Source organism: Choloepus didactylus, chromosome 12 (genome assembly GCF_015220235.1).
Source record: "Choloepus didactylus isolate mChoDid1 chromosome 12, mChoDid1.pri, whole genome shotgun sequence".
NCBI lineage: Eukaryota > Metazoa > Chordata > Mammalia > Pilosa > Megalonychidae > Choloepus > Choloepus didactylus.
In genome coordinates, this window is record NC_051318.1 from 95,778,712 (window position 1) to 95,922,148 (window position 143,437).

Sequence of the window (143,437 nt, forward strand, 5' to 3'; positions counted from 1 at the left end):
GGCACAGCCCTGGGCGCAAAGCGCGCCGTGATGGCCATCGCTTCCCTCCCCGCCCCTGTCATGGGGGAATGCAGAGATGCTTACTCGGGTCTTTAATGCTGCCTCATGCCCTTCCACTTTGCTATGTTCCTAATCATCCAAGCCTCTCTGTTTCCCAATTTTAAGTTCTCAAGAGAGGAATTTAATAGATCCAGCTCATCTTTTTGAGATAGTTCACAAAAATCACCTGTGGCCACCCTGATCCATCATGGGGAGGGACGACCTGGGGCCCTGGCCTCTGAGGGGCCGAGATGTGGACATATTCCCTCAGGAAGTGTGAGCCGGAAGGTGAAGGCTGGTATCTTAGCACAAGGAGTTTGGCAAGAGCTTAACCATGGGTGACCTTATCTCCAAATCAGGACGCTTTGGAGTGAAAGAGGTGATATTAATAATATTGAGACAGTACACATAAACTGGAAGCATCCCAGGCAAATATGGCCACCTCGTTTGGCTTGAATTTTGATATAAAACAGAAGAAAAGTACCTAGATAAAATTTCAAAACTGGATGCTATGGAGAGTAATTATGTGTTCCAGATAGAGATGGAAGAATCGTTGTGGAAAAGGAGCTCTGAAGAAATACATTCAGGAAACTTCTCCTATATAGAGTGGAGATCCATGGAGAAGAGGGCCCTATGGCCCGGCTGCTCTGGAAATGCTAATTACCCACCTGCAACAGGTAAAGATTTCAGAGTCAGCCTCACTTAGAACAATGATGGCCTGAAGAGGAGGAGAGGGTCAAAATTACATTTTCAGGCACCGTGTGTTAGACTCTGTGTTGCAAACAGAAACAAAACAAAACAAAACAGAAAAGAACATCCAAAGCTGATCTAAACAACAGAGGGAATTTATTAGGCTCATGGAGAGTCATGATACAGACCTAGCTTCAGGTGAGGCTTGACCCAGGAGCTCCATCACATCACAGAGGCCCAGTTTCATCCTATGCCTGCACTTTGCCCTCTGTACAGTGGGCTTCCTCCTAGAGCTGGCTTCCCTATGGTCCTATGAGATCCAGCCTGCAGTTCCGGAGGCTGCAAGTATTCTCTTTCACAATCTCCAGGGAAGGAATTTCAATAAGGCAACCGAGCCACTGAAATTAAGCCTAATTGGCTCTCATTTGTCTGACTTGGCTGAGACAGTGGGATATTCTCACTGGCTTAAGTCAATGGGGCCTCACAGTTAAAGCTGGGGTGGGTCAATCCAATGTGAACCACATGGCCAAGATTTAAGCACTGAGAAGAAGGAGAATGATGAGGATGCTGGAGACACAACCAACAAATGTCTACTACAGATATTATCAAATAAAATGAGAAACTAATTACTGGCTTAATATGTCCTGACTAGTCTTCTTGAGCCATACACTATACAAGAATTATTGTATATGTTCACAATAGCTGTAAGAGGGACTTTTCTTACCCCCAGTTTACAGATAAAGAAACTTAGATACTGGAGGATAAGGAGCTTGTTCAAAGTCACCAGCTAGTGAGTGGGGGATCTGGGATTTAATTCCAACCATTTTTTTTTTTTTTTTATTTCTAAGCCTGTGCTTTGAACTACCATCCTTTACTGCCCTCCAGACAGAGGTGTGTTTGTGTTGGGAGGAAGAGGCAATGAGGTGGGGAGGAACACGTTTCGGGGATGGTGAGAAACTAAGCTCAAGACTGGGTAAGTGTGCTGGGTCTCTGTTATGAAGGACAAGCATCTTGATACATTCATGTACTGTTCTGAAGGCAATGGGTGCTGTCATGATCAAATCTTTTAGAAATGTCTTTCTGGAAATACCATGGATAAGGGGATGGAAGGAGACAAGAGGGGCTGCAGGGAAGCCAGTAATCCAAATAAGAAGCATGGGCAGCAGGGATGGGGAGAAGCAACACGTGGGAGAAATATCAAGGAAGTAGTGTTAGTGGCCTTGATTTCTGCAATGGTGGGGACAGTCTAGGATTCAGTGCTGAGCTCCAAGTCTCCAGCTTGAATGACTCAGTAGTGCAGGTAACTGAAATTGTAAAGATGGCTTAAACTTATGGAGTTCTTACTGTGTATCAAGCACTTTACAGATGTGCTCATTTAATCTTCTCAATATCCTTGTAAGATACAGTATCAGTCAACTATGGCTATAATAATGCAAAATAACAAGCAGTTGCAAAACCTTGGCAGCATTCATCAATAAGCATTTATTTAGCCAATGTGGGGTGGGAGCAGGAAGGGGGAGTCAGCTAGGGCCCAGCTGAGAAGGTTTGACCTCTTTGTCACATGTCTGGCATCCTCTGTTTGGGACCAGTGGGCATCCAAAAATGTTCTTCTCCTGGCAATGGCAGAGTTGCAAGAGGACAAGAGGAAACATTCAGAACCTTTTGGGGCCTGGGTTTGGACTTGCATACAGTCTCTTCTGCTTCATCCTATTGGTCAAAGCCTAAAGATAAATGGTGGGGATATACATACCATCTTTATGGATGGAACTCCACAGTCACACACTAATGGGGATGAACACAAGGAGTTGACCCATCAGGGACAATCATTTAGTCTTCCACAGTTCATTCGTTTGAATGCAATTTTGCATGCCCCTTCCATGTGCAAAATACATGTATGCAATTCTCACAACACTCTTACAAAGTAGGCTCTGTGATTGTGCCTAGTTTACAGCTAGGTAACCAAGGTGCCAGGAAGTTATGTAACTTGACCAAAATCGTACAACTGGCAAGTGATTCAAATGTACTATACTAACAGTGTATGTTAGTAACAGTGTGTGTGTGTATGTGGGGGGTGTTATATATAGGAACTCTCTGTACTTTCTGTGCAATATTTATGTAAACCAAAAAGTGCTCTAAAAAATTAAGTAATTTTTAAAAAGTCTGCCGTTACCATGACATACAAAAATGTCAATGTCATGGAATATTAAAAATGAAAGCTAGAAAGTAACATCATCAATATGATGGTGTAAGATATTTCCTAGAAAAGTCTCCCCTAAGAATCAACTGATAAAAGGACAAATCCCACTTGCTTTGGAACTCTGGAGGACAACAGAGACTGAGGAAGGACTCCACAAATGATGAACAGAAGAAAAAGAAAAATAATCACCAAAATCAGGTAGGATATTTTCATTTTGGACCCACCAGTCTAGACCCTTCCTCCTCACTCGGTCCTACACAGTTTGGGAGTTGCATGGAGGTATCCTGGCCTGAGCCCCTCCAGCCACAGATGCAGACTGTAGATCTGCTCACAGCAGTGAGTTAGAACCCTGTGCATATCCAGGCACAGGACCCAAGTTCACAGAGACACAGGGTGGAACCATGGGAGTTGAGGAGTGCTGCATACAAAAGAGTCCCTGGGGGAGACAGAGAGAGAGATAGAGAGAGGGGGAGGGAGATAGTGGCAGAACTATTAGCAAGAGTTTTGCACACATTCAGTCCACTCTGTCTTCAATGGACCACCTAAACCCAAAACAGACCTTTCTGGATTGACCCTATCTGGGTCCCCAGATTGGGATATCATAACAGGGAAGAAACCAGAGACAGAAAAGCCTCACAGAACAAAAAGGGGGAGGAAACTGAACTACTATAAAACAGGATGTATCCTAGAACTAAAAAGTATAACGAAAAGGGGACAGTGAGTGAAAGGGTAGATTTAAACAAATCACTGGAGCTGGGGGGAAAAATCTGCACAAAAACAGACAGAACTGATCAAGATTCCCAGAGAAGGAACAGAGGAAAGGAAGCTTTCTCCTGGAGGTGAAACAATTACACAAAATATGCAGTCTTAAAAATCTACCACATGTTGAGGGTAAGAAACAGATGAAGAGGAGCTAAGAAAAATCTGAACAGTGAAACACAGTTTACTTTAAAGGTACAGAAGAAGTTGGATCAAGCATCAAAGAAAAACCTTCACAGAAAGCCTCTAGATAAGAAGAAGAAACTGACCTTTGGAGTTAACTCATCAAGATAATCAAATGCCTAGATAACAGCAAAAAATTACAAACCATATTAAGAAACAGGATGATCTGGCTCAGTCAAGGGAGCAAATTAAAACTTCACAGAAGACAGAATTTGGAACAACTAATCAAAAGTTCAGACAATCTCTTGAATCAATTCAAGGGGATGAAGGAAAATATGGATATGGAGCTAAAAGATATTATGAAGAAAATGTGTGAGCATAAAGAAGTACTTCAAAGTTGAAAAAGAAACATAACAGAAATTATAAGGATGAAGTCACAATAATGGAGATTCATAATACACTAGAGGCAAACAAGAGCAGATTTGAACAGGCAGACTGAAGGATCAGTGAACTAGAAGTGAACAATTAAAATCATACAGTCAGAAGAACATAGAGAAAAAAGAATAGAAAAAAACTGAGCAGTGTCTCAGGGATTTGAGTGATAGCAAAAAGAACACAAACGTATGCATCATGGGTATCCCAGAAGGAGAATAGAATAGAAAAGGGGCAGAAAGAAAATTTGAGGAAATAATGGCCCAAAATTTCCCAGCCCTTATGAAAGACATATATATATACATACATACATATATACAAGAAGCACAATGTACTCCAAACAGAATAAACCCTAAAAGATCTACTCTGAGACACATATTAATCAGAATGCCAATTGTCAAAGATAAAGAGAGAATTCTGAAAACAGCAAGAGAAATGTGATTCATCAGATACAAGGGATCTGCAATAAGACTACGTGCCGATTTATCATCAGAAACCATAGAGGCAAGAAGGGAGTGTTGTGATATATTTAAGGTACTGAAAGAGAAAACCCACCAGCCAAGAATTCTTTACCCAGCAAAACTGTCTTTTAAAAGTGAGTGGGAGTTCAAAATATTCACAGATAAACAGAAACTGAGAGAGTTCATCAACAAAAGATCTTCCCTACAAGAACTATTAAAGGGAGTACTGCAGGTTGAAAGGAAAAGACAGTACAGAGTGGTTTGGATTAGTGTGAAGAAGTTAAGATCTTCAGTAAAGGTAACAAAAAGGGCAAATGCAAAACACAAGAGTACTGTATCATCAACAGACAACTCTACTCTTTAATTCCCATAAGAGTCAGAATACAATTGAAGAAGAAAAAAGCATATTTCCTGATCGTGGACAGGAAATATAAAAAAGGTAATGTGGGACAAAAACAACATAAAGAGAGGAACCAGAGGGAAATGGGAGCAGAGAGTGTGGATGTTATTGAAGCTAAGTTGGTATCTTTTCAAGTTAGTAGGTTTTAGATATGGGTTATGTAATATAAACCCCAGGGTAGCCACAAAGAAAATATGTTAAAATATACAGAAACAGAAATGAGAAAAGGATCAGTCAGATACATCACAAAAGATCAACTGTACAAAAAAGGAAATTGCAATAAAGGAAGAGAGAGACAAAAAATGATATAACATGTAAAAAACAAAGGATAAGATGGATGAAGTAAATACTGCCTTTACAGTGATAACATGGAATGTTAATGGATTAAATTTCCAATCAAAAGACAGATTGTCAGAATAGATGAAAAAGCACAATCCAATTATATGCTGTCTACAAGAGACTCACCTTAGACCCAAAGACTCAAACAGGTTGAAAATGAAAGGATAGAAAAAGATATTCCATGCAAATAGTAACCAAAAAAGAGCTGGGGTAGCTACACTAATACCAGACTTAAGTAAAAAGCTGTTGCAAGAAACAAAGAAGGACACTATATTTTAACAAAAGGGGCAATCTACCAAGAAGAAATAGCAGTTATAAATATTTATGCACCTAATCATGGTCCCCCAAAATACATGAGGCATCCACTGGCAAAACTGAATGGAAATAGACATCTCTATAATCATAGTTGGAGACTTTAATACACCGCTCTCATCAATAGATGGAACATCTACACAAAATCAATAAGGAAACAGAGAACTTGAATAATATGGTAAATGAACTAGACCTAACAGATGTATACAGACCATTGTACCCCAAATAGCAAGGTACAGATTCTTCTCAAGTGCTCATGGATCATTCTCCAGGACAGATCACATGTTGGGTGGCAAAACAAGACTCAATAAATTAAAAAAATGATTGAAATCATTCAAAGCATCTTCTCTGACAATAACAGAATGAAGCTGGAAATCAATAACAGGTGGAGAACTGGAAAGTTCATAAAAATGGAAGTTAACACACTCTTAAACAATCAGTGGGTCAAAGAAGAAATTACAAGGGAAATCAGTAAATATCTTTAGATGAATGAAAACAAGAATACAGCATATCAAAACTTATGGGATGCAACAAAGGCAGTGCCGGGAGGGAAATGTATAGCTCTAAACCCTCACATTACAAAAGAGGAAAGAGCTAAAATCAAAGACCTAACTGAAAACCTAGAAGAACTAGAGAAAGAACAGCAAACTATTCCCACAGCAAGCAGAAGGAAAGAAATAACAAAAATTAGAGCAGAAATAAATGAAATAGATAATAAAAATAATAGAGAGCATTAAGAAAACAAGAAGTTGGTTCTTTGAAAAGATCAATAAAATTGACAAACCCTTAGCAAGACCAACAAAGAAAAAAAGAGAGAAGACGCAAATAAATAAAATCAGAAATGACATAGGGGGTGAAAATTACTGACCCCACAGAAATAAAAAGGATCATGAGAGGATACTATGACCAACTGCATGCCAACAAATTAGCCAAGCTAGATGAAATGGACATGGTCCTAGTAACACACAAACAACCTACCCCTGACTCTAGAAGAAATAGATGATCTTAACAGACCAATTACAAGTAAAGAGATTGAATCAGTCATCCAAAACCTCTCAACAAAGAAAAGCCCAGCACCAAATGTATCCACAGGTGAATCCTACCAAACATTGCAAGAAGAAGTAATAGCAATCCTGCTCAAACTCTTCCAAAAAATTGAACAGAAGAGAACACTACTTAACTCATTCTATGAGGCCAATATCACCCTAATAACAAAGCCAAATAACAGGAAAACAGAATTACAGACCAATTTATCTTGTGACTATTGTGCCGGTTTGAATGCATTGTGTCCCCCAAATGCCATTATCTTTGTAGTTTTGTGGGGCAGAAGTTTCGGTGCTGGTTAGATTTGCTTGGAATGTGCCCCACCCAGCTGTGGGAGATAATTTTGATGAGATGTTCCCATGGAGGCGTGGCCCCACCCATTTGGGGTGGGCCTTGATCGGTGGAGCTACATAAATGAGCTGACTCGGGGGGGGAGGAAATGAGTGCAGCTGGGAGTGATGTTTTGAAGAGGAGCAAGCTTGCTAGAGAGGAACGTCCTGGGAGAAAGCCGTTTTGAGGCCGGAGCTTTGGAGCAGACGCCAGCTGCCTTCCTAGCTAGTAGAAGTTTTCCAGACGCCATTGGCCAGCCTCCGGTGAAGGTACCTGATTGCTTGGATGCTTTGTGGCCTTAAGACTGTAACTGTGTAGTGAAATAAACCCCCGTTTTATAAAAGCCTATCCATCTCTGGTGTTTTGCATTCTCCAGCATTAGCAAACTAGGACAACTATAGATGCAAAAATCCTCAACAAAATACTAACAAATTGAATCTAACACCACATTAAAAGAATTATACACCATGATCAAGTGGATTTTAATCCAGGTATGCAAGGCTGGTTATGAGAGAAAATCAATTAATGTAATACACCATATTAACAAAACAAAGGGGAAAACCCACAATCACCTCAATTGGTGCAGAAAAGCATTTGACAAAATCCAGCATCCTTTCTTTGTAAAACATTTAGGAAAGTAGGAGTAGAAGGAAACTTCCTCAACATGATAAAGGGCATATATGAAAAACTCACTGCTAACATCATACTCAATGCTGAATGACTGGAAGTTTCCCCTCTTTCATCACTGTTATTCAACATTGAGCTTAAGTTTTAGCCAGAGCAGTTAGGAAAGAAAAAGAAATAAAAGGCATTGAAATTGGAAAGGAAGAAGCAAAACTTTCATCATTTGCAGATGACATGATTCTATGTATAAAAAAAGTCCCCCAAAACTACAACAAAGCTACTAGAGCTAACAAACAAATTCAGCAAAGTGGTGGGGTGAAAGATCAACACCCAAAAATCAATAAAGATTCTACACACTAGTAATGAGCAATCTGAGGAGGAAATAAAGGACAACATTCCATTTACAATAGCAACTGAAAGAATCAAATATCTAGGAGTAAATTTAACCTAGGATGTAAAGGACTTAGACATAGAAACCTATAAAACTTTCCTAAAAGAAGTCAAAGTTCTAAATAAATGGAACAAATGGAAGGACATTCCATGTTCATGGGTTGGAAGACTACTGTTAAGATGTCAATTCTACCCAAAATAATCTACAGATTCAATGCAATCCCAACAAAAACGTCAGCAGCCTACTTTGCAGAAATGGAAAAGTCTATTATCAAATTTATTTGGAAGGGTAATGGGGCCTGAATAGTAAAAACTATCTTGAAATAGAAGAATGAAGTTGGAGTACTTACACTTCCTGACTAGCTTATTACAAAGCTACAGTGGTCAAAACGGCATGTTACTAGTATAAGTATAGATATATAGAACAATGGAATTGAATTAAGAGTTCAGAAATAAACCTTCACATATATAGCCAATTGATTTTTGACAAGTCTGCCAAGTCCACTCAATTGGGAAAGAATAGTCTCTTCAACAAATGGTGCTGGGAGAATTGGATATCCATATGTAAAAGAATGAATGAGGTCCCCTATCACATACAAAAATTAACTCAGAATGCATCAAAGACCTAAATATAAGAGCCAGGACTATAAAACTCCTAGAAGAAAATGTAGGATCTTGTGTTAGGGAATGGATTCTTAGACTTTACACCCAAAGCACAAGCAACAGAAGTAAAAATAGATAAATGGGACCTCATCAAAAGTTAAAAACTTTTGTGCATTAAAAGACGTTATCAAGAAAGTGAAAAGACAGCCTACTCAATGGGAGAAAATATTTGTAAATTACATATCTGATAAGGGTTTAATATCCAGAATATATAAAGAAATCCTACAACTTAACAATAATGAGACAATCCAATTTTTTTTGTTTTTTTATTAACTCTTTTTTTGAATCAACTATACAAAAAATAAAAAAAAATTTAAAAAAACATTTCAGGGAGACCATAACAAGGGAGTAAGAAAAAGACAACTAACCTAAGATAACTACTTTATTTCCAACATGTTCCTACTCTACCCCAAGAAAGTAATCTAGTATAGCAACATTTCTGTGAACTTGTTCCTACTATACCCATCAGAAATTAACAGACCATAGTCATTCCTGGGCATTCCCAGAATGTTAAGTTTACCCATGATAGCTTATCTGTTCTTATTGGGTTATCATTCCCCCTTCCTTAATTGCTCTCTGTCACTAGTTCCCCTACAATCTACATTTTAAACCATTTGTTTTACATTTTTCAATGTTCACATTAGTGGTAGCATATAACATTTCTCTTTTTGTGCCTGGCTTATTTCGCTAGGAATTATGTCTTCTAGGGACAACCCAATTTTTAAAAGGGCAAAACAATTGAATAGACATTTCTCCAAAAACGATATACAAATGACTGAAAAGCACATCAAGAGATGCTCAACATCATTAGTCATTAGGGAAATGCAAATCGGAGCCTTGAGATGCCAATTCACACCCATTAGGATGACTGTTATTAAAAAAAAAAAATAACCAGTGTGCCAGTTTGAATGTATCATGTCCCCCAGAAAAAGCCATATTCTTTGATGCAATCTTGTGGGGCAGACATAATAGTGGGGATTAAGTTGGAACGTTTGGATTAGGTTGTTTGCATGGAGATGCGCCCCACCCAACTGTAGATGATAACTGATGGGCTATTTCCATGGAGGAGTGGCCCCACCCATTCAGGGTGGGCCTTGATCAGTGGAGCCATATAAATGAGCTACTCAAAGAGAAGGAACTCAGTGCAGCTGTGAGTGATATTTTGAAGAGGAGCAAGCTTGCTAGAGAGGAATGTCCTGGGAGAGAGCCATTTTGAAACCAGAACTTTGGAGCAGGCACCAGCCATGTGCCTTTCCAGCTAACAGAGGTTTTCCGGACCCCATTGGCCATCCTCCAGTGAAGGTACCCGATTACTGATGTTTGTTACCTTGGACACTTTATGGCCTTAAGACTGTAACTGTGTAGCCAAATAAACCCCCTTTTTACAAAAGCCAATCCATCTCTGGTGTTTTGCATTCTGCAGCACTAGCAAACTAGAACAACCAGAAAATTACAGGTTTTGGAGAAGATATGGAGAAATAGGAACACTCCTTCATTGCTGGTGGGAATGCAAAATGGTGAAGCTGCTCTGGAAGACAGTTTGGCTGTTCCTCTGAGAGCCAAGTATAGAATTACCATGTGACCTACAATCCCACTACTAGGTATACACCCAAAAGAATTGAAAGCAGGGACTCAAACAAATATTTGCACTCCAATATTCTTAGCAGCATTATTCACAATTGCCGAAAGATGAAAGCAACTCAAGTGTCCGTCAACCAATGAATGGATGAACAAAATGTAGTATATACATATAGTAGAATATTATTCACCCTAAAATGGAATGAAGTTCTGATGTATGTGACAACTTGGATGAACTTTGAAGGCATCATGTTCAGTGAAATAAGCCAGACACAAAAAGATAAATATTATATTATCTCACTGATATGAAATAATTAGAATAAGCAAATTCATAGAGTTAGAATCTAGAATACAGGTTACCAGGGGCTGGATTGGGGAAGGGAGTGGGGGAGTTAATGCTTAAATTTTACAGAATTTCTATTTGGGTTGGTTGTAAAGTTTTGGAAATGGAGGGTGGTAATGGTAGCACAACATGGTGAGTGAAATGAATGTCACTGAATTATACATGTGAATGTGACTAAAAGGGGAAATTTTAGGTCATATCTATGTTGCTAGAATAAAAATTAAAATATAAAATGTAGGGCTGTACAACACAGTGAACCTCATTGTAAATGGTGGACTATATGGTTAATAGTACAATTACAAAAATGTTCTTTTATGAATTATAACAAATGTACCATACTAATGCAAGGTGTTAATAATAGGGTGGTATATGGGGAGAAACCACACAAATGTAAACTATGGACTATAGTAAATAGTACAATTATGATATTTTTTCATCAGTTATAATAAAGGTACTAAACTAATTCAAAGTTTTAATAATGGGGGGCACATATAGGATCACAGTATGTTCTACATGATTTTTCTGTAAGCTTACAACTCCTCTAATTAAAAAAAGTTAATAAAAATAAATAAAAGCTAGGGAACTTTCTAGATTAAAGGAAACTAAAGAGGCATGACAATTAAATGCAATACATGATCCCTGATTGGATGCTGGACTGGGGGAAATAAAAGCTATAAGGCACATTATTGGATCAGCAGGGAAATTTAAATTTAGACAATATATTGGATAGTAGAATTGTGTCCATGTTCCATTTCTTGAGTGTGAGGACTATAATATGTTGTATATAGAATGGCTTTGTTCTTAGAAAAAAAAAATATATATATATATAAATAATTGTTGAATCTAGATGAAGTATATGCTTGTGTTCACTGTATTATTTTAGCAACTTTTCTGTAAATTTGAAATTTTTCCCATAAAGAGGAGGCAAGAACATGAAAAGATGGACACATTGCCAATGTTATTGGCAATATAAATTGATACAACCACTTTAGAGAGCAATTTGGCAATTTCTAGTAAAGCTAAAGATATCCAATCCAGTAATCCACCAATTACACTCAAGCCATTTTTCAAAAAGTGCACAAGTAGATATGTATACGAGAGTTCACTGCGGTTTGTTTTTATAGAGAATAATTGGAGAATACCTACATACAAGCTAACCACAGAATATTTTTTTAAAGCATATATTCCTACAATTCAGTAAAATGAATGAATAAGTCCTATATGTATCAGTATTTTAATATCTCAAAAATAATATTATTGACAGAAGGAAATCAGTTAATAAAAGGACCAATGCAGTATGGTATCATTTATGTACTGTTAAAGTAGTTAAAAACAATACTGTGATGGTTAAATTAATACGTCAACTTGGCTAGGTCATAATGTCCAGTTTGGTCAAGCAAGCACTGGCTTGATTGTTACTGTGAGGGTATATAAACTTGGATTTAAACCATCAGTTAGTTGATTGCATCTATGGCTGATTGCATCTACAGTCAACAGAGTAGACTGCCTTCAGCAATGAGAGATGTCTTAGCCAATGAATTATAATCCTTAAAGGGAGAACTTGAATTCAGCAGTCAGAAGGAAGAATTTCCATCTCTACTTCAGTCAGCTAGCTTCTCCTGGGGAATTCATCGAAGCCTCCATTGGAGTTCCCAAATTGCAGCCTGCCCTGCAGAATTGACTTGCCAATCCTCACGGTTGCATGAGCCAATTCCTATAATAAATCTCTTAATATTTACATAAATATAATATATATGTATTCTATTTCCTATATCATATCAGTTCTGTTCTCTGCTGAACCCCTAAATAATATAAATACGATTTCTTGTCACGGATCTATATTCAAATAGTCAATGTCTGAAAATATGCATTTGGATGATAAACATGAAAATTCAAGAGAGTCAACAGAGAGTGAGGGGTTTGTGTAGTCCCACACAGGAATCCTCAGCTGTATCTGGAATTTTCTTCTTTAAAAAAAATCTGGGAAGAATATAGCAAAATGCAAACATGTGACAAAGCTGCATGGTGCAGAACGGATGTATATTACTCTCTCTACTTTACCAGAAGCACAATACATTTTTTAACTCTTTGGCAACAGAGGGCAGGGAAATAGACTTTTTATTTTGTTTTTAGAGGAGGTATGCTAGAAACCAGCTCTATCCTCAGGGGAGAGAGGCAGATTTCAGAAGGTATTTCAGATAAGACGGCAAGACTATCAGGGTGGTATTGTCCCCATGAGAGCACAAAACAGATGCCATGAGTGCTGACCTGACTCAGAAATGCTTCATCTCTGTAGTGTTTAAACACACAAGTCCATATTGGCAAGGGATGTAAGACAGAGAGCCCCAGAGCCTTGCAGCTTTAGGAAGACAAACAGCTCGAAAGGTAAGTGGGAATAAAACAAACTAGCTGCGGGTGCTTGTTCTCTCAGAAGAATCCTTAGCTATTATTTAGAACCAGAGGTTGAGCAATAACCTGGGGGCCTGAAGGACAGCCTGCCTGCCCTCTTGCTGTAAACAGGGACCTCCAGTCAAGCACCCGCAGGCTCTCAAACAAGTGTGGTTCCCAGGTTCCTCTTTGACGTCAAGTTTGTCCCAGACTCTCAGCCTTGTCTAGGAAGGGCTGCGACCTGGAGCCGAGAACTGGGAGTTCTGGGACTTGCTTCCGTTTTCAAATGTGAACCAACATGACGGCATAAAGCCTTCCCTTTTCTAACGTGAGAGCAAACAAGAAATTTAGTTGTTCACTCGTGCTCATTCATTCAGTAAATATTCATCAAGCGGCTCTTTTGTGCCAGGCACTGGGCTAAGCTGGGAGCCCATGAGGAACAAGATTATGTCCATCCCCAAGGGAGCACATAATCTAGTGTGGGAGACAGACAAATGGACAAAATACAGTAAGATAAGTGTCCCAGTGCTGGTTTTAAGACTCCTCTGGGAGCAGAGAGGAGAGGGGCATGGAGCTTTGAGGGTGGCCAGGATGGTTCCACAGAGGAGACAATGCTCAAGCTTGAGTTTCCAGGCTGAATTTGCTACGATGACAAGTTGCCTGAGAAAGTCTTCCGGTTGCTGGAGCAACGAGTCAGCATGGTGAGCCTGCCCTCCAGAGAAGGAAGACGGAGAAGAGAGTTTCCAAATCCTTTTGACAAAAGCAGTACTCTATTTTAGCAACCCTAGGTTGAAGCCTGTTTGGGCTGGAATTTCTCAGTCTGGTGGCTTCAATCTTGGAACAGCGAATGCCTTGATTTGTACCGGCCATGGAGGACCCTATCCTGAGTCTTGCAACTAACAGGAGCTGTTTATCCTTCTGTCCTTCCGCCCACTCTTTGTGGCCTCAGATGACACCTCAGCTCCTAGAATGTCCAGCCCAGGCAGGAAGCTGCCCTTGGGGAGGAAAGGAGTCGAGAAAGAACACGCCAAGACACACAGGAGTCTTGCCAGCCACCTCAGACTTCCTTCTAGACACCAGTGAGGGAGGCAGGTGAATGAAGATTCTAATCCTGTCTCCGGATTTTCCCAGCTGTGTACCTTTAGACAAATTATTTACCCTCTCTGAGCCTCCATTTCCTTATTTGCCAAGCAGAAATATGAATAAATCCTACGCCACTGGGATGGGGTGGAGGGTGGGGGGAAGGACTAAATGCAATAGAGCACATAAGGCAGTTAACCGAATGCATGTTAAGCACTTAAGAAATATTAATTATTGTCATTATCATTATGATGACAATGTCTCTATGTCTTTTTAAAAATCCATGATCCTCCGATGCTTTGTCACTCTCTCTCCTGCATAGGGCCACTAGAGGTTTCCTCAAGCTATACTTCTTGCAGTCTGTATTATGAAAAGAGTAGATATATCGGATGTTCTTTTTCAAACCACACATCCTCCTCTGTTGATTCCAACCCCAATCATTCCCTGCACACCCTCTCCACTGCTGGAGAAACCCAACGGGGGTCCCTGAAACCTTTCAAGCAGGGGAGCACACAACCAGAGGAGGCGTCTAGCAATGCCACGTTAATTATCCAATTTGTTACAAGCGCCTAAATATAGACTTCTGTGTCCTCATTTGCCAAACCACCTTAATTGTTTAATTTCCGGGGCATGACACTCAGCCCTCCTGTATCTCCTGCACTACGCCAGGCATACGGATGTCATAAATTAGACGCCATTGAAATAAGCCCTTGACATTTTCTGGGCTGGCGCTGCCGGGATGAGTCAGCCGGAGGGGAGCGGCTCTGCTTTCCAGCGAACGCACGCGCTGCTCTCGGAGGCCGGGGGCTTCCAGGGGACCCCGCTCGGGTGCCCCCTAACGGCGAGTTCTGCAGCGAGTAAAAAGGGCTCTTGAGAAACAGTTCAAATGCACCTTTGGAAAGGAGACACTCCGTTTCCGTAAGTCCATTCCGGACAGTAGCGTGACCCATATTATCACGCTTTGCAACAAGGTGACTCTTTGTCTACTTCTGGCAGATTGGAAGCTGCGTTTGAGAAAAAAAAATGACCATTTTGTTTTCATCAAATAGGAGTTCCGGGATTTTCTAAGCATATTAATGGTTTTTCCCTTCAAAACGCTCCCTAGTAGAGGAAAGACTAGGCCGGTGTCGGAGGAGAGGATGTGCAACCAATATTTGTCAAGCCTTTAGAATGTAAGTTCTGTTTTAAGCACTCAGAATATCTCATTTAATTCTTATTTCAGTCCTGAGGCAGGCACAATAAAAATAACAGATGACTTGCAATTATTGTTTATTATTGTTGTGGTGGTGGTTATTTTACAAAGGTGGGAAAATAAGGTTTACATTGGTCTAAGATCACTTAGGTAGTAAGTGGCAGAACTGGAGTTCTAGTCCAGGTCTGTCTGGAACTAGCTACTGTGTCTTGGACCTCTCCACTCCTGAAAGATGCAACTTTCTTCTCTATATCCTTCCGATGAGAGATCGTATTTGCCTTGAAAACAAAATTCTCTTTCAGATGAAATATAATTTGATTTTTTTTCTTCATGGATATCACATTTTCATCCATTCTGATACACTAGTTCTTTCTGTTTGATCCTGGAGAAGATGAGAACATAAGGCAAAAACTCTTAACATTTGAGTTCATTTTTACTTTTATCTTTGTGAAGGTGTAAGAGATAAAACTAACCTCTCCCCATCTTAGCTCCCATGGCTTTCCACCCCACGGAAGGATCCACAACAGATTTACCTGGAGGCCAGGTCCTAGTAACTTTGCAGCTGGGGGAGTGGAGAGTAATGGAACTCTCTCTCCATCTTTGTTCACCTCCATGATTCTTTGATTCAAGGAGAAACACTCTGATCTGGATAAGAAGAGTACTTTATCAGAGTGGAGGCCACATCTGAGCAGGTTCTGGGGCATGCTTCCCAAGATTTTGTCCATAATTGTTGGGTAATTTAAATTGTTGAATGGAAATGGGGAATCTGCTCAGCAAAAGGGCTCCTGGGCTCTTCCTTGGGAAAGCCTCACTCAGAGCTAGTGGAGGCTCTAGGTACACACACCACGATGTAGGTGAAATCCATCTGGGGACCTCCCTACAGCCCTCTCCAGGGCTCTTCACCCTTTCTGGGCTCCCTCCTCCTTTGGAGTCTCTGGCTGCCCAGAGCCTCTGTTGTCAGGGCTCACCCTTGGCAGCTCCCACTTCTTTCCCTTCTTTCTTAATACATTGGGTAGAAAAGATAAATATGCACCATTTAGTTTTGGTACCTGGTTCCATTTCAAAACCTCTCTGTCAATCTTCTACATAATGACTTAAAAACGATTTTATTGGAATGATACACATGTACCGGACTTGTATTCTGAAAACTACAAAATACTGATGCAATAATTCAAAGAAGATCTAAATAAATGAAGAGGCATACCATGTTCATGGATTGGAATAGTTAACATAATAAAGATGTCAATTCTCCCCAAGTTGATTTATAGGTTTACTGCAATTCCTATCAAAATCCTGGCATAATTTTTGTGATACAGAAAAGCTTATACTAAAATTTATATGGAAAGGCAAAGGAAGTAGAATAACTAAAACCATTTGAAAAAGAAGAATAAAGGGGAAAGACACACTCTGCTCAATTTTAAGACCAACACCACACTACACTATTCAAGGCAATGTCACGTTGGCAAAGGACTGGAAGCATAGATCAATGCAGCAGAAAAAATAATCCAGAAACAGCCCCACACAAATATGTCCAACCAATTTTTTTAACAAAAGTGCAAAAGCAATTCAATGGAGAAGGGATAGTCTTTTCAACAATTGGTGCTGGAGCAATTGGACATCCATAGACAAAAAAAAAAAAAACAAAAACAAAAAAGAACTTGAACTAAACCTCACACCTTGAACAAAACAAAATGGATTGTTGATTTAAGTGTAAACCAGAAAACATAGGAGAAAATCTTCAGGAACTAGGGCTAGGTGAAAAGTTCTTAGATGCGACACCAAAGGCATGATCCATAAAAGAAAAAAAGGGTTGATAAATTGGGCCTCCTCAAAACAAAAAAACTTTTGTTCTGCAAAAGACCCTGTTAAGAGGATGAAAATGCAAGACACCGACTGGGAGAAACTACTTGCAAACCACATATCTGACAAAAGACTTATATGTAGAATATACAAAGACCTTTCAAAACTCAACTATAAAAAATCCAATTAAAAAAATGGGCAAAAGGCATGACCAGACATTTCACCAAAGAGGATATACAGGTGACAAATAAGAATATGAAAAGTCATTCAACATCATTAGCTGTTAGGGAAATGCACATAAAAACCATAATGAAATATCCTGGTACACGTATTAGAAGATTAAAATAAAAAATAGTGATAATACCAAATGTTATCAAAGTAAACAGTAAAATCACCCTGAAAAACAACTTGGCAGTTTCTTAAAAAACTAAAGATACACTTACCTTATGACCAGAAATCACAATCCTGGGCATTTATCTCAAAGAAATGACAATTCTCTGAGAAAAATGTGTCCACAAATGTTCATAGCATCTTCATTTGTAATAGCGGAAAATCGGAAACAATACGTATGTCCTTCAAGGGAAGAATGGTTCAACAAACAGTGGTACATCCTTACTATAGAATCTACTACTCAGCAATAAAAAGAAATGAACTCTTGATACATTCAACGAATTGAATGGATCTCAAGAGGGTTGTGCTGAACGAGAAAAGTCAACCTCAAAAGGTTACATGCTGGATGATTCCATTTATATAACACTCTTGAAATGACAAAATTATAGAAATGGAGAACAGGTTACTGGTTGCCAGGGAACAGGGAAAAGGGTGGGGAGAGAGAAGGGCAATGGGCATGACCATAAAAGCATAGCATTAGGGACCTATGTGGTGATGCAACAGTTGTCTGTCTTGATTGTGGTGGTGATTGCGTGGAACTCCATGTGCGCGCGCGCACACACACACACACACACACACACACTGTATCAGTCAGGGTTCTCTAGGAAAACAGAACCAACAGGAGATATCTGTAAATATTATGAGATTGTATAAAAGTGTCTCACACAACTGTGGGGATGCACAAGTACAAATCCCATAGGGCAGGCTTGGCAACTCTGATGAAGGTTTTCAATGAATTCCCCAGGAGAAGCTGGCTGGCTGAAATAGAGGTAAAATTCTCTTTTCTAACTGCTGAAGTCATGACTTCTCCTTTAAAGCCTTCAACTGATTGGAAGAAACGTGTCTCATTACTGACAACACTCTCCTTAGTTGATTGTAGATGCAATTAGCCATAGATGCAATCAACTTACTGATGATTTAAGTCTTCAAAATGTCCTCACAGTAACAGTAAGGTAAGTGCTTGCCTGACCAGATGACTGGGCACCATCACCTGGCCAAGTTGATACATGAACCCAACCATCACACACACAAACACACACACACACACACACACACACGCATGCACATACACACAAATGAGTGCATGTAAAATTAGTGTGGTCTGAATAATGTCAATTTCCTGGCTTTGAACCTGCACTGTCATGTAAGATACCACCACTGGGGGAAACTGGATGAAGGTAGCAAGGACCTCCCTGTGCTATTTTTGCAACTTCATATAATTATTAAATGATGAATCTGTAATTATTTTAAAATAAAAAATTTTTAAAAATTAAAATTTAAATTACAAAAAAATACAGGTGCCTAGAAACCATTTGCACAATACAGTGTGTAAGCCTGGTAGGTAGCTGTACTGGTTTGGATGTATTACGTCCCCTCAAAGCCATATACCTTAATGCAATCTTGCGGGGTCAGATGTATTAGTGTTGATTAGGTTGGATTCTTTTGATTGAGTGTTTCCATGGAGATGTGACTCAATCAACTGTGGGTGAAACATTTGATCAAATTATTTCCATGGAGATATAGGCCCTGCCCATTCAGGGTGAGTCTTGATTTAATCACTGGAGTCCTATAAAAGAGCTCACAAATGGAAGGACCTCAGAGCAGCTGAGGCCAGGTCATGTTTGCAGCCTGGAATTCATTCCTGATCTCAGTCGAGAATCACCAACAACTTGCTGAACATTTTCACACTACACTTGCTGGTTGTCTTGCCAGACCTCACATTTAACTTGTTGAAGCAGATAATACATGGTCCCGCAAACCGGCTCCTACAGCTTACAGAATCAACACTGTAATCCCTGGGCTGTCACCCAGCTCTTCTCCCACCCTGAACTCTGTCCCCTCCCCATCCCCTAACCATGCCTGGGACAGACACTGTGATTTTCTGCCTTCAAACAATGATACCATCATTTTTCCTGTCCATCTCTTTAAATCCATTCTCTACTTTATTTCCCATTTGCATTTCCCTTGTCCCTTGTTTTCCTTTCCTTCTGCTGTCATCCTATTTCAGGTTCTGACGATTTCTTACATCTCTGCAATAATCCTCTAACTACTCCGTCTGCCTCTGGTCTCCGATTTTCTCCTTAATGATACCTCCTCCAAATCAGTTTCTCGAAAACACCATGTTAAGTATGCCCTTTGTCTTCTCAAAAACTTTAGCGACTTCACGATCTAAAGAAATAAGCCCAAACTCCACTGCTCAGAGTTCAACCCCTACCCCCAAGTTATCTTTACAAACTTTTTTTCCACTCTTAGCCTATAATAAATCAACCAATTAGGCTAGTACACTCCCAGTGCCCTAAACACACTGGACAAATTCCCACCTCTATGCTTCTGCTCGAGCTTTTTCTACTCACTGGAACGTTCCCTCGTGTTGGCCTTTCTGCTTCAATTCTTGTAGACCCTTCAATACCCTCCACTTAATTCTCAGCTCCAAGACGCCTCCTCTGCGTATGTTCGTGCATCTTTTGCTTATTTGCCAGCCTGTAAACACCGCCCAGGGTGACTTTCTCTGCCTTGGGTCTGCTACTTCTTCCTAGACTCCCTGGGGGCAGAGACCTCACTATCCGCATACACGCATATATGTATGTACATGTGCATGTATATGTATATGCACACGCATATGTATACGTATATACATGCACATGCATATGCAAATAAACATGCATATGCAAACGCATATGAATATATATTTGTATGCATATGTGCATGTATACGTATATGCATGTATTATGCATATGTATATACATATGTAAAAGTATATACATGTTTATGCATATGGGTATGTATATATGTGTATATACATATGCATATGTAAACATGTATATATGTATATGCATATGCATATGTGTACCCACCACCTTACCCAGCACAGACCCCTGTGGACCTCAGGAGAACACGCTGGCTTGCTCAGGTGCTGGAAGGATAAGCCATCTGGGCACAAGCTGCTTCATCATGTTTCATTCTGCCTCTAACCTTCGGTCAAGGTCGTATAGACTATAATGAAACCACAGAAACTTTGATATGAGCTGATTAGCACTCACGCCCATTAGCCGCTGTGCCCCGGGGAATTGTTGAAACAGTGTTTCTCGGGCAACGCCAGGTCCTTGTCCATCCAGACAGAGATGCTGACAACCAGCGTTTGCAGAGCACAGGCCGGGGAAGCAAAAGCCTTCAGCAGAAATCAATTTGATAAAGACGGGGAACGGAAAAACTGCACTTTTGGCAATGGCACAGACTAATGGCGTTAAGAGCTCTGAAGCAAGAAGGGAACATTCCAGAGGAGACAATGAGTGGGGAAAGGCAGGCCAAGACACGTGAGGACCCCCAGGAGCCTCCAGTACATCCCCCAGGCCTCAGGGGCAATGTTCCTCCTTGGTGGAGAAGCAGGAGTCTGATGTCAGAATCCGGTAGGTTTCACCATACAAAACTGCCTGAATGCTGTTCCCATTGATATCTGGAAATTCAGCCATTTTTATCAAATCCCTTTGTCATTTTCATAAATTCCAGAGTTGAAGAGCTTGCCTGGGGGCAGGGGTCTCTGAAGAGGGTGGACAAATAGTTGTTTGGCCTTGGGGACACGAACTCATGCCTTTAACTGTGACACTGAGGGAGAAAGGAGTGGAAAGCAAACAGGAGAGCTAATATTTTCTGAACACCCATTATCTACCACGCCCTTTGTCTGCAATCCTCCTAGGAGCTCTGGGAGGTGGAAATTGTTAACTTCATTTTACAAATAAGGGACAATCCTAGCGGTGAAGCGAACTTGGCCAATACCACTAGCTATTGGAAACTAGGAAGGTAGACTTCAAGCCTAGCTCCCTCCAACTCCAAAGCCCTCTATCCCCACACACCATGGATGTCTTGTAACTCGGTTCTGGGGATCTGCAGCCACGAGCAGGTTTTCTTGGGGCCTGTAGGACAGGAGCTGTTCCTATGATTAGCAAAATAGTTTCTGAACACAGACAACGTTCATTGAAGCTGCTTCTCAGTGAAGAGGCTTGGAAGCTCATCAGGAAATGGCAGGTGCTTTAAGTTACCAAAAGCCCCTGGGAACCAGCGTGGGTTTGTTACTCAGAGTTGTCACTCAGAGAAGGGTAAAGGGACCCTTGACTTTCTTGAAAAGAATGCTTAATAATAGCTTCCCTTTTTTGCCCTGCACTTCACAAAAACACACATGCACGCATGCACACACAGTATTATTTAATTTCATCCTGAGGAAGGACTCAGAGTCCCAGAGAGGGTAAGCAAGTGGTCAAGGTCACACAGCTCATAAAGGACAGAGCTGCTCAGACTCAGGTGTTCTGCTTCTAGAACTCATGTTTTCTCTGCTGTGCTGCTGATGCTTCTTTCCAGGTAAGTTATCTTGGTCTCTGTGGAGATTTGAAGTTGTCACTGTCACCAGTAGCCGGTGGTGAAATTTTCAGACACTAGGGGGCGCTGCCCGCTGCTCTCTAGACCCACTCTTAACCTATTCCCTGATGCTTGGGAAGAAAAAAATTAACATGGAACGAGTCCTTTCATTCTATAATTAGAGATGTAGCAAAATGCAAGCACTCACCCAAAAGGTTGCAGTAGTGACTCAAATTTGCACTACAGTGAAAATGGCTGATAGGTAACAGCCAAAGGAGTCAGACAGAACTGAATTTAAACCTGGCTTCACCAGGTGTGAACTGTGTGGCCTTGGGCTTGTTTGTTTGCCTCTCTGAGCCTCAGATTCCTCATCGATACAATGAGAATTATGCTACTTACCTCTACAGGATGGCCTAAAGATTATCGAGAAAAATGCATGGAAAGGGCCGGTCCAGTGCCTGGCCCAAGGTATATGATGAATAAATGGCGATCGTTCTTATTATGACCATCATAACTTCTCAAAAATTTGAACTCCCAAAAGGCAGAAACATACAGAAGAAACAGCAGGTGTTCACTGGGCAGCCCTGGCTAGCCCTGGCTCTCCCTTTTGTAGCTCTGTCATCTCGAGTCTTCTCTCTCAGCCTTCATGTCCTCACTCTAAAACCAGGAGTATTAGTTTGTGATTATAACATTACTGAACAGGGCACTGATTACAGGTTACAGTGTTGCTGGTAGAATTTTGCTAGACCTGTAAAGAAATTGCTCCTTCATTGTAAATGTCCGTTAGTGTATAAATATATACAGAAATTTTACAGGCATGTATAATAAATCATACATTATGTGATACATAGGGGTCTAATTATACATCACACAAATCCAGCAAAGGGCTTGTCTCTTTGTTTCAAAGCACTTTCTAGCCTGACTCCCAGTGCAGTCTGGGAACAAACATTGCTGAGCTTGGTGACGTACAAAATAAAACATGGCCCTGCAGACTGGGTCCCCAAAACCCAGATGGAGCCCTGGAGGTCATTGTCAGCCCCGAAGGTGGTGTGCCCCTGAACAGGAGATCTGAAACAGCCAGAATTGGCAGAATGCATTAAAAAACCTGCCTGCTTCTTCAAATATGGAAAAACCATTTGCCTAAGTTTCCCTGACAGATAAATTCAGGAATGGGCACCACAGAGTGGAAAGCACCTTTGCAATTATCTGCAGGGTAGAGGCTTTTGCTGCTATCTGTCCTCTGGGGTCCTGCGGTGCAGATCTACTGTCAGGAGGTGCTGACTCTTTCACAAAGTATCGGCTAAAGCCATCAGTCTTCTTAGTGTTCATCTATTTGTCACAGGTCCTTGGGTCATGTTTTACTAGAGGATTCTCTTCCCTCCAGAAAATTTGCCAACATGGCAAGAAATACACAGAGTTTTTACTCAAAAGAAGTGAATACAGCCTTTTAGGATGCAAATAAATGCAAGAAGGGAAAACACACACCACAGATTGTTTCATGGAGCTTTTGGCCATGTGGAAATAGTCAGCAACTACCAAGCCGTTAAAATATGAAAATTAATTAAATTCAATTGCATGAATGAGAATAGTCACTTCAAATAGGATAAGGTGATAGATAACCCCTTACATAAGGAAACAAGAATTTCAATGCTACAGGTGCCTCATTTTGAGGATTGCTGAAATGCAAAAATCCAACTTGATGGAGCAAATGGTATGAGTGATAAGGAGAACCCAGTTGGAAGCCAAGATCCACAGACTGTCTCCGGCGCCGCTGCCCCAAGTTGCTTGGACCAGAAGGCGTGGTCGGGACGCGCACACAGCTCCCCCTACTGTTGGCATCCGGCAGCGCACTCCCTGATCCCGGCATCCTCCCAGTTTCCAAGCAGCCGCTTCTCCTGAGTCTCCCAGTGACCCCAGAGCCACCCAGCAACACCAGCCCTTTCCAGCAATAGGACACAGCCCCACCTCCCACCAGGGGACCTCCCAACCCCCACCCCCGGGAGCCTGCACTGTGGGCAGGTCCTGGGACTGCTACCCACCCCCCACCTGACAAAACTGCAGTCGTGGACTTAGCACCCGCTGCCCATCTACCCTCACCATCCCACGGGAAGAGCTCTAGACACCGTGCCATTTAACCCTTATAACAGCCCTATTATGATATTAAAATACCAACCTCCTTTTCCTCATGAGCAAGGTGCAGAGTGATTGGAAAAGTCAGAGTCAGGACTCAAACTCCCAAACCTGGACTTGACCTACTGCTCTCTACTTCCTCTGAAGAGAAATATTACTGCCACCATTTTAAAACGAGAGAGAGAGGATGAGAGAGCTTAAGTTACCAGGCCGAGGTCACAGAGTGGTAGAACTGGATTTGAACCCAAGTCTTACTCTCAACAAAGCTCCTGTTCTTTGTATCAGTTGACTGGGGGAGGAAAAAGATACCGTGGGGGGAGGATGTTGAGCAGAGTGATCTGGGTAAGAAATCAGAATTTTCCATTTGTTAGTTTTTGTTCTTGGGAAAAATTAACCTCTGTAAGCCTCAGTTTCCTCAACAGTAAGTGGGGATAATGGTAATATCTACCTCTTAGAATTTTGTGAAGATTAAATAAGGTGTGTGCTTGCCTAACACATAGAAAATGCTCCATAAATGTTACTGTTGCTTCTGCTATCACACCATGCTATCTTGGTGTTAGTTTGCCAGAGCTGCTTTCACAAACTGGTTCTGGCTTAACAACCGGAATTTATTGGCTCATGATTTTGAAGGAAGGAGAGGTCCAAAATCAGGATATTGGCAAGGCTTGCTTTCTTCTGGAAGACTTTAGCATTCTGATGCTGATTGCTGACAATCCTTGGGGTTTCTTGGCTTGAATCCCTGCTCCCCATCTCCTTTCTAGTTTCCTGTTTCTATTTGGAAGACCTCCAGCAATCTGAATTAAGAGCCACCCTCATTCAGTTGGGCCACACCTTAAATAAAAATAGCATCTTCAAGAGGTCCTTTATACAAGGGGTTCTCACCCACAGGGATCTGGAATTGGATGAAGAACTTGTGTTTGTTGGGGAGCATAATGCAACCTACAGCCGCCTCCCACCTGACCCCTTTGGTAATGGCTAGTGAAGCCCTGCTGCCACCCAAGTCTTTGCTCTGATCCTCTCTGAGTTTCTCTGAAAACTCCAGAAGCCCTCCAATTCATCATCTCCATCATCACCACCTCTTGGCGCTCATGACATCTTTGCTGAGCTGGGGACCCCTGCATGGCCCAAGGTGGCTGACCCCATGGTTGCTCACTTGTGGCCATCACAGCTAATCAAACACAGCCACGAGCCACCTCCAACCAAAGCACGCACGCCGAGGCCCTCAGTGACCCTGACACAGCTCCACCAAGCTTCTAAAAGGCTGCCTGCGTTCCTTGGCTTGTGGCCCCTTCCTCCATCTTCAAAGCTAGCAGCATAACATCTTCAAATCTCTCCCTGCCTCTGACCCCTGCTTCCATCACCACATCTCCTTCTCTGACTCCCCTGCCTCTCTCTGTCTTTTAGGCCCATCTGAATAACTCAGGATAATCCCCCCATTTCAAGATCCTTAATTTAATCATATCTTCAAAGTCCCTTTTGACATGTGAGGCCACATATTCACAGGTTCCAAGTGTTAGGCTGTGGACATCTTTGGGAGGCCAGTATGTTGCCTATGAAAACTCTCTATGTAACCTACTTCCTCTACTAGAACTACATCCAGCCAAGAAGCAGGAGGCACCCAACAGGCCACCCAGACCAGGTCTTCTTTCCTCGGAGTCCCTGGGGTGTATCACATACCCAATGCTCCTATCCAAGCTGAAGGGAGATTACTCTCCATTCTCTCCCTAACTCATGGGCCAAACTGGTGGATGGATGCACGTTCTCCAAGGAGAGAGTTCCAGTTTGACATTTCAAAAGTCTTCAAAGGAAGAATGATCTGGAAAATGTTCTTGAAAAGATTGGAAACCACTGCAGTAAACTCTAAGTGCCTTGCCCAAGGAGACCTCCACTTATGCCAATTATATGTCCTGAGATCCACACAAATGGTGGGCACATGGTGGGCGCTAAACCCACACCTGAAGACTGGAAGGAAACCAGGGTTGTGGTGAGGGTTTCTGCAAGATCAGGTCATCCTCGCTGACGCCTCTTGCAGCATGCGGGCTGATCCTGGAGCTCGGAGCAGAGGTGGGGAACCGGAAACTAGCATTGCTCAGCCTAGACCCTGTGTGCTTTCATTTTTTCTCTCTTAAGGCTCATGATCAGTAACCCTACAAGGTAACAGTGAGCATTTCCATCTTAAAAACAAGAAGAGTAGGACTCGGGAAGGTTGAGCCACTTGCCTAGCTACAGGTAGAAGAGCCAGAGCCCAGATCAAGGTTTGCATGGATGCAAAGCTCATCACAGGCTCCCTGGTCAAAGGACTCAGGAGTAGAGAAGGGCTATTCTTTGAGTGCATCTGAGCTCTGAATGTGGGAAATAATGCAGAGCAAGTGGACTGCGGACTAGGAGAGCTCCAAGGGAGAATCTCTTTTGAAGGCAGCCTAATAGCATTCAGAGAAAAGACTGGTTGCCTTGGGGGAATTTCCAAACCTTTAAGATGCAGATGAGTGACTGCACCTGAAAGGGGCGCCTGCAACAGCTGGCTGGACAGAGCAGCAGCTGGACAGAAGGCGCCAGCAGAGGGCGCTCTGCAGACCCAAAGCACCTTGCCCAGCACTCACAGAAAGTTCCAGAGGGGGCAGCTGCTGTAGCCCAGGGCCGAGCCAGGGATGGAGACATCTCTCTTTGAACCAAATTGAGACAAAGTAACACAGAGGATATTTTTCAGAAAACACTGGAGAGTGAAGTTTGCCCCTTGCAAAATTGCTAATTGCAGTGGTTTCCTTTCTCTTCTGCAAAACTTATTTTTGCCGCAATGGCTGCCAGGAGGCAGTGCTGAAAAGTGGATCTAGCAGAGAAGTGAGCTGTCCAACCCCAGCCGGGTCTCTTATTAGAGGTGAAGGTTTTCTGGGGGCCTACGTTTAGTCTTCCATAAAGTGGGGGTGAAGGGCTCTCTTTCAGGTTTGTTCTGAAGACTAAATACAATGTATGTAAAAAGTGAGGACATCTAGCTCGAAGTAAGTCAGCAGTTTTCAATTGGCTGGGTCTTAAGACCCCTTTATACTCTTAAAAATTATCGAGAATTCCCAAGAGCTTTTGCTTATGTGGGTTCTATCAATATTTCCCAGCTTAGAAATTAAACTCCATTTTTCAGTTAAATTTCTAATTAAAATATATAATTAGCTAGTAAAAAAGTAACAATAATAAGCCCATTACATGTTGAAGGGAAAAAATGTTTCTAGAAAAAATTACTGTATTTTCAAAAATGAAAAATTGAAAGTGACAGTGTTTTACATTTTTATGTAGCTCTTTAATGTCTCGCTTAATAGAAAACAGCTAGATTCACATATCTATTTCTGCATTTGATCTGATGTGATACCACACATCATGTAGCCTCTAGAATGCTCTATCTGTATATTCATAGAAGACTGCAACTGAAAAATGCAAACAACGTTTTAGAATATTATGAAAATAGTTCTGACCCAGGCATTCAATAAGGGGTGGTGATTACACCGTTTCCTGTGGATTTATAAGTGGAATGTTGAGGCTGGGCTGCAGAGGCACATTCACCCCAAATCTCTGCGTAGGAATGTCGGCTTATAGCCTCAGACACTCTAGGTTTTCCAAGGGTTCTGAGAGGATTTACTCAGCATGGGGAGAAGCTGATGATAAATTGAGTAACCATTAGATGATGCATAGGCATCTCACTGTTGGAACAAGTATGACATCTTCTCATGTCTTCCTTTTATGTGTTTTGATATATTGTGGGTATTTTAATATATTCCAAGTTGATGTCTATCCGGAGTATCCACAACTCAAGAAGTCGCTCTGAGAGCAGTTGGTTAACCAAACATTTTATTTCAAATTAGCAATACAATCCGCCTTTCAGTGGCTTCCAAAATGTTTCCTTTCCTTCCTGATTTTGATGATGAGATGCATTTACTGCGTTTCATTCAATCTCCTCTGCAGCAGGTCTCCTGTGCCTGATGCATCTTGTGTTAACAAGCTGCTGCCTCCCGCTGGGGCCTTCATGTCTTTCCTGGGGCTGAATTGCCCTGTCCCTGCCCCGCAGACCTCTCTGGGACCCCTTAGGCCAGCAAATTGGGAGCTGTGTCCATGGTAACAGTGTCAGGGACTGTTATTCAGGCGGTCAGGATTCATCTTCCTCCCCTCCCTCCTCCCCTCCCTCCTCCTTTCCCTCCTCCCTTCCCTCCTCCCCTCCTTCTCCGCCCTCCTCCCTCCTTTCTCCCCTCCTCCCCTCCCTCCTCCGCCTCCCATGAGACTGACATCCTGCATTACAGAGCTCCCTCTCACTGATCCTCTGGACTCTCCCAGCTTTTTTTTTTTTTTTTTTTTAAACCTTCTTTCTCCTCTAGCTTCTGTCCACACAGGCTGATCCTTTACTGCTGGTGCACTGCTCTCCTTCTCTCCATCCCACCTGTCCTTCTAGACCCTTCCTCCATTGTCTCTTCTGTGTGTCATGAGACCATTCACTGAATACCTGTCACTTGCCAGGGCCATGCTGGGCTTGCTCGGCTATAAGTAATATTGCAATCGACAAAGAAAATTGCGTTATACCCATTTTTTTTTTCCTGATGAGAAAAAAGTAAGGCACAAAGGAATTGAGCAACTGCCCCAGTTCCCATAGCCAGTCATTAATGGGACCAGTGTGTGGCCCCAGGGCTGCCTGACTTCCCACCTATCACAGATATGTCTCCTGAGTGACTTCTTTATTTAATGCTGACTGTGTTCGCTCTGTCTCCTGTGTGCCACCTTTGCTACTTCTCACCACACACACACACACACACACACACACACACACACACACACTCCCCTCCACTGCGCCCTCTAAGTGTATATCAAATTTTCATAGTTCCTGTCATGCAGTGAGCAAGCCTTATCTCAGGGAACGTTTGATCTCCTCCTTTCTGCATTGACAGCTGGGCTAATTCAGGTGCCTTTGCTTCATTCTTGGTCTTCTGCTTTGATCCTGCAAACCCTCTTGTCTTGGGCAGGTATGGATTGGGCAAAATTTTGGACAAGATGTGCTTTGGCTCTGGAAACCTCTCCCACCCTCTCCTCTTTGCAGGCCAGTTCACCCACTACTCCCCATTTTCTCTGAGCCTTTATGATGTGAGTTCACATGGAAAAGCCACCACTTCTGGGGAGTTGGCCGCCTGGCACCCCTTAAGTCCTCATGGCAACCCTGTCCTCGGGGTCTGTTGACAGTGACAGCTGGCACGGCTGTGGATGCTCCAGGGCAATGGTGCCTGGGAGCCACCTGAGATGCCAGGATGGCCACAGCAGGCCAGGAATAAGGAAGGGCCAAGTTAAAGAAGGGGAAACTGAGGCTAAGTGCCCCCTTCATTCATAGTCACTCAATTATGACTTTGGTTCATTCAAAATATCTACAGAGTGCCTTCTTTGTTCCAGGAACTATTCTAGAATATGAGCTATAACAATGAACAAAATGAACAAGCCCAACCTTGTGGAGCTTACGGCCTATCAGAAAAGACAAACCATAAACAAACAAATATATATATACCATGATGTCAAATGGTGATAAATATAAAGCATGATGAAACAGTGGTGGAGGTGGGAGTGGGTGGTCTTTCAGATAGAATGGTCAGAGAGGAGCTTTTAGGGAGGGGTGGTATTGAAGTAAAGTGTTAAATGAAGTGAGGGTGTGACACAGGAAATATCTTAGGGAGAGCACTCCAGGCATGGGAAACAGCTCTGGCCATGTCCCTGAGGTGGGAGCATGGTTTTGTGCTGTGAGTAGAAGCAGGAACCCGTGTTTTTGGAGAGAAAAGAGAAAACGGGTAAGGAATGAGGTTAGGGGGCTCACAGGCCATAGTTAACTGTTAGGATTTGAACCCAGGACTTCTGACTCCGAGTACAGTGCCCCTTACATTTGCATTGCCTCTTAAGAGAGTTATCAGAAGGGAGAATCCAGTTTTGAAGATGGACACAAATGATGGTTTGGAGTCTATGGACATTTGTTTTCACTTCAGTTTACTTGCAAACCACCCAACAAGTAGAGCCAAAGTTGTGCAAAAGAAGGAGAATGCAAGGGACAAAACTTCCCAACACCTCTGTTGATCCTCGCTGAGGAGTACCTGGAGTTCTGAGTCCATAGAGCCCGAGAGGGGTGAGCTCTGCCACTGAGGGGCTCCTGCCTTCATTCCGTGGGGCTGGGGAGGGTCGGGCTGCCCTTGGGGGGCTGTACTGCAATGAATCGTTTCTGTGTTCTGTTTCTTACTGCCTCATCGGGTCTCCAGCAGGCCTGGCCAAGGTCTACCTGGCCACCAAATCAGGGAGGTAGGCGTCCCTCTGAATTCTAGGAAGGACAGTTGCTCCAGTTTGCTAAAGCTTCTGGAATGCAAAATATCAGAAATGAATTGGCTTTTACAATGGGGGGTTATTAGTTCGCAACTTTAAGTTCTAAGGCCATGCAAGTGTCCAAACTAAGGCATCAGCAAGAGGATACCCTCACTGAAGAAAGGTTGATGGCATCTGGGGTTCCTCTGTGATATGGGAAGGAACATGGCAATGTCTGCTGGTCCTTCTCCTGGGTTCTGCTTTTTCCAAAATGTTCTGGACTTCTGTCTCTCTTTGCTTCTCCCGGGTGCAAACCCTGGATTACATATCTTAGCTTCTCTCCAACATGTCTCTCTCAGCTTCTCTCTTAAGTTCTCTCCTGATTCTGGTCTCAGTGGATTTCTCCAAAATGTCTCTCAGCCTCTCTCTTAGATTCTCTGCTTATTTCTCCCAGGGCATTTCTGTCCACGCATTTCTGAGCTCTCTTCAGAATGTCTCTCCCTGAGCTCTCTTAAGGACTCCAGTAAACTAAGTAAGACCCACCTTGGTGAGTGGGGTCACTGATATGTAAGTTACATGTGCAGTTTGAGAATATTTAGACGATTATTGGTTGTTGAATGTTCAAAGAAATTTTGATCATTTAATAAATGCATGCATAACATTCCTGTATTATGTATTACCTCAAGGTAGCAAAATATGGGGGGCAGGCTGCTAAGAGTGTAATGGGGGACTCACGGAGACTCTGGAGTAACTGCCAGGTATTTGAGAGATAATGACAGGGAAAATGGACAGGAAAATATTTTGCTATATATTATGAATGCAATGCCTCTTGGGTGTTTTCTTGAAGGGATGCAATAAAGATTTTAATTGTTACTAATTACTCTTTGGTTGCCAATCTGTGATCCTTTGAATGGGACCTCATGCTATGACTGGACTAAAAGAATGCCTGGCTTTGCACAGATTACTGGTGTAAATGTGCCAGATAAATGCATAGAATTACTACATTGAACCAGCTTTCTCTGTAGAACTCTCCACACAGACCCAAAGTCTTCCATTCTGGGAAGTACAACTGGATGAAACTTGAAATTACGAGAAAGCCACTCTGGCCAAATTGGTTTGTAGATGGGTGGGATGCGGGGATTGAAGGGGATTTCAATCAGAGCACCTCGGAAAGACTGCAGAGGTTGTCAAGGCTAATGTTTAAAATATTATTTCCCTTTTGATCTAAATAGGACCTCACAGGCAGAGAGACAGACAGACAGACACACACACACACGCACACTGGGCTGTGAATGCTCTTGAGTTCCCTCTCTCATTAATATTTTACATTCTTACAATATTTCAGATCTTCAGATCCTCCAGTTCCCCCTATTAACATAAGCAGGATTTATCGAATGCCTAATATATACCCAGCATTTTGCTAGTGCTTTTAAATTTTCTCTTATTGCATCTTCATGACACTGTGAGGTAGATTCTAATAGTTTCAGTTTTACAGATGAGAAAGTAGAGGCTCAAGAGATTGTGTTCCTTGACAGAGAACTCTGGAGCCAGAGTTCAAAACTGGGTCTCCCTGCAAACCCATGGTCTCCATGACCCTAAACTGCCTCCGAGACCCCTGGCCCTGCCTTTTCGTCTCCTGACCTTTTTCTCTTTAGCCCACTCATCATGACCCAGAACCTGGTCCTCATAATTCTGTGGCTTTCTCTTTCTTGCAGCTTTGAAGCAAAATGCAAACCAACACAAAATAAAACCGCCACCCTTCGGTTGAAGTTGTGGATTTCCACCAGCCCTAAAGAGCAGGTGGCCGGGATTGAGTTCCACCGAGTTTGGGTTACTCTATTTCTAGCACACGGCTTTGATAGTCTAACCTTTCTCTTTTGAGACGATGGCTCTATTTTCATATTTCTAGAAGTTACCAAATCTATTTATGTAAGAAGCTGTTTATAGATATCTGCATTTGAGAGGAGGTTAAGGAGACCCAGATCTGCTCTGAGTCATAATGAATTTGGCTTCCATGACATCACTTCTTACGCAGACAGGAATAAAGTCATTTATTCCAGAAACCCCAAGGGGGCTGTCTGGCAGAGGTCCAGGGATACTTCCTTCTCCTCATCACAAGGGCGAATGTGACTTCTGAGCTCTCTTCTGTCTAGCCCTGTGTTTGCTCAGCACAATCACTGCAATCTTTTAAGTAGGAATATGAGCATATCCTATTTTCAGAACACTCGGAATAGCAAAGTTAAAATACAAAGAACAGGCAAATTAGAGAACAACTAATCAACAAATAATTTTATTTTAAGTGAAGATTCACGGATGATTTCCTTGCATGCCAGGCTTCCTAAAGGCATTTAAAAGGCAATCTGATTGATAAAACTCTATCTATACAAGTTTCTGGTGGCATGTGGTAGCTTTCATTTCTCAGAGTGCTATAGATTTCAAAAGGATTTAATGTGGAGTTTTTTAATATTTTACTTGGTTCTCATGACTATTTTGCAAGATAGATGGAGCAGGTATTGTGATTTCCATTTTACAGATGTGAAAATTAAGGCAAATAATGCTGTCATTTGCCCAAGTTCATATAGCCTGAACGTGTCAGAGCCAAGGCTAGATTTCAACTCATTTGACTCCTCGTAAAAATGCTCTCTCCAGTATAAGCAAACTTTTTCAGATTTATATTTTCCCTCGACAAAAAGTCATATAGTAAGAAACTACTTTTGAGTATATTCAAATTTGAAATAGAGAACTGTTTGTAAAAATAATCAACAAAGGTAGTTGGAGATTTGTAAAGTTCTGAGAAGAGGATATAAAAATCTACACCATCAGAATCACCAGTGAAGCTTTCAGAAAGCACAGATAATCAAGTCAGACCACAAATATATTCAAGAATAATTCCCAGATGTGAATATTTTTATAAGCTAAAGAGTTGATTCAGCCAAAACTGAAAATCACAAGACCAGGTGTAGCCAGAGTAAGGTAATCTGAGGACTAGTGAAGTCATAGATTTTTTCCAAAGTGAATGGCTTCAGTGCTCAAAGACTTAAAGCATTTCCTTGCAGGAAGACCTAATAAAATTAATTTGTGCTCATCTCCTTTAGTGGAGAAGAGAGAATGAGTCATACACAATTGAAGATATTCAAGAATAAATTTTGTTTAGTTTTAGAACATGTTTCTATACTTATATTGAAAATCCAGTCTATACTTTCCTTCCAGAGTAATGACTCTTGATACATGGCCCTAGACATTGCATTACTCCCCTCAGAAGTCTTCCATGGTTCTCCATTGCTTCCTCATTGCAGTACACCTCTTAGCATGACATTGGCTGTCCTCCATGGTCCAGTCTGATATGCTCTCACAGTCTTTCTATGTTACCACTTCCCCCCAAGGAACCTCTAAACCCACTGGTCCACATCAGAGGGTTCACAATTTTCAGAAATGTACTAAATTTTTGTGGGTCATTGTCCATGTCCCTTAAAAGAAATCCCCTTCCCTTTCCCCTTCTTTAATTTCTGCATGCTAAACCAATCCAAATAGCCCCTTTCCTATGAAGTCATCACTTGAATTGGGATTCTCCCTTCTCTGTGCTCCACTGGTACGTCATCCTTACATTGCTTATGGTGCCCATTGCTTTCTAACTTATGTCTTGGTATTTTGTGTATGTGCTTTAGGTCTAAGGCATTAGCAAGATCATGTAAAATGAGGTCAAGGGAGGCACCATTAGGTTTGACAACATGGAGGTTATTGGTGAATTCAGTGTTGGAAACAGAAGCTGAAGTGAAGGAGGTTGAAATGTGAGTGGAGATAGGCATTCTCACTAGGGAAGCATACCTCAGATTCATACCTAAGTCCCAGAGAGTGCTGAACCTCATTTCCCTTTATACAAAGAAGCTAAAAGACTTTAATCTCTGATAGTGTGGAGGAAGATATTCCCTCAAATTCTGAACTGATAAAAACTATATATTTTTAATTTTTAAGTGCACATCAGAATGCACAAAAAAGAAGAAATCCCAGAGAGGTCAAAAACAAAGTAGAAGTGTGAACCCCGACAAGTAAGAGAGTATCAATGACTATTTTCACCCTGAGTGTTTTCTAAACTCTAATGAATGTGAGTTGCTGTTTTGATGATTTCCTGGGATGAGGGAAAGTGTCCAATAAGCCTAGATCCCACCCAAGATGGAAAGTCTAGTGGAAGACTTCCTGTTGTGTGACACAACAACTTACTATTTTCTTTCACATTCTATAGGTTGATTGGACTCAGATGGCCAGTGCTCACTGGGGGAGACTCATGTGATGGCAATCAAGATGAAGGCTGGAGCTGGAGTTATCTGAAAGCTTGGCTGGGCTGTCACCCAGGAGGACTCACTCACAGGGCTGGCAGTTGACCCTGGCTGTTGGCTGGGCACCCAGCTGAGGTTGTTGATCAAAGCATCTGCATGTTGCCTCTCTGGGTAGTTTGGTCTTTTCACAGCATGGTGTTGAGTTTCAAGAGGGAGCGTCCCAATAGAAATATTCCAAGAGGCCGAGACAGAAGCCATAAGGTTTGTTAGAACCTAACTCAGAAGTCCCAGAATGTCTCTCTGCTATCTCCTACTGGTTAAACAAATCATTAAGTCCAGCCCAACTCAAGAAGAGGGGAATTAGATTCTACCTCTTGGTGTGATCAGCTGCATGCACTTAAAGGGAGAGAAAGGATTCTGAGGAACCAGTTTTGGAGATGATCTACTCTACCCCTAAATAAAGCTAGAACCCTGTAGGCTCTACTCCCAGTAAAAAAAAAAGGTGTATGAGAAACAAGTCTATCATACAGAAGGAAACAGCAATGGACGCTGGTAGCAGGTGAAGAGGAAAGAAAGTCTCTCCTGAAACTTTTTAATTTTAAGCTGATTCTTGGGGCAGTTATGGTCAGAATTTGTACCACCTGTCAAGTTAAAAAAAAATTAAGTAGTGAAGTTAATTTAATGTGGTCCCAGGATTATAATTCACTCAAGAGCCAGGCAAGAAAATCAATAAAAGACTCAAATCATTACCATTGATAAAGTTCCCAAGAATAGAGGCCCAGAATTCACAAAAAATATTGTTACCATAGGTGGGAGTCAGCAGAAATGATAAACAGCAGAATCAGACTGGTAAAGACTTTATGATGGAATATCAGGCACAGAGTATAAAATAAGTACATTTCAATAAATAAAGAAGAGGCTTAAGAGATTAACAAAAGCAAGAAACCATAAATTACAGCCATGTCACTTTGAAAGAAAATAGTTTCTAGAAATGAAAAGTAAAATGATTGAAATTAAAAATACAAAACATGGGTTTAACAATGGATTAAACATAGCTGAAGAGAAAATTAGTAAGCTGAAATATATATCTGAATAAATTATCCTGAATGCAACCCAGAGAGAAAAAGAGATGGAAAATATATAAATGAAACTAAAAGACATGGAGAATAGAATGAAAAGGTATAATCCACATGGCTTTCCCAATCACACAGTCACCCCTCATAAGCTACACTGTTATACAATCGTCTTCAAGATTCAAGGGTTCTGGGTTGTAGTTTGATAGTTTCAAGTATTTACTGCTAGTTACTCCAATTCTTTAGAACCTAAAAAGGGTTGTCTATATTGTGTGTAAGAGTGCCCACAAGAGTGACCTCTCGGCTCCTTTTGAAATCTCTCAGCCACTGAAACTTATTTCATTTCCTTTCACAACCCCCTTTTGTCCAGTGTATGGATGTGTAGAAAAACAGAGGCAAAAAAAAAAAAAAAAGCAGTGATCTTTTTTACTTTAATTGTTCTTTTTTACTTTAATTTTTATTCTTCTTACTTTTGTGTGTGTGGTAATGAAAATGTTCAAAAATTAATTTTGGTGACGGACGCACAACTATGTGGTGGTATTGTGTACAATTGATTGTATGCTTTGTATGAAAGTATGGTATGTGAATATACCTCAATAAAATTGAATTATTTAAAAAAAAAAAACAGACGGTAGGCTATATTTGGTCTGAGAGCCCCAGTCTGCTGACCCATATTTCAGGGTATATATCTAGGAATAGAATTGCTTGGAATAAGGTAAACATTCTTCAACTTTATTAAATAATGCCAAAATGGTTGTACCAATTTATATTCCCACAAGCAAACATTTCTACTTCAACTCTTGATACTGTTGGACATCTTAATTTTAGCCATTCTGGTGGACTTATAGTGGTATCTCATTGTGGTTTTAAATGAAATTCCCTGATCATTTATGAAAATGAGTACCTTTACATGTTAACAGACCAGTTGGATTTCTTCTTTTAGTAAGTGCCTGTGTACTGTTTTTTTTTTTCTTCCATTTTTTGTTATTTTAATATTGATGTGCAAAATTTATTTAAATATTCCAGGAAAAAAAAAAGAAAAGAAAAGGTATAACATATGTCTAATTGAAGTGCCAGAGGAGATAACAGGGGGACTGATACAAAGGTAACATTTGGACAGATAATGATTGAGCATTTTCCAGAACAGTTGTAAGACATCAAACCTGAGATGCTAGAAGCTTAATGAATCCAAAGCAGGATAAATAAAAAATCTATACCTCAACACATCATAGTAAAACCTCAGAACACAAAAGATAAAGAAAAGATCATAAAGTCAGCCAGAAAGGAAAGAGAGCTCCTCAATGATACAGTATCATACTATAATAGACTTAGTGTAATAGATAAAAGTATAATGTAGTATAATGTCAAGTATTTATCAAGTCTGGTAGATAAGAGCATGAGCTCTGGAACTGTACTGACTGGGTTACAATACATTTTCGCAAGTTTCTTCACCTCACTACACCTCAGTTTCCACATCTGTAAAATAGGATTAATATTTTCAGTTTCTTGCATTAAATGAAAAAATGCACACAAATTTCCTAGAAGACTAACTTAAATTAACAAATGATAGTAATTATTATCAAAGAAATGGCAATTGGATAGCTGACTTAGCAGCAGCAGCCACAAATGCAGAAGACAGTCAACTCAGCTATCAACTAAGAATTCTAGATTTACACACATATTTATCCAAATCTTTGCTCACCATTCCTTCTTACATCTCAGATTGTCTATCTGTTATCATTTTTCTTTTGCCAAAAGTACAACCTGAGAATTCCCTTTAGTGAGGGTTTACTGGTGATCAATTCTCCAAGTTTTATTTATATGAAAATCATGATATTCACCTGAAATGCACCAGATAATAAACAGGGAAATATCTGACCGTCTTAATTGCTTCCAAGGAGATGGATCCAGGGGTTTCCCATGCTGGTGGGGGTATGACTTGGTAAAAAAACAAAAAAAAATTTGGGAAAAAGTTGGGCATTACCTACAAATGTTGATCATGAGCACACTTCTATGTGTATAATCTGGAAAAGCTTTTACTTATGTGCATTGAAAGACTTGTATAAGAATATTCATAGTAGCATTGTAATGGCATAAGTCTCCACTAATAGAAGTATGGATAATTAAATTGTGTTACATTCATAGAAGCAACAACATCATGATTGGATCTCAAAAATATAAAGCTGAATGGAAAAAATTAAGTTACTATTCTAATCCATTTATAGAAAACGAAAAACATACAAAAATAAATAATATTTTTCTTGGGGATATGTTTTTGTGGTAAAATTATAAATAAAAGCAAAGAATCATTAACATGAAGTTCAGAATAATGTTCTGGTACTAGTGATACCCTATTTCTTAAGACAAGGAGTAAGACAGAGGTAACAATTTCATTCCTCTTTAATATGTGCATGTATGTTATTCACAACTTTTTGTTTGTATGAAATATCTTGCAATCAGAAAAGACTAACAATTCAGTAGAGGATCAATGAGAACTTCTTGTCATAATGGCATCATAATGTCAGACTTTAATGAGACTTTTCTGTTCCAACATGTAGTACTAGTACATACAATATAAAAATAGAAAACCAAAAAGACACAAATAGGCTCAAAAACTGAGGCAAACTTCTCAACAGACCAGAAATTGAGCAGAAACACAAACTGGTGACCCCTCGAGTGAGATACAGGTCATGGTAAATGGGAGTTTGACTCCTGCAGGGCCAAGGGGACTTGAGATGTGGACAGGGTGAGACTGCTCAATACAGATGTTGGCATGTGCAACTTAAAAAATCAAACACCTTGTACAACACTACCTGTAGCTAGGGAACTGGTAGCATCTGGACCTAGGGACGTGGGAAGCCATAGATAATAGCTTGAGACAGGATCTGAGCCGAATCATGGGCTGCTTTGGTGACTGGAGCTGCAAAATTCCCAATATTGACTTGTGATATGAGCACCTAAATGTCATTATAAAATGTGATTCCAGAAAGAGAACCAGTGGCCCAAGTGAATGCAGCTATTAAACCACCACATAGAGTGGGCCAAATCTGGGGAAGAGTGAGACAGATGGAAAGGCAACTTAAACAAAGAAAAAACAAAGCAAACACACACACACACACACACACACACACACACACACACACACGTAAACCTTCCACTAAAAATAAGCCTGCAAACCAACTCTGGAACAAAGAACGACATTCAAGAAGATCAACAATTGGCTCCTAGAGGAAGTCCAAATGAAATTAATTTTGTAAAACAATATCTGGGGAAGCCAAAGCATTTTGGATAGGAGAAAAAAATGATTAGAAATCTTGGAAATAAAAGGATATAGTCATAGAAATAAAAAAAAACCCTCTCAATTGTATAAACTCAGGATTGGACACAGTAGAGCAGAGAATTAGAGAACATGAAAATTGCATTAGAAATTTATCTACAATGCAGCGTGAAGAAACAAAGGAATTAAAATATATGCAAGAAGTTAAACAAAGTTGGAGGACTCACCTGATTTAGAGACTTACCACTGTATTACTGATCTAGAAATAGACAAACATATATTTGGTCTCAGCTGATTTTTGACAAATGTGCCCAACTATCCAATGGAGAAAGGATACTCTTTTCCACAAATGATGCTGGACCAACTGAATATTCATATACTAAATCACAATAACAACAAAATCACCTTCACCCTTACATTGCTTCACAAACAAGACTTAATTCAAGATGGCTCATAGTCCTATATGTAAAATCCAAACTATATAACTTCTAAAAGAAAACATGGGAGAAATTCCTTGCACCCTCAGGGTAAGGAAAGATTTCTTAGGACAAAAAAAAAAAAGCACAAATCAGCCAAGAAAATATTGATAAATTGGGCTTCAACAAAATTTAAAACTTCTGTCTTTTAAGACATTGGTAAGAAAATGAAAATACAAGCCACAATCATGAGAAAATATTTTCCAACACCTATCTGACTACTGACTGGTATCGAAAATAGATAAAGATCCCTCACAACCTGATGATAAGAAAATGAACAACCAAATTTTTTAAATGGACAGAAGATTTAAACAGACATTTAAAATTTCCCTTGTTTGTGAGTTATGCAGCAGTTTCATTTCCCTTAACTTGAGAGATATGCAAAAGTCCTGAGGTCCTGTGTGAGCCAACCCATCAGGGACACCCCCCTGGTCATCAGCCATCTGTCCACACCAGCCCACGGACCCAGGTTGCATGTTCCCTTCACCGCTGTGTCCACACCACACTTGGGTGTGGGAGTCTTTGGAGGGGCTGGAGGTCCCTGGGCTCAGAATTCAGCCTCCTTGTTACATTATGCAGCCAACCCTTCTGAGGCCTTTCCAATGCACATGCAAATCAGCCTGTTTCCGGGATATGTCTTTGATGAATGTAGATTCTTATTCAAGTGTCATATACTTTTTTTTTTAATTGCGGTAAAATATAAACAACTGAAAATTTCCCATTTTAACCATTTTCAAATGTATCATACACTTTTTAGTTATTCAACCTGTAAAATACATACAAACTTTTTGACAAGTCCTCTCTCGTGACATTTCTCCCTGTGGCTTTCATTAGCCTTTTAGCTGCCTCTCTCTCCTGGGAGATGAAATGACCTTGGGTAAGGGTATCCCACCACCAGATCCTCTGGATTACCCCTTTCACCCCCTCCTTCTCTCAACCCAAGCAGGGTCTCGATTTCAAGACAGAATTCTCTATAGAAAGCCATCTGCCTTGTCGATCCTCCCCCACCCCAACCCAACGATCCCTTTTTGGTCATCATCTTTATTTGGGAATCAATTAATAAATCAGCGTAATTAAATCTAAAACAAAGAATCAGTCATTTGAAATAATTACAAAATAGAATGGCATTTGCTTCTTAGGTCCCCATTTAACATCACCATTCCAGTATCATAATTCTACCCAAGTTTACAAGCAAAAATCCTTTCTCCCCGTCGAATGATTTATGTACTTTTTTGAGGGGATACCTAACCTCTTAAACAAAAATTGCTGTATCTAAAACCCTGGGACCCTCTTGACTTTCACTTCAGTAAACGAAGAGTTTCATTGTTTCCTTCCCCAGGGACAACATTCTTCACCAAATCAGGGGCTTCGCTGTGATGGAAAAAAGAAAATTCTTGGAAAACATAAGTCATTGTCTGTCACTCTCTCTCTCTCTCTCTCTCTCTCTCTCTCTCTCTCTCTCTCTCACACACACACACACACACACACACACACACACACACACCATAGACTTAAAGACACTAACTCACATCCTCATATCTTTGGCAGAATCTATTTCACAACCCTCCATTATCACTCATCCCAAAGACCTTGGTTGCTCTCGGTTGTTGCCACTTTATCTGGGCTATTTTACCAGCTTTCCTTGGAAAGTTGTTGAGGTTTCCAATTGCCATTTGAAAACCCCTGTGACTTGACGATGTAACTCATAGTTTAGCTGCCACCACCTTCTCAGAGCTCCACATTTTCCTCCCAAGCCTGGCATCCACCCCTGGCTGACTGGCCATGCTCTCTCCCCACCTCACCTCTCCCTCAACACCTCTGCAAACCCCATTTTACTCCTCTGCCAGCTACCAGACCTGAGACTTCAGAGGGGTCGGCCCCACCCCCCACCCCAGCTGGGGACTCTTCCTTCTCATCCAGAGCCATCCCTTCCCGCTTGGGAAGTTAGTTTAGGAGTGGATGTGCCATCTGGGTAAGTCCAGTCAAAACGGAGCCCTGGACTTCTGTTAGATGGTTTGGGTAGGAGACGCCTTCTCTCTTCTCCTGGATAAAGGAAGCAAACATGTCGCCTCAGGCTGCTTGCAGCCAGCTTCGTACCATGAGGGCATCTAGCCATGGGACCAGGCCAACGCGTGGCCAGGAAGACATCACAGGAGCCCTGACTGAACAGGGCCTGAAAGTCAGCCTCCCCCTGCACAGTTCAGTTACATGAGGTAATGAAATCCCCTCACTGTTTAAGACACTTGGAGTTGGGTTTTCTGTTCTTGCAACTAAAAATATCCTAACTGACAAACCAAATCACCTTTGACCCCAGGAAGTGATTCCCCTCACGCCAAGAGATGAACCCCTTCCCAAGGCGGGGCAGGACGGGCTTCCCTCAAGGCCTCAAATCCACGTCTAGTCCTTTCCAGCTTTCCTTTCTCCTGCAGGCGTTTAGCTTCCCTTTTTGGTGACCTTTCCTTTCTTCACTTCTTGGAAAACTTAGAATGAATTTGAATTTTAAAATTTAATTTTAACTTAATTTTAATTTTATTTTGATAATACATATTCACAGATTAGACAATTAAATAGTTCTCGAGAGGAAAAGAGAAGTCTCTGCCCTATCCTTCCACCCCAACTTCTCTCCTGTTCTTCTCACCTGTTGTTCGTAATTAAGAGTGAGGCTCAAAAAGGTTTATTAGGTGCTTTCCAAGAGTGGAAGGGGCCAGTCATATTGTTGGCGTCACTGTAAGTTGACGGCATTAGTGTCGGGGATCCCCAACTTCATCTTTCAGCCCTTTCCTTGGATTGAAGGGTTTCCCCCCAGGAGGGTCCTCCAGCCCTTGACAGAGATGGAGTCTGGCAGTTGGCATTCTGCTTACGGAGTGAGGGAAAGGCAATGGGGTTCTGGTTTAGTGTGAAAACTTTCACTTAATCCTTCCCTCGCTTCAGAATAGCATCTCCTCACCCTCCCCTGGGCCTGGAGTCAACAACTGCAGAGAGGAAACTTCTCTTCTCTTGTGCCTGGTGGCTCTCATTCAACTTCCAACAATCATTCTGGAGGCTTGCATCAGTGGGTGGTAAGGAAAGCACCCAGCCCAGAGGAGTTTTTAAAAACTCTCACTACTATATCTTCATTTCTTTGATGTTCACTTTCCTCACCCATAAAATGGAAACCTAGGTCTTTGGGGGAAGAGTTAGATGGGATCAATGAATGTAAAGTGCTTGGCACAATCTGCCCAGCCTTGAGACAGCACTCAATTGTTGGTCATATCCTTAGCCTTGTTTCAGTGGACAGAAAAGTCCCCTTTGACAATCCAGTGCTTTTCTACACTCTCTCAAAGGGGAAGGTAGCACCTCTCCACTCATGTTCTGCCAAAATATTAATAGAATTTCGGGGTTTAACAACCTTTGCACTTGCCCTCAACCCTATGCTTTCCCTGAGTGCCCAACACAAACCCATGAAGCTATCTCCTTTATGCTTTAATTCATCTCAGTGGATTAACTGGCAGGAGTGAAAACTGCAGCAAAGGAGTAAAACTGAGATACACAATCATGCTTCCTATTCTTTCCCCACACCCACATTCCCTCTGTCTGCTAGAGCAAAGCCTCAAGTCCATCTCCTACTCTTCCTATCCTTCCTAACACCCTGGCCAAAGAGAAGCAATGGGAAAATTCTTGCCTTCAGTGTACGATAGCTCCTCGTCCAGTGAAAAATGAAATTTATTCTCCTCCCTAATTCTCACCAGCTTTCTCTCTTTTCTCAATCCTTCTCCACCATTTTCTCTCACTGTGCCCATTTGGAGCCTTGACTTTGCTCAGTTATGGGTTAGCCTTCTGCTCCACCATCGAAGTCTTTCTCCCGAATTATTAGAATGCACTGCTCATCTGCTCTGGGTCCTGCAGTAGCTTTGATCAATAGCCATCTCTCAGGGAGTTGAAGAGGGGAGTGGAGCTGGAGAAGCTGGGACATGAGGGCCATCTTAAAAGTTAGGAATTCAGCATCCCTGCTGGGCCAGGGATCTGGTACAGAATCTGATGAAAAACAGCAATCCACTATGCTCAGCACTTTTCTCCCAATCTGACATTTCAGCACGCAAGGCTCTAATAAGGATTTTTCTCCTACATCCCCCATTTAGACTCAACCACTGAAACCATAACTGGCTTAAACTTTGACACAGGTCTTAGTAACAAAGCGGCATTAACCATTAAATGCTGGGATGTGTAACCGTATAAACACAAGGTCCCTTGGAGACTATGTGCGAATGAAGATGGATACAAGGAAATGAGAACAAGCCTCATATAATAACGCCTTCCACGTTTGTTTCCTTTTTCGACCACAAACAAACAGGAAACCCGCACTTTGTCCTTGCCTTCCGTGACTGGCATTTTCTGAATGTGGTCCTTAGTCTGTCCTTGAAATTCTCCCCCGCAAAGTAATAGAGCAAAGGGTTGAGGCAGCTGTTGGCTGCCGCCAAGGTTAGGGTGATGACCACGGCTTTATGCCGCCAGTCTCCACACGTGTCCACTTTCCATATGACCAGGTGGAGGGTTCTCAGGATGTGGTAGGGCAGGAAGCACAGGAGGAAGATGATCAAGGCTATGATGACGGTGATCAGGGCCTTCCGGTGGGAAACCCGCAGCCCTGCCTCCACCTTCAGCAGGGCTCGGATGATGAGCAGGTAACAGACGCTGAGAGTGCAGAACGGGAGCAGGAAGCCCACCACCAAGGCGACATGGTTCATGATCTTCAGTTTAACAATTTTACTGTTATTCAGTTCTAAGCATAAAGTGGCGTTGTCCTTCTGCTCAGAGCCGCTGTTCAGAAGCATTGTTGAGGAAGCCATGGTGAAAATCCAAACCACCGCGCACAGAATCCAGGCGCTCCTGATGCTGGTGGCATGGAGAAGCCGGAAGGGGTGAACAGTTGCCAAGAAGCGCACAATGCTTAGCACGGTCAGGAAATAAATGCTGCTGTACATGTTGACGTACAAGGAGTAGGACATGATCCTGCAAGCCAGGTCTCCAAATATCCAATGGGAGCCTCTCAGATAATAGTCAACCCTGAAGGGTAGTGTGCTCGTGAACAGGAGATCTGAAATGGCCAGGTTTAACATGAAAACATTCACGGATGTGGACTTCTTATAAGGCTGCAGGAGAACAAATATGGAAAAGCCATTTCCCAAGGCTCCCCAGACAAATATGATCAGGTACACAATGGGGTAGAAATCTCTCTTGAAGTTTTCAATTATGCAGTTCTTGTTGTTATTGCCAAGGGTGCCATTTAGTTCCATTTTTGCTAAGAAGAGGGGCACAGGTAAGAACGTATGTTTTCTCTCCTTGCTGGATTAAAAAGAAACAGGCACAAGCATTATTTTTTGGCATTGCTCTTTTCCTTCTTGCTCACTGCTCACATCTTTCTAGATTTTAATGAAATAGTGAGAAACACTAGTTTTGCTTTGAAACTTAAGTTGAAAAATTAATTCTTTACTACATACTGCCTTATATTTCATGATAAATTTCCTGATTTATAAAATGTATAATAAGCATGAATTAATTTGGCAGAAGCTGAAGACTCAAACTTAGGAAATGTTTGGCCTGGTTCCCAAATTAACATGAGTACCTCCCGGTGACACTGAAGCCTGAATTGAACAGACAGCAGATTTATCATCAGAACCTACAGAGTCCAGAAGGAAGTGACACAAGTTTTCAAGTGCTAAAAGAAAAGAATTGCCTATCTAGAGGCCTGTATACAGCAAAAATATCCTTCAGGTATGAAGGGAAAATCAAGACATTCTGAGATGAAGGAAAATTAAGAGATTTTGTTGCCAACACATCAACCTAAAAGAATGGCTAAAAGACACTTTCTAAACAGAAAGGAACCAATCAAAGAAAGAACCTTGAATATCAAGAATAAAGAAAGAACACAGTAAGCAAAAATATACATAAATTGCTTGCTTTTAAATTATATTTGAGGGTTGAAGTGAAAATTTTAACATTGATGTTGTTCTAAATGCATGTAGAGAAATTATTTAAGACAACCATACTATAAATGGGGGAGCATAAAGTCACATAAAAGAGGTAAGTTTTCTACACTTTACTCAAACTTGTAAAATGATGACACAAGTAGACTTTTATAAGTTATGTATATATAATGTAAAAAGCTAAAATGTTATAAGAACAGGTACACTCAAGAACACTGTAGATTAATTGTTAGCCCTAATGATCAATAATTCCATTAAATATAAATGGTCTAAATAAACTAATTAAATGACAGTGGTTGACAAAGTGTATTAAAAAACATGACCTAACTATCAACTATCTGTGAGAAACTCACTTTAAATAAAGATATAGGCAGGGATGAAAGTTAATGGATGGAAAAAGATATATCATGCAAACTTTAATCAAATAAAATCAGGATTGGGTCTATTAATGCCAGAGTAGACCTCAGAGCAAAAAAAAATTACCAGAGACATGGTAGTCTCTGATAAAAGGGTTAATCCCTTTTATAATGATAATATAAAATCATTATATATAATGATAAAAGGGTTAATCCACCAAGAAGATACAGCATTCCGAGATGTATATTTGAAAACAACAAAGCTGCAAAATATGTGAAGCAGAAACTGATAGAACTAAAGGAGAAACAGGCAAATCCACAATTATAGTTGGTGACTTCAAGACTTTTTCTCATCAGTTGTTAGAACACCTAGACAAAAAAATCAATAAGAATATATAGATACTCAAAATTACTATCAAACAACAGGATCTAATGGACATTTAAAGAACAATCCACCCCACAATGTCAGAATACTCATTCTTTTCTAGTACCCACAGAACATATCCTATGATAGACCACATCCGGAGCCATAGTACAAACCTCAACAAATTTGAAAGAACTGAAATCACAGAGTGTGTTCTCTGACCACAAATGAATCAAACTAGAAATAAAAAAAATAGAAAGATAATGGGAAATTTTACAAACACTTCAAAATTAAAAATCATGCTTCTAAATAATTCATGGGTCAAAGATGAAGTCTCAAGAGAAATTTAAAAAAACACATTGAAATGAATGAAAATTAAAATACAATGTATCCTACATGAAAAATAGGGTGGAATGGGGGGGATGATTTGGGTGTTCTTTTTTACTTTTATTTTTTATTCTTAGTCTGATTCTTTCTGGTGTAAGGAAAATGTTAAAAAATAGATTGGGGTGATGAATGCATAACTATATGATGGTACTGTGAACAGTTGATTATACACCATGGATGATTGTATGGTATGTGAATATATCTCAATAAAACTGAATTTAATTTAAAAAAAAAACAATGTATCTAAATTTGTGGGATATAGTGAAAGCATTGCTGTGAAGAAATTGTATAGCACTAAATGTATATATTAGAAAAGAGGAAGAGTCTTGAATAAATAATGTAAGCTCCCACTCAAGAATCTAGAATGAGAAGAGAAAAATAAACCCAAAGCAAGCAGAAGCAAGGAAATGATCAAGATAAGCACAGAAATCAAGGAAATCGAAACAGAAAAACAACAGAGAGAATCAATGAAACAAAGAGCTGGTTCTTTGAAGCGATCAATAAAATTGACAAACTTCTAACAGTACTGACAAAGGAAAAAAAGACACAATCTACCGTTATCAGAAATGAAACAGGGAATATCACTACAGACACATCAGACACAAAAAGTTAATTAGGGAAAACTATAAATGACTCTACACACATAACTTTGACAACTTAGATTAAATAGACTAATTCATAGAAAAACACTAACTACCACAATTCACCTAATATGAAATAGATCATTTGAATAGCTCTCCAACTTTAAGAAAATTGAATTTGTAATTTAAAACTCCCCAAAAAAGGAAAACTCCAGGACGACTGTAGAATTCTACCAAACATTTAAGTAAGATGCAAAAATCCTTAACAAAATATTATCAAATAGAATTCAGCAATATATAAAAAGAATTATATACCATTACCAAGTAGGGTCTATACTATGGATGCAAGTCTGGTTTAATGTTCTAAAATCAATGCATATAATCCATATTAACAGGCTGAAGAAAAAAATTACATGATCATATCAACCAATACAGAGAAAGCATTTGACAAAATTCAAAATCCATTTACAATTAAAACTTTCAGGAATAGAGGGGAATTTCCTGCACTTGATAACTTCCTCAACTTCTACATAAAATCTAGCCATATAATTAATGTTAAAATACTAAATATTTTGCCCCTAAGATTGGGAACAAGGCAATGATGTCTGTGTCCACCACTCTTTTTCAACATAGTGCTGGGAGTTTTAGCCACTGCAATAAGGCAAGAAAAAGAAATAAAAGTCATACAGAACAGAAGACACTTCCTTTTTGTAGATAGCATGATTATCTACGTAAAAAACTCCCAAGAAATCTACCAAAAAAACTCCTAGAACTCACAAGTGAGTTTAACAAGGTCCCAGATACAAGGTAAACCTAAAAATCAAGTGTATTTCTAATACTAGCAATGAACATATGGACATTGAAATTAGAAATACAGTAACATTTACAACTGTTCAAAAATAAAATGAAATACCTAGGCATAACTTTTACAAAACATGCACTTGACTTGTATGCAGAAAACTACAAAATGTTGATGAAAGAAATCAAAGTCTAATTAAATGGAGACATATTCCATGCTCAGGGATAGGAGGACAATATTATTAAGATGTCAATTATTCCCAATGTGATCCATAGATTCAATTCAATCCCAATCCAAATCCCAGTAAGTTATTTTGTGGATATCAATGAGCTGATTCTAAGGCTTATTTGGAAAGGCAAAAGGCCCAGAATAGCCAACACAATAGTGAAGAACAAAGTTGGAGGACTGAGACTACCTGACTGTAATACTTATTATAAAGCTACAGTGATCAATAAAGTGTGGTATTGGCAAAATAATAGACAAATAGTTCAGTGGAACAGAACAGAGAACTCAGAAATAGACCCACACAAATATAGTCAATTGATCTTTGACAAAGGAGCAAAGGCAATTGAATGAAGAAAGAATAGCCTTTTCAACAAATGGTGCTGGAACAACCAGACATTAACATACCAAAAAAAAAAAAAAAGTATCTCGACACAGACCTTACACTGTCCACAAAATTTAACTCAAAATGGGTAATAGACTTAACTGTAAAATTCAAAACTGTGCAACTTCTAGAAGATAACAAAAGAGAAATTCTAGGTCATTTTGGATTTAGTGGTGACTTTTTAGACATAACACTAAAAGCATTATACATGAAAATAAAAATTGGTAAGTGGATCTTCCTTAAAATTTAAAACTTCTGCTCTGTGAAAAAGACTGTTAAGAGAATGAAAAGACAAGTCACAGATTGTGAGAAAATATTTTCAAAACACATATCTGATAAAACACTTATGTCCAAAATATAAAAAGGCCACAACACTCAACAATAAGAAAATAAGCAATGGAAAAATGGGCAAAAGATCTAAACAGACACCTCACCAAAGAAGATATACATATATACGGCAAATAAGCATATGAAAAGGTGCTCAACATCATATTTCATTAGGCAATTGCAAATTAAGACAATGAGATACCACCATACACCTATTAGAATGGCTAAAATCCAAAACACTGACAACAACAAATTCTGATGAGGATATGGAGCAACGAGAACTCTCATTCATTGCCGGTGGAAGTGCAAAAGGGTACAGCCACTGAGGCAGACAGCCTGGCAGTTTCTTACAAGCTAAGCATAGGCTTATCATATGATCCAACAATTGCGCTCCTAGGTCCTTACCCAAATGTGTTGAAAACTTAGGTCCACACAAAAACCTACAGCTGTACTGATAATGGCCCCAAATTGGAAGCAACCAAGATGTTCTTCAATAGGTGAATGGATAATAAAAACTGTGATGCATCTACACAATGGAGTATTATTGATAGATGAAAAGGAAGAGCTATCCAGGTCTGAAAAGACATGGGAGAACCTTAAATGCATATTGGTTACTGGAGAAAGCTAGCCTGAAAAAGCTACATACTGCATGATTCCAACTACATGACATTTGGAAAAGGCCAAACTATATAGAGACAGTGGGAAGATTGGTGGTTGCCAGGGTTTCAGGGGGAGTGAGGGATGAGAAGGTAGAGCACAGGGGATTTTTAGGACAGTGAAAGTATTCTATATGATACTGCAATGGCGGATACATGGCATTGAGCATTTATCAAAACCTATAGAACCGTACAACAGAGCGAAACCCTAATGCAAACTATGGCCTTTACTTACTAGCAATGTATCAATATTGGTTCATTAATTTTAACAAATGTGCCTCACTAATGCAAGATGTCAATAAAAGGGAAACTGGTGGTGGTGGTGGTGGGTGTTAGGTGAGTAAATGGGAGCACTCAGTACTTTCTGCACAATTTTTTGTAAACCTAAAACTGTTCCCCCAAAATAAAATCTATTAATTTTTTTTTAAAAAAATAGCACCATAGGAGAAAATATTTGGGATTTAGGGCTAGGCAGAGTTCTTATACTTGAAACCAAAAACACAATCTACAAAGGAATAATTGATACATTGGACCTCATCAAAATGAAAAACTTTTTTCCCTGTGAAAGACTCTGTTAAACATGAAAAAATGACAAGGTACAGACTGGGAGAAAATATTTGCAAACCACATATCTGACAATAGAGGACAAGTATGTGGGATATATAAAGATCTCTCAAAATTTAACAGGAAAAAAATCCAATTAAAAATAGGCAGAAGACAAAAGGAGACATTTCAGAGAATGTATAGATGGCAGACAAGCACCTGAAAAGGTGTTCAATACCCTTAGCCAATGCAATTAAATGCAAATTAAAACCACAGTGAGGTATCGTGCACACCTACTCGAAAAGCTAAAGCAAAAATAGTGACAACAGCAAAGGGTTATGAAGATCCAGAGAAACTGGATCACTCATCCACTGCTGCTGATAGTGTGAAATGATACAATCACTCTGGAAAACAATTCAGCAGTTTCTTAAAAACTAAATGTGAACTGCCATACGGTCCCTCGATTGTACTCCTGGGTATCCATCTACCCCTGAGAAATGAAAACGTATGTCCACACAAAAACCAATACACAAATGTTTTTGCAGCTTTAGCTATGATTGCCAACCCAAGTCCAGTGGGTGAATGGCTAAACAAACTGTGGTACAGACATGCAATGGAATACTACTCAGCAATAAAATAAAATGAACTATTCATACAACAATAACTTGGATGAGTCTCCAGGAAATTATGCTAAGTGAAAATAAGCCAGTCTCACGAGGTTGCATACCGCATGATTCCATTTACATAACAACCCTGAAATGAAAAAATGATAGAAACAAGGAACCAATTCATGGTTGTCAAAGATTGAGAAGGTGGTGGAGGTGGGAGGGAAGTGGATGTGACTATAAAAGGGAAGCATGAGGGATCTTTGTGGTGATAGAAATGATCTGTATCTTCGCTGTATTGATGCCAGTGTCATGGTTGTGATATTGGACCCCAAATTAAAAGATGTTACAATGAAGGAAAGGGTGCAGGGATTGCTGTAATACTTCTTTTTTTGTTGTTGTTCTATTTTTTTTTTTTATTTCTCCTTCCATTATTTCTATTACATGGAACTCTGCAATGATCTCAAAATGCAAAGTTTAATTAAAAAAGAAAGCTAGCTATGGTTTGAGCAGGATGCCCTAGAATGACTGCAGAATTCCATCCAGAAACTACTGCTGAATAGTTAGTGTTTCAGAAAAATACTCAGGTGGGCCTTTTGTGTGTGTGATTGTGAAAGGCCCCCTGCCCACATCTCCCCCTCCCATTCTTCCCCAACCTGTAAGCATTTCAGGAGAAGTTTAAGATGACAAAGGACACATCGACCCAGAATAGTAATGAAGAGAGAAATTGGGAATTGTTCCTTGGTAACTTTGGAGAGATGATCCCAAGGAGGACAAGAGAGAGCTCTCAGGAGCCCCACTGCAATGAGTAATAAACCCAACTTTTTCAGCTACAGCTGTGCTCCTGGTAGACTTTGGCTGGAGGACATTGACAGAAATGGAAGTCCCCTGAGATTCACCTGAACCCCCTCTCTGTCTTGAACTCAGTAGAAGGGTACACATTGAAACCCCTGCCATGGCTGGAGATAAGTCCACACTTAATTGAGCTCTGATATTTTGTTGAGAACCTTCAGTGATATGTTTCTTTTCTTTTCCCAGGAATAAATCCTCTGATACCTTTCAGTTATCTGCTCACATCTGTAAATCTGATAAAGTGATAAAGTTGTTTCCTAGCCTGCTAACACCTTTCTTACCATCTGTCTACAGTCTTGAGTGGTCTTTGGGTTTAAGAGGAAGACTCTAAAGGGAAAGAATGGCCAAAAGCTCAGTAAGTTGTCCTCAAGGGGGCTCCCTGGGCTGAGGAATCAGGACAAGCATCCTTTGGACAAACTGTGTCCTCTGGAGAAACTCTGCATCAGGCCACCCTTTCAACACTTCTAAGGATTTTCTCTATCTTATCTTTGTGACTCTGCAAGCTGCTTTGACTCGTTTTTCCAGCCTAGATGGGAGATAACTGACATTTGCCCAAATTCCAGAGACACAAGGCCAGACAAATCCCACCCCTACAGACATGCCATTGCAACTCTTCTGGGGTCTTCTTACCCTAAAATGGCACTTCTCCCAGGCCAGGTACCTGCATCCTTCAGGTTTTCTCGCTGTAACACAAATGTGCATGCTTACCTCTGCAACGCGAACAGTTTCACCAGGAACAATTTGGAATTGCAGTGGCCACTTCGGGGAATTTTTGACTTAAACAAGATAGCTTACTTGAAAGGTCCCTAAGAACAAAGCATGAAGAAAGCTTCAAGAGGAGATTGTTTATCTCATTTGTCTAAGAGAGATCCTTTTGTTTAATGCCAAAGATAGCCCTCTGTTTTGTTTCCATACTTTGGTGATTAACAAATGCTGGCTTTTTAAACAGACTTTTGATAAAATTGCCCAGGGCCTGAGTTATTGTCTAAACCAACTTTAATGTCACTCAATTTTGTGTGTATAGTTCAAAATTCTTCTATATATAAACATTTTTTCTTCTCCTTTCAGAGGGACCATAATTGGCCTTTTGGAGTGTTCATTTCTTATTTGTCTAAAGCAGGCTCTCTTTTATTTTTATTTATTTTTTTCCTGTTTCTCCTTCTCTATTATTCACTCTCCTGGGAAACCAAAGATTAATTCACCAAAACAGTCATTCATTTTGTTATATTCACATTCTATGAATATCTAGTCCAGACAAACCATCAAAAATGCCTGAAAGAAAGAAAAAAATAGTTAAACTGTGATACTTTTTGTGGACATTAAAAGTATTTTGTGTAACAACCTTTATTACTTTAGTTACGAAAACAGAAGCAGAGGCTTTATCTTCAAGTTAAAAGAAGATAAAGTTTATAGTATGATTCAGAATCTTGAAAAACTAGCTTAAAATACAGTCTAATGTTAGCACAATGTTTTGCTTTGTTTGTACAAGGCCAGGGTTAAATTTCTTTTAATTAAACTTCCTGAATTTCTTACTTTGGTTTTATGAGTTAAGTAAGATTTAACTCTTTCCATAACTTGTTTGAAATTTAAAAGTATGCATATAAAATTGTATTCAACTGAAATGAATGATAATAATGAATGCCTTTTTAAGGTTTAATTTTGTGAAATTCTACCAAGCTAAAAATCGTAAGGATTTAATGTATTAACTAAAATTGTAATATCTTAACCTAAGACCTTAGACAAACAGCTAAATTAATTAATAATCTTCAGATGCCTAGACAGTTTCTAAAGAAGAAACAGTTACAAAACATCGGTCACCAAATATAATATTGAAACTTATTTCTTAGTATAATAATATATAAACATATAAAAACAAAATATGCAAATGCCTTTGAATGAGATTATGTGTATGTATTCCTTTTTTTTTAAATTAAGTTCCTAATAACTATTGTTAATTGCTTTGTGTTATCATTTCTTGACTTAAGATACTTATGACTTATATTTTTTCTCCTCAAATAATTATTCTTGATTCTTCCATTTCCAACTTCAGTCCCCAAATTCAGAATAAAAGGTAATTAATATGTCTTTTTTGCCTAAACTACCTTTGGATTTGCCACAATGGCCATTAGGTATCACAAAATTTGCTCTTTCATCTAATGAAAGAAGGTCAGCAGGAATAATTATGTTTCTTTTTAAATCCTTTGAATTTTAATTAATTTAAGAACTCTTAATTTAATGAGTTAATTACAAAACTCTTTGTAAACTGAGCTTAATATTTAAAAATGATAAATGAAAAAGAAAGTTGATTTCCCTAAGTTGATTATACTTAAGCAAACCATGCTAATATAAATATCTTTCAGGTATTATATACTTTCTGCATTAAAAGAAGAGTGCTCATATTTAAGCATAAATACTGCTATAACTGTCTATCAAAAATTTTTTTTCTAAGATTCTAGATTCACAAACCCTTTATCCCTTTTTGTCACGAAAAGCCTGAACAAGCACTGGCAGTTCTGACTCAAACACATCGGACACCTGAACTTTATTTCTGTCTTGCATTAGATCCGGTAGCCAAGGCAAGGCCACCTCGTCTAAGTGCTATGGCCACGGTGACAAAGTCTGAGGAAAGCCTTAGTCAACCTAGTTCTAGGGTCTCCACTAAACTTAATACTTGCCCCACTCTATGGACTCTTTTGTTGATAGAAATAACTCAGGAGCCTCCACTAGCCACCTAACCTCTTCTGTGGTTTTGTTGCTTCCCCTTTACACATCACTATCCTCTGCTGTAATTCTCTAACCCAAACACTCTCCTTGCCTCACCTGAAGAAAAAGAGTCTTGTGTTTGGTTGCCTCTTTTAGGAAGTTATCTATAGCTTGCTTGGACCTTCTGAAGTCTCCCTTGGATATCCCTGATTTAATTTCTTTGTGGTTGGTTCATACTTAAAAAGGAAAAACTAAACAGTGCCAAGCAGGCTATGCTAACACTTGAGTTTACCACTGAAATGTAAGCTCTTCCCAGGAATAAAATCAGTTCAGATTATGTGCTGGTTTGGATGTATTTTGTCCCCCCAAACTCATGTTCTTTAATGCAATCTTGTGGGGCCAATCATATTAGTGTTGATTCGGTTGGAACTTTTGGATTAGGCTGTTTCCATGGAGATGTGACCCACCCAACTGTAGGTGATAACCCTGATTAGATAATTTTCATAGAGGTGTGGCCTCACCCATTCAGTGTGGGCCTTGATTAGCTTACTAGAGCACTATATAAGAGCTCAGAGAGAAGGAGCTAGCTGCTGCAGCTGATGCAGACATTTTGGAGAATGCCGTTTTGAAATACAACCCGGGAGAAAGCAGACGCCAGCCATGTGCCTTCCCAGCTGAAGGTTTTCTGGACACCATTGGCCATCATCCAGTGAAGGTACCCTATTGTTGATGCCTTACTTTGGACACTTTATGGCCTTAAGACTGTAACTTAGACCAAATAAACCCCCTTTATAAAAGCCAATCCATTTCTGGTGTTTTGCAAAATGGCAGCATTAGCAAACCGGAACAGATGGCTAAGTTAATTGCCCTCACCCTGACCTACCAGCCTACAAAAGATAAAAGAACACATATTTATACTGATGTAAAATATATGATTTTGGATTAGATCATGAATTCAGAATGCCTTAGAAATAAATGGATTTCCTAACATGGCATGAAAAAAACCTTGAGATACTTTTCTATGACCTAAGGGTTAGCCATAATAAAATCAGAGTTTAGCAAAAATGCTGCCTGATCTTAACTACAATAAAAGAGAGAAACCGGCATTGCTGAGGCTGGGCTGTTCCAATGCATGTCCTGCCTGCCACTGACAATCCTGGCAAATCTGTAAACTTAGAATATGGACAACCAAAGCCCCGAGGCCCTTTTTATTATCTCCAAAAGGTCTGTGAGTGTGTTCTGGTTTTCGTTGTTGATTCTCAGATTGCAAGCAGGCTTTACTTTGCTGGAGAGCTATAGCTGTCATGGTAGAAAACAACTGCTTAATTTTGCATTCCCAACTTGGGGCATTCCAACTGATCTCTCCAATAGTAGAGATACATATTTCACTGGTACAGTTACTAGAGAACTGTAAAGCTTGGCTTTTTACTTAGAAACTTCACATCCTTATCATCCACAAACATAGGGAAAAGTAACAAAAACCGATGGAATTCTAAAACCTGCAAACTTCCAATGCCCCAAGTATTTTCACTAACCCTGATGGTAATAAGATCGATCCCTTCTAGAATCCACAAATTATCTCCTCCCAAGTTAACAGGCTGCCTCGTGCATTTGAGAATTGCTTCCAATCCGAGATTCTATCTTATTACAATCTAATGTGACTAATCATGCAGAGGATTCAGATGATACCTGCAGCTTCATCACCAACAAGTACAGGTTCGATTTCCAAAACATCTACTTAAGCAGTGAAACTAGACATTCGGTCTTCTGTAAAAGACGTGGGAGGAAAACCCTCCTTGGAGTTCAGTGGGAAGGAGCTTACCGGGTACAGCTAATAACACATACAGCATTAAAACTCCAATATTTTAAACTTTGGATTCATGCTTCCTAACTAAAAAGGCAAACACAACAGTCCTCTAACTACCAGGAGTTCATCCCTTTGAGGAATTTTAGAAATTCTGCAGAAGCTGCTAACTTCCAGAAGTGGTCAGCTTCCACCCAAGATAACAGAACAAAATTTATTTTCCGATTCATTAGCACCCTCTTTCTTTCCCTTTGCTACTAATTTTGCCTATTATTAAACTTTGACCCCCCTCTATTAATTAATGTCATCTCTCTTATCATCATCCTGTTATTTCTGATCCATTGTGCTCTTCTAGTACTTAAGAAAAAAACAAAACTCTCGTGTGCTTTTCACCAACCATACCCGTTGTTTTGACTTTAAGTGATTTCTAAGAAAATTTAATAACTGTTCTTTTAAACACTTCAGAAGGTAAATTTTCTTCTACAAATCCCTTCTGATATTTGAGTTTCCTTCACATAGTCTTATAAGAATTGTTGATTGCCCACACCTCATCAAAATGCTTCTGCTGCGACCCTTACAACCCTGTCGGCACAACCTAACCCTTTATGAGAAGAACAAATACTAAGCTCATTCTTGCTAAAAGAGTTAGTTTATTTCTTTCAGAGACATTCCAGCTTGCTTTGCAGGAACTGTTTAACCCCACTCAGGGAATCTGCCTACCTCAAGTGCTGCTGCTGCTACCACCACCCAAATAAATAATTCTTAAATTTCCAATGCCAAGATAGACTTTGCCCCATTAGGTACCTTTTTCATTTGGACATCAGGCTGACATCCACCTGCCACCCATTAATTTGTCCTTGTCTTCAAGATAATTGTTAGAGAGTGTCAGATGTTTAAAACCATCATCCTTCCAGCGAATCATGTTTCCCTGAAAAGAATACACAGAAACCCCCAAAAGACGTCAGCACAGTCTCCTTGAGAAGACTCCTAGGAGAGAGAATTGACTCCCTTTCATGTGTGCTATGAAAGCAATGATTACTGCAGCTGAGATCAAGAAATTGGAAAGGATCACCCGAAACTTGTCTCTGTTCCTAACAGAAGTCAAACATTATACAACTTCTTCTCTGGAAGCCCAGGTTTAAATGTAAATGCATTAGGCAGAGTTGTCATGGGTGATCCTATAGTCCTTAATTTCTTCTTAGCTAGCCTAAGGGAAATTTATGCTAGAGAAAACCCTTCTTGCTGCTCCTGTGTAAATACTACAGAAAATGCATCTGGGAGCGCTTGAAAAGTACAGGTAGATTTGGGGGGACATATTTTCATTGCCTAGATATGGTCATCTGAGCCTCTATCTTCAGGGTCTATTTTAAGAACTAATGAGCAGTTTTATTTCTTCAGAGTCCTGCTTCTTTGAATTCTATCCCAAAATACCTAACACAGGCCCGAATCTTATAATAATTCCTTTCCAACACCCTCTTACTAAGATACCCCACAATTTCCCATGGTGGGCATTCTCCCTTGATGCAACAAGTCAATAAACCTGACTTTGTCCAACTATACGTGTGCTCCTGATTAGTTTAATTAATTAATGCTCTTTGATTAGAAGACATTGAGCCCAAGAGTGCACATGACAATCTAGAGAATAAAAGAGGTATGTTAAAGCATTGGTTAATATAACCTACCCAAAGAAAATGTTCATAAACACATTTCTGGTGCAGCAAGAATATTTTTTTAAATTCTCCCTCAGAGACCCATGTGAAGATTAACTCAAAAAACATGGTGTGTATGCAAATGACATCGAAATGACATATTTAATTCATCACAACCCAATGCGTCTTGCACAGAAAATGAATCCCATCAGATGTGTCTGTAAAACAGAAGGCTTCCATTATCAAATCAGCCTGAGAAACACAGCAAGATCCAATGTATGTTAAAGGAGATTCACAATGTATGTTAACAGCTCTATGGCATCTTGCAGAAAATAAGCCTGATTTGTCTAGAATCCCCCACCACCCTTTTTAGACCTAGAAAACTTTTCACATTAGTACATTCCAACATCCCATAGAACTAGTGTTGAACACAGTCTTATCTGGGAAATACTCATGTTATTATACAATTTATCAGAATACGATTTTGGTAGAAGAGAAAGAGAACCCCTACCCAATGGGTCAGACCAACCAGGAAGGGGAGCAGGGGAGTGTGGAGTTCAAGTCTTCAGTGTCAGGGAGATCTGATTTGAATCACAGCTCTAAACACTTTATATCAGCATCCTTGGGCAAATAAGCATGTCTGAGCATTGGTTACCTCATTTGTAAAATGGGGATAAATAGCATCTTTTCCATAGGGTTGTTAAGGATTATATGGGAGAATATGGAGAGGGTTTTAGCACAGCACTTGGCACTGAGTAAGTGCTCCCTAGCTGCTCCACCATCATGGACGAAGGTAGGAATGGTCAAACTGCAGTATCTGTCATCCCTGACCACCAGGGATGAGTTGATGATGCCAACTCTCATATTCACTTGAAGTGTAAAAAGTAGACTCCTATTGGTGTCTTCTAGGTAATTTCCTTCAGATTATTTGGACATGTTTACAATGCAAATCTCTCCGACTACACCATTCCTTTCTCTAAGTCTAGTCCTACCAGGGAATTTTCTGATGATCCATCTGCTCGGCCCCACCTCTCTGGAAACGGGACTGTGGGGATCATGAACTGGAAGATTCCAATAAAGGGAAAGCACAATCCCCCAGGATAAATTTACAAATCAGAGCTCTGGGTTAGAAATTAGTCCTCTGTTGGTGTAAATTGATTTCTTGCAGAGCTGAGGATCAGATCCTATTTCTGAAATGACCCTTGGGACTGTAGTTCTGACTACATGGATAATAACTCTCTCCTTTTGATCTGTTTGGGTGGTGGGGAGAATGGTGAGGCTGTTAGCTGGGATGCAGAGCACACCCTCTAGAACTCAGAAAAGAGTTCAGGGCTAAAGATACAATCAGGGAGAGAGCTATGTGGGCGCTGGAAGCCAGTGGAAGGAATACAGAAAAATGAGAAGCTAGGAGATGGTGGCTTAACTCAACTTTGTAGAGAGTGAAAGTTTCTATAGGTTGGTGGGGCCAGGACTGAAAGATCCCACCCAAAAGCAGAGAGTGCACAGAGTTGAAATCTAGAAGGGGCACAGGCAGCATGCACAAACTAAGTCCATGAAGCAAATGTGGAGTGTGGAGCTGGTTTAATATCACAATTGTGTGTCAGTTCTGGGTGGACAGACACTAGAACCAGGGTTAACACACAGAGCCTAGAGGACAAGAAGACAACAAGGCACAGGAACTAAGACTGGTGTGTGGCTATCCAGGGGGATTCTCATGGGAGGTTCCCATTGCAATGTGGCCCTTTTTTGAAAAGCCAGAGACCTGTCCATATGGCCAGACAGAAACAACTTTAGTCATAAAGACACTGACTTTGGATCCAGAAATCTGATAGAATTTTAGGGAGAACTTATATTTAAGAGGCCAAGGAAGGGAGTGAAAAAGTAGAAATAGACTTGAAAGGAATAAGGTCCTTAAATTCTTTGACCACAAAAGTCTGCTCTCAAGACCAAGAGAGTGTGCTAACGGCAGAGAGGAGGACAGCCTGGGAGGGATGCCACCGAGCCCTGGATTGTCCCTCACTGGGGTGGGGCAAGCCTTCGGGGACTCTGTCAGCTGCAGATGCTTGGCAATTCCCTTCATAGGCATGGCAGACATGACCACAGACAGAGGCCATCCAAAAAGATGGCAACAGGTGGTCCACCAGGTGGCAACTGATGCTCAGGAACAAGAGAGAAGCCCAATTTTTGAATTGGGGCATGAGATCAGGATCAGCTCAGCACACAGAATAACCCTGAGTCCCAGAGCTGCTGCATTTCCTCTGCCCGAGGTTGGGACTGGTTCTGGGCCCTGCAGAGGGGCTGGCTGGGATGGCGAGTGAGCATGGTTGACAGATGTCAAGCAGCCCCAGCAGGAGGGACAGCCCACCTGCAGAAGCTGAGACTGTGACACTAAGAGTATTTTAATCCCTGGGAAGCTAAAGAAAGAAAATATACAAACACCTATCCTAGAAACCTCCTTCAACTAATGGCCACCGGCTAGAAGCAGGGATAGCCCATATTCAAAATTCCATTTAGCTCCACACCTTCTCTTGAGAAACCTTTAAAAAAAATTCTGATTGTTCTTTCTTACTCTTTGACTATACCACACCATGATCTTTTACTAGATTGTAAAAAAAGAAGGAAGTGAAGAAGGAAGGAAGGAAGGAGAGAAAGGAAGGAAGGAGAGAAAGAAAAAAAAAAGGAAAAAAATTCCTGCCAGATGTCACTATAAAAATCAGCCAGACCAATTAAGCTGAGAAATATATGAAGAAGTAAATTCAGGGCAAATTGGTAAATAAATTGACAGCAGAATTTCCACTGCCGTAAAGGGAAAGTGAGCAGTTACTGTACTGAAAGGGACTCAGAACAAAAAGAATTAAGGCAGAACAAAGAGAGTCTCCTGCAGCTTTACTGGTAATTAAACAACAAAAAAGAAAGCATAAGTAGCAGCAGCAGATGGAGATTCCATATTTCAGCTACAAGCAAACCAACTGTGCTGTGTGACCAGTTAAACTCTGATGAGAAAGAACAGCAAACACTGATGCTTAGAACATTTTCATGATCGTAGATAGCAGAGTCACAACCATCCAAAACCTTACAGAAGTTATTTTTATTCACATTTGCAAAAAAATAACTTTTGCTGCATCCCCATGGGATCGTTAGACATGGTGCAAATTCCTCCACCTCCATCCACACTGATGGTGCACCTGCAGCTGTGAGCACCTTCTGTTCCGAGACACAAGCCTGTCCTGTCTCCAGAACCCAGAAGACTAGGTACACTGACACAGACATTCCAGGACAACCACAAACAATCTGCAATTAGTAGTCCAGTTGACATGACATGGTGGTACATTGCTAAACAGCAGGTAATCTTCCTGAGGATAAAGGTTGGAGCAGTTTGCATACCTTTACAAGGAAGAATTGATGGAATTTTGTGCAAAGCATCCCTGAAGAGGAGGTCAGCAGCACCTACCTCCCAGCAGCTTCTCGGAGGAGGCCTGGTAGACCTGCGTCTCCATTTGCTACTATGTGGCATTCCGAGTCTTCCACTGGACCACCGTCTCATCTCCAGGATTCTAATTCCCACATTGACAATCCTTCTGCTAAATTGACATCACGTCCCTTGGCTGTCTGGTTGCATCTGTACTGTACTGCATTGCATCTGGAACATCAACAACCTTGAGGAACATCAACTTCGAGCCAACCAGACTTGGCTGAATCTTCCAGAGCTCTGAAATAGACAACACATTTCTTCTCTAAGCTTACCATCACCTCAAGCCAGGTACTCCTTCATTCAACAAGGAGCAATAGTCAGCTGGCGATACACATATTCTGTGCTAGGCACTCTACCAAGCTCATACATGTTTAATTCAAAATAAACCTTGCTACTCTTACTTGATTATTTTATAGATGAGAAACCAAAGTGCAGAGAGGGGTAATAGTTTATCTGCTCAAGTGCATACAGTTGGTTAGTGGTGGAATGGGACTTGAACCCGGTTGTCACTTCTGTGATTTACAGTGCTGCCCTGCCTCTCTTTTAGCCACATGTACTAGGTCCTGTGTACATGACAACAAAGAAGACACAGTCTCTAACCTAAATGAAACTTTGGGGTCATGAATGAGTTGGATAAGTTGACATACAAAGCTCCATGATGTGAGAAGAGCCATTATAAAGGAAAATAAAGATGCTATGGGAACGTGTTGGAGGGCCCCACCCAGACTGAGTGAACAAGGGAGATTTTTAAGGTTCAGAGGGGAAAAGTTGACTGATGAGAAGGGGCTAGGGATTCAAGGCAGGGAGAAAAGGATGTACAAAGGCCCAGAGTTGAGAGCACATGGCAAATTTAGGGAAGTGCAAGTGATATACAGTCTGAGCAGGATGAGCTAGACAGACAGGCTCAAGAGGGGCCTTTATTCATGCTAAGGAGTTTGGGTTTTATATTGAGGGCAACATGAGCCCCTGAAAGCAGAATGATGAGCCGATTTGCATTTTAGAGGGGTGAATCTGGTAGCAGATGGAGGAAAGTTTAGAGGGAGGCAAGCCTGAGTGCAAGAAGAGCAGAAGAGATGCTCGTGTGATTGTCCGGGACAGTGGGGTGGACAGACATCATCAGGATTGAGAACTGATTATGCTTGTGGATGGAAAATATATGGAAGATCAGGGAAAAGGGGAGTCAAGGATCTTCAGATATTTTGGGGGAAGAGTGGTGCCTTTGATTAATGAAAGGAAAACAAGAGGAAGAGGCTGCATGGGGGGCAAATAAGGAATTCAATTTGGGACATTGTTTATTCAAGGCATTTGTGAAACATTCAAATGGAAGTGTCTGCTTGCTATCTAGAGCTGAGAAGGAGGAGCTAGGTGAGCTTGAATCTGAGGCCCATCAGCACTTGATGGGTACTAAAGTCAGGGGAGTGGATGAGCTCATGAGGACAGAGAGTGAAAGAGGGCCAAGGAGAGAACCTTGAGGAACATCAACAATTAAGGGATAGGCAGAGAAAAATGGAAAGATGACCAAGAAAGACTGCCCACAATGATAAAGGAGGAATCAAGAAATCAGTATCCCAACAGCACATTAAAAGAATGCTACACAATGTCAAATGAGATTTATCCCAGGCATGCAAGGATAGTTCAACATTAAAAAATCAACTAATGTAATACACCACATTAATAAAACAAAGGAAAAAAACACATGATCATCACAATTGATGCAGGAAAGGCATTTGACAAAATCCAGCACCATTTCTTGATAAAAAAGAAAAACACTCAGAAAACGAGGAATAGGAGGGAACTTCCTCAACATGACAAAGGACGTATACGAAAAAACCCACTGCTAACATCATACTGAATGGTGAAAGACTGAAAGCCTTCCCTCTAAAATCTGGAACAAGACAAGGATGCCCACTGTCACCACTGTTATTCGACATTGTACTGGAAGTTCCAGCCAGAACAATTAGGCAAGAAAAAGTAGTAAAAGGCATCAAGCTTGCAAAGGAAGGAGTAAAACATTCCCTATTTGCATATGACATGATCCTATACACAGAAAATTCAAGAAAATCCACAAGGCTACTAGAGGTAGTAAATGAATTCAGTAAGCAGTGGGGTACAAGAACAACATGCAAAAATCGGTGGTGTTACAATACAGTAGCAATGAACAATCTAAAAAGGAAATCAAGAAAAATATTCCATTTACAATAGCAATTTAAAGAATCAAATATATAGGGATAAATTTAACCAAAGATGTAAAGGACTTGTAAACAGAAATCTACAAAACATTGCCAACAGAAATCAAAGAAGACATAATTTAATGGAAAGACATTTTGTGTTCATGGATCGGAAGACTAAATATTGTTAAGATGTCAATTCTACCCAAAGTGATTTACAGATTCAATGCATTCCCAATCAAAATTCCAGCAGCCTTCATTGCAGAAACAGAAAAGTCAGTAATCAAATTCATATGGAAAGTTAAAGGGTCCTGAATAGCCAGAACTATCTTCGAAAAGAAGAACAAAGTTGAAGGACTCACACCTCCCAATTTTAAAACTTACTACAAAGCCGCAGTAATCAAAACAGTGTGGTACTGGCACAAGGACAAATATATAGACCAATGGAACAGAATTGAGGGCTCAGAAATAAACCTTCACATCTGTGGCCAATTAATTTTTGACATATCTGCCAAATCCACTCCACTGGGAAAGAATATCTCTTCAACAAAAATGGTACTGGGGAAACTGGATACCCACATGCAAAAAAATAAAAGTGGACCCTATATCACACCATATACAAAAATTAACTCAAACTGGATCAAAAAATCTAAATATAAGAACTAAAATTATAACACTCATAGAAGAAAACATAGGGAAGCATCTTCAGGGCCTTGTGTTAGGCATTTTTTTCTTATGTTACACCAAAAGCACAAGCAACAAAAGAAAAAATAGATAAATGGGACTTCCTCAAAATTAAAAACTTTTGTGCATCAAAGGACCTTGTTAAGAAAGTGAAAAGATAACCTACAGAATGGGAGAAAATATTCAGAAACTCTATATCAGATAAGGGTTTAATATTCAGAATGTATGAAGGACACCTACAACTCCACAACAAAAAGACAAACAAGCCAACTGAAAATATGGGCAAAAGGCTTGAATAGACATTTCTGCAAAGAAGGTATACAAATGGCCAATAAGCACATGAAAATATTCTCAACATCATTAGCTGTTAGGGAAATGCATATCCAAACCACAATTAAATACCATTTCATACCCACTAGAATGGCTACTATTAATAGAAAAAACAGAAATACCAAGTTCTGGTGAAGATGTGGAGAAATAGGAACCCTTGTATATTGTTGGTGGGAAAGCAAATGGTGCAGCTGCTGTGGAAAACAGTATGGTGGTTCCTCGGAAAGCTAAGTACAGAATTACCACATGACCTGGAAATCCCACTTCTAGGTACATATTCAAAAGATTGGAAAGCAGGGACTCGAATAGATATTTGCTCACCCATGTTCATAGCAGCATTATTCACAATTGCCAAAAGGTTTAGTGTACATCAATAGATGAATGGATAAACAAAATGTGGTATATGCACACAATGGAATATTACTCAGCTGTAAAAGGGAAAGAAGTCCTGATACATGCAACAACATGGATGAACCTTGAAGACATGTTGAATGAAATAAGCCAGACACAAAAGGACAAAAATTATATCATTTCACTTATATGAAATAATTATAATATGCAAATTCATAGAGTTAGAATATAGAATATAGTTTACCAGTGGCTGGATTGGGAGTAGAGAATGGGGAGTTAATGTTTAATTTGTACAGAATTTCTGTTTGAGATGATGAAAAAGTTTTGGTAATGGATAGTGGTGATGGTAGTGCAGTATTGTGAATGTATTTAACACCACTGAATTTTATACTTGAAAGTAGTTAAAATGGGAAGTTTTTAGGTTGGATATATGTTACCGAAATAAAATAAGCCATAGGACTGTACAAAAAAAAGAATGAACCCTAATGTAAACTAGGGACTACAGGTAATAATATAATTATAATAATCATTCCATCGTTTGTAGCAAAGATATTACACTAATGCAAAGTGTTAACAATAGGAGGCACTGGGTGTGAGGATGGATATTATGGGAACTCTACTTTTTGTATGATATTTCTGTAAATCTACATCTTCTCCATTAAAAAAAATATTTTTTTAAAGAAAAGAAAGAAATGTTAAGGAGGCCAAGAGAAGACTGCTTTAAGGAGGCAAGAGTGGTCAATGGGGATAAAAATTATACAGATGACTCAGAAACAAGAAGGTTATCATTGATCAGAGTGTCTCGTGGAAGCCGAAAGGCAGGAAACTGATAAACGACTGGCAGTTGAGAAGGACACCACAGTGGGGGGGGGGGGGGGGGGGAGACCACGTTCTCAAGCTCTGTGCCTGAGAAGGGTTTGTTGCTGGAGGAAGATTTCATGTCAGGGAGGGGAAATGCATGCCTTCTTTTCTCCTAAGCCACCTTGATTCTTCCTCTCTGCCCATCTCCCTCACGTCAGTCTCTTTCTCTGTTCACGCCACCTCCTCTCTCTTCAAACATCACACACTTGGAGCGTGAATGTGCACTGTACATCAAGTCAAGTAGACCTGGTTGGCCTCCCAACCCTCCCACTTTCTAACCTTTATCCGCTGAGATGCAGTTTCCTCACCTTTAAAATGAGGCTAATAAAAGCTATCCTCCAGGGTTGTTTGTTAAATGAAAGAATGTGTTCACGATGCTTAGCAGCTGGTCGACCAGATGCTAGTTTCCTCTGCCCCTGCCTAACTGTGATCTTTCCAAATTCTGTCCTATTTGTCTTTGTCTTTTTACACCTAAAGCGTCAGCTGGTGGGTTCACTCAACTTCCCAGTCTTCACAATATGTCTGTCCTGCTCCATCTCTACCACCTCAACCAGACCCTCCTCTGAATCTTCCTCAGATAAGATCATTTGTTCCTCCTCTGCAGCCTGTCCCACTGCTCATTACTCAAACTTCCTTCTCCTCAGTCTGTAGATGTTGATTCTCACATCTTTAAAACCTCCACTCCTCTGGCTTCTGTGGCCTTGAAACCTCATGATTTACCGTTAGCTGAGCCCATTCTGAATCCATTGTCACTTCTTCACCTTGTTGTGGACACCCGCGGGACCCAGCCATGCTGCTCAGTTCTCTCTGCTCCTTCTCAAAGGAGTCACCTACCAGGGGGCTTCACCCACCCCTCTGCCTTTGACTCCCGGGCATGCCTTTTTACATCTCAAATTTATTTTTCATTTTATACTTTGTCAATAAGCTTCTTCTCAGTTATCTTGTTTGCTCCTCTTGGCTATCTTTTGAAATAGGTGGAGTTGGTATTAGTATCCCAATATTATAGATTGAAAATGCCAAGAACAGGAGAATTTCATGGGCTTTTCCTGAATTCCAACCTGAGCGATAATCACATATCTCCAGTTAACTACAGTAGGGTAGTCCACCTCAAATCCCACCTGAGAGGTTTATCCTCCTCTTCAAACTGATCTCACTCAGCTAGTGACCAGGGCTGGGGTGTTTTCTTTCATTTTTCTCTTTCTTTTATACCTCAGATCCAATCAGTCAATTGAGTTCTGCCCATTGTTTCTCTATGATGCATCTTGAAATCTATCCTTACTCTCCATGTACGAGCCACCATCCTAATGTCAGACCTCATCAGCCAATGCCTAGAAAACTGTTAGCATCTCCTGACCTGTACACCATTGCTAGGTTAAACCAATTAATACACCATTTTTATTTCACCATGAATTGATAACTGCTTAGCAGACCAAATGCAAAATCCTCAACCGGAAATGCAAGACTTTCCATCAGTCAGTTCCAACTGTACCTATATTCCATTATGAGAGTCAGTGCCAACTAGTGGACAATGAGATGACAGATGGTGGAAAGAGCACTGGGCTCTGCAATCCTGTCTGTCCCATTCTGGGTGAGGTTGGATGGCTTAGCTTCATTGGGGAAGCTTGTCTGTAGAATGGAGATAATTATGCCCCACTCCCAGCATCTGGAGAGGGCCCTTAAAGGAGCAAGTGTAATAATGGATGTAAAAGCACTTTGAAAACTGTGAAGCTGGTACTATTATTTCCATTTTCCTGCTCCTCACCACCAGGCAGTCCACACCTGAATTCACACTTCTTGGTGCATGTTCCTGTGCTTTCCACACAGCTCTCTTTTGTCTCTGCTCTGCCCCTCTTCTCTCCTTGTCCCCTTCCCCTAGCTACAAGGTACTCATCTCTTTCCAAGCAGAATCATGTTATTCTTCAACATCTACCCTATCTTCTGCATATCGCCTTACCCAACTCATTCTGCACACAGACCTCTCGTTTGTATTGCTCCAATAGCGTTTGCGAATAAACCACTGTAGCCTGAGATTAGTTCTTCGTGTGTTTTGCTAGATACAGTTTAGGCAGAAAACCACATTGTCTCTTCAGATTGTCAGATTTGCAGGAGGAAGAGAAAGTCTGTTACTGATTTTGTCTCCTTCATTAGGCTGAGCACATGCTCGAAGGAGTCTGGGAAACTCTCATGCACTACACAAATGAGTTACTTTAGCAACCTCTTTACACATGTGTACTAGACCCAGGACCACGGGATTTGATGGCCCATGTGAATTCACAGTCTCTTTGAGCTTATCCTTCTCCTCCATCTTTATACCTCACTGCTCGTGTGGTTGTGGGTTTGAAGTGCCCCACAGCAGAAGGCTTTTCCTGTAAGAACTCTCCTTGTAATTTCCAATTCTTCCCCACAATATTTTTCATTTTATCTAGTATCGTTAGAGCATAACTACGACTTTAGCTCCCGAGCTACTACACATTGTGAAATGACAAATGTAGTTGTTGTTAAAAGGCACGTTAAGAGGAGGGAGTTGGTGTAAGACGATAGTGCCAAATCTGTTGCTCACTCGCTATGGGATCTTGGGCAAGTGACTTATCTTCTCTGAGTCTTAATTTCCTCATCTATAAATGGCATAATAGATATGAGTTATTTCACAGGGGCTGAGTACTCACTGATGACAAGTATTTTTATTGAGCTTCCAATCTGGGACTTGGGGAAATGATTAAGGAGGTGAAAAGGATCTCAGGGCATTAGTAAAAATAAAAAGCAAGAGCTAAGAGATGATTTCAGCCTAAGGAATGGTGAAAGGCATGATAGTGCTTCCGGCTCCACTGCAGGGAAGCAGCATTCTAGAAGCAGCTAAGAGCACACACTCTGGATTTAAATCCTGGCTCTTTCATTTACTACCTCTATGGCCTGGGGCAGCTAACTATCTCCCTGGGCCTCTCTTCCTTTTCAGTAAAACGGGGATAATGCTCATAACAGTCCTTATTTCTTAGGGTGGTTGGAAGGATTAAATAGGAATATAGGAATGAAATTTGGTTTGGGGCCTGGGGCACAGAAAGCCCTGTGGAAGCACTGGTTGTCGTTGCTGAAAAGGCTCAAAGCTCCCTGAAGTTGTGGAGAAAGGAGGTGACCCTCTGGAGTGGAAGATTCTACACTCTTGCTTCACGAAACCCCAGAGGCCATGGAATGCTGAACTGATATGGGCCCCCAAATAGGGAAGTCATATTGAGCCTCAGGTTTGAGAAATGCACGACTGCCAGCTCAGAGCTCAAGTTGTAACAGGCCTCATCAGTCATGTTAGAACTGCAAAGCTTTGTTGACCTGCCTGGACTCTCAGGAATGGTCTGTGCTTTAGGAAAATTTTAAAGGAATAAAGTGAATTAAGTTCTTGGGGGATCAAAAAAGAAAGACAGATGAAAAGAACTGTGATTACAACATCTTTTGAATGGGGAAGTGAGCTGGTCTCCAGGCTTCCAGAACAAGTGGGGGTGGGGTGAAACATCCTGGGCTCTTTTCTACGGAGTCAGCACCTCTGAGCGCTGCAGAGTCTCCTCTGCCCTGTCTCCCCAAAATGCCCCCAAGAGCAATCACTTCACAGGGCCACCAGGCTTAACCCTTTGCCTTCTGAATGGCATTTTCTTCCCCCACGCCTCCTAACCCTGCCGTCAGCAACAGAGCCCATTGGTGGAAACCGGTGCTTGCAAATCTGCTGTAGTCAAGTTAACATGAAATAAGTATTTATGGCTCCGGAAGTCTCCTGAGGAGAAATCCTCCAACTCACTTTCTCTGTCCTGCAGAGATTCTCCTTAATGACTCTGGGGCATGGAGTCCTGAAATAATTGACCCTGCAAGGAGACTCAAGTTTCCCCCTTGGGCTTATGGAGAGTTTTATTGCCTTATTTTTCCCTCCTCTTTCAAGTTCTTTTAGTTTGGATATTTGAAATTTGCAGAGCTCATAGGACCCTCTTCTTCCAAATCCTAAGCCAAACTGTCCTCAGCAGACAGAAAATTTCATGTGTTGCTCATCATAGGATTTCTGAGCGTTCTTGGAGCAGCTTGACGGCCCCAAGGAACTGTGGTATAAGTTGATCTGTTTTCTGAGTGAGCCCTTGCGGCAAGGATGAGATGGCTTTAAAAGGTAATTGCCACAATAGGCAGAAAATCCCTGTGGCGACAAATGCTCCCAGCAATTTCTCCCTCTTAATTGTCTAACCTAATTGACTTCTTTTGTAAGTGGATTTTCCAACCACCCTTTGCTGTTTCTAAGAAAATTTTCCAACTACACTTTGCCATCTCTCAGATCTCTTAGGAATCCACCAGGACAGGCCAGTTGAAAGGGGGACAGCTGGCTTGCTTCTCTGACTGTCTTCCTGACTAAAGCCCACAACGCTCAGAGATAGTTCAGAAACCCCAAAATAACTTCTGAATTTCACTCTCTTGGTTTCCTATTTTGGTTCTAAAGACCAGACATGCCCTATGATAATAAATTTCTACATAGAACATTTTCTTGAACTCATAGTCATTGGGTTGTCATTTCTTCAGTTATTTCTCCAAGCTACTAACCCACACATGGCCTTCAGCTCTCCCTCTCCTTCCAGCACTTTCTCTGACTCCCGTGAACTCAGCAAACCACCAGGCCCTTGCCTGGACTCTGCCTAAAGTCTCTGTGCTTTCTTGAAACTTTGTTTAGGCTCAGTTTGGGGGTGAGGTGCTGGACGTGCAGGACACAACAGCTGCGGCCTTCTCCTAATGAAAGCAGAACTTCGCTCAGACCACAGAATGCGTCATGACATCCACCACCACAAATTTACATGGATAGACGGAAGAAGAGGCACCCCAAGAAGATGTGTATGGTCATAACTGCCACCATAGCAAAGATCTGCAGGGGTGAAAAAAGGACCACATGGAAAGTGTTCATGTGGCCAAAATGTCAGATTCTTCAAGTTCCTGTGTTGGACACATGGGTCAGCAATGGTTGCCTTTTTCTACCCTTTGCTGACAAGCTTTTCACTCTGCTCATTTGCTCGGTGAGTTTGCACATTCTCCACAGAAGTTCTTAAGAACTTCTCAAGAATTTCTTCTTAAGAATTTCCCTGTGTAGAAAGGTGCCTATGAGCATGCTTTGGGGAGAACTACCCTATGAAATTGGAGACTTTCCACAATTTCATTCTTTCTTCTGGAACATTTCAGAGGACACATGTTACCAAAGAAAAAGTCACCCCCAAGGACATAGCAGGGGCTGAACCCTCGCAGAAGGCTGGGAAGTGAAGGGAGACTTGTTGCCACCAAAAGGCAAGATTGAATCCTTCTCGCCATCACTATCCTCGCTAAAGCCCCTCGTTTTCTTTCTCAAATATTCTCCAAAAGCCAGTTTTTCTTCCACTTTCATCCTAACTACGATCACTCAGTCTCTCCAATAAACACATACAAATTCAACACAAAGAAAGTTTAACATGTGGGGAGAGCTCTGAGCTCTTTGGAGCTAGGACTTCCCCACTTTTTTTTAAAGTGTTATTTTGACACAGTGTTGTCTTCTCTCTGACTCATAACTTTTCTCAGCTCTCTTTGGTTAATGTAACATGAGTCTATGATGCTGATTGCGGATTTAATTTTCTATAAAATCTCTACAATTTTTGTCATTTTCGAATGCACTCCATCGGTGTATTGAGGAAGACTGGAGGTACATGTTCTTAACCCAATTTCTGATCTACATAAGGCCACCAAGGCACTGCACGTGTATCTGAGTCACTGATTCCCAAGAAGACTGAAAATGGGCAAATCTTATCAGAGAGATAGTACTCTACTCATTCCAATCATTTCCAAGGGATTGCGTCTACATTGGGACCCTCTGTATCCACAATGACTCAGGGCCTGCCCAAAGCTCACATATTCAAATTAAAATCCCCTCTCTTTCTCTTCCCTCCTATCTATGCATTTCTAATTCCACCAAATTGCTTACAAGAGCAGTTTGTTAAACATCATCTGTTTCCCGGAATGGTACAGAGGCACTATGATATGATGGGGATCTCCGGAGTAAGTCCCAACTGGATCCAAGTCCTAGCTCTCCCCCTTGTCTGCTGTGTGACTATCGGCCAGTAATCACCCTCTCTGAGCTATTGCGAGGATCAAGGGAGGCAGCACAGGAGAGAGCACTGAATGCAGCCGCACTGTCCCAGGCACCACACATCATTCAATGCATTCTCATTCCCGTGCCACCCTGTCTGTTGCCAAGGGAGGAAAAGTTTCAGAACTTTTTAGTATCCCAGGTGAGTGTCTAGGATAGCAAGAAGGAAGCAGATGAGGAGGGAAGGTTTTAATATGTTCGGAAAATTGAAAAACAGAATTGCCCAGGATGGTGCCCTCCGTGCCACCAGTAGATGAGGACAGTGAGTATCCTTAGCCTAAAGAGGAGAGCCAGAGGGGAGGGAGTAGGGGTGGAAGTGTGTCCCCCAAAAGATACATTGACTTCCCAACCCCAGTACAAGTGTGACCTTAGTTGTAAATAAGGTCTTTGCAGATGTAATTAGTTTAGTTGAAATGAGGACATAAGTTAGGGTGGGCCCCTTAACCCAATATGACTGGTTTCCTAAAAGAAGAGGAGAGACCCAGACAGACAGACATGGGGGTGGGGGGCATGTAAAGATGGAGACACACAGGAAAGACCATGAGAAGATAGCAGTAGAGAATGGAGTTATGTTGTCACAGCCGAGGAAAGCACGGGGTCACCAGAAGCTGGGAGAGACAAGGAAGGATCCTCCTCTAGAGGCCTTGGAGAAAACAGGGCCCCGTAGATGCTTTGATTTTGCTTTGGCTTCAGACTCCTGGACTCCAGAGCTGTGAGACAATAAATCCCTGTTATTTTAAGCTGCTGATTGGTGGTAATTTTTACGGCAGCCCTTGACAGCTAGTGCCACCCCGTGTCTCCTCCACGGCAGGCCTGGGCTCATGGCCCATCGGTCTCCTACAGCTCAGGGGTCAGCTTGAGACACCTGCCCTCCCCATCCTAGCACAGGTTGTTGTCTCTCTCCTGGACCACGGAAAGAGCCTCCCGAACCACCCCCGCGTCCACATCTGTTCTCGTCCATTCTCCAGCTGGTGGTCAGAGTGAACCTTCCAGAATGCATGTCCGACCACAGGGCTCTTCTGCTTAAACCCACCAGTTACCACCTCAGAATCAAGTCCAAACTTCAGGCTTCTCCCAGCACGGAGCTTGTATGTAGCCCCTTCTCCCCCTTCATGCCCAACAGCATAATCACCTCAAGCCTCCTGGAACTTACTCCGGTGCCTGTCTCTTGGCCATTCACTCCAAGCCTCAGCTCATCGCCTGCTCTCTCTTACCCAGGATTCTTTCTAGACATCGCTTTTCCCAGGAAGAAAAAAAAAGCTTTCTCTGTCCCCTCCAGGTGCTCCTACCGCCCCTGAGCTCCCATCTCTACCCACACACTGGAATATTCTCCTATTGAAGGTAAGTGCAGGGTCTGACGTCCACCACTGTATCCCCAGCCCTACACAGCTCAGTGCATGGAAAGATGCTCAAATACATGCCCAATGAATGACCAAATGAGGCTGTCATATAACATGCTCACTTTAGATCTCACAGTAAATATCTTCTGGGGAAACGTTTTCCAGTGGTCTTTGGCAACAAGATGACGTCAGCACACTTTTTCTTGCAAGCTTTCTGTCTCTGAAATTCCAATCTAAAGCTTGGCATATATGGTGGCAGTGGCATAGGGGTGGGGCTCGCAGCCACGAAAGGGAACCCAAATGGTGCTCTGTCCTAAACCTTGTAGGGCGTGACGCTCTTTATATCTCTGAGGGTTGCAAATTGTCTTTCTGACTCTGGGCCAACAAGTTCCCAGGGCGGACTTGTGCCTGTTATAGCTAACAAGGTGAGCCTCTCCGGGAATGGACAAGAAAGTTATTGTTAAGGTAAGACCCAAAATAAAAAGAAACCAACTTGCTTTAAAGACTCTGCAATATCTCCAAGTACTCTTCAGACAATTGTGTTTTCTGTCCTAGAGGTGCAAATGAGGTAAAATGCTGTCTCCAGAACCTCACAGAAAGAGATATTTTCATTACAAAAAAAAAAAAATCCTGTTTTTATAATGTACCATAGAGGGGATAGTGGTGGACTGGTTTCTATGAAATTCTCTCAAATTTAGTCATTAAACTTTCAGGCTTCTCCTCACCTCCCCTGCCCTCCTTAGCCTCCCCTCCCCCCTCCCCTGCCCTCCCCTCCCCCCTCCCGTCCCCACTCTTCCCCTCCCCTCCTCTCCCTCCCCTCCCCCCTCCCCTGCCCTCCTTACCCTCTTGTACTCACTGCTCAGGCCCCTATAACTGGCCCCTCAGTTAGTAATCAGACTTTTCCAAAGGAGTCAGACCATGTTGCCACCACTAAGCCAGTCTCATGCAAGCAATACAGTATGAGAGGTTTTCTTTTAAACATTGTCAAAGATTACACCACCTTCTTGATGGTTCAATTAATACAAAGAAGTTAATAGGTTCAATAGAAACAAATGTAAGCTGTAACCTAAATCCCCATTCATTGATGAATTAACTGATTTATGCATTTCCATTTATTCTCAATGGAGTCCATGTACTCTTGGTTCGGTAAAAGGAATGAGGCCAGCTCATAAGTAACTCCAATACAAAGAAGGCACGCAGCGATCAGTGCCCTGAGAAAATCAGAGAGAGCGCTGGTGGATTTCTGACATGGATTTTATAAGGCTCTGTTGCAAAGCTGACTAACCCAGGCAAAATGCTGGCTTTTCAGTGCATTACCCAGCTTAGCTGCTGCTTTAACCAAAGCTCACTGGGTAATTGCACAATCCCTTGTTAAGCTTTTATCTTACAGGCTTAGCCTTCGGGGACCAGCACACTTCAAATGTCTGGTGTGCAAGACAAACTAGAAAAGCAGAAAGAATCCCCAAGTCTGGAATTCATGCAAGATACTGAAAAAGCTTAAAGCAATCCTGTCACAGAGCCATGAGTACATTGCAAAAAAATAAAAATAAATTTTTAATTAAAAAAAAATATATATATATATATGCTTTCGCTAAAATGGGCATTACTTAAACAATGGGGGTCCCTCTTATGGCCCCACGTCTATGGGGAAACAAGATAGAAGTGTGAATGAAAACTCATGCTTTCGAGTCAGAGGGGATCTGGGTTCAAGTCTCAGCTCTTTTTCTTGGTCTTTTTTCTTTACATCTCTGAGCTTCAAAACCCTCATCTGCCAAAGGAAGATAATAAAACCTCTGCTGGTCTGATTTGAGTGAGAATGGATGGAGATCATGTATGTGAAATGATGAACTTGAGCGCAGGGTAAGTGCTCAGCAAATACTAGCTAACAGTAACAATATGGTTTGTAACAATAATGTGCAAAACTCATAGAGAATAAAATGGGCTCCTCTGTAGACAAGTGAGAGGAGTTGAGACAATTTCTTCCGGAGAACAGACAACCAGAAAGATGAACAATTCTATTTCATTCGTTTTACATTCTTATTACACATGTAGGGTGTGTTCATGATAAAAAATAAGAAATATAATATAAATATATAACTATAACATAAAATGAGAAATAAGAATTTAATGCAACTTAAACGACAAGTTTTACCACCAATTGGATATAGCTAAATTGTTGTATATAAGCTTCCTTTCATTTCTCTTCAAATATACCTAAATATTTTTAACAAAAATAGGTGCATATAATAATACTGTTTTGTGCCCTGATTTTACTTTTATCACTGCATCATGATCACCTTCCTATGCCAATTAATAAACATCAATGTCATCATTTAAATATCTGAAGATTATATATAGACATAGCAAAATTTGTTTAACTGATTTCTCGTAACAACCATGGTTCAAGTTCATTTCGTTATTCAACAAAGAAACCACGTGCCCTGGACTTAACCCCACAGAGCCAGTGCTGGTTCCACCTTGGGGAAGATCCTATCTTCTCCGGGCCTCACCTTTCCCATCTTTAAAACAAGAATTAAATCCTCCATCTTTCCAGGCTATTATGTGGATCCAATGAACCAAAATAGTCAACATGTTTTATGAACAGTAAAGTACTACATGCATGTTTATGTGCATCAAGGAAAGTGCTAAACAGGTGTTCTCCTCCATTGAGTCGGAACAAGAAGAAATTTGATTAACATACTGTTGATCAAATTAATTTGAATCAAAAGAAGTACATCCTGCTGCAGGCTGGAATTCAGTACAGCAGCAGCCTGCAGAGGAGTGAAAAAGATGAAAACAATTCTTGATTGAAGTGTCTCAACCATGAATCTTCCTTGTTTTTGCTGTCCTTGGGCTGTTCTCAGTTCCTGATTGGAGAAAGCAGAGCCCAGCTTTGATATAAATTCTGTCTGCTTTCCTTATGGGGACATGGGGTCATGAGCAGGTAAAGCCAGGGGAAGCCACCTCCTGCCTCCAAAACAGTCCCATAGATCTTTAAATTGATCACAGGGATCTTCCAATGCCCCTTGGGTTTGATCCTTGAAGAGCGCTTGCAGAGACTGGGCTTAGTTTTGATACATTTAGAACATTCTGGAGACTCAATCTCTCAAACTTCTAACCACAGAAGCCCTGGAAACAAATCCATCTCTTGAAAGCACTATTAAATTGAAACTCCCCAGCAGATTCTCATCCCAAGTGCTTATGTGGTTGAGGTGGAAGAGAGACATTTCTAGAAGTCTAATGTTCTTACAAATTTCCATTTGCATTACGTATCTAAGAATTGATAGGGATGTTTAGATGAGTTGCCTGAAATTGTGTCAGAAGCAGGAAAATATTTCGAATGACTCAAGTCAGCTGTTATATGCCGGCCACCCATTAGAATCACCTGGAAAGTTTTTGGACCAAAAACAAATAAATAAATACAGGTGCCTGGCTCAACCACCCCAAATTAAATTTCAATTATTCTAGGGGCAATTTTCTAAACTTCTTAGAATCAGGTAATTCTGGCTGGATGTGCAGCCAGAGTTGAGAGCAACTGATTGAGGTCCTGAAGGGACATTATAAGCATTGGCTCTCACACATTCTCATTTTCGTGGTGCCTCTGAGCAAAACCACTGAAATCTACATTCTCAAATTTAACATCCTCTCCCCAAAATACAAGACCCTGAATGGGAAAAAAATTATTGCTTATACAATAGAATTAACCAGTCTATGAAAAATAGGAGTCTATGTGACCAAAGATAGGAAAATGGTTGGGCAAAGTATAGTAAATCTCAATGCACTGCTACACAGCAATTTTAAATTATGTTTATGAAAACTTTATAGCAATGTTGAAAATATGTATGCTTTAATGGAAAAAAATATCCATTTGTACTTACTGTAAATGAACTCAAGTACAAAAATCACACCAATATTATACACATAAACACATACACACACACAAAGAATGAAAGGAAATACCCAAAAATGTCAAATAGAGATAGAGGCTATCTCTATTGTTAATTCTTTTTTCTTTTTTGTACTTTCCCAATATTTTTTAAATTACCATGTATATGATAGAAAAAAAATGAATTTATAGTAGAACAAAATACACCTTACTTTTCAAAAATTACTCTTTTAACTATGAATTGATAAGCAAGGCACAATTTTCAACAATAAATTAATGAAGCAAAAATAAACATGCTCACCTGGAGGTTTCTTCTTTCAGCTGCCTTGGCTTCTGCCTCTTCTCTCTCTCCCGCCTTTCTCCTCCAAGTAATCCAGCTTGATCATTTAAAAGAAAACGAAACAGCATATGATATTGTATCAGCAGGGTCAGCCAATAGCATGAAAATAGGGAACTTTGGTCAGCGCAGCCTCTCTGCTTGGTAGGGTGTAAGGCTGGCTTCCTTCTCTAAGAAGTTTGAAACTATTTATAAAACTTGGATTAGCCCTGCCCCTCTAATGATTCTTTTTATTAATCCCTTTCACAACAAATCAAAGGGATATGATAGGATAGAGTGGGGGTTTTAAGTGGCATTTTGTTCTCGCAAATGGTTTCTACTTCCATAGCAAAGTAACATCAACACCACCTTACATGGACAGCACTTTAGAGTTTGCAGACTACTTCCAACACCCACTTGCTTTTCAACTTTTGTACTCAGGCTCTGGCCCTACCACTCTGGAAAATGCTCTGTTGAAGGTCACCAATGACCTCTTCATTGCTCGTCTGGACGATCTTTTCTGGATGGTAGTTATAGTTTCCTTGGCTGCTCAAGCAAATACCATGCAATGGTTGGACTTATACAATAGGAATTGATTAGCACAATTGATTAGTTTTGAGGCTAAAAGAAAGTCCAAATCAAGGCGTCATCAAGGCGATGCTTTCTCTCTGCAGACTGGTGGCTGGTTGCTGGCAGTCCTGGCTCCTCTGCCACATGGCAAGACACGTGGTGGCATCTCCTGGTCTTGCCCTTCTCTTCTGGGGTCTGTTGATGTACGTTCTTGCTTCCTGTGGCTTTCTCTCTTTCTGTCTGAATTTCATTCCACTTCTAAAGGACTCCACGATTGGGATTAAGACTGTCCTGATTGAGGTGAGCCACACCTTAACTGAAGTAACCTCATCAAAAGCTACTGCTTTTTTTCTGGGATATATACAGCTTCAAAACACCACGGTGGCCATCTTTTGTCTCATTGTCACTTTCTTGAAACTTTCTCCTCCCTGTTTCCCTGACTTGCCTGGTCCTTCTTCTGCCCCTCGCATTGCTTTCTCTCTGCCTCTCTTTCTGACACACCCTTTTCCACCCCTTTTCGAAATGTGAACTTTCCCTAAATGTCTCTTCCATCACTCTTCTCTTGCTTTCCTCTACCTCATCCACACCAAGGCCATATTTAACAAGGCCAAAAAGCATTCTTCTCTTCCCCTCCCAAGCTTACATTTCCCCACTTACCCCATCTGTAAACCTAGACATCATCCCTAACCCCTCTCTTTCTCCCACCACCCACGTTCAAGCCTGCAAATCCCCTTTGTTCTACCTGAAAATGGTAGAACCAATCTCCATTCAAACTCTCATCATTTTTGGAACAGAATGCTGCAACAACATCCTGATTGTCTTTCTGTTTTCCCTTTCCTGGTCCACAGTCAAGTTTTAAAGAGTAAATAAGATTATGTTACTTCTCTGCTCAAAACCCTGTAGTGACTTCAATCCTTCTCAGAATAAAAATCCTTATCATGGTCTACAGAGCTTGACTCCATCAGCCCCCTCTTAAGTATACAACTCATCAGCCACTCCTCACTAGCCGTCAGGCTTCCTGCTGCCATTCCAGATCCCTCTGCTGGGATGCCCTTTTGCCTCCTCACTTCCTCACTTCCTTCAGGTCTCTGTTTAATTGTCGCCAACTCAGAGAGAACTTCCCTGACCTCCCTTCCTAAAAGAGCTCACATGCACACACAAACAGACACACACACGCTCTCTCTCTACCCCTATACTCTGTTTTATTTTGCTATATAGTGCTAATCACTATCAGTGCTTCATGTCATACTATATATTTGTTTGCAAATTGTTGGACTCCCATACAATATATTTGGTTAGAATTCTCAGGCTTCTTAGAGTTCTGGCTGGAACATGCCATGCTGGAAAAGCTGACTTCGGCCCCTGGCACAGCCTGCAGCCTGCCCTCGTTATTCACTTCCCACCCCTGGCTCCCTCTTGCATCATGAGATGCTTCAGACTTAGGCAAGTGGACACTCCAACCCTCAAGTGTATAACCCCACCCCCCATAAACAGTCCCTTTGGCCACCCCTAAAACTCAGAGCTACCCAAATTGTAGGCTCTGACAACTGGGGCAGAGGCCACACAGCCACTAAGGACATTTGGGCTGGGAAGTCTCAGGTAACAGAGCATGGGATATGGAGGAAAGTGGAGGAGCACAACCCCTTGGCCCCACAGTCTCCCAGATCCCTTGGAGTGGGTCAAGGCTAGAGGAGGGCCAGCGAGGGGTTCCTCTAAAACATGGCAGCCAGGCCAGTGGCTCTTCATGCTCAAATCTAGGAGAGGTTCCATGTGTAGATCTAGTCACATTTCATGTTAGTTGCCCTTTTGCTCTCTTCCCATGCTCTGGCTAAACTGAACTATTTGCTTATCTCCAAAAATAAAAAGCACTATTTTAGGGCCTGGGAGGAGCACAAATAGCAAACAGTAAGTTCAGTTGTGTTGGGAAGAAATTAGTAAGTGCTTCCTCAAAAATAGAAGAGGAAGGTTTTGTTTTGTTTTGTTTTGTTTTTTTTTGGTTTTTTGGTTGTTTGTTTTCTGAGTCTGGAACAGTCCTTGAAAATGATCTAGTCCAGTTCCTTCATGATACACAGTCAAGGGGACACAGCTAGTTAACGTCTCACCAATCCTAGAACCAGGGCCGTGTCCGGAAAAGCTTGTCAACAATCCACAACACTAGATCATCCCACCCCCTCTCCCAGTGTCCTCTACTGGCCCAAAGGCTATAAGAAAGGGAGCACCGGCTCTGGCAACACCCTCGCCCGACATCTCCTCCAACCCTGGAAACCTCTGATGCTCACACCTTGCCCCATTCCTTCATATCCCTGGGCTGATGCCAAAAGCCATACCTGTAGCTCCCACAAGCATCAAAATTCTTGAAACTTAGGAGAAATGAGAAGTAGGTCTTCCTTACAAGCTCTGGTCCATGGCTGCTGTGAAGGTAAAGAAGGAGGCTCTTGGAACCACGCCATGCATGTCCCATAGCTTCCTGGCAATGGCCATGGCCAGAACGGTGTCACGATCCCACCTTTCACATCACAGAGCTGGGGGTGAAGAGCACAGTTATCAGGTGCTGCTTCTTCAGGGAACTGTGGAGATGGGGCTGGGGAAAGACTGCTGCCTTGAGGACAAGGTTCTTCCCGAGCCTGGGGACTCCATTTCTAAAGGTTGATTAACCCAATTGGACCTTACCAACCTCGTCTTTGGAAAAAAGAGCTTGAAAGAGCATTTCCGTCTATGAGAGGTCACTAAAAGTTTTCATTCCTCTCAAAGCCCATGAGACTAATGTCCATCTCATTAAAATACACAAAATGAAAACATATTCAACTCCACATTTCCAGACTAACTCTTGCACATCACGTCAAGGAGAAAAAGATGACATGCTATGAGAGTGTTAGAAATATAATGAGGAAGAAGCCACTTTATTTTTCTACCTCTGAATCTGTGAACCTTGGAGAAAGGAAAAATCTCTTTAAGACTTTCTTTTATGTTCAAAACAGTCCATAGACAGTAACTTCACTGAAAAGTAGCCATTCAAAGCTCTTTCTTTGTACAACTCAGCCAGATTTTATAAAGAGATGAACTCTCATTTTAATCATATTTGCCAGGATGGAGAAAAAAATGCCGTTGCTTTAGAGGAGATAGGAAGTATCGATGGCGTTAAAAAGAAGATGATCCTAAGGGAGTAGAGAAATGAGTCAACAGTTTATCTAATGTGTTGCTCCTGATGACATTGAGAAAAACAAATAATGGCAGCAAGGTCAGAGTACACAATGCACAGAGAGCTTCTCTGAAACTCTCAAGGGCCTGGGACTCATCGAGAGGCAAGAGTCAACTTTGAGACTGTAGGAGAGATCTAAAGTTTGTTCCTGAATGGCAAAATGTGTAATGTGTTAAAGAGAATCAGAAGTGCTAGGGCAACTGGATATCTACATGTAAAAAATGAGGTTCAACCCCCAACTTAGACCATATGCAAGAATTAACTCAAAATAGATCAGTAACCTAAATATAAAAGCTAAAATTGTAAAACTCTTAGAAGAAAACTAAGACCTTGGATTTGACAATGGAGTTATAGATCTCACACCAAAGACATGAGCGAAATAAGAAATAGAGAAATTGGACTTCATCAAAATTTAAAACTTTTGTGTATCAAATGACATTATCAAGAATATGAAGAGACAACCTACTGAATGGTGGAAAATATTTGCAAATCATATATTTGATAAGCATTTGATATTTTGACTATATAAAGCACTCCTGTAACTCAACAATAAAAAGGCAAACAACCCAATTTAAAAATGGGCAAAGGGCTTGAATGGACATTTCTCCAAAGAAGATATACAAAAGACCAGAAAGCACATCAAAAGTTGCTCAACATCATTAGCCAGCAGGGAAATGCAAACCAAAACCACAATGAAATACCACTTCACACCAACTAGGATGGCTATAATAATAGTAAGTAATAATAATAATAAAACAGAAGGTAAATAAGTGTTGGCGAAGATGTGAAGAAGTTGGAAACTATGACAGTTAATTTTATGTGTCAACTTGGCTAGTTATGGTAGTCAGGATGAATTTATTGATATGAGCCCAGTAAGCAGAGATTCTGGATTCAGTGTTGTAGCTGGAAGGGTTAGAAAAGGCTCTGTCCGTTTGGTTGGTTGACCAAAACATGGACCAAAAAGTGGCCGACACTAAATTAAGTTGAAATGTCAGACTGCCTTGGACTATAGAAGAAGGTATTCAAAGGCTTAGGGAGATTGGACTGTTAGAGTGGATTTATCATGCTCACCTACCCTGGAAAAGTGCAGAGGACACACCTTTCACCACAATGGTGAGATAAAATTTGTGAAGGGAGCTCTACATCCTTCAAGAGCTCTGTAATTGCTTCTTTGCAGGTCATAAATTAAAATGTGAACTGCTGCCACTGGACTGGGGTCCCTAAATTCAGTGGGGATAACTGGATCCTGGGGTGGCAGAGAGCAAAAGGTGGCACTTAAATTGCCAAAGATAAGGTGGGCATGGCTACTGTAAATAGCAGCCAGACTCTTTCCCCAGTGCACCCCTGTCATTGCCCAATGGTCTCATGAACAAAGTGGTCATGGTAGTAGGGATGGAGGTTATGCATGGGCTCAGCAACATGGACTTCCACTGACCAAGGCTGACCCAGCTACAGCCACTGCTGAGTGTCCAATCTCCCAGCAGCAGAGACCCACACTCAGTCCCTGATATGGCACCATTCCCCGAGGTGATCAGCCTGCTACCTGGTGGCAGGTTGATTATTGGACCACTTCCATCATGGAAGGGGCAGCTATTTGTTCTCACTGGAATAGACACATACTCTGGATATGGGTTTGTCTTCCTTACATGCAATGTTTCTGCCAAAACTACCATCCATGGACTTACAGAATGTCTTATCGACCATCATGGTATTCCACACAGCATTGCTTCCGATTAAGGAACTCAGTTCATAGCAATAAAGTATGGGAATGAGCCCATGCTTGTGGAATTCACTGGTCTCACCATGTTCCCCTGAAGAGCTGGACTGATGGAATGGTGGAACAGCCTTTTGAAGACTCGGTTACAGCACCTGCTAGGTGGCAATACCTTGCAAGACTGGGACAGTGGTCTCCAGGAGCATTTATGTGTTCTAAATCACCATCCAATATGTGGTGCTGTTTTTTCACAGCCAGGATTCATAGGTTCAAGAATCAAAGAGTAGAAATGGGAGTGGCACCAACTCACTATCACTCCTAGTGATCCACTAGGGAAATTTTTGCTTCCTGTCCCTGCAAACTTAAGCTCTGCTGGTCTACAAGTCTTAGTGCCAAAAAGGAGGAGTGGTCCCACCAAGAGACATAACGATTCCATTGAACTGGAAGTTAAGACTGCCACCTGGCCATGCTGGGCTCCCCATCCCTCTGAATCAACAGGCAAAGAAGGGAATTATTCTACTGGCTGGGGTGATTGATCCTGACTATCAAGGGGAAACAGGACTGCAACTACACAATGGACATAAAGAAGAGTTTTCCTGGAATACAGGAGATTCCCTAGGGTGTCTCTTAGCACTACCATGCCCTGTGATTAAAGTCAGTAGAAAACTGCAACAACACAATCCAGGCAGGACTACAATGGCCCAGAAACTTCAGGAATGAAGGTTTTGGTCACCACACCAGGCAAAGAACCATGGCCAGCTGAAGTGCTTGCTGATGGCAAAGGGAACATGGAATGGGTAGTGGAAGAAGGTAGGGATAAATATGAACTATGACCATGTGACCAGTTACAGAAATGAGGGATGAAATGGTTAGGAGTATTTCTTCCCTGTTTTGTTACGAATACGTTTGTGTGTACATACATATTAAGAAAATGTCTTGTTTTCTTCTCTCTCATATGTCCTCATCATATAGAATACTTTACATCATAGTGTTAGGTTACAGAATATCAAGGAGAAAAGTGAACATCATCCGAGAACTTTGTGTCCTCATTTGGGGAAAGGGTTAGCGTGTTTTCAGTTTTACACATGTTAGGCTGAAGCATGACTTTGTTACAGTCTTTCCCTGGAGATGAAGAATGGTTTACAGAGCTAAGTATGGGTGCCAAGTTGATGAGGGGTGGACTGTGATGGTTAATTTTATGTGTCAACTTGGCTAGCCTATGGTGCCCAGTTGTTTGGTAAAATACTAGTCTAGAGGCTGCTAAGCAAGTATTTCACAGAAGTGACTAATGTCTATAATCAGTTGAGTTTAGGTAAAGGTGAATACTCTCAGTACTGTGGGTGGACCCCATCAAATCAGGCCAGGAGAGCAAAACATGAGGTTTGCAGGAGAAGAAGAAATTATTCTACTTCAAAACTACAACATCAACTCTTCTATGAGTTTCCAGCCACTGGTCTGTCCCGCAGATTTGAACTTGCCAGCTCCTACCACTGCATAAGCCATCTCCTTAAAATTCTCTCTCTCTCTTCCTCTCTCTCTCTTCCTCTTTCCCTCTCTTTCTCTTTCTCTCTCTTTCTCTTTCTCTCCCTCTCTCTCTTTCTCTCTCTCTCTCCCCCCTCTCTCTTCTTCTTTCCCTCTCTCTCCCCTTCTCTCTCTTCCTCTTTCCCTCTCTCTCTCTTCCCCTCTCTCTTCCCCTCTCTTCCTCTCTCTCTCCCTCTTTCACTCGTTCTCTTTCTTTCTCTCTCTCCCTCTCTCTCTCTCTCTCTCTCTCTCTCTCTCTCTCTCTCTCTCTCTTCCTCTCTCTCTCTTCCTTTTTCCCTCTCTCTCTCTCCCCTCCCCCCCTACACATCCTGTTGGTTCTGTTTCCTCAGAGAACTCTGACCAATATAGAACTTTTGTACTTTGCTGCTAGGAATGTAAATGGTTCAACTGCCAGGAAAACAGTTTGATCAGCCCCAACAAAAGTTAAACATAGAATTAAATATCACCCAGAAATTCCACTCCAAGGTATGCACCCAAAAAAGTTGCCAACTGGTTCTCAAGCAAATACATGTACAGGCATGTCCATAGCACCATTCACAATAGCCCAAAACCTGAAACAGTCTTGTCCATCAGCAGATGAGTAGATGAACAAATTGTGCAATATATATTCAATAGAATATTATTAAGCCATTAAAAGAAATGAAGTACTGATACATGCTACAACATGCATGAACCTCGAAAACATTATGCTAAATAGAAGAAGCCAGACACAACAGGTCACAGATTGTATGATTACATTTATAGGAAATATCTAGAATAGGTAAATGCATAGAGACAGAACACAGACTAGTGGGTTATCAGGGCCTGGGGGAAGAGGGCATGAGGAGCAATTGCTTATTGGGTACAGGGTTTTCTTTTGGGGTAAGGAAAATTTTCTGGAACTAGATAGAGGTGGTGGTTGTACGAAATTGTGAATGTGCAAATTGCCACTGAATTTTTCGCCTTAAAATGGTTAATTTTATGTTGTGTGAATCTCACCTCAATTAAAAAGAGAGAGAGAGAGAGAATGAAGGGCCAGGTTTTTGCTGATTATACTAATGCACTATTAACTCAGATTTTTAGAACCATAAGTTTTAGTCTAGAGGATATGTTCTTATAAGACACAAATCTAGAATTTTTAAAAGATCAGAAGCACTGTTAAGTTACTAGAGCATAAGAAAGAGTAGCTTATTCTCATAACTCAAGATTAAACAATAAGAAAGAAGTGACTGTGTTATTTAGGTATTAACAAGGGGGAAAGATTGAAGCAAAACTTAAAAACCCATAGAATTTAGAAAGCAGCTAACTTTATGTGCAGCAGGGCCCATGCTGTGATACGACAAACAGAAGAGAATTACTAATCTTCACCAACCATGAGGGCCTAAAATTCAGGGAAAAGATGCTCAGTAGCTATGAACCACCCAAATAGGTTTAACTAATTCCCAATGGAATTGCAGTTCGCTGGAACTGTACCGCACATCAGTCTTATGACCCCTCCACTTAACCCTTTGCAAAGTGTACTTTTCATGAGTTGAGCAAATTGATGATGGATTGCCAAGTTAGGAATTCCAACAGGCAGCAAGTTTTTGCTTGCAAAATATTCCATGAGAGTTAGTGGACCCTGAGAGACTGGCCAGCATCCCTTGGGCATGACTTCTCTAAGAGATTAGACACAACATTCTTTATGGAGTGCATAAAATGGAGAAAGAGGCCAAGTCTATCTTCACACCCTTCATTTCTGTGATGGTTAGGTTCATGTGTCAACTTGGCCAGATGATGGTACCCAGCTGTCTGGTCAAGCAAGCACTGGCCTCTCTGTTGTTCCGAGGACATTTGTGGCTGGTTAATAAACCAACAGGCTGGTTTATTAAATCATCAGTCAATTGGCTGCAGCTGTGACTGATGACTCACCAAAGGGCGTGTCTTCCACAATGAGAGAATGCAATTGGCTGGATTTGATCCAATTAATCAGTTGAAGACTTATAAGCAAGACAGATAGAGGACCTTCACTACTTCTTCGGCTGCCCAGTGAAGCATTTCCTGAGGAGTTCGTCGAAGTTGCCGGTTCGTTCCCTGAGGAGTTCATCGGACATCTTCCTTGGAGTTGACAGTTTGCTGCCTGCTCTACAGTAGTTGGACTCGTGCATACCCACAGTTGCATGAGTCACTTTTATAAATTTTATAGTTATAGACACCTTTCATTGATTCTGTTTCCCTAGAGAACCCTAACTAATACAATTCCCCTTCTCAGACCCATTTCCCTCCCTTTCAGCCTCCCCTTTTTGAGACCCTTAAAATTTCCTGCTGCCCATCCATGGCCTTTCCTATCTGGAGGAAGCTGGAGCAAATTAGTGACTCGGAATGTAGCATGCTGGAAAAAGACCACAGAATGAGGGCCCCAGTAAAATGCATAGGACAGAAGGGAATCTGAATGCACCAGTTTAGTTTCAGATCTGTAATTCTTCATTGCCCTCTTCTCGTTTCTTCCAAAGCTTCCACAGTGGTCATGAGCTCTGCCGGACTTGACCTCAAGGATGTCCTGGGTGTCTTCAGTCCGTGCAGGTGAGCAACATTCTTCTCTCCCACCTCAGTGTCACCTGCTGGAGGCAGTAGGTGTCCAGGGATGAACACTGAATGGACGGCCATGAGAATCAGGTCCAGTCTTGGCCGTGGCTGGTTGCACGATCTTGGAAGGAACTTGGCCCCTCTGAGGACCTTTCCATGATCTTCCTGCACATGAAGTGCCCAGAAGTTCTAGGGAGGGGGAGGAGAGGAGGATTCAAAGATAAGTAAAACCATTTCCTGAGCTCTAGGAATTTCTGGAGTAAACTTAGTTTCTTTGTATGAGAATCAATCATAGTGCCATCCCCCCAAAAGCAACATTTTAGTATATTCTCTTTTAGACGTTTTTCTGTGCCATTGTTGGCTCATTTGTTGCTTCCTTTGTTTGACACAAATTTGCATCCTGCTCTTTTTCTGTTTACACTGTAACACAAACATTTTCCTCTACCACCATAAATATTTAATGATTAAACTATGTTCCATAAGGAGATGCACCTTACTTTCATGTTATTTTTTTCCTCTTGAAGCATGAAGTTTTTCCCAAATTTAGGATGATATACTGCTGTGGATGGCTCTGGGTTAGTTTCAATAATAGAATGTAAGAAAGCAGTTTGTATACATGAAGTTTAACACAGCGGGTAAAGGAAGGACTCATGAGAAAAATGACAAATGAGCTACCAAAAAATCCTAAAGAATGTTCTGTTTTCCTTGGTTAAGTCTGAGTTTGAGGCCAGAGCTTGAAGAGCTAAAGCAGGTGGCTCATGGGGAAGAGTCTCCTCTAAGGCCATACCCCAAGGGCAGGCTGAGGGCCACAGCATCCTGGGATCCCCAAGAAAGCCCACCAGCCATTGTGTCCCAGAGTGCATGGGTAGGCTGAACCCCCCGACCTCCCTCTGCATGCATTCAGGTTTTTAAACAGCAGGAGCAGTGGGAAGTGGGGAGTGATGGCCCCAGCTGGCTGCTGCCTCTCCTCCTTTACCATCTGTAGACATGAAGAACGACCCAGCTTGAGCTCCAAACCTCAGAAACATTTAGGAAGAGAGAGAGAGGCATGGAGGAGGTTGGGGACAGGACAGATGAGGAGGAGAGAGGTTGGAAACAAAATAACACCATGTGCAGACACTGAGCCTCATGGTTTCCTCTGGTTGCTCCACCACCGAGGCTCTGCAGACCAATGGGCCGGCCTGAGGCCTGAGATATGTTCCACGCCTTTCGTTGACTCTGATCTCTATAGGGTGGGTTGGGGGGGTTCACCCCTAAAGGCTGCATGGCTTAGACTCCCAAGTGGGTCCAGCTTCCGGGTGGATTTGGTTAGACAGAAGTACTGGTGGGAGGTGGGATGGTGGGGGAAAGGGGGAGAAAAGCCCAGGAATTTCTCAGAGAGCATCTCTGAGGGGTTCCTCAGGGGTTCCAGCTTCTGTGGGGCAACCAGGGCTCCACTAAAGCTGTGTCTTCCCGCTGTCCCTCCAGCCCAGGCCTGGTCATGGCCTTCTGCTCTGCTAGTCTCTGGGCACCCCATGGTCCCTGGAAGGTCTGTCAGCTCTTCCAGCCTCCCTGCAAACACTCCTGCTTTAAATACTCTGAGTGGGTTCTGTGCTTCTGCTTGTGACCTTTATAGTTCCAAAGCCCGTGTGACCTGAGGGATGGGCTCCTCATTGAGCTCCTTTGTCTCTAAAAGCTCCTGTTCACCACATTCAAATATCCCAACAGTCAACTGCTGGACACCACCCATCTGCCAGGCCCGTGCTGGGCACTTCTACACCCTTACCTCATGCAATCACTGCAAGATCCATTTGATGACATCTTAATGATGAGATGCTAAGTCTCATCTAAATTTCAGAGGTGCTACGTAACTGCATTTTCCGAACATCAGCAAACACTAGGGATACAAACCACAGATGCCTTTGATGTTATAAATCCACCTCACCCCTCTTAGGAACTTCCTTTTTATGAAAAGAAGCAATGTGGCTCCCCGTATCATGGCTTACTTTCTACATGATATTCGCATTCATTTGACTTCACCGTTTCCTTAGATCATCAGACTTCTCTCCATCTTAACAGCTCAGAAGATGGAGGCAGCAGAAGCTTCTTAAACTGGGCATGCACAATAGAATGGACACAAGCTAATGGCCCAAGAAAACAAGAACACAAAATGCACCTTGCATTTGGTGCCTAAAGAGTACTTGGCAGGAGCTTTAATAGCTGGAGACTTCAGAATTCCACAGAGCTCAGGAAATTGCATTATTTCATCCAAGTCATTAGGGAGGTCCCAAGCACCAAGCCAGTGAGGAGCCCAGTTCAGCCAATTTGCTTTGCTTCCCACGGACCAGACATGAGGCTCCTCTTGAGGGAAGCCCAAGGCACAATTAGTGCTGCCTTCTGCCCTGGTGGGGAGGAGGCAAGGCTGTGGAAGAAGGGAGCTCTGCCTGGGAGACCAGCCTGGGCCCCATCCTGGTGGGGTGAAAGGAGGTGGGTTAGACAAAGGGCTGCAAGAGAACAAACAGATGTGAAACAGCGCAGAGAAGACATTCTGAAATCTGAATTTCCCACACTCCAAGGATGTTGGTGTTTATAAACTCCGTGCCCTGGTGTGCATAAAAAAGCTCTTTCTCTCTGTTTTGAACATGTTAAATAATTAGGAGCCTGGGAAGATGAAACCCCAGGAAATCTCATGGGGTATGAAAGAATTGGCTTGATGTAAATCCTCTCTGTATTAACTGGTAGGAAAGAATAAATGAGTTTCTCCGTATAAGCCAGAAGGAGAATGCCTTGGGTGTCTTTGTTTCCCGTTGTCTACACTGTGATGGTACATGGTAGGTAATTGATTGATAAGCATTTGCTGATTGGACAAAGAAATGAATGAGAGAATCTTGTCAACCTTAAGAAATACATCCAGGCTCCTCCTTTCCATCATTCTTTCCTTCCATCCATCATCCTTCTATGCTTCTATCAACAGATATTAAGCAGAGGTGTGCCAGTTCTCGTGCTGGAAGAGGGGAGCCCAAGGACACTTGGGCATGGGTCCTGCCCTCAAGAGGTTCAGTAGTTAGGGAGGCAAGAGGCCTCTCTCCAGGCAGGGCCCTGGAGGAAGGCATGGTCAGTCCTAGCAACCAGCAAACACCCACAGATGCCTCTGTATGAAGCACAAAAGAATATGGCTACATTGCAAAAAGGCAATCCTTCTGGGTATTAGAATTATAAAAAGGCATCCCCTCCTCGATTAGCTGCAGCCCCCACCAGGGCTCACCAGTTGCCAGTGGAGCAGAGGGTGGATTTCCATGCCACACTGCTCTCTTGGTAGGCTTTGGTCAGCTCTTCCAGAAGGAAAGGACCTCAGAAAAGGCATCCTAGAGGCAGTAGGGCATGAACTGAGTCTGGGAGAGACTCCCCAGGCAGAGGGTCCTCGGCAGATGGAATCACAGAAGAAAATCCAGGCAGTCTGCTGGGAGGTCCCATGGGCCTGAGGCTGGGAGCGGCCTGGCTCTGACTTGACTGCCAGCTACTGGACGTGTGCAAATGGCTTACCCGCTCTGAGCCTCCTTGCTCACTGTGAAATCGCAATCACGATAATGTAGGCACAAAGTGGAGCTGTTGGGAGGTTAAGTGAGTTGATGGCAGAAATGTTTAGCACAGGGCCTGACAAGATGGAGCACACTGTGCCAAGTACAGAGGTGGATAAAAAGATAAGTTACAAACAGCCTACTAGTAAGGAGCTGAAAGTCTAGTAGTTGGGATAAGACACATACACACAGATTATGATCTGGGTAGGATGTGAAAGTTCCACAAAGGAAATGGGTGAGTTTAGACAACTGGCAGTGATTGCTGTTTTAGTTTCCTTGGAAACTAAAGCAAATTAGTTTTGCTTTAATCAAGCAAATACCGTGCAATGGGTTGGCTTAAATCGTGGGAATGTATTGGTTCACGGTTCTGAGGCTAGAAGTCCAAATCGTCATCATCAAGGCGATGTTTTCTTCCCAAAGACTGGAATTCTGGAACTGGCTGCCAGCGATCCTTGACCCTGGGCTCCTCTGTCACATGGTGATGCACGTGGCAGCCTCTCTGGGCCTCTTTCTTCTCTCTGGGTTCCACTGACCTTCAACTTCTTGCTTCCCACAGCTTTCTCTCTCTGTACCTGAATTTCATTCTCTTATAAAGGACTCCAATAATAAGACTAAGACCCATCCTGATTAAGGTGGGCCACACCTTAACGAAGTAACCTCATCCAAAGTCCTACTTACGGTGGGTTCACACCCACAGAAATGGATTCACTTTAAAAGCATGTTTTTCTGTGGCACAGACAGCTCCAAACCACCAAATTACCTTCTAAGCAGGGTTTTGGGAAGGTTTGGAGAAATGCAGACTATGACATAGCTTCATTTTTTTTTTAATGGGAAGGGTTTGCATGAGGGGAAAGATGAGGTAGATGACTGCTCTGTCTAGGTAATACAGAGTTACAGAGTTTTTGAATTGTGGTGGGGGCAGGGATTGGGATGGGAACAATTACCAAACAATCCAGTTCTCTGAGTTTGCAATTTTCTGATTTGTCGCTTTCTTGGTCTCAATTTCACACTGCATTAAAGCAAGTCTTCCTAAGACTATATTTTCAAATAAATCCCTCAAGGAATTCCCTTCACTACTAAGAGTAGAAAAAATTAACTATTTACTCTTTGGCACTTAAGAGAAGCTGCCTGACATTTTTATGCATGCTTTATGCCCTCTTTGCAACTAGATCATAAATTTCCCAAGTAGTCTTAGCACCTAGCTTCCCATTCTAAACACAGTAGGTGGTCAGTAAATGTTGGTCATATTGAATTGATTTGAATGTGTCTCCCCATGGGCCTCCGATTACTCCATTAAAGTATACGAAGCTCCCACAAATGGCAGTGTTCTAGACAGACCCAGGGGGAAGGGAGATCATTTAAAAACTGCTCTTACTTCTGTTTCTACAGAACCACTCTCTCCATTCTCTCCTTCCCTAGCTTAGAATCCACGACCAGTACCCTAACGACCCTCTGACAAACATCGCTGACCCCCGGTCTTCCTTCTCCAATCATTGAACTCACTTGAGAAAACAACAACCCTGATTAAATCCAACTGCCTGCCGACCTCATGCATGCACGCCAGCAGCCAAAACTAGATGAAGAAAATCAAATAACCCTACTGCTTATTTTTCACCTTAAATGTATGACAGTTCCCAAGCAGACACTGTATTTCTCTGGTAAATTCAGTTTCTTTTCTCCAAGGAGACTATTTGGAGCCTTGTCCTCCCTTCTCGAACCTCTCAGAAGCTTCCTTACACATTTTGAGCTGCTGACCTCATTTCATACTTCACCGAGAAAAATAAATCTAATCAGATGAGAGCTACATCATCTTCCTGCCAACAAACCCAGAAATCTGTGTGTGGACTGTTTGTTTTGCCTTCTCACCTGATACAGAGGAAGAAAGTTTCCTGCTCCTCTCTAAGGTCCGTCCCACTCCTTGTGCTCTCCATCCAACCATCTCTCCCCTACTCAAAGTCTGGCTCCCATGACATCAATTGATTCCTTGCTGGGTCACTCCAGTTAGCATATCAATGTGTCTTAATATGACCCATCTTTTTTTAAAAAAATCTTTTGATCCATAGCCAGCTACTGCCCCATTTATCAGTCTCCTTTAGAGCAAAAGTCAAAGTTATCCATTTTCATCTTTCTACTCCCCAAGTCCCCCATTCTTTACACAATGTTTTCCAAACAGGCTTCATCCTTTATCAATCCGCTGAAGGACTCTTAACAAGATCACCAGTGACAGATATTTTGTCAAACGCAGTGGTCAGTTCTCAGTTCTCATCTTTTTCGCCCTCAGCAGTACAGGATGTTAACTACTGCCTCTTTCATGAAACACATTCTTCACTAGTTTTACGACATAAAAACATCCTGGTTTTCATGCTATTTCGCTAGCTACTCCTTCTTATTAACTTTTTTATTATGGAAAGTTTTAAATACATACAAAAGTAGACACACTTACCCTAGTGGACTCCCAGGTTTCCATGATGCAGCTTCAACTCATGACCAACCTTGTTTCTTCAACTCCCCCCCACCCACATCCCCTTTCCAAATTATTTTGAAGCAAATCCCAGACATCATTTAATTCTGTCCATAAATATTTCAGTATGCATCTCTGCATAAAGATATTTTATATAACATTAAACACCCCCAATACCATGAAATATCAGTGGCTGCTTCCTCTTAGCCTCCTTATCCTGTTATTGCATAAATCTAATCCCTTCCTTTACCTGACCTCTAAATATTGGAGACTCAGGCTGTCTCCGCTGCTTTCTTCTCCTTTTATACTCTTTCCCTAGGTAATCTCATTCAATCATAGAACTTTAAATGTCATCTGTATGCTGATAAATCCCCCCTAAGTTCCCATTTTTCTGTGGTCTGTGAGTTAGCTTAAATTTCTCATGAGAATATTAGTTTCAATATGGGAAAACAGGACCTTTGATTCTTTCCACTTCTACCCCTTACTCTCAAACCTACTCAACCCCTAGTCTTATCCATCATAGTAAATAGCATCACCATCTATATTTTTTGCCCAGGCAAAATTCTGACACTTATCCTTGATTCCTTGATTTTACTTCTAACTCATATAGAAGGGACTTCTGTTTGTCCCCAGTGTTCATTTTCCCCTTCTTCCATTGTAACAGAATTTTTCTTGGGCACATGTTTCCCCAAAATAAAGACCACATTTATCAGCTTCCCTTGCAGCTAACCATGGATTGTGACTTGGTTCTGGTCAATTGCATGCAAGCAGAAGTGTCAAAGGACCATTTTTGTCTCTTCCACATTCCTCCTTCTATCCATCTTGATGCATGGAAAGCAGGTGCTACTTTGGGCCATGAGGACGAGGATCACACCCTGTGATGAAGTAATAGTGAGCTGTTAGTATGTATATTACTCAGGGTCCAGTAAGGAGACAGAATTTGAATAGGCAAAGTTTAAAATAAAGAATTATTAACTATAGGAGATTGGGCTCTAAGATGGGATAAAAGAGAACTCTAAGGAATGCCCTAGGGTTGAGCAAGAAGAACTAACTTGAAAGAAGGAGAGAGAACTCATTGGAGAGAGCCTGACCACAGGAGGCAGAGAAGTTCACTGGGCTACCTCACACAATGGATGGACCAAGGCTCGTGGACAGGGAACTGTGGGTCAAGACTGGAGCTTGAAAGCCACTGGGTGGCCCATACACACAGCACTGAGTTACCCTGTAGGAGCAAGAGGAAAAGAAAAAGCACCTTAACCAAGAACAGAAGCTCTTTCCCTTTGCAGTGTCCCTCCAGCTCCCTCTACTGACAAGTCTAACATTGCACCAACTGGCAAAGGAGAAACATTTACAGAGTCCAGCTTCAGTATCACAAAGCAGACCAAGAAAGGATGGATTTGGAGGTAAAAGGCAATAAGTTGGTAACTGGCACCGTGCACTTCACCATCCCTGGACCTCCTACACTGACTTCGACTTAAGAGAAAAAGAAACTTCAATCCTCTTTCAGTGCAGCCAAACCTAATCCTAACTAGACCCCATATACAATTCATCAGCACACCCTGTAAGCTCAACCTCTCAAATGTAGCCCAAATCTGACCCCTTCTCTCCATCTCCACTGCTAAGATACCACCATCTCTTAATCGGGTTCTTGCATCTGCTTCTGGACTAGTCTCCCCGTTGCCACTCTTACCCCTCCAATCCATTCTCCAATGACAGCCAGAGTAATCCTGTTATTGCATAAATCTAATCATATCACTTCCCGGTATAAAACCTCCAAACATTATGCTTCAAGTTACATTACGGTTAGCTGACATTATGATTAGAATCAAATCCAAAGTCCTTTATGGCTCTACATAAGCTACCCTGTGCTTATGCACCAAGTCTAGCTCCTTCAACTTTCCTCTTGTTGTCCTATCTTCCATCCACACTGGATTATTTCTGGCCCTTGAAAACTTCCAGCTCGTTCCTAACACAGGGCCTCTCTGCCTGGAAGCCTTTCCCTGGATTTTCACATGGCTGCCTCTTTCTCATCACTTCCGTGTCACCTCCTCAGAGAAGACGTTCCTGACCACCCTAGCTAAAATAGCAGTCTACAGGTATGTCCTCACCTTTTAGTACCCTGTTTTTTAATGGTCTTGATATAAAATTATAGTGTTCACTGTTAATGCATGTGTTGTTTGTCTTCCTCCACTGTTAGGTAAATTCCAAAAAGACAGGGAATTTGTTAGTTTGTTTACCACCATATTCTTGGACAATGCCTAGCACATAGTAGGGTTTAAGAAATATATACAATGCCTAGCACATAGTAGGGTTCAATAAATATTTGCTTAATGAATTAGTTAAGGAATGCATAATCCCTGTTCTTGATAAGAAACTTTACTATTTAGCAGAGGATAGAGGCATGAAATGACTAAAGAACATTTACCAAGCTATATATCAGCAAGAATAATCAAGCTACAGGTTGTATGACTCTTTACTACTCAAAAACTCTTAGTGGGTTTCTATTGTCTAATGAAGAACAAACAGACTGTCTTTGGAACTCAAGGCTATCTGTGATGTAGCTCCCTTATAACCCGAGCAAACTGGCCCACACGCAGGTCCTGGAGTATGCCTTGCCTTTGTTTGGAGTCATTCCTACCTTCTAGAATACCTTCTTTCCCTGCACCAGCCCCACAGCCTCGATCCCAACGTCGGCCAGCAATACCTCATCTCCCAGCATAGCCTGACCCCTGGTTACAATGGTACTGTAAGGAAAGTCATTCATTCACTGGTTCATACATCCAAATGAACTTCACAGGTAATTGCTATCTATAGGGAACTGAGCTAGATAAAAAGGAGATACAAAAATGAATAAGACCTATCACTGATCGTGAGGACAGGAAGACAAAGGGGAAGGAGAAGGGAACTAAAACTGAGCACCTATTAATTGTAAAGCATGTTGCTAGGTGCTTAACAAACATCATCTCACCTATCTTGCAACAACACTACAAAACAGTTATTTTCACCCTCATTTTACAGATAAGGAAATGGAGGCACAGAGATATTCAGCAACTTGCCCAAGGTCACACAGCTAGAAAGTGGTAGGGATAGGTTTCAAACCCAGATCTTTCTGATTACAAAAGCCTTTATTGTTGCAGGGGTCTGCAATGTAGCTGGGAAGATAACATGTATAAAGCTTTTAGAACAGTTGTCTGGCACTTAGTAAGAGCTTAATAGATGTTCACTGCAATGACAGCAACAACAAATATCCAACACACTTGGAACAAAACTCAAAGTCCTTACCAAGGCCCACAAGACCCTTTGTGATCTGACCTATGACCCTCTTCCTGACCTCATCCATGGCCTCCCTATCACTCCATGGTGTGTCCTAGACACCTTTCATTTCTTCAGATGCACCAAGGCTGTTTCTGGCTCTTGGCCTTTGCACTTGCTTTTATTTCTATCCGGAATACCTTTCCCCTATGTGTTCAAGTGGTCAGGCCTCCACTTATTCCCATCATATCTCTTGTGCCACCTCGGAAGGGTCCCCCAGTGCACCCAGCATTTCCACATGAACTTCCTACCCCTTACTCTGCTTTATTTTCCTTCATACCACCTTTCAGTCTTGATACCATGTTATAGGTTTGTTGACTGATTTGTTTATTCATATACTTATCTGTTCATGGGTTGATCTAGTAGAAAGTAAGCTCCACGAGGACAGGAGCTCTCTTTGTGTCATCACCATGCTTCTCCAGTGCCAAGAACATTGCCTGGTTCATAGCAGGTGCTCAATATATATGTGTGAAATAAATAAACAGAATTAATGTATTGTAATGCAACACTTGATAACTTTGAGATAAGTGTTACCCTATTGTGAGATAACTTGATAACTTATTACCTGGGATTGTAATCATCCAGAAAAGGAGATTTATTCTGTCTGTAGCAGTCGGGGGTGGGGTGGGGGTGCAGTTCTGCTGCCATGACTTTGAGGAATGGGTGGCAATAGAGTAAAGAGTGAAGGTGATGCTTTAACATTGATCAGAAGGTAACAGGGGGAACTAGATGAGGGGAGGAACCTGAGGGGAGTGATCAGACCATGGGTGCTGAGAGCTAGAAGGTATCTAGAGATCATCAAGTGGATGGATGTCATCATTTGAAAGATGAGGAAATGAAACTGAGATTGGCTGAGTGACCCACCCAAGGGCACAGAACGAAGACCAGAGCCTGAGTCTCCAGTTTCCACTCATATTGTCCTTCTGTTTGCCAAGAGCATTTCAGATCACTGAACTCAGCTCTATGCAACCAGCTCTAACTGGCCTAAGAGTAATTCCATGTTCCTAGCTGGAGATTGGTTCAGAAATCTAGGCCTAAGCCAATCAGCACAAGTGTTCAACTAGACACAGGTGTTGGTTCATAAATGGGCATGTGATAAAAACTCAGGTCAAGGAGAGGGGAAGGAAAGATTGTTGAGGGATTCTGGGAAAGCTTCCTCACTCTAGAGTGCCACAGGAAAAGATACTGGATATTGTTCTGTGTGGCCATGAAATCTGCAATTGCTGACTCAATCTTTACACCAGCTTTAGGATGAGTCTAACACATGGAGGAGGACAAGGCCAAGAGACTCTCGGAGATACGGAGTGCGAGCCTTGGCTGAACCATGCCTGGTCCCCACCCAAGTTCTGGACTTTTCCAATAATGTGAGGCACTGCCTTTTTATAACACTGCAGTCATTTTGAATTGGGTTTTCTGTTACTTGAAGCTGAAAGCATTCTACCTCATCAAAAGGCTCAGCTGCCTCTTCTGTAAAATGACCATAATAATATATTTGTGAGATTGTTATGAGCATTACATTAAATAATGTATATAAAGTATTTAGTGCAATGTCTGGCACATAATAAATTCAAATCAAATGCTATTATCACTCTTACTGCAGGTACTTTGGCAAAACAAAACAAAACAAAACAAAACAAAAAGCAATTATGGAGTTGAAAAAACTTGACAATCCAAAAATGGGATATCTACTTTCCCAAATGTAAAATAGAATGAAGGCATTAAAGAAAGAAATGTCCAATAATTCTTTTTTTTTTATCATCATTTTATTGAGATATATTCACATACCACGCAGTCATACAAAACAAATTGTACTTTCGATTGTTTACAGTACCATTACATAGTTGTACATTCATCACCTAAATCAATCCCTGACACCTTCATTAGCACACACACAAAAATAACAAGAATAATAATTAGAGTGAAAAAGAGCAATTGAAGTAAAAAAGAACACTGGGTACCTTTGTCTGTTTGTTTCCTTCCCCTACTTTTCTACACATCCATCCATAAACTAGACAAAGTGGAGTTTGGTCCTTATGGCTTTCCCAATCCCATTGTCACCCCTCATAAGCTACATTTTTATACAACTGTCTTCGAGATTCATGGGTTCTGGGTTGTAGTTTGATAGTTTCAGGTATCCACCACCAGCTACCCCAATTCTTTAGAACCTAAAAAGGGTTGTCTAAAGTGTGCGTAAGAGTGCCCACCAGAGTGATCTCTCGGCTCGTTTAGGAATCTCTCTGCCACTGAAGCTTATTTCATTTCCTTTCACATCCCCCTTTTGGTCAAGAAGATGTTCTCCATCCCACGATGTCGGGTCTACATTCCTCCCCGGGAGTCATATTCCACGTTGCCAGGGAGATTCACTCCCCTGGGTGTCTGATCCCACGTAGGGGGGAGGGCAGTGATTTCACCTTTCAAGTTGGCTTAGCCAGAGAGAGAGGGCCACATCTGAGCAACAAAGAGGCATTCAGGAGGAGACTCTTAGGCACAAATATAGGGAGGCCTAGCCTCTCCTTTGCAGCAACCGTCTTCCCAAGGGTAAAACTTATGGTAGAGGGCTCAACCCATCAAACCACTAGTCCCCTATGTCTGTGGTCATGTTAGCAACCATGGAGGTGGGGTAGGCGAATACCCCTGCATTCTCCACAGGCTCCTCAAGGGGGCACTACATCTTTTTTTTTTTTCCTTGTTTTTCTTTTCTTTTTTTTTTTTTTAACTTTCCCTTCTTTTTTAAATCAACTGTATGAAAAAAAAGTTAAAAAGAAAACAAACATACAATAAAAGAACATTTCAAAGAGACCATAACAAGGGGGTAAGAAAAAGACAACTAACCTAAGATAACTGCTTAACTTCCAACATGTTCCTACTTTACCCCAAGAAAGTTACCTAATATAGCAACATTTCTGTGAACTTGTTCCTACTATATCCATCAGAAATTAACAGACCATAGTCATTTCTGGGCATCCCCAGAACGTTAAATAGCTTATCTGTTCTTCTTGGATTATTGTTCCTCCTTCCTTAATTGCTCTCTACTGCTAGTTCCCCTACATTCTACATTATAAACCATTTGTTTTACATTTTTCAAAGTTCACATTAGTGGTAGCATATAATATTTCTCTTTTTGTGCCTGGCTTATTTTGCTCAGCATTATGTCTTCAAGGTTCATCCATGTTGTCATATGTTTCACCAGATCGTTCCTTCTTACTGCCGCGAAGTATTCCATCGTGTGTATATACCACATTTTATTTATCCACTCATCTGTTGAAGGACATTTGGGTTGTTTCCATCTCTTGGCAATTGTAAATAATGCCGCTATGAACATTGGCGTGCAGATATCTGTTCGTGTCACTGCTTTCCGATCTTCCGGGTATATACCGAGAAGTGCAATCGCTGGATCGAATGGTAACTCTATATCTAGTTTTCTAAGGAACTGCCAGACTGACTTCCAGAGTGGCTGAACCATTATACAGTCCCACCAACAATGAATAAGACTTCCAATTTCTCCACATCCCCTCCAGCATTTGTAGTTTCCTGTTTGTTTAATGGCAGCCATTCTAACCGGTGTTAGATGGTATCTCATTGTGGTCTTAATTTGCATCTCTCTAATAGCTAGTGAAGCTGAACATTTTTTCATGTGTTTCTTGGCCATTTGTATTTCCTCTTCAGAGAGCTGTCTTTTCATATCTTTTGCCCATTTTATAATTGGGCTGTCTGTACTATTGTCATTGAGTTGTAGGATTTCTTTGTATATGCAAGATATCAGTCTTTTGTCAGATACATGGTTTCCAAAAATTTTTTCCCATTGAGTTGGCTGCCTCTTTACCTTTTTGAGAAATTCCTTTGAGGTGCAGAAACTTCTAAGCTTGAGGAGTTCCCATTTATCTATTTTCTCTTTTGTTGCTTGTGCTTTGGGTGTAAAGTCTAGGAAGTGGCCGCCTAATACAAGGTCTTGAAGATGTATTCCTACATTATCTTCTAGGAGTTTTATGGTACTTTCTTTTATATTGAGATCTTTGGTCCATTTTGAGTTAATTTTTGTGTAGGGGGTGAGGTAGGGGTCCTCTTTCATTCTTTTGGATATGGATATCCAACTCTCCCAGCCCCATTTGTTGAAAAGACCATTATGGCTCAGTTCAGTGACTTTGGGGGCCTTATCAAAGATCAGTTGGCCATAGATCTGAGGGTCTATCTCTGAATTCTCAATTCGATTCCATTGATCTATATGTCTATCTTTGTGCCAGTACCATGCTGTTTTGACAACTGGGGCTTTATAATAAGCTTCAAAGTCAGGGAGTGTAAGTCCTCCCACTTCGTTTTTCTTTTTTAGAGTGTCTTTAGCAATTCGAGGCATCTTCCCTTTCCAAATAAATTTGATAACTAGCTTTTCCAAGTCTGCAAAGTAGGTTGTTGGAATTTTGATTGGGATTGCATTGAATCTGTAGATGAGTTTGGGTAGAATTGACATCTTAATGACATTTAGCCTTCCTATCCATGAACATGGAATATTTTTCCATCTTTTAAGGTCCCCTTCTATTTCTTTTAGTAGAGTTATGTAGTTTTCTTTGTATAGGTCTTTTACATCTTTGGTTAAGTTTATTCCTAGATACTTGATTTTTTTAGTTGCTATTGAAAATGGTATCTTTTTCTTGAGTGTCTCTTCAGTTTGTTCATTTCTAGCATATAGAAACATTACTGACTTATGTGCATTAATCTTGTATCCCGCTACTTTGCTAAATTTGTTTATTAGCTCTAGTAGCTGTATCGTTGATCTCTCAGGGTTTTCTAGATATAAGATCATATCATCTGCAAACAATGACAGTTTTACTTCTTCTTTTCCAATTTGGATGCCTTTTATTTCTTTGTCTTGCCGGATTGCCCTGGCTAGCACTTCCAGCACAATGTTGAATAACAGTGGTGACAGCGGGCATCCTTGTCTTGTTCCTGATCTTAGAGGGAAGGCTTTCAGTCTCTCACCATTGAGTACTATGCTGGCTGTGGGTTTTTCATATATGCTCTTTATCATGTTGAGGAAGTTTCCTTCAATTCCTACCTTTTGAAGTGTTTTTATCAAAAAGGGATGTTGGATTTTGTCAAATGCTTTTTCAGCATCTATTGAGATGATCAATTGATTTTTCCCTTTTGACTTGTTAATGTGTTGTAATACATTGATTGTTTTTCTTATGTTGAACCATCCTTGCATGCCTGGAATGAACCCCACTTGGTCATGGTGTATGATTTTTTTAATGTGTCTTTGGATTCGATTTGCAAGTATTTTGTTGAGGATTTTTGCATCTCTATTCATTAGGGAGATTGGCCGGTAGTTTTCCTTTTTTGTAGCATCTTTGCCTGGTTTTGGTATTAGATTGATGTTAGCTTCATAAAATGAGTTAGGTAGTGTTCCATTTTTTTCAATGTTTTGAAAGAGTTTGAGTAAGATTGGTGTCAGTTCTTTCTGGAAAGTTTCGTAGAATTCCCCTGTGAAGCCATCTGGCCCTGGGCATTTATTTGTGGGAAGATTTTTGATGACTGATTGGATCTCTTTGCTTGTGATGGGTTGGTTGAGGTCTTCTATTTCTTCTCTGGTCAGTCTAGGTTGTTCATATGTTTCCAGGAAATTGTCCATTTCTTCTACATTATCCAGTTTGTTGCCATACAGTTGTTCATAATATCCTGTTATAATTTTTTTAATTTCTTTAGGATCTGCATTTATGTCACCTTTTTCATTCATTATTTTGTTTATATGGGTCTTCTCTCTTTTTGATTTTGTCAGTCTAGCTAGGGGCTTGTCAATCTTGTTGATCTTCTCAAAGAACCAACTTTTGGTGATATTTATCCTCTCTATTGTTCTTTTGTTCTCTATGTCATTTATTTCTGCTTTAATCCTTGTTATTTCTTTTCTTCTACTTGGTTTAGGATTGGTTTGCTGTTCATTTTCTAGCTTCTTCAGTTGATCCATTAGTTCTTTGATTTTGGCTCTTTCTTCCTTTTTAATATATGCGTTTAGTGCTATAAATTTCCCCCTTAGCACTGCTTTTGCTGCATCCCATAGGTTTCGGTATGTTGTGTTCTCATTTTCATTCGTCTCTATATATTTAGCAATTTCTCTTGCTATTCCTTCTTTAACCCAGTGATTGTTTAGGAGTGTGTTGTTTAACCTCCAGGTATTTGTGAATTTTCTAAGTCTCTGATGGTTATTGACTTCTAATTGTATTCCATTGTGGTCAGAGAATGTGCTTTGAATAATTTCAATCTTTTTAAATTTATTGAGGCTTGTTTTATGTCCCAGCATATGATCTATTCTGGAGAAAGTTCCGTGAGCACTAGAAAAGTATGTGTATCCTGGTGATTTGGGATGTAATGTCCTGTAGATGTCTGTTAAATCTAATTCATTTATCAGATTGTTTAGGTTTTCAATTTCCTTATTGGTCTTCTGTCTGGTTGATCTATCTATAGGAGAGAGTGATGTGTTGAAGTCTCCCACAATTATTGTGGAAACATCAATTGCTTCCTTTAGTTTTGCCAGTGTTTCTCTCATGTATTTTGTGGCACCTTGATTGGGTGCATAGACATTTACGATTGTTATTTCTTCTTGCTGAATTGCCCCTTTTATTAGTATGTAGTGGCCTTCTTTGTCTCTCAAAACATCCCTGCATTTGAAGTCTATTTTATCTGAGATTAATATTGCTACACCTGCTTTCTTTTGGCTGTGGCTTGCATGAAATATTTTTTTCCATCCTTTCACTTTCAGTTTCTTTGTGTCCCTGTGTCTAAGATGAGTCTCTTGTATGCAACATATTGATGGTTCATTTTTTTTGATCCATTCTGCGAATCTATATCTTTTAATTGGGGAGTTTAATCCATTTACATTCAACGTTAAAACCGTCAAGGCATTTCTTGAATCGGCCATCTTATCCTTTGGTTTATGTTTGCCATATTTTTCCCTCTCTCTATTAATATCCTTTATTGTACCCATACCGAGTCTCTTTAGTACTGAACCTTTCTCCAAGTCTCTCTGTCCTGTCTTTGTTTCTCTGTCTGTAGGGCTCCCTTGAGTATCTCCAGTAGGGCAGGTCTCTTGTTAGCAAATTATCTCAGCATTTGTTTGTCTGTGAAAAATTTAAGCTCTCCCTCAAATTTGAAGGAGAGCTTTGCTGGATAAAGTATTCTTGGCTGGAAATTTTTCTCACTCAGAATTTTAAATATATCGTGCCACTGCCTTCTTGCCTCCATGGTGGCTGCTGAGTAGTCACTACTTAGTCTTATGCTGTTTCCTTTGTATGTGGTGAATTGCTTTTCTCTTGCTGCTTTCAGAACTTGCTCCTTCTCTTCTGTGTTTGGTAGTGTGATCAGTATATGTCTCGGAGTGGGTTTATTTGGATTTATTCTATTTGGAGTTCGCTGAGCATTTATGATTTGTGTATTTATGTTGTTTAGAAGATTTGGGAAGTTTTCCCCAACAATTTCTTTGAATACTCTTCCTAGACCTTTACCCTTTTCTTCCCCTTCTGGGACACCAATGAGTCTTATATTTGGACGTTTCATATTATCTATCATATCCCTGAGGTCCATTTCGATTTTTTCAATTTTTTCCCCATTCTTTCTTTTATGCTTTCATTTTCCATTCTGTCATCTTCCAGGTCACTGATTCGTTGTTCAACTTCCTCTAGTCTTGTACTATGAGTGTCCAGAATCTTTTTAATTTGGTCAACAGTTTCTTTAATTTCCATAAGATCATCCATTTTTTTATTTAGTCTTGCAATGTCTTCTTTATGCTCTTCTAGAGTCTTCTTGATTTCCTTCATATCCCGTACTATGGTCTCATTGTTCATCTTTAGTTCTTTGAGTAGCTGCTCTAGGTGCTGTGTCTCTTCTGGTCTTTTGATTTGGGTGCTTGGGCTTGGGTTATCCATATCGTCTGGTTTTTTCATATGCTTTATAATTTTCTGTTGTTTTTGGCCTCGTGGCATTTGCTGAACTTGATAGGGTTCTTTTAGGGTTTGTAGACCTATTGAAGTCCTTATCTCTAATTTATCAGATCTACAGCTTCGTGGAGTACACTTTCTCTAAATAACCAGCAGGTGGCGTCCACGAGCCACCTGTTCTCCACAAGCCAGTTCTCCCCTGCTTAGCCTTTTTTTTGGTGAGTGGGGGAGTGAGTCTTGTGGGGTCCAATTGGTGTACCAAGCTTGCGTGTGTAGTTGGTGTTGCCTGCCCTGTATATGGGGCGTGTTTCTGGGCAGTTGGGGAGGGGGGGTGGCCCTAACAATCAAATCTCCCTGATGATCCTAGAGTTTTAAAGCTGCTGCAATAGTCTAATCTTTCAGTTCAGTCCTGCCACAGTTTGTCTCTGCCACTGACCCACAAGTCTTTGGTATTGGCGTATGGCTCCTGAGACTTGCAAGTGGGCCCCTCTTCCAGGCCGTGCACCCCGGGTCCTCTGTTGAGGGATGACTGTGCTATGTCACAGGTGAGTGCCATCCCCCCAGGGCAGTTCTGGGCTGCTGGGCTGTGTAGGGAGGCTCCCAGTCTGCTCAAATGATGGCTGAATGGGGCTTTGTTAATTCACACTGCTCCACCTTCCCAGCTCTGGGACAATCAGCTGAGGTTGCAGGGAAGGCTAATGTCCACGCCCAGTTTTGTGGTGTGTGCCTGTTATTTGAAGCACTTCCGTCACACTGGGTTGTCTGGGGCAGCTCTGGGCTATGGGGCTGGCGATGGGCAGGAGTGTTTCCTGTCCACCAGGATGGTGGCTGTGAGCGGACACCCCCCTTTTCTTGCGAAGTTGTGGTGTTTAGTGAATTTTCTCAGCCATTGGATTATTGCCTTTTGTCTCAGAGCTCTCTTAGTTCTGCTCTTGACTTGACGTGCCCAAATTGCAATTCTTTGAAGCTTTCTGTATTGGGCTTCTTAGAGTAATTGTTTTAGAAAAAGAAAAAAGGATTAAAAAAAAAAAAAAAAAAAAAAAAAAAAGGGCCCTCCTCAGAGATCTAATGGGTTATTGAAATGCTAATAGACAAAGCAACCAGGGCCATTAAGGAAAGGTCCACAGGGCAGAGAGATCAGCTTTTCTTCGGGATTTGCATATGCGCCTCAAGGCCTGAGCTCCGCCCTTCCCCTTTCTGTGTTCACCAGAACTCCAAAAATCCTCTGCTTTTATTTTGGAGTTTTTCGTGTTATTTTTTTTTTCTATGCCTGTCTCCTCTCTGCTGGGCTGGCTGCTCACAGATTCTCTGGTGTCTGGTCTCAGTCTATCTATGGTTGGAGTTTGGATCAGTAGAATGAGTTTCCGATAAGGGCTACCACTGCAGTTCTCCCTTCTCCTTCCCGGAGCTGGCAGCCCCTCCTCCCCCGGGACTGAGCCTGGCAGGGAGGGGCGCGGGTCCCCTGGCCGCAAAAACTTACAGATTTCGCTGATCTCAGCAGTTCGACATTTTCATGAGTGTTGTATGAAGTATGCCCAAAGACAGATTGCTCTGTGGTGTCCAGTCCACGCAGTTCCTGGCTTTTTACCTACTTTCCTGGAGGAGTAACTAAAACTTACAGCTCACCAGTCTGCCATCTTGCCCCGCCTCCCCAATAATTCTTGATTCCAATGGAAATGGGTACTTTCATTTTTAAAAACTGAGTTGCATGTTGAGGAATGAGACAAAAAAGGGCATTGGGTGGGGTAAAAATAAAGTAATGACCTCTATCCATCAAGCTGTGAAAAGAATTGTCTTGCCAATATTGACTGAACCCACTGTTTCCAGCTCTGTCCTTTCTCATCTCTTTCTCCCCTCTAAACCTCCTTACCTCTAACATTGCTGCCAAATCTCCTGAGATTTATCCATCAAAGCACATAGGCTTCTCTTACAGTGTCCTTAACAGCAGTTTAAACCACCAATCTTGTTCATTTTGAGGACCAAAACCTTGATTGTGTGTGTATAGGGAAGTTTGTCTAACCACTAAGGCAAAAAAAATTACCATGATTATAGAAATTAGATATGGAAGGGAAGTTATAGGTTATCTCACTTTTCCCAGCAGGACTATTTCCTTTAATACACCCTCACATTTTTTGATCAGTCGAGTGCTGAGTGTTTCAAATTGTGGCATTCCAGTCTTTTCTGGGAGCCTGAGAACAGCACTTACTGCTCACAAATATTGTTCCAACATTCAATCTATTTTCCTTTCTCAATTTCATGTCCCTAAATCAGAAGTTCTTAGGCTTTTTTATTTACCCCAAGATCTTTAAGGCCTCACAGGGTCTCTGGCTCCACCACTAAGCAAAAAAAGCAATCCTTCCAAAAGTTTGGGTGGCCCAGGCTGCCCCATCATGCATGGGATTGGCGTTCTCCAGGGGTTTCTGGTCGACCTGCAGCAGCAGATGTGAAGGAGGCTCCACTTTTCCCTTCAGAGCCTTCAGTGGGCTTTAGTCTTTGGATCGCTATCCCCCAGCAGCCCATAAAGGAAGAATTAAGAGCCCTGGAGCTGTCTTCAATATTTCTAAAAAGTTAACGGAAACAGTGTTTTAGTTTGCTAATGCTGCTGGAATGCAAAACACCAGAAATGGGTTGGCTTTTATAAAGGGGGTTCATTTGATTACAAAGTTACAGTCTTAAGGCCATAAAGTGTCCAAGGTAAGGGGGTACCTTCACTGAAGGATGGCCAATGTCATCCAGAAAACCTCTGTTAGCTGGGAAGGTACGTGGGGGACATCTGCTCCAGAGTTCTGGTCTCAAAATGTTTTTCTCCCAGGCCATTCCTCTCTAGGCTTCAGCTTCTCTCCAAAATGTCACTCTCAGTTGCTCTTGGGGCATTTGTCCTCTATTAGGTTCTCTCGAGCAAAAGGCTGCTTTCAAAGGCTGTTTCCAAAATGTCTCTGTAAGTTTCAGCTCCTCTCTTCTCAGCTCCTGTGCGTTCTTCAAAGTGTCCCTCTTGGCTGTGGCTCCTCTTCAAAATGTCACTCTCAGCTGCACTGAGTTCCCTCTGTTTGTCAGCTCATTTATATGGCTCCAGTGATTTAATTTAGACTCACCCTGAATGGGTGGGGTAATACCTCCATGGAAATTATCCAATCAGAGTCATCACCCACAGTTGGGTGGGCACATCTCCATGAAACACTCAAAGAATTACAATCTAATCAACACTGATAACATCTGCCCACACAAGATTACATCAAAGATAATGACGTTTGGGGGACATAATACATTCAAACCGTCACAAACAGTAACACCCAATTGGGCTTCACAAGATAATTAAAACATCAGTCATCTCATGAAACAAGTAAGAGTTTGGTTGTTCACTATTTCCATGGACCAATGGCTTCTACAAGTTGATTGCTAACTGTGTGGCAGGAACTGTGCTGTGTTTTCCCCACATTGCTCCTCATCTTTACGTGACCTAAGTTTCACTGAGCCCTGCTCCCATCTGTAAATGCAGGACCACAGTCCTGAGTCAAGTTCCCCCAAAACCTTCTGGGGGTCCCCCGGGCGTGTCTCACAGATGTTCATGTCTCATAAGCTCCCTGCCATGTCTCCTGGCTTCATCTCTCTCTCTCTCTCTCTCTCTATCTATCTATCTATCTATCTATCTATCTATCTATCTCTATCTCTATCTCTCTATTCTCTCTCTGTCTGCAGGCTACTACCATCGCCTTGGACTTGATTGCTCTTCCACTGGAAACCCACTACCTCCCCACTTTCCTTCTGGAATAGCTGGTGGGCCTTGTAGTCTTCAGGGTACCCAGCTGTGCGGTGGATTTTGGCAAAGAGATGCGGAACGGGTCTATCCCTGTGTTCCATTAAAGGGACACCTAACAGCACTGTTCATTCCCCAATATCTTCAAGTTTTCAGTGCATTTTTTTTTTAATTCATACTAAGCTCCACCTGCTCTCCATCCCTCCCTTCACCCCTATCACTGCATCAGACTTAGGTATCAAAGGCGAAGTCAGGGAACAGACACCACACTGTGTTAGAAATTACTCCTCCTTCCCCAAGACTAAGTTTTTGTGACCAGGCAAGTTTGTCTCGTCTAGATCTCAGGGAAGTTTTATCTGAGGAGGCTTGTCAAGCTCCCTTGCAAATAAAACATGTAGTGGTCTCCAAACACACTTGGCAATTTCTGACCCCCCAGTGGTGGACAGGATTTAGAACCCTGCTAAATCTAAATCACCCTGTAAGGTCATATTATTCTCTTCTCATAAAGGATGAAACAGAGACTCCAGGAAATTAAGAGATTTGCTCAGGGCACCTGGTTCCTTTTAAACATAAATTTGTTAATTAATTAGCATAGCTTTGTAGTAAAATATTTTAAAACTGGGGACTAAGGGGCAATGGATTAGGGGGTGAGAATTAAGCAAAGAGGTCTGGATGTTGAAATAACTGGGAAGATCTGCCCTAACTGTAGTGTGCCAGAGTCACGCCTCTAAGGCTGACTGGGATATAAAACTTGGCCGCACTCAAAGATACAAACCTCTGTGAGAATTCCACTGGAATAAATCTGGTTCATTCTTCTCTTCATTTTCAGGACACATACACTGCTGTAAGGCACAGCAGTTAGACATTTGATTTAAGGCTGAATATTATGATACAGACTATCCAAGCCTCATACACATACCTTGTCACACCCCAAAATAAAAGCAACTAGAATGATGGAAATGATTTCCCTTGGGCAGCCTGTGAGGGCCAAGGCCGTTTGCAGTCCCAGATTCGGTTTGAGTGTAATAAAGACGGAAAAGCGTTATTGCTCTGTTTCTGAAGAGAGGGCAGTGAGAACACAGGTGAGCAAAACAAATTCCAGGTGAAGAATGCTTATGACAGCAAGCAAGGTCAATTATTCAAAATATAGAGAACTATGCCAGATAAAGGTTTTAATTCCTAAAGAAAAGGGAAACAGCTTTAGCTAGCTTAAGCAGATGGGGAATCTGTTGGAAAGCATTGGGGGGTCGGAGCATGGTTAGGAAGGCTTGGAAAGAACGAAAGGAACTACGAGATGCTTAGCCAGGACCCAGCCTGGGCCATGCCCCAGGGCGACCTGGTGGGGACACTCTTCATGGCTCTGTTTTCTCATCTGAAAATAGCAGTAATAGTGTCTGGCCCATGGAGCTGTGTGAAGGTTAAAAGGGTAAATCTATAGAGAATCTCAGAACAGGGTCGGGCACACAGTAAGTGCTAAATACTTGCCAATTATTATTTTTATTCCAGGGATAGTAAAAGAGATCTCGTGACCTCTGTTTTGGCTTTATTATGGCCTTGGAAAGAGTTAACATCCAACTAGAGAATTTATTCCCTATGCTCCATCTGGATTCCTAAATTCCGTGCCAGAATAATTCAAATTATTCACGCAAGTATTTTCAAACTTCAAGTTCCTCCGGCTTTAGGGCTAACAAAGCCATTTTCTGAAGCTGATATAACCTGGCTGGTGAATAAATTTACATATGAAAGTTGAGTTGCTGGAATCAGTCAAGCCTCTCGCTTGGGGAAGAGGACAAACAGAGCCAGGCTCCAACTAAAGAGGAGAGCACAAAAGGAACCAACTCTAATTAGGGAGGAACAATACACAGCATTTTATACTTCCCTAGCAAGAAAAAGAGAGAGAGAGAGAGAGAGAGAGAGCAAGGAAAACCGTAGAGCAGAGGACCAAAGGGAAAACATGTATTTTTGCTCTATAGATGCACCAGAAAGGCAAATCATCCTCTCCACTTTGGTGGTCATGGAAGCTCACTGTAGACCCCTCACCCAAGGGAGACGGACATCTACAAAGACTGCCAAGGAGAGATCAGCAGGTCTTGGCATGTTGGTCACTACTGGTCACGGGTAATCCTACACATTCAAATCTGAGCTGCATGGAAGAGAGAAAAGGTGTTGGCAGGACTACATTTGGTTTTGTTTTCCTTGAGCTATGGAACCTCCATAGAATTGACAAATACAACAAATGGAAACCAACAGATCGTCTAAGAATAAATCGAATGTAGGGAAGCCCAAAGCCCACTAGGTGTCAGACCTATCCCTAAGGTCACCAAATTCCTAACAAGAAAAAAGGAATTTTACAGTAATTGATAAAATATTTTTACTTTAGGTTTCTGCATTCACTCCATATAACCATCCCCTCTTCTTTGTCTTGCTGGAGCTCCTTTTCACGTGCGGTTTGGATGCTGCCCGGATTCAGGAATTGCTAACTGCTCAAATAAGCTCAAATAAGCTCAAGTAAACAATATCCCGTCTAATATTTTATTTTATCAGAATAGAGTAACGCCAATACGTCGAGATCAATGCGTCAGATGATCCCGGATCTAGGAAAATGGCACCAACGGCTTGAGTGAGAATCAGCCCCCTCCCCACCTAGGGCAAGGATGAATGTGGATTTGGGGGGACTCCTCACTGTGAGAACAGGTTGTCCTTTTATCAAAATAGGTTGGACCCCTATCTCTCAAATACCATCTTTAATTTTAGACTTTCAAGGAAATGACTAGAGGAATCTTTGAAGCCTCAACCATTTGCTCTGCAATTTTTGAGATTTGCCCCTTTTTTAAAAATTCATTTCCTTAGAAATCAGCTCAGAAAGTGAACAAAAAGCTCCTTCTTTGGAGCCCAGCTGATTAACTTCTGAATGTAAAGGGAGTGGCCCCCGTCACTTGAAGCCACAGCCCAGTTCTGCCAGAGTAGAAGCTGATTCCCCTTTTGTTGTTCACTGACATCTGTGGCAGGTGTTAAAGGAAGGGAAATCCAGCTTGATGGAAGGTGACGCTGAGGTCAAGTGTCACTGCGTGGAAGGTTCGTCTCCCTGCTCTTTGCATGCTTGATTTCTCCGCTTCCTTTAGGTCTTGGTTTAAAACCACCTCCGTGGAGCAGCTTTCCAAGTCACCTTATTCTCCACCTCACCTGCGTTCCCACCCCCAGCCAGGCTCGTTGCAGTTTGACAATGTGCAGCCATTTTCTTCATCCTTTTTCGGTGTCTTTGTTGTCTTTACTGCATGTAATCTCCTGAGGGTCTGTCGGATCTGCCTTGTTCTCCATTGTGCTCCCAGCATGTGGATGTGCCTGCACTCAGCAGATGCTAATAAATATCAGTTCCAGGAGTGGGCAGCTGAGCTTCTCCAAAAGACCGTGACCAAGGAGACACAAGACTGTCAACTACAAATTGCAGGTCTAACGTGTGTGAGAATGTTGTGTTAAAAGTGCTGGTAACCACAGTGAGATGCCACTTCATGCCCACCAGGAAGGCTGTCATCACAAAAGATCAGACAATCACAAGTGCGGATGAGACATTGGAACCCTCATACACTGCTGGCGGCAATGTTGCGTGTGTGTATGTGTGGGTTATAATTTAACTTTCTAAATTTTTACTGTGGTGACATATGCACGACATATTTCCCGCTTTCAAGTATACAATTCAGTGGCATTAGTTACATTCGCACTGTTGTGCTACATCACCAGGAAATGTGGTTTAAATCACCTCCTCTTCGCACCGGTGGTGATGAAGGGAGTCCCATCCTACGGTTCTGGGCATGGCCAAACACTCGACAACCAGCCCTGGACGGATGAGATTGGCAGCAGTTTATTGATCGCATAGGATAGACTCACAGCCCAGGGGAGTGGAACACAGCACGCCATGCAGGACCACGGGGTAGGGAGGCTGTGGGCAGGGGGATGCTGCTCCCAGGAGCAGAGGGAACAACGGGGGCTGTGGGAAGCAGGCTTTGTAGCAAAAAGAGGCTGGGGTGCCCCCCGCTTCCCATGGTAGGATGTGACTGGCTCGTTTGGGGGAGTCTATGGGCTGGCGGGGAACCAACACCCACGAGTCAGGGGCAAGCAGGAAACATACTAGGCCCCCTGATAAGGAGGGGTGTTCAGCTAGGAGAATTTGTCCCCGGAGCACAGTGGGCAGGCAAGCTTGCAGTTAGGCCATTCAAAGCCCTCTTGGTTTTCCCCAGGTGTCAAGGCAGCACAAAATATTGATCCTTCATTTTAGGTCTTAAATTTAAATTCAAAATTGTTCAGCTGCTGTGAAATATGGTTTGGTAGTTCCTCCAAATGTTCAACATAGAGTTATCCTATGATCCAGCAATTCTACTCCTATGTATCCATCCAAGGGGATTGAAAACATATGCTCACATAAAAACTTGTATACGAATGTTCATAGCAGCATTATTCATAATAACTAAAAGGTGGAAACAACCCAAATGTCCATCAACTGATGAATGGATAAATAAAATATGGTCTATCTATACAATGGTATATTACTTGGCAATTAAAAGGACTGAAGTACTGATACTTAAGACAAACTTGAAAAAACTGTGCCTATTAACACAAGTCAAACACACAAGGCCATATCGTGTGATTTCATTTCTATGGAATGTCTAGACTAGGCACAAAAAGGCAGAGAGTAGCTAAGTGGTTGCCAGGCACTGGGGGGAAGGAGGTGTGGGGAGTGACTGCTCATGGGCACAGGGTTTCTTTAGGGGATGATAAAAATGTTCTGGAATTGGATAGTGTTCATGGCTGCAAGACCCAAAATGTACCCAAAACCACTACATTGTGTACTTTAAAAAGATGCATCTTATGTTGTGTGAGTTACATCTCACTGAAAAAATATTTTTAATGCAAAAAGAAAAAGTGCTCACAGCGTGGGCTGGAGATGGTGCTAGACACTCTCTTAAGCTGAGTGGAGCAGGTTAGCATCCCAGCCACTCCCTCAGGGAACGGAACTGTGTGTGCACGGACGTCCCCAATGAACGTCATATCATCATCATAAGGATGGCCATGAAAATACTCTTCTCTGTTCTTTTTTCTTTTGGCATAAAAAAATATACTTGTAGATGATTTACCATTTTTAAAAGCTCATTTGGCCTTTTTTTTTTTTTTTTTTTTTTTTTTTTTTTTTGAGCCTGTGGACGTAGCTCCTTTGAAAACTGTGTGTTAAAAATCAACTATTGAAAGGGAGCCGGAGCCAAAGAATACCCGAGTTGGCGGTGGCGGCTGCGAAACCTGGGAGGTAATGTCATGTGGCTCCAGGGGGTACCGCCCACGCCCCTCTAATGCCCACTCTCAGGCCCATGGAGCCCACACAAGACTATCCGCTGTTCGGAGGCACCTTTTCCGCGATGCTCCCCCTGGGGACCCTTGAGGTAAGCGACCTCCGACCGGTCCCGGACAATCAAGAAGTTTTCTGCCATCGCGCGACGGACCAGAGCTTGATCATGGAACTTCTGGAGCTGCAGGCCCACGTGCAGGGCGAGGCGGCTGCGCGGTACCATTTTGAGGACGTTGGTGGGGTGCAGGGAGCTAGGGAGGTGCAAGTGGAAGCTGTGCAGCCCCTCTCTGTGGAGAGCCTAGCCCTGAGGGGCTGCTGTCAAGAAGCCTGGGTCCTCTCTGGCAAGCAAAAGGTGGCTAAAGAAAACCAACAGGTAGCAAAGGACGTGACACTGCACCAGGCCTTGCTGCGGCTGCCCCGGTACCAGACTGATCTGCTCACCTTCAATCAGTCACACCCTGAGATCAGGTCATCTCTTGGCCCTGAAAATCTGTCACCCCCGCCTTGGAGCATGGATGACTTTGAACTGCTGATGACCAGTCTGACCCTTCATGATCCCAACATCTTTGGTCCCCAGTAAAAACACTGAAGCACCGCATGATGCAACTCAGGACTGAGAGGCCCAGTTGTGGAGGAGAACAAGGGAGTGGATGCCTGGGTCTCCCCTCTTCCTTCCCTATGCATAAACATAAGACACCTCCTCTCTGCAGAAATAAACTTGCTTTATAACCAAAAAAAAAAAAAAAAAATCAACTATTGAGCACATTTGTGAATATAATTAACAGCACTGAATTATGTATTTGAATGTCATTAAAAGGGGAAATTTTAAGCTATATATATGTTACTAGAATAATTTTTTTAAAAAGCAACCTATATAGAACTGTACAACACAGTGATCCTTAATATAAACTATGGCCTGTAGTTAATAGTACCATTATAAAATTCTTTCATCATGTGTAACAAAGGCACCATACTAAAGCAAGGCATTAGTATAGGGGAAGTATACGGGAACTCCATATTTCCTGCATGATTTCTCTGTAAACCTACAACTTCTCTCATAAAAAAGAAAATTGTAAAAAAATTAACTGTTGAGTATCCGGCCCCAAGCCCATCACATGTCCCTGCTTCCCTTTCTTTGTTTGCCTCTTCCTCTCCAGAAGAAAATCTTTAGTTTCAGGGGAAGCACTGTAGAGGCTCATTCCCCGTGAGTCCAGTTTTAACCACAAAAGCCAGACTTCCTTCTTGTCACCACCCTGTCAGTCACACGCACTGGCTGCTTCTGGTTTCATTTCCTGTTGCTTGTGCCTGCTCCTCGGGCAGCTGGCAGCTGGGGACCTGCAGGGTGGAAGATGCTCTCTTGGGCACGTGAGGAGCCACACAAGAAATGACCAAAAATGAGTCTTAAATACCAGATGGGACTGTCCTGGAACAAGAGTTTCTAAAGAATTACACAATTTGGCCAAGATATCAACACAGGATGAGCTGCCCACTGGTAAAGATGATTTCAACCAGGCCAGTTGGGTAAACTTGCTGGAAAACATAAAACCATTAATTTCTTTAGACACATGAGTTTTAACTCCTGAATAAGCTGGTGTTTCAGTTTGCTAACGTTGCCGGAATGCAATATAGCAGAAACAGAATGGCTTTTACAATGGGGATTTATGAACTTAAAATTTACAATTCTAAGGCCATGAAATTGTCCCAATTAAGGCATCAACAGAAGATGTCTGGACTCTGAAGAGAGGCTGCTGGCATCCGGGTTCCTCTGTCACATGGAAGGCACATGGCCAACATCTGCTCGTCCTTCTCTCCTGGGTTCTGGTTTCAATGGTCTCTCAGCTCCTTCAGGGGCTTTTTCCTTTCTGAGCTCCTTTACTTTTTCTGCCTTTTATCCTCTCATAAAATACTCCAGTAAAAGGATTAAGACCCACCTTGAATTGTATGGGTCACATCTCAACTGAAATAACCTAATTAAAAGATCCCACTCACAACAGGTCTGTGCCAAGAGGAATGGATTAAAAGAACATGCCCTTTTCTGGGGTACATATAGCTTCAAACCAGCACAGTTGGTTATATATAAAAACTGAAATGGAGCAAACACTGGTCTTGAATCATAAAATGCCTGGATGTAATTCATATACCCTCCCTTCTTTCAGTGCTGTCTTCGTGGCTGACCAACAAGCTCCAGTCATTTTGGTGACAGAAGAGATAACTTTTCCCAGGAAGTTCCCAGGGGACTAACGGGGCCCTTCTACTTGAGCCCTCTGTCTTAGTTTGACAGGGCTGCTGTGACAAATTCCACACTAACAGCAGGTTGGCTTACAGAGCAAGCATTTATTGTCTCATGGTTAGCCATACAGCTATCAAAATGTTGGCAAGGGTGTGCCTTTTCTTGGGTTGGTAGCTTTTGGGTGCTGGCATCTGCCATCACAAGGTCATCTCTCTTCCCTCTCTCACTTCTGGTTTCCACTGACTTCTGGCTTCTTCCAACAGACTGCATTAGAATTTCCTCTTTTTTAAGGCATCTGGACATAGGGATCAAGGCCCAATCTGATTCAATTTGGCTGCATCTAAAAAAGATCTTTGAAGATCCCATTCACAAATGAGTCCACACCTCAACTAATAGTATCTTCAGATGTCCTATTTACAAATGGATTTCCTGCTGCAGGTTAAGACTTTAGTATGTCTTTTGCGGGGATATCATTCAATTCCCAACAGGAGTCAAAATGGAAAATCCACATCAGGTGACCCCTGAGGATGTGTTCACTATGATCTTGCCACAGCCAAGTCACCCTGATCAGGATCAGTTGGTCAGTGCGCAGATGCCAAAGCGAACCTTCTGTCCTCTGTGCAGCATGATCCTCATGACCCCATTTTAGGGGGTCACCATCTTATTCTAAGTCTATTATTCCTCAAAAAAATATGAGTGGACTGAGAGGAGCTAAGATGGTGGCACAGAGAGGAGTGGAAGACTGTTAGTCCCCCCATGGAACAATTCATAAATGACCAAAAAATGAGTAAATAACCTGGAATAACTGTGGGGAAACAAACGTGACTGTCCACTCATCATCCACCAACCTGAACTGGGAGGAATGCCCAAGATTGCAGCATAAAATCTGTAAGTAAAACTGCAGACCCGAGCTGAGAGCCAAGAGCTGAGAGCCCCTCCCTCATGGAAGCCTCGTGGTGCTAAAAAGCAGCACTCTCTCAGCACAGCTCCAACTGAGGATTTAATGTTAACTGCTCAATACAGACAGTGAATCCTCAACAAGCAGACAGAGGCTTTTGGTGACAACTGACCTTGGGAGAGTCAGGGGACATATCTGTCTCAGGACGGGGAGCCCAGAGGATCAGGTGCTATCTCTAGCCGATGGGTGAACCTGGGAGCATTTCTGTCCCTTTCTCTCTCTGTGGAGAAAACCTCAGCCATTTTCAGCCTGCAGCACTTTACAGTAAAGACAGCCTCAGCCATTTTAAAATCAAAACACTTTGATCAGCAGAGTCAGAGAAACAAAGAACTTATTGATATGCAGATGACCTCTCTGGAGGGGGCATAGCTTCCCAAGAGGAAAGGGAGGGGCCCAGCGCTACTGCCTGCCTTTCCGGAACCAGACCCCAAAGCCTGGGGGAGGAGAGCCACAGGCCACACCCTCTTACACAGGCGGTGACAGGTTGCACCTGCCAAACAGAAAAGCACAGGTGTATTAATCCTGTAAGGAAAACCATCAGGGAAACCAGATACTGAAAATTTCCTCCTTCTGTGACCTGAGCCTGTTCTCGTCTGGGAAAACCTGACTGGGGTGGCCTAGGAGGTCAGATGCCTAGACAACAGAAAACTACAGCCTACACTAAGAAAAACGAAGTTATGGCCCAGTCAAAGGAACAAACGTACACTTCAACTGAGATACAGGAATTTAAACAACTAATGCTAAATCAATTCAAAAAGTTTAGAGAATATTTCACAAAAGAGATAGAAGCTGTAAAGAAAACACTGGGCATACATAAGGCAGAAATTGAAAGTTCAAAAAAACAACTAGTAGAATCTATGGAAATGAAAGGCACAACACAAGAGACAAAAGACACAATGGAAACATACAAAAGGAGATCTCAAGAGGCAGCAGAAAACACTCAAGAACTGGAGAACAAAACACCTGAAAGCCCACACACAAAGGAGCAGATGGAGAAAAGAATGAAAAAATATGAGCAACGTTTCCAGGAGCTTAAAGATGAAACAAAGTATAAGTATGTACATATCATTGGTGTCCCAGAAGGAGAAGAGAAGGGAAAATGGGCAGAAGCAATAATAGAGGAAATAAATCAATGAAAATTTCCCATCTGTTATGAAAGACATAAAATTACAGATCCAAGAAGTGCAGCGTACTCCAAACAGAAGAGATCTGAATAGGCCTACGCCAAGACACTTAATAATCAGATTATCAAATGTCAAAGACAAAACGAGAATCCTGAAAGCAGCAAGAGAAAAGCGATCCATCACATACAAAGAAAGCTTAATAAGACTATGTGCAGATCTATCAGCAGAAACCATGGAGGCAAGAAGGAAGTGGTGTGATATATTTAAGATACTGAAAGAGAAAAACCGCCAATCAAGAATCCTATATCCACAAAAGCTGTCCTTCAAATATGAGGGGGAGCTCAAAATATTTTCTGACAAACAGACAATGAGAGACTTTGTGAACAAGACACCTGCCCTACAGGAAATACTAAAGGGAGTACTACAGGGTGATAGAAGACAGGAGTGCGTGGTTTGGAACACAATTTTGGGAGATGGTAGCACAACAATGTAAGTACACTGAACAAAGGTAACTATGAATATGGATGAGAGAGGAAGGTGGGGAGCATGTGAGACACCACAAGAAAGGAGGAAAGATAAAGACTGGGACTGTGTAACTTGGTGAAATCTAGAGTGTTCAACAATTGTGATAAAATGTACAAATATGTTCTTTTACGAGGGAGAACAAGCAAATGTCAACCTTGCAAGGTGTTAAAAATGGGGAGGCATTGGGGGAGGGATGCAATCAATGTAAACTAGAGACTGTAAGAATCATTGTTTTATGCTTCCTTTAATGTAACAAAGCTGATATACCAAGGTAAATGCAGATAAGAGGTGGGGATAGGGGAGGCATGTTACACAATTGACATTGGTGGTGTTGTCTGACTCTTTATTCTACTTTGATTTAAGGTTGCTTTTCCTTTTGCTGCTTCCTAGCTGTCATTTTTTTTTTTTCCTCTTTCTTTTGCCTCTCTACCTTCTTTGACTCTCCCTCCTGCCTTGTGGAAGAAATGTAGATGGCCTTATATAGATAGTGGTGAAGGTGGTGAACACATAAATGTATGACCATGCAGAGAACCATCGATTATTTACTTAGGATGGAATGTATGGTGAGTGAACAAAACCTTCTTAAAAAAAAAAAAAGGGTTGATGACAAAACCTCAAGGGCAATATACTGAGGGAAATAAGCCAAACACATAAGAACGAATATTGCAGGGTCTCACTGATAGGAACTAATTATAATATGTAAACTCATAGACATGAAATATAAGGTACCAAGATATAGGATGAGGCTTAAGAATAAGGAGTGGTTGCTTAATATAAGGAGAATGTTGAATTAGGATGAACTCAAATGTTTGGAAATGAACAGGGGTGTTGGTAGCAAGATGTGAGAATAACTAACAGCGCCGAATGGTGTGTGAATGAGGTGGAAAGGGGAAGCTCAGAGTCATATATGTCACCAGAAGGAAAGTTGGAGGTCAAAAGATGGGAATGTATAAAACTGAATCCTATGGTGGGCAATGTCCATGATCAACTGTACAAATACTAGAAATCACTTCATGAACCAGAACAAATGTATGACAATACAATTAGAAGTTAATAATAGAGGGGCATATAGGGAAGAACTATATACCTATTGCAAACTATATACTACAGTTAGTAGTATTTCAACATTTTTTCATAAACAGTAACAAACGCACTATATCAATACTAGGAGTCAACAACTGAGGGGGGTTGGTTAGGGATAGGGGAGGTTTAGAGTTTCCTTTTCTTTTTTTCTTTTTTCATCTTTCACTTTATTTCTTGTCTGGAGTAATGAAAAGTTTCTAAAACTTGAACAAAAATTAAGTGTGGTGGATGCACAGCTGTATGAGGGTACCAGGGGGCAACTGATTGTACACTTTGGATCTTTGGATAATTGTATGGTATCTGAACAATCCCAATAAAAATTTAAAAAAAAAATATGAGTGGACTATAGCCTAGCAACAGTCAGAATATAAATTTACTTGCCTTGAGCATCCTCATCTAAATTTGAGTGGGTCATTGCACAAGTATTGATATATTTCCTGGTTATGATTACAGTGACCATATTACCTGTCATTTCCAAAGAAGGTATAGGTTGGGTTGGGGAGTGATGTGTACACAGCAAAGTCCAATCAGCTTGGATCCTGGAGTGAGACTGGCTGGGTTCGAGTCCCAGCAATCCTACCTGTCAGTCATGTGACCTTGGGAGAAATACATAATCTCTCTGTGCTTCAATTTCCTCATCATAAAAAGGGGGTGTCTGCCTCATTGGGTTGTTCTGAGGATTAGAAAAATTACAATATGGAATGCCCTCTGCACTGCATTTGGCGCATCATAAACAATAAATATGGGCTATGGTTTTCATAATAATTATAATGATTATCACCTTTAAGGATGGAAGGGGCACATAGTGGGGGTGGGATTGAGGATGGAGGGAACGGTGGAGCTGGCTGCCGTCAGCACTAGGTAAGCAAACAACACTGAGTCTTGTGAGGATAAACCAGAAAACTAAAGTCAGACTGAGAAACCCACCTGAGCCCCCTAAGAGGTTGTTGAGTTAATGGAAGCAGAAGATGGCTTCTAGAAGGATGAGAGTTGGGGAGTCAGGAGTGGGTAGATGAGGAGGTGCTGGTGAACTCAGAGCATGTGGGGACACACCCCAGGTCAAGAGACTGGCCAGTCTGCAGTACTCACATCTGATGTTGACCTCTGGAGGGGATGAAGTAAGGTCTGCCAGGAGATCAGACAGCCGTGCCTGCAAGACTGACCCCCACCCCCCAACAAAAACACTGGATCAAGGCTCAGGCAAGCATCCTTGTTGGCAATATTTTGTGTGTGTTGCCACACATTGTTGCTGGCAGAATTAAGCGTTGTCCAAATGATTCTCCTGGGAGACGACAACTGGAAGGTATCACCTGGTCGCTCTTAGGTCTGCCCTGAGTGCCTTTTTCTGTTGCTGTTTCCTTTAACTGTAATAAACTGTAACTGTGAGTATAGCAGCTTTACTGAGTTCTGAGTCCTTTTAGCGAAACATTGCATATGAAGGTGGCCTTGGAGGACCCTGAATGCAGGTACTATTGTATAATAAAAGTACTCAATTTTTTTTTAACAATGAATGGTACCTTCAACATTCATTTCTGGAAAAGTTCTGCTGACTTACGAACTCCTTTACAGTAAAGGTGGTGCCTTTCTATGCTCATCTTGATGCCGCTCTTTCCCGTAGCACCATATACAGAGCTTCACATATACTAGCTGCTCACTGAGAGTCAGATGGAAGTGAAACTGAGTTCTGAAAATATACAGAAGAAGCATCTCCTGTAACCTGAGTTGACTTGCACTGCTCCCTCAGGCTGTTGACTAGTCTGGCTCAAATTCTCTTATGAATGGGAGTCAACACTGGCTTCACCATCCTTCACAGAATCAAGATCACGTGAAGCTGAGCAATGTGAGTGGGGCAGAGTTCTGGGCTTTGTTAATTAGATTTTGAATGGCAAACTCTACTAAAGGGGCTCTTCTCCTTGAGCCCTCTGTTGTCTGCCTCAGAGGCTCAGCAGACAGTGCTGTAGCCTGGGCAAGACCGGCCTGCCTGAACTGACCCTGAGTTATTCAGGAATATGCATTCCCTTTTCTCTGATCTCTGACTGTGTGCTATGGACAGTACTTGTGTTATAGTTTCTCAATTACTGAGACATTTTGTGATGCTTCTCGTTTCTGTTGGCTCCAGGCTATTCCGCTTTCCTGACTTCTGGTTTCTTCTCTTTATAAAGCCTCTGGTGATATGGATTAAGACCCATCCACATTCAAGTGGGCCACACCTTAACTAAAAATAACATCTTCAAGAGGTCCTACTTATAAACTGGTTTACACCCACAGGAGGGTGTGGATTAGATTAAGAATGTGTGTTTGTTGGAGTATATATGTCAACCTATTTTAGCATTTATCACAACCAGACATTATGTTACATATTTATGTATTTGTTTGTGGTCTTTCCACAAAAAGTAATCTCCATGAGGGTCGGGCGTGTTTTCTTTTGTTCATTGTTCATGATAGAATCCCCAGAACTGAGTGTGTGTGTGTGTGTGTGTGTGTGTGTGTGCGCGTGTGCGTGTGCGTGTGTGTGTGTGTGTGTGTGTGTGTGTGCGTGTGTGTTGGAGAAGGCCAGAGCACAGGAAGACAGCTAGTTGTTGGGAGGTGTTCCAGGTTGCTAAAGCTGCCAGAAATGCAATATACCAGAAATGGATTGGCTTTTACAATGGGGGTTTATCGGGCTGCAAATTTGCAATGCATGGCCATGAAGATGTGCAAATTAAGGCAACGAGAGGTAGAAACCTTCTCTGAAGAAGGGCCAATGGCATCCAGGGTTCCTCTGTCACGTGGGAAGGCACACGGCTGACTCCGCTAAACTGTCTCTCCTGGGTTTAGCTTCTGGTTTCAGTGGTGGCTTTCTCCAAAATGTCTCTGGGCTTCTGTCTCAGCTCTTGTGGGTCCTTGCTTGCTTCTCCTGGGGGCAAACTCTGGATTACATATCTTAGCTTCTCTCCAAAATGTCTCTCTCAGGTTCTCCAAGCATCTGTGTCTATGTCAGCTCTCTGCTTGTTTCTCCCAGGGTGTTTCTGTCTAAGCAACTCTGAGCTCTCTTCAAAATGTCTCTGCCTTTTATCCTCTCACAGAGGATGCCAGTAAAGATGATTAAGACCCACCTTGAATGGGCAGGGTCACATCTCCATGGAAACAACCTAATCAAGAGGTCACACCCACAACAGGTCTCCCACAAGAGTGGATTAAAGGAACATAGTACTTTATAGGGTACATAACAGATTCAAACCAGCACAGGAGGTTAAGCCTCATGGCAGACCCCCCTGCTTTGCATCCCTGCCAAGAAAACAGAATTTAAGAGTTGCAGAGAGAAGAGAGGCACTGCTATTTGTGGAGTAAGAGACTGTTTTTCTTTAGATACAGATGCTAAGAATGCAATTCCAGCCTCAGGAAGGGGTCAGAAAAACACCACTGAACAGAGTGCTCACAAGCAGACTCAGGTTTGTTTCTGCCCAGGATCTTTTGGCTGAGTCACGATGCCCCTTGGCAAAGGTGTTGCCAGCCCCAAAAGCCCTCCTCGGTTTATCAGCTTGTACTGGCAAAGGGAGGCAGGTGCTGTGTGGCAAATTGCCTGCACAATGACTCACCCACTACTGCTGAGAGAAGATGAAAGTTTCTGGAGATGGAAAAACACAGAAAAAGTCAAATCATGCATCTTTCTTCATATCCCCTTCTCTGGCAAACTGCGTATTATTTTTCCTCACACTCTACAAAGAGTCCCACCATGCACCTTCCTGCCATGGAAACATTAAGCCTGAAATCCAGGGGCTCAGCTAGTGCAGCTGCTTGATTGCAGATGCGGTCATTCAGTCCCAGGAAGCAGAGGTTACTCACCCAAATTAACATCAGATCCAGGGCAAGACTTGAACTCTGCCCCCAAGATGTCCCCTTTCATCAGCAAACTTTTAGCTCCTGAGAGGAGACACTATATTGAACAAGAGAAATCAACACAGTTTTGGAAGATGATAAATGATTTTGGAGATTCAGGGACTTTTCTGTGTACAGAACACTTAGAAGATAAAAGTAATGAGATGATGCAGAAAGTAGCACAGTAAAACAAAGAGATGGATAAAGGAAGGGGGGATTGATATCAGGTGGTGTAATATCTAATAGGTAATATAGAAAGGGAGAGTTGAAAAAATAGAGGGGAAGGAAATTTAAAGTAAAAAGACAAGAACATTTTACAGGACTGAAGGAAATAAGCCTCTGGTTTGAAAGGAGCTCACCAAATGAATGAATGAAAAACATCCCATACCACAGCACAGCATCATGAAATCTCAGAATTCTAGAAATGGAGAGGACATCCTAAAATCTTCCAGAAAGGAAAAACAATCACATAAAGAATCAAAATTACTTTGGACTTCTTAATAACACTACAAACTAGAATATGGTGGAGAAATGCTTTAAAATTCTAAGAGAAGTCAGCGTATTAATCAAAGATGTAGAATTAAGTCATTTGCAGATGCGCAAAGAGTCAAAAAATTATTTCTCAATGTGTTTTCTCAAGAAGCTACCAAAGTATGTAAATAAGAAAAAGCGGAAATACAAGAACAATACAGATAAAAAAGGGCAAGACAATGGATCCAGAAAACTAGGGGTCCCATGCAGGAGAGTGGCAAGCAGGGACCCCAGGAGGACAGCAGTATAACCTGCTCGGAGAGGATGGGATTATCCCATCTTTGAGCAAGAAGACTGACGTTCCAGAAGTCTCCAGGAGAATGAATGAAACAGATAAATTACCTGATATGTCTGACCATGTTTGACAGATTACTGGGACTATTTATAGAAAGAAGTAAGAAGGGATACAAAAAAAGAAAAGTCAAATTTTAAAAGTGGGGCAACTATTGAACCTTGAAAACATTATGCTACTTGCAATAATCCAGACACAAAAGAACAAATGTTCTGAGGGTCCACTTAAATGAAATATCTAGAAGAAGCAAATCATAGAGAAAGTAGATCAGAGGTTACCAGGGGGTGGGGGTGGGGGAATGGGGAGTTACTGCTTACTGGGAACAGAGCTTCTCTTTGGACTAATGAAAAAGTTTTAGTATTGGAAAGGGTGATGACAGCACAATATTGTAAATGTAATTCATGCCACTGAATTGTACACTTAAGAATAGTTAAAATGGCAAATTTCTGTTACATATGTTATCACAATAAAAAAAAATGAGGCACCTCTTTGTTGCTCAGATGTGGCCCTCTCTCTCTCTAACTGAGCCACCTAGGCAGGTGATCTCACTGCCCTCCCCCCCACATGGGACCTGACTCCCAGGGGTGTAAATCTCCCTGGCAACGCAGGATATGACTCCCAGGGATGAATCTGGACCTGGCATTGTGGGACTGAGAACATCTTCTTGACCAAAAGGGGGATGCAAAATGAAATGAAATAGTTTCAGTGGCTGAGAGATTTCAAATGGAGTCAAGGGGTCACTCTGGTGGACATTCTTATGCATTATATAGATAACACCTCTTAGGTTTTAATGTATTGGAATAGCTAGAAGTAAATACCTGAAACTACCAAACTCCAACCCAGTAGCCTTGACTCTTGAAGGCGACTGTGTAACAATGTAGATTACAAGGGGTGACAGTGTGATTGTGAAATCCTTGTGGATCACACTCCCTTTATCTAGTGTATGGATGGGTGAGTAGAAAAATGGGGATAAAAACTAAATGACAAATAGGGTGGGATGGGGGGGATGGTTTGGGTGTTCTTTTTTTACTTTTATTTTTTATTCTTACACCGATTCTTTCTGATGTAAGGAAAATGTTCAGAAATAGATTGTGGTGATGAATGCATAACTATATGATCATACTGTGAACAGTTGACTGTATACCATGGATGATTGTATGGTATGTGAATATATTTCAATAAAACTGAATTAAAAAAAAAAAACTTGGGAAAAAAAAAAAAGAGCTCCCAGACAACCTAAAACTTGTATAAGAAAGGGAATTGAAATTGTTAGTACTTGGTACAGCAGAGGACATTTACATTGTGATAACAATGAAAACTCTAAATGTAGACTGAATACAAAATTGTGATATAACTCTATTGGTAGCCAGGGGGAGGGAGGAAAAGTGGGGTAGGATATGTAAGACACCTAAATATTCATCTACCCAATTTCATTGTATGAAATTGACAAGTCAGGAAAGAGAAGTGTATGTATATTACTTAGAAATGTGAATTCAATAACAGAAAAATAAACAGTTTTTAGAAGGGTTGAAGGAAGCTGGCTTCAAGGAGCAGAAACGAGACACAAGTACAGAAATGTGAAGCAAGGAACTGCTGTTATTTGTCCTAAGTATTTTAATGCCATTTGACTTAAATATATATATATATGGTTCTCATTATCTGTGGTAGCTATAGTCTATAAAAATCTCAGCAAATACTGAATGAGCAAACACTGAAGCACTGCTCCTAGGAAAAATACAGAGTCAGGTTCTTGTGAGCCTCTGCTGACAACATTTTCATCAACCAATTAATATATAACCTTGATTTATGCTTGTTTCTGTTTAAAGACACTTTATTTAATATACATATACAATTGATTCATTAACATTGAACTCAAGGCCAACAGCACTATCATTCATGCCTGAATGATACTTATTAAACACGCATATTTTCTCTGTAAAGCACAACACAACATTCTTACACTCAGGTACGCCAGACAGCTCTTCAGCACTACACTTGGAGACCCTTCTAAACAGTGATATCCTGATAAAAAGCACAAAAATATCGAAGAATGTAGCATTATGTATACCGCAAAAGGTTACTTGTTTACAGGATGGGAATGAAGCAAGATAGACGTCACCTTTTCCAGCCTCACCTGGGAATGTTTGTGTTGGGCAACTCAAGTTTTTCACCATTCCATGCATGTCTGTAAATAACCATAAAAGCACCACAAGTATTGATTTTGGACTTACAAATAAATTTTAACAAGTAGGTGAATTCACAAATATGGAATCCGTGAATATTGATGATTAACTGCATGTATAGATACATAAGGATGTATGTGTGTGTGTATATATGTATCTATGTATATGTACACACACATGCACATTCCTTTGATAAAAGTTTAAAATGCACAAGAAGGCTAGGGAATGTGATGCATTATAAGCAGATTTCCATAAAAAGTGGCTAGCATAATAGAAAACAATTTGACGGTTCCTCAAAAAAAGTCAAGCATATTAAAAGGACAGTCTTTTATTTTATTATTTATTTTAGGTAAAATCTTTGCATTAAATAGCTTCTAAACTACATAATACAATTTTGAGCCTGTTTCCTTAGTAGCAGAATTAAATGTCCAGTGTAATGCTACTGTTTTTTAATTAGAAAGTAATCAAATATAAAAACTGAAATTTTAAAAATTAAGCCCAGAAAACAAAACAGTGTTAGTTTAATGCAAAAGAAATGCATACTTTTTTTTCTTCAGTATAGATACCTTACTTGAAAACAATGAAAGCACAGTATACTTAAAGTAATTCTAGTGAAAAGGTCCTGCTGAAAGAATTGCTAAATATAGGACACCTCTTGGGGATTTATAATTTGTGAGATATAAAATGTATTTGCTTTTAACCATCCTGTTGGAAGTATTTGTTTATCCTGATAATTTTAAGCCAACACAGTAGACTTTTAAGTTATTTCTGAATTTCTAATCTGTGAGGGCAGTAAATGAAACATCTGTTCAAGCAACTGTTGAAATAAATAATTGACTACATTTAATACAATTCAATTTAAAATTTTGCAATTGATGCACAGTTTTATAGTTAAAATTGCTGTGGCTAATTGCACTACATCATGCAAAACTGTTTTCCACCCTATGTGAAATGAATATTTTTTATGGTTTTTCTAAATGGTAAGACTCAGCTTATATCCAGTCATTTAATTTACAAATTTTGAATTTTATTTATTGAAAGCATGACATACTGTGCTCTTGCTTATACCACAATTGTAGTTTGTGCTGTTTTCCATTTGCATGCCTTGCAAACAACTTGTATAGACTGTGGACCGATTTCCAAAGAAAAAGTTGCAATGTCAGTGGAAAAAAATGTTAAACATAGAATTACCATATGAGCCGGTAATCCCACTTCTAGGTATACACCCAAAAGAATTGAAAACAAGGACTTGAACAGATATTTGCACATTGATGTTCATAGGAGCATTATTCCAATAGCCAGAAGGTGGAAGCAACCCAAGGGCCCATCAGCAGATGAATGGAGAAACAACGTGATACATGCACTCAATGGAATATTATTCAGCAGTAAGAAACAATGACATTCTGATACATGCTACAAGATGGATGAACCTTGAAAACATTGCATTGACTGAAATAAGTCAGACGTAAGAGACAGATATTGTATGATTCCACTTATATGAAATAACTAGAGTAAGCAAATTCTTAGAGACAGAAACTAGAATACTGGTCACTAGGGGTGGGAGTGAGGAGGGAAATGCAGAGTTATAGCTTAATGGTGCAAGGTCTCTGAAGTGATGGGTACGTTTTGGCCATGGATGGTGGTGAGGGCAGTGCAACACTGTGAATATAATAAATGCCACTGCATTGTATGCTTGAACGTGGCTAAAACGGGAAATTTGAAGTTGTATTTGTGTCACCTCAATAAAAAACAAAATGGCTAGCATCAACAAGCCACTATTGAGAATTTAAGATGCAGGCTTTGGCTATTTGAAAAATACCCCAATGTGAGTCCCTTTTTCCCAACACTGACCCCAGCTCGCCTCCTCTCACTACACAAGCGTCCCAACGGGCTTTACCTGTTCAGGTACCAGAGCAAACGGGGGCTGTTTACTCATCTAGCTCCACACGGAAGTATGTGCTTTTATTTAACTGATGAGGGTCAACGGGAGCTCTTGAATCCCCAGTGGACGAGGGACGTCGTGGCTCCACCCCTCTGGCCCCAGCTGCCAACTAGCTTTCCAAAGAGATTTCCAGAACTGAGGCACTAGCCCCCTTACGACTTTCCTGGACTCAGCGCATTTTTGCCTTCATGGCCCCTTCCTCCATAAAAACTACATATAGTGAGACATAAAAAGTATTAATAGATAAACATAATTATATTTGTCACAAAGAGTGAACTCCAATGCAGACTATGGACTTTAGTTAATAAGATAATTACAATCATACTGACTCATCAATTTTAACAAATCTACACACGAAGGCAAAGCATTAACAATAAAGCAAACTGTGTGTGTGAAGGGGGCAGTATCTGGGACCTCTGTACTTTTTGCATGATGTTTATGCGAAACTACAACCGCTCTAAAAAATAAACAAAGAAAGAAAAATCCATAAATGCCAAAGAAGCCTAAATAAAATAATAATAATAATAATAAATTATATTTGACAACTGTGTTGGTATAAAAAGGAGTATAATACAGGCAGGATTCTTTATTACATATTCATTCATAGTTTCTCTTTTCTTCTGCTTTTAAAAGAAAGCAAAATAAAATATTTTCATGGGCCCTGGGAGTTCGCTGTGCCCAAAGGGGTAAGCTGGCCCTGAGACCCCAAGGAAGAAAGTGGTGGCGCCTGGGAAGTGCTCTGCCACCCTCTTCAGTTCCTGGGAGAAAAGCGTCCAAAGCAAAGAAATTCTAAAACCGAGATGGGGTATTTGCAAAGCGAGGTTATGCACCGTGCTAAGCAATTTGCAAAGACATCTCGCTGAGCTCCCACAGCCTTCCTGCAATGTCCAGGGGGCCTCCAGGCATTTAGGTTTCTGGTCCAAGTCAGCCCAGGGGTGTGTGACAACGGCAAAGCCTGGGTCTTCCCCACTGCCTGTCACCGCCACTGGCCGTGCCACCCTTCTGGGGTGGGGTGGGTGAGCGGGGGAAGGGGGCAGGGCTGCACCTGCTCACTGACCCCCGCTCTGAATCCTGCCTTCCCCATCGGCACTCTGCCTTGCATGGAAAATAAACATCAGTGACCCTTAAGTGCTACATTTTGTGAACCACCTGCTGCGACTGCCAGTCCAACGCCGCCTCATTTTCCCCGGCTATTACCCACTTGTGAGCCGGAGAGCGGCTCGGTGGGTGGAGAAGGTGACAATTTGCATTTATATAGAATCCCAGCTGAAGTTAATTAATCAAAGCCCTAAGCTACCCTGACAAATCCTTCAGCGAAAGCCGGAAAGCTGCAAACCCTGTGCGCCTTGTGTGAAATAACGATGCAGGCTGCAGCACGACCTCACAACGAAACCTCCTAAACCTGCGGGAATTCTTCTCTGTAGGAAGACTCCATTCATTCATTCCAAAAAGGTGAGCAGCTCTCCCTCCCTCTGGTCCACCTCCATGCCCACTCCGCAGGCAAAAATACTCCATGATTCAAAAGGGAAAAAGTCCTCAGGGAAAGAAAGACTTTTCCAGAAGCTTATACTTCCTAAATGAGAACAGTAAAATCTATCAAAGAATAGATACCCAACCTGTAGGCAGGTTGAGACGGAAAACCAGAGAGCATAGCTAACCTGAAGTGACACCGTTTGGGCTTCTCGTGACACACTATGGAAAGCTGTGAGGAAATCTCCCTGCTACAGAAAGGCAGGCCAGGGGCAGAAATTGGACAAAAAGCAGAAAGCATCAAAAAATTAATATATGTGCTTAATAGGTACAGCGTTTGCATGTAGGGGGATGAAAATTTGGGTAATAGACTGCGGGGATGTGACTACAGCTAATACTACTGAACTGTATAACTGAAAGTGGTTAAAAGGGGAAATCTTGCATTGTGTGGATGTCAGCACAAGAAAAATATTTTTTAAGGAAAAGAAAGAAATTAATATACAGAATAAATACTGGAGTTGGGTCCCAAATTGTTCACTGGCGGGCGGGTTACCTCGTTGGAGTGGAAAGGGCAGGGAGGCAGACAGAGGTGTGAAATATTTTTTAAACAAAGAGCACATGTTTGTTTTAACACACACACACACACAATGCAAGAATTACAAAAAAATACTTTAATTTATTACTCTTAGCTACTGCAAAAGGGAAATTAAATGGCAGCCACAGGAAACACTTAGGAAAAGAAGTAATAAGAGCAGACAGCCAGCATCAAAGAACGCGAGTGTCCTACCCAGCTTTCCAAACCTCAGATTCTTCATGCAAAAAATGGAGCAAATTATAATATTTACCCCACCCCCTGCCCCATGGGCATACAGGAAGATTAAATGAGATGATAGATGGAAAAAAGTGCTACATAGTTCTGTTTTGTTTTTTCCCCACTTAGCCCTTTATTTCTACCCCACTCCTAACCCCAGCCTTATGCTGTGATGGAAATTTAAATCTTGTAGCCCCCCCAGACAACAACTGTTGAGGGACTTTCCTTCAGGTTGGGTCCCAGGCCAGGGTGAGGGCTGCCAGCCCCAAGGAGCTGCCCCAGCAGACAGCCAGACAGAGCTCTCAGACTCACGGACGGACTCATCATATCCACGCTGCTAAAGGCTGATGTGGAAATCACAGCACTAACCTGGCCCCCTCACTTGAAGAAGACACAACACTCTGTGTGTGTGAGGGGGTCGGTCACTGAGGCATGAAATGAAGGACAAATGGAGGGCAGGGTGCAGGTTATAGCACAGACAGGTCAGGGACCCCGAAGCAAAATTCAGCCACAAGAACATTCTGCTGAGGCCCATCTTAATTCTTGGGGCTGAGCAGAGCAGAGCTGCCTGTGAACACAAGTCTGCCTCTTCTTTCTCTCATCACCACTCAGCCCCCAAACCTGCCCCCAACACACACACAACACACACACACACACACACACACACACACTGACTTAACAATCACCACACACCCCAGCCACTCATACAGTGAGATACAAGGAGCAGAAGTCAGTTGCAGCGACCACTCCACTGGCGTGTGTGTGTGTGTGTGTGAGTGTGTGTGTAACACTTCCCAGGGCTGGACCCAGAGCTCCACACAGCAAACAGAAGCCGCCTGCCTGTGGAGAAATCATTTATGCCATCCCTGGCCTCCCCAATGAGCAGCCTAGCAAGAACTATAACCCCAATCACTGCTTTTTATATTGCTTTTTGCTGCTCTGGAAGCATGTGTATATCAAGCGTTGAAGTAGTGATTCTTTTTTGGGTGGGGTGGGAATAATGTGTCATTTTGTAATAAAGTTTAAGATGCACCTATCCTATGAATCAGCAATACATTCCCAGACTTTTTTTTATGGAAAATAGTATGTCGTTTTGTAGTCAAGTTGTTTTCTTTAAAATTAAAGAAGTTGTGGGCTTACAGAACAATCACGCACATAATACAGGGTTCCCATACACCACATTAATATTAACACCTTGCGTTAGTGTGGTGCATTTGTTACAATCAATGAAAGCACTTTTTTATAATTGAACTAATAATTATAGTCCATGGTGTAACTTAGGGTTCACTGTGTAGTGTAGTTTCATGGGATGTATTGGTTCTTGGTGTGAAAGCAAAGGTTTTACCTAATTGCACCCCTCAATGGATGGAGGGGCCTCCAGGCTGCCATTCGCATTCTCAAAAGCCACCCAGGCCTTCTACTCATGAAGGGGGCACTTCTGATGGATGAAGGTCCTGCAGGACGGATGCTTCCTTTGTGCCTGGTGTTCAGACCACGAGAGATAACAGAAGGCAGCATACACTCATAAGTTGTGTTTTGAGGTCTTGCTGCCATAGAGATTTTTTTTAATGCTTGACCAAAATTATTCTATTAGCATTACAGCATCACAGCGGTGAGAGAGAAAGGTGTAGCCTCTGGATTGTCGCTGAAGAAAACCCCATTAATCTGTTCTCCTGCTCCATATTGCCCCAGAAGCTGTGTGGTGAGAAACTTCCTCATTATGGCTTCTCTTGGAGGAGACGTGGGAGGAATGAACTCTGAGAATCAGCTGAAAAAGGCATCAAGAGTCCATCCAATCGACCTCCCTAATGTCAGACAGACAGGTGGTGTTGTTACCAGTTTACAAATGAATGGTAACTAGAGCTGGAGAGGCTCGGTGGCTCCTCAAGGTCACATGGCCAGTGATGAAGAAGCCAATGGGAAAATTCATGTCTGCCTTCTGGTATGTGCTCTTGCCACTGTCCTTGCTGCTTTCCCAGCCCAGGGGAAATTTAGGGGTTGTTTCCTTTTCAGTGTGGATTCCTGCCACCCAGCCATAATCTACAAAGCCTTCTATCTATCCTCTTACCCACCCACCCATCCACCCATCCACTCATCCACTCATCCACTCATGCATCATCCATCCATCCATCCTCTGATCCACCCACCCATCCATCCACCCATCCTCCGATCCACCCACCCATCCATCCACCCATCCACCCACCTATCCATCTTCCCATCCATCCACCCACCCATCCATCACCCATTCACTCATTCATCCACCCATCCACCCAACCATCCATCCATCCACCCACCCATCTATCCACCCATCCATCCAACCACCCATCCATCTACCCACCCATCACCCATTCACCTATCCACTCACCAACACTCCCATCCATCCATCCATCCCCATCCATCCATCCTCCCATCCACCCACCCCTCCACCCACCCATCCATCCATCCATCCATCCTCCCATCCACCCACCCATCCATCCATCCATCCATCCATCCATCCATCCTCCCATCCAGTTCAACAACAAACATCTACCAAGATCCCTCTCTATTCCAGTTTCTATATCAATCCAGAGGATGGATATAAAGAGATAGATAAGACACAGCTCCTGCCCTTAAGCTGTTTGCAGCTCAGTGGAGATAGGCCTGTGCATGCACACTCATCCACAGTATGACGGGACCCAAGTTAATGAGAATAAAGGTTGGAGCAGAAGCAGACAGGAAAAACACCACTCTGTCCCCACAATGGGGTCTTGCCTCTACAGGAAAGGCAAGCTGGCTTCTCACTCTTTCCTGGGTACCCCTGGTGGTGCCTCCTGGGAATGGTGTTGGCTGCAGCTTGGGGCCCCAGGTGGAAAGGGAACTCCAGGCCCCTCCCTGCTGCACAGCAGAGGCTGCAGGGGTGGAAAAGTAAGCAATGGCAAAGAAAGCAGTGGCTTTGGTGAGACTGGGCCCAGACTGGAGCCCCCGACCCAGACCAGGGGCCCTGGTGCACAGCGTCGTTGCCTAGCAAAGAAGAGTGGAAGGCAGGGATGTGCCCAGGTCTTGGAATGCACCCATCCTGAAATATTCAGTTTTCTCTATCACATATCCCAGGGAACCACCCATTCAGAACACAGAACGGCACCTAAATCCTAACTCATCAGCCTAGTTACATAAACACCTCAATTCCTAAGCCCTCTATACTAGTTTGTCAATTGCATTTATACAATAAATAGCAAAGCAGCTTATATATGTATTTATTTTATGCCTCATCTCCCTGCCCTACTTCTTTTCTCTCCTCCAAATCCCACTCTCTTTAAAGAAATAAATGCTGGAGAAACTCATGAAAACTAAGAATTTGTCCAAATATCCTAGTGCTGAGGATGGCCTATCTCTTTAGCAGGTGAAGAGCTAGGTAGGGGCGAGTCTTTAGGACATGAGCTCAATTGGGATAGACATAGCCTCAATTATTCAATACCCTTTAGTTTTTTAAGCCTCACCTATCCTGCAATTGTGCTCAGAAAAATAACCTTCACCTAACAGTGCATGTAGCAACTAATCAGTGGCAGAGAGTAAAGTATGTTGGGCTAAATTTTATAATCTGATCTTAATATGCATGAATACGGATTTTGTTAGGAGGTATTGCTATATACAGTGGAATATTATTTGGCCATAAAAAGGAATGAAGTCCTGATACATGCGACAACATGGATGAAACTTGAAGACATCATGTTGAGTGAAATAAGCCAGACACAAAGGGACAAACGTTTTGTGAGTCCAGACATATGAAATATCTAGAATAAGCAAATTTACAGAGACAGAAAGTAGATTACAGGGTATCAGGGGACAGGGGTTGCAGGGAAGGAGGAGTTATTGCTTAGCAAACACCGAGTTTCTGTTTGAGGTGGTGAAAAAGTCTGGGCAATGAATGTTGGTGATGGTAGCAAAGAATGTGAATATAATAAATAGTCTTGAATTGTGCACTTGAAAGTGGCTAAAATGGGAAATTTTGAGGTGTGTCTATGTTGCCACAATAAAAGTTTATTTTTAAAAAAGTGTTGTAGAATGTTCTGCGCATGAGGCCTCAGGCCAGGTTGATGGCCTGCCTGGAGAGTTCTACTTTTGTATCTGCAAAATAGAAATGAACTGAGGACCAACTCAAGGCAACAAGAAATGCTTTATTGCTAAGCTCTACCTTATCTTCCTTCCAGAAGAAGGCTCTGAAGAGTGAAGGTGGTATTAAAAGGAGAAATAAAAGGGTTTTCTAAGCAGCAGTCTTCTACTCAACTCTCATAAAGTCTGCAAGAATTACAATAATAATAAGTTCGTTCACACACACGTGCACACACACACATAAACGCCCGCTCAAATGACTTCTGCTTTGAAATTTATCTCATTGTACCGACAGTTATTTATCAAGCCTCTCTGAGCAGGGTCCCGAGAGAGATGCTCAGTAATGGCAGACTGGCCACTTGTTCTCAAGATCCTCAGAGCTACAGAAGGGAACAAATCATGCCCGACGTATGCAGAGGTAATAAGTGCACTAGTTGGGATCACTTTGGTAGCAAGGGACAAGGTGGGAAAACTTCACAGAAAATCTGAGCCATGAGTTTGCAGTTAAAGGAAGGATGGGATTTATGTTGAGAGAGCTGGAAAAGAGCAGAGTTTCCTAGGGGATGGATGGAAGGAAAGCATCGGGAGTGGTCTGGGGAGGCAAGAAGGCCGGCTGCCTGGTCTGGGAGGGGTGTAGGGAAGGTGGCCTGGTATGTAAGACAGAGCACCCCACGGGAAGTCAGGTTTCTCTGCCTCCATCACCTCCTGGCTGAACCCCCCTTGGCGAGTAAAAGAGAGCTGAGGGACAGGCTGTGGGGTCACAGCTGGGGCTGGACTGTGGGCACCTTGAATGTCACATGGATAGTTCAAGCTTGATCTTGCAATACTTTGTGCAAAATCATCCAGGATGATTTGTATAATTGATGTGCTGCTCCTGTTTCCAAAATCATCTTCCAGGAGCCCCCTCTATGATTCTGTCTCCTCCATCCCTCATTTCTAGTGTCCCAATATCCACCAGCTTTCACTTCCTGGTTGGTTTTTAGTGATTGTCTCTAAACTTTGTGTGTGGCCAAATGATAAGCACCTTGTTTGTTTAAAGAGTCCAAATATGCTTATTTGCCTTACCCCGACTATGCTCAGCTCTGATCGTGCAACTCCCCTGAGATTATACCTCCCTGCTCTGTCTGCCCATGCAGATGACCAGGAGCGCACCCACGGTGGCAGTCACCCATTCTGCCTGCTCTGTTTGCCCTGGGCAGTTAGTTCTCGGTCTCCTCCCAGAGCAGGGCACTAGCCTGCGTTAGGCAGGATGACTCAGAGCCCATCAGCAGATTCCAGCACAACCTCTGCTGGGGACAGAGGCTGGACACTTGCCAGGCTCCAAGGAGAGGCCACAGCCTTTCTGTGGGTGGTGGCATCAACAGGAAGACTTAGAAGGCAGCCTTCCAAAGGCTAACGATGCAGCCTACAGCTGTGCTATTCGTGGAGTGACCCTGCTGGGCCCCTATACCCTAATTAACACTAATACATCTGCCCCCACAAGATTGCATTAAAGAATACGGTTTGGAGGGGGGCATAATATATCCAAACTGTCACAGCAGGTATTGCTATACACAGTGGAATAATATTAGCAATAAAAAGGAATGAAGTCCTGATACATGTGACAACATGGGTGAACCTTGAAGTCATCATGTTGAGTGAAATAAGCCAGACACAAAGGGACAAATGTTTTATGAGTTGACACATATGAAACAGAATATTTCCCAAACTCCCTCCCAGATGACTTTCTTAACTCCAAACTATTTAAAAATAAGGCATGGTCTCCAAACATTTAATCTAAAATTTGTGGGTTGTCTGTAATTTATAAAAGCACTACTCAGCCAAAGAAAGTATAAATACAGGATGACTTTTCTGCTATTGGCTAAAGAAACTCATGGGATTCTATAACTCATATGGCTAAAGGATTCGAGAACTACCATCCGTTAGGTTCCATGGTTGATATAAAGGAGTTTTCTTTTTTTATTTAAGAACGTGAGACAAGTGGTGGCAGAGACGGAAATAAACTGAAAGGCAGTAATTACAAGCTTCAGAGAAGAGAATAGACAAATCTCAGGTCAGGCATTAATAAAAAGTGTATCTATTATGTGTTATTGATAACTTTTGGGGGAGGGAAGGTGCTTATTGTTTTTAGATGAGAAAAGTAGTGAAAGGTAGACTAGCAATATTTCCTAATATGAGGGGTGAACAGAAGAAATGAACATTCCAGTGGGTTTGAAAATGGGACAATTGAATCCCTATAGAGAACTGTCAGATAAAATAAAGGGTGCCCAGTTAAATTTGAATTTCAGATATACAACAAATTCTTTTTTAGTATAAATATGTCCTAAATATTATTTATTAAAAATTATTCATTGTTTACCTGAAAATAAAATTTAACTGGGCATCCTGTATTTTTACTTGCTCAATCCAACAACCCTACTCTTGCATGGAGAATGGGAAATGAAAACTCTCACCAAGCTTGGCAGGAGAATGGTGTTTAGAACATGAGAGAAAGGTCAGTGAGAGTTCACCCAGCAAACACCACAAAGAGTTTTTACAGAGGATATTGGAAAACGTGCAGGAAAGCCTTGTTTCTTAGCAGGCTGGAGGCTGGCCTCACTAATCCCAATTTACAGCCAGATTGGAGAACTCTCCTGGAGTAGAAGTGTTTTCCATGGGAACATCCCTGCAGCCAAATAGTCAGAGACATTTTTGGAACCAGATGTGCCGAGCCTATAATAGGTGCTCAGTGAAGAAGGTGGGAGACTTAGATGAATTCTCTAGACTTAAAAGTGGAAAGAACAGGTGATTCTTTTATGAAACTAATTAGCAGTCCAGCATGTTCCTATACAAACTCATTGGCCAATGTTCAAATTTTTAAGGATAAAATTGCACAGATCTTCACCCAAAGTCGCTTAGCTGGTTATGGCAGAGCTGGGACAAGAAGCTTCCAGGACAGAAACCTTTGCACTGATTGATATGCTTTGGCACATATTGCCTGCAAGAATTTGCTTTCCCTCCTGATGGGATAAGATAAAACCACATTTTTCCAGAGATATAATTCTCTATGCCTTATATACAAAAACAATTTCCACAGCTTATTTGCTCAGTTTTTTGTTTGGTCTGAGTTGATTCGTTATGGGAAAACCACCACACTGAAGAACCATTCCAGCTACCGTGATTATCCAAATGAACTTGTCCTCTGTCAATTTAATTATGATTTAAGTAGAAAATTTTCCTCTGTTATTCTCTTTTTCATTTCTCCCTTCTCCATTAAGTCATAGTACACAACTGTCATTTAAATCTAAGCCATTCATTTGGTTGGGGATTGGAGGATGTTCAGGGAGTTGTAATGAAGTTTGATTTTTGCTTCTTTATTATGTCTCCGTGTCTCTGATAAAATTTGGAAACATTCCCCAAGGACTTTGGGTACTTGGCATGTTTTAAAACCACCTGATTCTGCAAATAAATCTGGGTCTTCAGCAGATTGTCTCCTGCAAGAGAGGTAAAAAATGAGCTTCCTCTATTTTCTCTTTGATGCACTGTACACCAGGGACATGATGAACTTGGGTCTATTGTCCTCAACCAGGAAGTGACTTAGAAATGCCATGCAAAGTTGTGTCATCATCCATGACAAAATCCCTGGGTTGCCCACAGTTCCTGCACTCTCCCAGATGTACTTTTCTAGGACTCCAGAAGAAACTACCAGTTTCCCAAAGTCATCCTGCTGTTCTTTCGAGGTGTGTTAAGATGACACACATGGTTTGATCTGAGGAAACAGAATATGTATTTATTTTATGGACCAAAAAAATGGAAAGTACAAATTCACATAACAGAATATAGAATGAAACAGTGATCTGAAATACTTTATGAATACCTATGGCATACAAAATGTTGTGTTAGACAGTTGGAAAATAGATGAATTTGCCCCTCTCTCCTCAAGGGTACATGAGACCTGTAACTTAGTAATTATAACACAAGGCAAAATATATATTATATAATACATGCCCAAAAAAGTGCAGAATGTTATAGAAGTTAAGAGGAAGGAAAGAGGCTTGTACTGGGGAGTAATCAGGAAACAGAATTTTAGCTTTGTATGACTTAGCTTTTTGACAGACAAAGATGAAGTTCAGAGCAAGCCAAAGGGAGAAAACAGCTTAGTATGTGTTGGGAAACATGTTCTGCTGAGATTAGATTGGAATTTAGAAGAAGGCAGGAGCTCAGCCTGGAAAGGTAAGCTGGGGTCAGCCATGCAGGACCTAGATTGTCTTATTCTGGTATTTAAACAACAGTAGATGGTAGATAATCTTCTCATCTGTGTCAGCTTCCTTGTTGCTAAAGCAAATAGCATGTCATGGATTGACTTAAACCATGGGAATTTACTGGCTCACAGTTTTAAGGCTAAGAGAAGTTCAAATCAAGATGTCAGCAAGGAGTTGCTGTCTTCCCAAAGATTGTGGCATTCTGAGGCTGGCTGCCAGCGATCCTTGGTCCTGGGCTCCTCCGTCACATGACAATGCACATGGCGGCCTCTCCTGGCCTCTCCTTCTCTTCAGGGTTCCATTGACTTTCAGCTTCTGGCTCCTCCCTCTGTGGCTTTCTGTTTGTTTGAATTTCATTCTGCTTCTAAAGGGCTCCAGTAACAGGATTAAGACACATCCTGACTGAGTTAGGCCTCACCTTATGAAGTAATCTCATCTAAAGGTCTTACTTACAACGGGTACACACAGGAATGCGTTAAGTTTAAGAACATGGTTTTCTAGGGTACATAGCTCCAAACCACCACTGCATCCTGCCTCTCACCCAGGCTTCTGGCTCAGTTATCTATGTCCAACCTGGGTGCCCTGCCCAGTACCCACAGGAAACCTCTTTACCATCAATCTGAGCAGAGAGCTGTTGAAAAGATGCATTTCCTTTTGCTAGGTGGCTCCTGGGGACCAAAAGCAATCTTCAAGACCTCAAGAGGAGTGGAGTAAGGAAAAGTTATTTCCTTTAAAACTGTCCTTAAAAACATCGCAGATCTGCTTTCCAGATGATCCTGAAGGAAAGCCACTGTCTATTAAAGTCCCAAGCCCAAGTAGAGAGCTAGGAGAGTGAACACAAAGTAGCTTCTGGCATCCTGGTATGTGGCTAGAACATCCTCTCAGGTGAATTAGGCCAACCACCTGCAAACTGGAGGTCGAAACCCCCAACAGTGTGGCACACAGAAATCATTTTCAACATCTTCAACATCTGCATGTCCTCCTTCCTAAAATGGGTCTGCCAAGATATTGCATGTGGTAGCTCAATGAGTGAGTTACACCCTTGCTTCTTTTGTGCATCTTCCCTTTCAGAATCACTCTTCTCCCACTTTACGAAAGAAAGATATACACCTCTTACTACCCAGAAGCTTACTAAGATACATCGTCCTGGTGTGTAGAAACCTCAACGCACCAAAAAAATGGCGCGATGAGAGAATTCAGATGCAAGACAGGAGTGTCCCACGAAAGCAAATCAAAGGGAGTTTTGTGGGAAGGAAAGCCTAAAGAAAGCAGTGCCACAGCCACTTGTGCACGCTGTATCTAATTATCTGTCTCAGCATCAGAATTCAGGAGTACAATGATGACCACCAAACGTAAATTTCATTTGAATTTTTAAAAATCAAGTCAAACTTTTTTTTTCTGTCAGAAAGCAATTCTGACACGGCCGATTGATTTAGCAATGGGGGCTGGCTTGGCCCACTAGATAATATGGGAGGGGGCATTGACCATAAATTAGGGTGGGCTCAATCTGCAACCATTTCGAGTACAGAAAATACGTGGAAAAGTACATCCTTCACAACTACCAAGTGGATGATAAAAGTTAGATGTCAACTTGAAAATATGCAGGGGGCATATCGTGGTTCACAATTATTCTAGAAGGTTCTTGAGCAAATAAGTGTGAAGACCACTGGGTCTTCAGGGTCTCGCCCCCAACAGGCTGGTGCTGGAAAGTAGTTGAGATTCCAACTGTGCTCGGTAGGGGGCAGCATTGGAAAATGTTACCAGACTACAAAAAGGAATTTTTTCTTCCTCACTAGTTCTTGCTTAACAAACTTTTCCTCTCCAATCTTCAGGCAATTAGAATTAGAATAAGAATGAACTTCAGCGTGCAGGAGAAGCTTCTTGTTGAACCAGAACAGAAATACTAAAACATTCTTTGTGCCAGGCATCATTTTCCAGGGCAGAAACTGTACATAGTTTTCTCCTTTTTGTTTTGCACCAATGTCTTATTCCCAGTGTCTAACAAAGTCCCAACACCAAGAGGGAGCTCAAACTTGTGTTTGATGAACGAAGATGTGATATGTCCAGCTGCAGGGAAGCTTTTGGCTAAATGCACAGGAAGTTTGCTTGACTACAAGACTCCAAGGCAAGTCTCATCCATGTCCCTGAAACCACCTCCCTCTGATTCAACGGTCCTCAGAAAGAGCAGGCACTATCTGTAATTAAAAAGAACTTTGGCACAGACCAATACGAGATGATCTGCTGCTGTTTACAATTCTTGTGCATGACAGGAAATTATGTTCTCATGCCATTTTACGAAAGCCACGTGGTTTCCTCATAGCGAGTCAATTATTGCCAGACTTTAAGTAAATGATTGAAACTTTAAAGTGTGCGTAAAGCTTATAGACAATTAATGATTCACATTGAACCTGCTGTCTCAAGAAGTGAAATCTCTGAAAGAGAAGGCAGGGAAAGGAGGCTAGGTTGAAAGCGAAGGCAGGAAGTAGGTGAGTTTTGACTTTTGGGCTCCCAGGACATGTTTTCCAAGGATGTGTTCACTCCCGGTGGTGTTCCAACCACTTCCCAACAACTCTACACAATGAAGGAACACAAATCATTGGCTGTAGTTAACTGTCTCTGCCACACTCCCTAGATTCCTTCTTGGAAAAGGAAATGAAGCTGACTGACTAAGGAGACATTATAAAAAGGAAAGTTCTCTTTTACAAAGAACAGGACTCTCAATCAATCACGAAAGAACCAAAATTATGAAGATCTGAGGCTGGTTTTGTGCCGAGTATTGAAGGGGATGCAAAAATGTAAGTTGTGGTTCTTTCCTTCAAGAGGATTATATTTCATGTACACCTTCCACACTTTTGCCTCCATGGTTAGGAAGACATGTGGCAGCCCCGACATCACTGGTGGAGACATCATTGTACTCTGTCTCTTCCTTGTCCTTACTGAGTTTCTAAAGGGAAATATCACATGCAGCAAGAAGCCATCTCTGACAGTGGATTGGTGGGTCAACCCCAGAGGTGGGAGAGGAGCCTCAGAGGAGACGTAAGGAAAGAAGGACACTCTCTTTCTGGCGGACTGGTTTATTCTGTACCCTCTAAGTAGGCTATATTCATTTTTTTCACTCTTTCAGTAATATAAGAAAATACCCTACTATATGCCAAGCACTTTGCTAGGTGCAGGAATTACAATGACCCTTCCCTCCCAGAGTTTCTAGTCTACAATGAAGGGTGCTTGGTGTCATGACAGGGAAGTAAAAGCACTACAGACATAGAGAATAAGTGCACCTAATGTTTTCAGGCTGTCCCTGTCAGGTCCAGGATTTGATTTGACCCACCCTACTTACCAGCTGATAAGCTAGCCTGTTACTGTTTCATGCATGCTGGGGAAGATATGAAACTCCTGGGTCAGAGACAAAAGGCTTTCTCTACTTCTTACAGTCAACAAGCAGCATGATCATCACATTTCGGTCATTTCCTTTGTCTCCAAGTCCCACGGGGGTGACACAAAGCCCAGATGACAGACGTGCCTGCCGTGGGTTACAGTACAGGAGAGGAGCCCTGAGATTGGGGAACCCACCTCTCCTATAGCAGATGGTAAGGAAGTTGGCTGTTGATCTGGAGCAGATGATACCTCAACCCTCAAGTTATTCACTGCAAACACAAGCCTGAGAAAAGGCCCAGGTGCAAAGCAGTCAGGGCCCTGCATTCTCGGAATGCCCAGCAAGGACAGGCAGGAAGCTCTGGGGTGGTGGGCCACCTCTCAGGGCAGTTCTTCCTCATTAATTCAAACTCCGAGTCCCAATTCGAGCCCACACTTGTGTGAAACCTTCTCAGACCCACAGTTATCGCCTCCATCCCTAATTCTTGTTCTGTTTACCTTCTATTTTCATACTTAATCATGTGCTGCCTTTAATCTTAGGCTTTTCTGTTTCTACAATGTCTAATATGCCATGATGATTTAAAAATTGCTTCTGAAGGAATACAAGAAAATCCTTCTGTAGCTACTTTTAGGGTAGACAATGGGAAGTAGGGAGGCAGGGATATTCCATTCTGCTGTTCACCCTGAGGTAGCCTTTGGGTAAAGGGCTTAATTTACCCCTGCCTGGGTTCCTAGCCTGTAAATTGGAGATAATGATGTTTACCTGCCTTGCTTTCAGAATTAATTAGTGGTTGTGCTGCACTTTGAGGGCTACAAATGAAAGGCTTTATGCAAGCTCGTTCATCGCCACCGTCCTCCTTGTCATCATCATTTTCTTGTGTCCTGAAGATGGAGGGACGGGATTCCCACCAAAGGTCCCAAGAGACTTGAAAAGGTTAAAATAACTTTTCTTGAACCTCCTGCTCTATCTATTTCATTCTCTTTCTTTTAAGTCAGGAAATGAGAATGGAAAGCTAATCATAATTTCTGGGAGACCCATGACTTGTATACCCTAAGTTGACTGTGCCTTTCTCCCAGCAATCAAGCCTAGAGATTTTGATTATACTCCAACTCCAGAGTACAAACAATGCATCAGAAGCAGAGAGAAAGGGGAAGCCTTTAGAGAAATTTTCAAAAAAAAATCTCAGAACTCCTTGCAAAATTACTTTACTCTCACTAAGTAAATACACTTTTTCTACTTACTAGATGATATTATAATGAGGAATATTATTTCCTTTTAACTGAACATTCTGGGCCAGTTCCCCTATCCTTGGGAGTTTGTCAGTCTCTGAACATAATAGAAGTTCAAATTCCGATTGTGGAAACCGGAGTCTCCTGAGCAGGTTGGCAAGGCTTGAGGTGTCATCCAGCTTTGAAGGTGGGAGCTGGGACGAGGGGTGGTGTGGGTGGTGAAGCAGTAGGGACAGAGCCAGGAGAGAAGGGTCAGGTTATCTCAGAAGGACCTGATGTTCCCAGAGTATGTAGATGCAGCGTTTCTGGTCCAATACGGAGAACAGCAAAATCAAATGTGACCTCACTGAGCAGCCCAGTCCCTGAGACTACATAAAGTGGAGTCTCGATACTTCTGGGAAAGCAC

General features: G+C 41.7%; 2 protein-coding genes across 9 annotated transcripts; one reads left to right on the plus strand and one right to left on the minus strand.

Annotated features, from left to right (window-relative positions):
- Positions 1 to 15,471: 15,471 nt before the first annotated feature.
- CYSLTR2 (cysteinyl leukotriene receptor 2) lies at positions 15,472 to 77,341 on the minus strand. 8 transcript variants are annotated; one of them, XR_005211219.1, is made up of 3 exons: positions 77,168 to 77,246; positions 61,102 to 61,359; positions 15,472 to 15,766 (listed from the first exon to the last, which is right to left on the minus strand). XR_005211219.1 is itself a non-coding variant. In XM_037800539.1 (3 exons), the coding sequence occupies exon 3, from the start codon at positions 44,725 to 44,727 to the stop codon at positions 43,732 to 43,734; it is 996 nt and encodes a 331-aa protein (XP_037656467.1). In that variant the 5' UTR covers positions 44,728 to 44,776; positions 61,102 to 61,359; positions 77,168 to 77,246; the 3' UTR covers positions 41,960 to 43,731. The 8 variants fall into 8 exon arrangements, 4 of the variants coding, with proteins under 4 accessions (XP_037656467.1, XP_037656468.1, XP_037656465.1 ...); XM_037800539.1 differs by lacking the exon at positions 15,472 to 15,766 and adding an exon at positions 41,960 to 44,776; XM_037800540.1 differs by lacking the exon at positions 15,472 to 15,766 and adding an exon at positions 41,960 to 44,776 and having other exon boundaries at positions 61,035 to 61,359.
- A 35,773-nt stretch (positions 77,342 to 113,114) lies between these two features.
- On the plus strand, positions 113,115 to 113,805 carry LOC119507318 (ran guanine nucleotide release factor-like). Its single transcript, XM_037800484.1, has one exon. It carries the CDS (start codon positions 113,115 to 113,117, stop codon positions 113,670 to 113,672), a length of 558 nt encoding a protein of 185 aa, XP_037656412.1. The 3' UTR covers positions 113,673 to 113,805.
- Positions 113,806 to 143,437: the final 29,632 nt, after the last annotated feature.

Coding starts and splice junctions, on each gene's coding strand:
- CYSLTR2 (XM_037800537.1), bottom strand. CDS start 77,274: ATGCTGTTTCGTTTTCTTTTAAATGATCAAGCTGGATTACTTGGAGGA. Junction 44,777..77,167: donor CTGAAAGAAGAAACCTCCAG/GTGAGCATGTTT, acceptor TTTTTAATCCAG/CAAGGAGAGAAAACATACGT.
- LOC119507318 (XM_037800484.1), top strand. CDS start 113,115: ATGGAGCCCACACAAGACTATCCGCTGTTCGGAGGCACCTTTTCCGCG.